This window comes from Nuphar pumila, chromosome 6, assembly GCF_984573655.1.
Source record: "Nuphar pumila chromosome 6, dmNupPumi1.hap1.1, whole genome shotgun sequence".
Lineage (NCBI taxonomy): Eukaryota > Viridiplantae > Streptophyta > Magnoliopsida > Nymphaeales > Nymphaeaceae > Nuphar > Nuphar pumila.
Window position 1 is genome coordinate 90,901,650 of NC_143254.1, and position 144,179 is coordinate 91,045,828.

General features: G+C 37.9%; 4 protein-coding genes across 16 annotated transcripts; 3 read left to right on the top strand and 1 right to left on the bottom strand.

Moving 5' to 3' along the window:
• Positions 1-2,427: 2,427 nt before the first annotated feature.
• On the top strand, positions 2,428-8,627 carry LOC149835124 (B3 domain-containing protein Os01g0723500-like). Of its 12 annotated transcripts, XM_090011702.1 has the most exons (7): positions 2,428-2,715; positions 4,525-4,601; positions 4,675-5,318; positions 6,051-6,192; positions 6,318-7,194; positions 7,996-8,165; positions 8,246-8,627. In XM_090011702.1, the coding sequence occupies exons 3-7, from the start codon at positions 5,167-5,169 to the stop codon at positions 8,519-8,521; spliced, it is 1,617 nt and encodes a 538-aa protein (XP_089867828.1). In that variant the 5' UTR covers positions 2,428-2,715; positions 4,525-4,601; positions 4,675-5,166; the 3' UTR covers positions 8,522-8,627. The 12 variants fall into 12 exon arrangements, with proteins under 12 accessions (XP_089867828.1, XP_089867827.1, XP_089867831.1 ...); XM_090011701.1 differs by lacking the exon at positions 4,525-4,601 and having other exon boundaries at positions 5,085-5,318; XM_090011705.1 differs by lacking the exon at positions 4,525-4,601 and having other exon boundaries at positions 5,085-5,318; positions 7,996-8,157.
• Positions 8,628-16,186: 7,559 nt separating this feature from the next.
• Positions 16,187-88,115, bottom strand: LOC149835125 (putative B3 domain-containing protein Os04g0347400). 2 transcript variants are annotated; one of them, XM_090011715.1, is made up of 5 exons: positions 87,882-88,115; positions 51,175-51,535; positions 50,840-51,003; positions 17,661-18,001; positions 16,187-16,351 (listed from the first exon to the last, which is right to left on the bottom strand). In XM_090011715.1, exons 1-4 carry the CDS (start codon positions 87,966-87,968, stop codon positions 17,684-17,686), a joined length of 930 nt encoding a protein of 309 aa, XP_089867841.1. In that variant the 5' UTR covers positions 87,969-88,115; the 3' UTR covers positions 16,187-16,351; positions 17,661-17,683. The 2 variants fall into 2 exon arrangements, with proteins under 2 accessions (XP_089867841.1, XP_089867840.1); XM_090011714.1 differs by having other exon boundaries at positions 51,175-51,571.
• Positions 88,116-88,956: 841 nt separating this feature from the next.
• On the top strand, positions 88,957-89,753 carry LOC149835126 (uncharacterized). Its single transcript, XM_090011716.1, has 2 exons — positions 88,957-89,091; positions 89,245-89,753. The coding sequence occupies exon 2, from the start codon at positions 89,247-89,249 to the stop codon at positions 89,616-89,618; it is 372 nt and encodes a 123-aa protein (XP_089867842.1). The 5' UTR covers positions 88,957-89,091; positions 89,245-89,246; the 3' UTR covers positions 89,619-89,753.
• A 39,891-nt stretch (positions 89,754-129,644) lies between these two features.
• On the top strand, positions 129,645-132,335 carry LOC149835127 (putative transcription factor KAN4). Its single transcript, XM_090009526.1, has 5 exons — positions 129,645-130,032; positions 130,170-130,249; positions 130,627-130,663; positions 130,849-131,011; positions 132,314-132,335. The coding sequence occupies exons 1-5, from the start codon at positions 129,645-129,647 to the stop codon at positions 132,333-132,335; spliced, it is 690 nt and encodes a 229-aa protein (XP_089865652.1).
• Positions 132,336-144,179: the final 11,844 nt, after the last annotated feature.

The following is a 144,179-nucleotide window of genomic DNA, read 5'->3' on the forward strand; positions in this document are numbered from 1 at the left end:
ATGAGCTAACTGGTGCTCGGCTCATTTAACTGGCTCGGCTCGACACAAGAAATGAGCAGGGCTTGAACACCTTCTGTTCGATTCTTTCGGCTCTTTAGCAACCTTACGATTGAGTATAGAGTTCAAGAGACAGAGACCCAAACTTGATACATCGGGGCTCACCTGAACCACACAGTCCCTAACTTGTTATGGTTGTATTGATCTAACACGTTTCTTGTGTGCAAAATCGAATCAAACCAGTTCGAGTTTGACTCCAAAAATTAAACTTGATGTTAAATTAACCGGATGCACTCAATCTCAAGAAAACTATGGGCCACCCTAATTAATTGGTTCTGGCTGTAGTTAGTTAGCCGGATCCAAAATTTCATGGATTTAGTCATGAAAATTCCAAGCTGAGCGCTATGATAATTAGGTCCAAAGGTTTCTCTGAAAGGTTTCCACGAGCTAAAATCTCGCGATATATATATTTTTAAATATGATTTTCCTCAGAAAAGTTTTGGCAAAAGTCAAAACAATGGCGCGTTAGATACAAAAATATAATACATATATAGAACATATGAAATGCATACAGTTTCGGTGAAATAATATTCATATCACGACAAGATCGTGAAATTTAAAATATCGTATCCAATTAGCATTCTCGATTCAGTATCGATAGGATCAGATCCATGATCCGACCCGTTCAAATTCCCGCAGGCCGGCGCTTCCTTCCCCGCTCGCCCTCTGCATCAGCTTCAGAGAGAGAGAGAGAGAGATGAGTCAAATAAGTCCTTTTTTAATTTGCAAATGAGGTTGGGATTTCTTTTTAGGACGTCAGGAGGAAGATTCATATAAACATCTTTCACAAGGTCACCTTGCAAAGGCATTTTTGAAGTCCAGTTGTGAAGAGAGTTCATCTTAACAGGAGAGGCAAAAGTTTCCTGGTAGTAGTATATGCCTTGAGTATGAGTAAATTTTTGTCACTTTGTACCATTCAATTAATCTATCATTATTGTATTTTATTTTATATATTCACCTACAACCAATTAGTTTCTTTCTTTTTTGAGTAAGGTGGTGATTTTTCATGTTTTGTTTTTGGCAAACTTCCACTGTAACCTTTCTCTATTTTGGAAATTTACCTGCTTCCTCAAAGCTTTGAGGTTCTAAGTGCTCTGATATGAAACTAAGGAAAGCCACGAACCTATGAGGTAAGTGGTCATATGAGATCCAATCCTCTATGAGATAGAATCTGTGCATTGAAATTAAGTAACAATCTTTTCATATCTTTTGGGGGGCCTAGAGATTCTTTCTAACCTTCTTGGCATAGTTTTCAATAGAAGTTGATTGATGTTGCCCCCCGGGCATAAGCTCATAGGAAGCTTCCATGACTTGGTGTTTCCCTGATTCTCTTTGGGAGATATGGGTTCTTCTAAGTTGTTCGAGTAAGATTACACAAGATTGTACCTATTCTTTTTTTGGGGTTGGAAACCTCTGGGAGGCAATTGTCTTGGAAGTAGGAATTTTTTTCATCAAATTTGACATCCCTTTGAAATTATCTCTTTTTTTTTTCGGGTACACATCATATCATCTGTTCTGCCCGGAAAACAGCAGACTTTGATTATGAAATATATAGTTTGACCCGTTCAGAGCGGCAGTCGTGATTTTCCGGCCTGGATTGTTCTGATCGTGTGTTGTGGGCTTGGCCGAAGAGGCTGCGGGACTTGGTTGAACTAGGTCCTTGGGGGTCTCAATCTCCGCGCGCGGAAGACTATTAGACAGGCAATGAAAGATGGAGGGTGTTGGAGATGCCGCAAGTCGCCAACGATCAGCAGATGATGTCGACGGAGGTGGGAAATCAGTCACCTGGCGATAAAGAAAGCACCTTAGGCAGGACAGGAGGTGCAGTGGTTGTGTCTAAGCCTAGGTCAGAGTTGCCGCTTTGATACTATGAAGATAAAGAGAGGAACGTTCGAGTTATCGTGGTTCGGATATTAATGGCTTACTTTCACGATTCCAACCAAAAGATCACTATATTCCACATATTACGTGGCATAGCTCCCTTAGCATGATACATAGAAAGAGAGGGAAGGTAATTAAACAACAAATAAGAAGATAGGGATCAGCATCACAATCACACATGATAGGGATGAGAGAAGGCTAGATGTGGATGACTCCAGGCTGTGAAAGATATCCAACGTGGGGCCCAACAGAAGAAGACGGAGGAGGGTAGATGTAGATCAGGTGCCGTGCAGCTGTACACTAAAGCTGGTGAGGTGAGGTCCATAAACTAACCCGCGTCACGGACGCTTTTCACACATACATAGCATGGCTACGAGTCCAAAATTTGGTCCACGGCTATGAGTCATCTGGTAGTCCAGAACCTCGTTCACGGTGTCACCGACCCTTCACGTTCACCAACGGGGGCTCCGTTTGTCGGGTAGGAGCAGCTAGCGGAAATTTGTCTCTACGAGATTCGGTGTATGGAATGGAAATGACACCAGATTTGCGGGTTGTTTTAGAAAGAGCTACACATTGAGGTAACTTCTTCATAGCCTGACGGACGAGCGTTCTCTGTAAACGACCAAATTGATAAGAGGGAGGCACCATCAAGGAAGAGGGTGAAAAGCTTCAGCACAAGACGAGAGCAATCTCTGTAAACAACTGAGAAGAGGGGGGTACCATCAAGAAAGAGACTGAAAAGCTTCAGCGCAAGAGTTGCTACCTGCCGCACACCACGTATGTAAATATATTTGCTGTAAATTGTTAGGAATTAGAGGATATGAATGGATGGTGGATTTATTTCTTTAATTTATAGATTATATAATGATGGCATTGTAGATCTATACACTGACTGTAACATATGTGATTTCTATCATTCTGCCTACCAATGTTTTCTTCATGCCCATAATGCAAAAATTGAACGAGAAGTTAGCAGTTGGCTGTGTTGTTCTGTATATAGAATTAACCCTTTGGTTGTTATGGGAACCTTTGGGTTTTTAGTGCTGTCACCTATCCGGTTTTTACCACTAACTCTGGCTGGTTTTCAATCTGTTAATCTATTTAGCACGGCTGTCCGTCTTGTGCCATCTCCAAAACCCATGAATAACCCTCGATTTGATCCCCAGAAGAAAACCAAAAACACACAAAAAAAAGGAATGAGAGAGAGGGAGAAGGGATTGAAAAGAGTTCGAATTTCGCGATAGAAGGACGAATAGAAGACCAGTAAGACGAAATTTGAACACGAGAAAGCACTGAAATTAGACCAAAATGGAGAAAGAGGATTTTTCAGGTAAGGGGAAATCTTTGGAATCTTCAAGAGTAGAGAAGGAGAACTTGGGTCTCTCTCTCTAGCTTTGGGGTTTGGCCCTGCAACATGCCTTCTGAAAAATATGGTTTTATTATTCACCACATTCTATTTTCGGATTCCATCTCCCCGATTGGCAGCACTGTCAGAGTTCTCATCGGAGGAGGCGTCGTCGTCGTCGGGGCAGAGGAGGGACCTCTTCACCAGCACCGCCGACTCCACCGTTTTCTTTGGCGACTTGTCCTCGAAGGCCTTCATCTGCTCCTGCGGCTGGTTCACGACCAGCGTCACCTCGCCCGGCGCCGATGATGAACTGCCACCGCCATCATGGCCTCAGCCTCTCCTACCGCTACACAGGAGAGAGAGGTTGGGGCGCATCCGTCAAGAAACATTTTTTTTTTATTCTGTTCCTCCCGTCCTTGTTATTTTAGTAACAAGTTGGAACGATTTGAACAAGCTTCTCGTCCGCAGCTTCCATTGCTTGCCGTAAACTGTAGTCTTTTTGGCCTTTTCTTACTGCAGGACGCTCCATCAAACAACGCTTCAATACCTTGTTTGATCATTCTAGAGTCTAGATATTCATGATATTAATGAAAAAAGGAAAATTGTGATTGCCAGGTTGTGGTTTAAAAACAAGCCTTCTTGATGCGTTTGTCTTCAACACGAGGCTAAAGCTGTTAACTTTCATTATACAGGATATTGGTAGCTCAGCAAGACAGTCAATAATGATTTGAATGGGTTAAATCCTTTTCTAGGAAACCAAAATAAACTTAACACGGTTATAGGAAAACATTGTTAAAAGTAATAAAACGAAGGTGCTAAATGTTTCTTCAGATTTCACGTTGGTGGTCTCCTATATTGTGGATGGCTGTAAATGATATCATGCGACCCTGATGTTTGTGTCAGGGCGTGTCTAGGAATTGCTACAAAGAAAGATAAGGGTTGACCATAGAGCTTTTCACAATGAAGACTGAATTATCAAAGTAATTAGTTTCTATTTAATTTCAACCAGACACGCTCAGGAACCTTAATTCTTAAAACTCAGCATGCTATTTGAATGGGAGGAAAACGCCAGGCATTAATTGGAGTTTCATTGTCATTTAAGTTGGGATGAAAAATAAAGAAGATTTGTTGGATTCCAATGCACGGGGAAGATTTTAGACACCCGATTTCCAATTTCCCTAGAAAATTAGTCTCTACGAGATTCAGTGCATGGAATGGAAATGACACCAGATTTGCAGGTTCTTTTAGAAAGAGGTACCATTAAGGCGACTATGGACGAGCATTCTCTGTAAACGACCAAATTGAGAAGAGGGAGGTACCATCAAGGAAGAGAGTGAAAGCTTCTGCACAAGACAAGCAATCTCTGTAAACGACGAAATTGAGAAGAGGTACCATCAAGGAAGAGAGTGAAAGCTTCTGCACAAGACGAGCAATCTCTGTAAACAACCAAATTGAGAAGAGGGAGGTGCCACCAAGAAAGAGACTGAAAAGCTTCAGCACAAGAGTTGCTACCTGCCACACACCGCATATGTAAATATATTTGCTGTAAATTGTTAGGAATTAGAGGATATGAATGGATGGTGGATTTATTTCTTTAATTTACAGATTATATAATGATGGCATTGTAGATCTATACACTGACTTTAACATATGTGATTTCTATCATTCTGCCTACCAATGTTTTCTTCATGCCCATAATGCACTTGTCTGCTAGGAGCAGCTAGTTTACGTCACCTCGTTCATAAATTAGTCTCTACGAGATTCAGTGTATGGAATGGAAATGACACCAGATTTGCAGGTTCTTTTTAAAAGAGGTACCCATTAAGGTGATTTCTTCATAGCCTGATGGACAAGCATTCTCTGTAAACGACCAAATTGAGATGAGAGAGGTACCATCAAGGAAGAGGGTGAAAAGCTTCAGCACAAGACGAGCAATCTCTGTAAACAACCAAATTGAGAAGAGCGGAGTACCATCAAGAAAGAGACTGAAAAGCTTCAGCACAAGAGTTGCTACCTGCCACACACCACATATGTAAATATATTTGCTGTAAATTGTTAGGAATTAGAAGATATGAATGAATGGTGGATTTATTTCTTTAATTTACAGATTATATAATGATGGCATTGTAGATCTATACACTGACTGTAACATATGTGATGTCTATCATTCTGCCTACCAATGTTCTTTTCTTCATGCCCATAATGCAAAAATTGAACGAGAAATCAGCAATTGGCTGTGTTGTTCTGTATATAGAATTAACCCTTTGGTTGTTATGGGAACCTTTGGGTTTTTAGTGATGTCACCTATCCGGTTTTTACCACCAACTCTGGCTGGTTTTCAATATGTTAATCTATTTAGCATAAGCCTTTCTGTTTCTCTTTCATGAAGTTCATGCCTTATTCTGAACTGATGAATTATGATTTATGGTAATGCTGGCCATATTACTTGGAAAAGAAAAATATGTTTTGAAAAGAAAAATGGTTTAGGAAACTGTAGTTGTCTAAGCTTTTTTTTTATGATTATATAATTTATCTCATGTTGATAGTCTAATCTTTGAAGATTTCTTCAGGTTCTGGTTTATATTCTTTCTCTCAGACTAATATGTTGTGTGAACATGTAGTCAACAACTTGGATTGGGTGGGATATTTTTCACTCTAAAATGCAGCAGCTTAATTTGTTGCTTTTTACCCGCATAGATGGTTTCATATTCAGCAAATGAAATTAGTTCTTCTTAGTGACCTCTTTTTTTTATGCTAACACCAGTTCCTTCAGGTCAGTTCATCAAGCGTGCATGGAAGGGTGTGATGAGTGTAGGGAATGGGAACACCATTCCTTCCAGAACAATGGCCTAGATAGAAGAATTTGCTTTTTCAAAGTTCTCATAGGCGATTTCACAAAAAAATTAGTAAGTCACCAGTTTTTCTCCTGATTTGCATGTTCATTGAATCATACCATGGATACATGGTGCACCTTTCAATTTTAACAGCAAAATGATACATTTGCTCAACCAATGTTGATCCTCTTCTGCAGTGGATTCCACCGAAGTTTGTGCATTATATTATGGGAGAGCAGAGTGAGAGGGCCGTCTTGAGGGGTCCTAGCGGTAATATTTGGAGTGTTCAATTGAAGAAAAAAGGTGGCAGATTTTCTTTTAGAAAAGGCTGGAAAGAATTTGTTCAACAGCATTCTCTAAATGAAGCAGATTTTTTGGTGTTCAGATATGATGGTACGTTACAATTTACTGTTCTAATATTTGATAAGACTGGGTGTCAGAGAGAGTATGCATTTTTTCCTAAGAGCCTGGCAAATGCAAATGAGAATAGAGAACAGCACAATCTGAGGAAAGCAAGGAAAGACTGGGTCGAAATCCTTGGGCAACCATATGGAAGATCTGATGCTATATCAGGGAAAACTCATGATGAGCACATCTTAGTAAAAACAGGGGATACCAGAGAGCAGCACAAGCAGGGGAAAACAAGGGATGACTCGTTGGAGGTCATTTCACAGCCATGTGAAGCAGGTGAAGATGCATCTGTGGAGACTCAATTCAAGTGCAATCCAGAAGTAACACAAAAATCACTTTATATAAGAGCAGAGAAAGATGTAAAACATGGTCCCAAGCAAATATCCCAGAAGGCGAAGCTTGCCATTCAATCAGACCTGGCACTGCGTGTACTGAGCAAAGACAACTGCATTTCCTTAAAGGGACAATCTGAAAATAGTTCGCATATTCACACTTTAACTCCTGAGCTAAAAGCTTTATCTGTATGTCCTTCAAAAAGGAAAGCATCTGATGAGTATGTCCAGCTTGCTGAATCATATGACAAGAAACATTTGCTTTGTAGATACCAAAGTCTTAACAGTGCTGAGAAAGATGAAAAAGTTGATAGCAGATGCACGTCTCAAGGTATGAAAACTCGCTGCTCAATCAAAGGAACCTACTAATTTAACAAGTGAAAGACCCACCTGCTAAATCTGTCTAGGACTAACTCAAAATTAGGAAACAAATGCATCACCAGTTCAAGCCACAGATTGTAGAGCCAATTTATTAAGGTTTTTGTGGTTACTGAAGTAGCTAGCCAAGCTCCTAAATACTTTGGCGTGGTGTTCGTTAGAGAACAAGGATTCATATCAAACTGAATCACGGCAATTGACAAGTTGGCAGTTTAGAAAGCAGGGTACTAAGTAATTCTTCATGAATAAGATTTCTCTCGCAAAAAGGTGCTTCTAGACATAAATAATGTATACCTTTGTTCATTTAGATCCCAGTAAATTCCCACATGTAGATTGGCTATATCATGTTTATGTACATATATTTTGTATATTTAGGTGTCCTGAAATTATCAGCTTGCAAAAGAAGAGCCTCGTGCATTGACATTTATAGATATGTATGCACACAGGCACACACACACGACACATGAACTGTGCACCAAGACCCATCCAACGGATCTCATCGGTTTATCTATTTTTTCTTTTATTATTAGTTTTTAAACTTAGGTCTGGCCCCATTGGTGTTTGAACTCAAATCCCCTCGGTTAATCTATCGTAAATACTGCAATCTAGCTATTATATTTGATCCACAAAGTTGTTTTCAGGTCTTAATGCTTAGAGGTAATTTACTTGTCCAATGCCATATGTCAGACATAGTGTAAATTTCACAGTTGGTCATCAATGTGTGATTTATCAAGGATTTCTTGCAAACGTGAAGCAGGCCAAGTTGGTGGAACCACCCAGAGGTGCACCTATTTTCTGTCAAGCAGGCGACCTGTGACAGATGAAGAAAGGGCAACGGCTTTTACAGCAGCAAGATCCTTCTATTCTCTGCGTCCTTTCGTTATTGTTGTTATGCAACCATCACATGTTTCTCAAAGTAAAATGGTAATCTTTGGTTGTACTTGGTACACCATAAACTATATAACTTGATCATAAAGTACAATTTTGTGTTTTGGTGCATGCAGAGCATCCCAACATGGTTTGTAAGGGCACATCTCCCTCGGCAAAATGCAAGTATTATCCTCCGAAACTCAATGGGGGGAGAATGGCCAGTTACTTACTGTCACAGAGAGCGCAGGGCCTGGTTTTCTATAGGGTGGTCGGTTTTTGTTTATGCAAATGCTCTGAAGGAAGGTGATGTCTGTGTTTTTGAGCATGTCAAGGAGCAAAAAAAATTGATGTTAAATGTTATCATATATAGAGTGGTGGATGAAATTATATTCCATGGTGTAGGGTGGTAGATAAATCGACTGCATTTGGTGAAACAACCACTGCGAAGAGAATAAATTTGGACAGTTTGCTATCGTGTTTTTCATGTTCAATAAAAAGTTAATGGAATTCATGTTATTGTTGTTTTGACATGCATGCAACGCAGTTCCCTTTTGAGTTGAGAAATGTGTGAAGATCCAATTAGCTTGGTATTCCTGGATTTAGCAAGTAACGTTGTCTTGAATTAATTAACTGCGAGTGTTTTGATTTGCTGCGATTTTGAAAAAAGAACAGGCCATAATTAACTGTTCAGTGCATGAGTTTATTAACCAAATTTGTCTAGATTTATAAGAATCCATTGAATTATAAATGCTGTAGCAGTGTATTTCACCAAATAAACCTTGCCAATCTGACTGTATGGATGTATTTGGCATGGCCCATTTGCTAGAGCATGCTCTTGGTATCTTATAAAAATTGTGGGCCATCGATTTTTACAAGCTTAAAAAACCCTACTTGTCAGATTGGATGATCCAAAAGCCAGTCCCTAATTCGATTATTCACAACACAACTGTATGGTCAGAATTTAATAAAAAATCGTGAAAGTTGAGATGGACACCCACAATTAAATTAGCGCTGACATACCCTATATATATATATATATATATATATATAGAGAGAGAGAGAGAGAGAGAGTAATTTACTGGTTCTGCCCATTTTCTCTTTCTCATTCTTCTACTTTGAAATCACAGTTTTTTGGTGTTTTTTCTCACCTCACATCATAGATGTGATCTATAGGTTTTGTTTAGTGGGAACTGGCTTTTGGATTACCTGTATACAGGTTTCTCCAGTGATCCAAAATCATTGGCTACGAAGGTATCAGTTTTTCCTGAATAAATAAAACATGTTTTTTCATCGAAAAAACATGATCCAAGAGTAATCAGATCCTGCTAAACTCATCTAACGGTTCAGATTAAGACACTTTAAAACTATAGGGTACAATGAAAAATGAGGCCTAATATGTTGAGTTCTCTCTCTATAGGGAACATTAACTGCATTAATATGAATTTTATCTGTGATGCAAAGGAATTCAGAAAGAATGGATAATCTTGACCAAAAGCCTGGTTTGGAGGGAAAAAGGAAAAAAGAACGGTGGGCTTTTTGGTGTGGGCCGTTAGTCATCCTGTTTGTTAAATCATTATCAGGATCCATGCTGAGTTTTAACTCTGTTTTTGAGTTAATGTTCGCCTAAGCTTGTTTTGAAGTTTTCAAAGTTAGTTTTGTAAATAAACTCACTTCAGTCCACATTGGAAAGGTTCTTTTTATGAAACAGATAAACCGAGGAATTACCTGCCTATCCATTTTTGGTAGAAAGTAAATGTCAGACGTGCTCGCATCCTCTCTTTTTTATTTTTGCATAGTCCAAGAGAAAAAAAACCGTCGTCACCGACCACACATTGGCTGGTAAAACCCTTGAGGTGCCGGCATCCTTGTAACGAGCAGAATGAGAATTTCCATAGTGATAAGATTTACTGATGAGGCGATTTCTTTATTAAATCTTCCATATTAGTAGAAGTTAAAAAAAGGAAACAATTTTTTTTTTAAGCTATTAACTTGATCAATAGAGTGTTTGAAAATCTTTAGTCAAGGTAATCACATGAAATACTAGAACGAAATAATGTTCTGCCCGAATCACATTGGAGCTTACCCCTGGCTTGAAAATGGAAAAATAAGAAAAAATCGCAAATCACCATCTAAATTCTAATAGTGGGTAATGTAATACATAACTCGTCATATGTCTTGATAATTTGCTTTAATCTTACAATATGATATTTTGAAGTTTTGAACTCAGCATAAATCATTAAATAGCCAAAACTATTGCGTTTCAGTTTTTCTCTTCACCAGCTTTTAGCGTTAGTTACCACTTTCAAAACAGAAATTGACCCAACTTAATTTCTTAGAGACTTTAGTTCTTGATGGGGATAATCTTGCCACTTTGGAAGCAAGAAAAAATCTCAGAGGAAAAGAAAATTTTGCCTATGAAAAATTTTCCAAACAATTTCTTTTTGTTTTTTGCTGTTAGTGTAGCATGAGAGAAAAGGGATGAAAAAAATGTGAGAAAAAATCTCTAGTTTTTGTGTAATAAGAAAATTAGGCTTGGAAACTCTCTCTGTCTCTACCATGCTGTATATATGCAAGAAGTGATGGCCTTGCCTGGGCAAGCTTATAGTTTGAAAATATGAAAATTTTTGTACTTAAGAGACTGTAAAGGGCGGCCCGTGTGGAGTCTATGTTTTTTTTTACCTGCTCAAACTGGGAGGGAGGATCAGGTGCAATCCCATTGCACACTTCGAGTGTGCCACTGCACCTGACTGCCCTCCATCTCTGGGGTACAGTCTGCCAGCTGTGGGGCCCAGATCATCTGCAGCTGCACACTAAAGTGTGCAATGTGATTGCACCTCAAGCTGGTGCTATGAGTCATCTGCTAGTCCAGTTAACCTCGTTCACAAAAAGTGGCCCGTTGTTATGTGTCACCTACCTTTCACGCTTACCAACGGGGGCTCAGCTTGTCTGGTAGGAGCAGCTAGTGCACGTCACCTCGTGTCGGGATGTTGCAGGTTCAAAACCCAAAGGTATAGTTGTATAACTGGTAGGGGTCCACTTAACCTCAGCTTGCCTTTCAAAAAAAACTAGCCTTCACGTTTCTCATGCAAAGTATGGTAGGGCTGTGTCCTTGACAACCTTTAGAGTGGGTAGGATAACTGTCAATTATTATCCGACCCAACTCTCAATGAATTGGACCTCGATCTTGATCCAGTACAGCATGCCTGAAAGTTCGGTTCAAATATGGTCCAATTAAAGCAAAGAGTAGAATGCGCATCATCAATTTCTAATCAGAATTTAACAAGCCCAAACAATAGGGCTGTCTATCGGTCCGACCTAATCCAGACTCAAAGCCAACCCAGATCCAAGTTCCAGATGCTTGTACCAGGTCGCCATTTCTATGCCCATATGGACCAGTCTTACGTACAAACAGACCCAGGTCTAATTCCCATTTCCAAACAACAGAAAAACAAACCCAGTAAAATCTTTATTTTGGAATATTTTACACCTGAATTTCCAGATCTGAATCAGAATATTGAGTCAGACAAATATCCACTAAACCTTGGTAGGCACTGTTGGTTTGGCATCAGGTCTGGTCAGATAAGATTCCTTAGCATCTGCCTTTAAAAAAAAAAAGATTCCCTAGCATCTGCAGTGAACAGCAGGCAGCAGAGGCACACACAGCACATGCGTGCACACACACACACACACACACACACACACACACACACTTCCAACATCATCTCAGCAACACAAACTGCACCAAGTTTACAACATCTGAGTTTTCTTTTATACGCCAAAACCATGGTCCTCATCAGTCTGTTACAATATCATGTCAAATTAACTACAGAGGGCTAACTTCTCCAGACTTGGCTCCCTTCAAGACTGCTGGTTTCTTGTGAGATGAAGTGTGACAGGGTAATTGATGCACCTTCGAACCCAAAGGTACAGAAAATCTCTATGTTACCTTACTCCTATGCACTAAAATCAAAAGAAAGCAGCTGAAAGAAAATACATAATATTCAGAAAATAATAAATATCAATCATCCATCTTTCTTTATTCCTCCCACGTGACAAATATTTATAGGTAATCCTGTTTTGGATCTGAGATAGATCTGTTACATAAAAAGATCCAATTCTAAACAAAACCCAAATACAAAATCCTAAACTAAAACAGGATCTAAATGAACCCTCCTGACCCAGATTGTCTCGCTGTACTGCTCCTACCTCAGTAATGCACACCATCTGAATCAAAAGGGTGCAAAAAAGTACTTTCACAAACTGATACAGTTTCAAGGAAAGCAAAACAGCACTCTCGTAACAGCAGCAAGATGACGATGACAGTAACGAGTTGTGGTTAGATACACCAAATGCAAAGTGCTAACAATGATACGTGTTTTCTAAGGGCATGTTTGAAAGCAAGAAAATTTCTCATAAAAAAAAAGAAATTTTGCCTATGAGAAGTTTTGATATGATAAATTTTCTAAATGAAAAAATTTCACTTGTTTATGTGTATAAGAAAAATAAAATGAAAAAATGTTAAAAAAAATGAAAGAACTAAAGGGGGCGGGCAGTAGCAGTGGTGTAGGATGAAGAGGAGGTGACACTGAAAAATGAGAGAAATATTGATGGATGTGCTTATATATATATATATATATATATATATATATATATATATATATATATATATATATATATATATATATAAGAAACATATAAGAAAAGTGATGCAAGGTGGGAAAACCGTACCGGATTTTTTTTACCCTTCCAAACAAGAGAGACTTAGAGAGTTTTTCTAAAAAGTATGTTTTTTTATTTCATAGTACGAGCACTCTATTAATATTCCTTCTCTCTTAATCAGGTTCATTTCTAAAAAGTATACCTTATTCATTTATTCAAAATGAACATACTCATACATATATTCATTTCATTCGTTAAAAAAATGAACTTACTCGTACATTCATTAATTCAAAATAAACATATTTATACAATCATTTATTTATTTATTCAAAATTAACATACTCATACATACATTCACTCGTTAAAAAATAAACATGCTCAAGTTTATATTTACTCATTTATTAAAAAATAAATATGCTCATACAATCATTCATGCATTTTATTAAAAAATGAATAAACATACTCATACATACATTTATTTATTTTATTCAAAATGAACCTGCTCATTCATTTATTCAAAATTAACTTGCTCATGTATACATTTATTGAAAATAAACTTGCTTGTACATGCTTTCATTCCTTCATTCAAAACCATACTAAATTTTGGGTTTTACTTTCCAAATTTCTTACATCAAACTCGATCAAATTTTCAGCTCAAATAACAGGCAAAAATTTTATTAAAAAATAAATATATTTGTATTTTCCACACGCCATGTAGAAACCAAAAGAATTGCACATATCTACGAAAATTTTTATTTTAGAACAAGATATGTTTTGAGAAAAGAAGAAAAAAAAAAGATGGAGAGAGAGAAGGGTCACCCTTCTTTGGCCAGAAAAGGCCTCTCATATGCCCTTTTCTGGCTTGAGCCCTTTTTGGTATGAGAAAGAGAGAGAGACTTGTTGGATTTAAGGTAGAGGGAGGCTCACCGGGGGAGGGAGGCTAACAACATCGGGGGACTAAAAGAGAGAGAGAGAGAGAGAGAGAGAGAGGGGGGGGGGGGAGGAAAGGGGTTTAAGGAAGGGGCAGAATGGATGGGATTGGGGGTATTACCCTCCTGCCCAGTTTTTTTTTAGAGTATTTCTCCCATCCTGTTCTCTGCGTAACAAGGGGAGTGGGGTGGAACGGTGATTTACCATTCCACCGACGTGGCGGGTGCATCCACCACACCTAATGTTTGATGGCTGTGGTGTCCTATGCATCCGCCGGGCACCGAGATCAAACACCCCCTCAAATAACAAGTAGGTTCACCATGACCCACCCTTTAGGACCATGAGCCAGGCTTACTAGAGAGAGAGAGAGAGAGAGAATTTTCATTATTATTATATATTAGTTGAAAACCCCACCAAACTAAATGGTTATTAGTTTGGCTGCTCCAATATATATGTCATCAGTTTTTGTTGAGTTGATAAATAGTATTTTTAATTTTAAATTTGGTTAACTGCTTTAAAAAGTTAGGTGTTTAACTAAAAAGTTAATTTAACTTTCTAAAATTATGTTAATAACTTTTAGTTTCCTTAAGAAGGTACCTTGTATGCCCAAGCAATGAGTAGTTTTTTATGATATAGGTTGGAAAATGGTCAATTTCACCAATAGTAATATAGTTCTATAAAAGATTCATTAAAATTGTATTTTTAGCTAAAATTATATACAAAATACTCAAGTCAGATATGCAACAAAAACATACCTCATATTACTTTGTTTTGTTTCAGGTCGATCTATATGCAATACTTAGATATATGGATTCCGGTTGGTCTAATGCCTGATGCAAACATGATCCATTGACAAGCCTAAACTACCGCAATGTGCTAAATGTAAATCGATTCAACATGTTTCTATCCATTTCTAATAAATGAGATTTGTCAATGGTTCGAATCTGACATGATTTAATCTACTTGCATATTGTACTGGACTCTAAACAAACCAAGTCATAATTCCACAAAATATAGGCCCATCTATGATTAGAGATATCTATCGGACTATATATATATATATATATATATATATATATATATATATATATATATATATATATATATATATATATATATGTTCATGTGAGTTTATTTGGGAATATTAGTTTTGGATTTCCACGACTTAATTTATATTAGGAATAAACATGTTCAAAATGGATTAGACATGGACCCAACTCAATTATTTTTGCCTCACATGAAAAGCAATATATTTTACCCTTTTTCAGCATATCCAGCACCAAAAGCTTTCATATTATATATAGATCTGAAACTCTACATTGCACTTCGAGCCAGACCTAGATCTAGAAGTAGACCCACTTTTTGAAATTCAAATATAGCCAGGTAAATCTTGAATTGACCTTGTGCATCGTTCATGTGAAAATCAGAAGGCCATTGGTCAGACTTGACCATTTTGTCTCATGAATAACAACAAAATCACTTTCTCAAAAAAAAATCACAAAAAATGATATGTATTTTCCAAACCGTTTATCTCCTAGAACATCCCATGTTAGGGTTCGAACTTGCAACGTCCCAACACACGGTGACTCACTAACTGGGCAGACAAGCGGAGCCCCCCCCCCCCGCTGGTTACTTGGATGTGTTTTTTGTTTAATCTAAACTCATAGATGTGATCTTTGGACTTTATTTAGTAGAAAACATGTATTAGTTTAAGCATTTTTTAAGCTTAGATATGATTTTAACTTAATGAAAAAACGGTGTCTATTGCACCAAAAACTTAAATAAAAATCAAGAATTCTTGTTAAATTGATTTAATCCGAAGTATATTGTTTAGTAAATAAGCAATGATAAACACATCAACAGATTTACATTAAGCAAAACACTTGCACAAATATGTTTTTTAAAGAAGTGAGCGATAAATGGTATATATATAGTCCCGCTGGGCTGAGCCTGATCCAACTCTCAAGGAATTGGATGGCGACCATGATCCAATACCAAATGCTTAAAAAATTGATTTGAATATGGTCAAACTAAAAACTAATAAAATGTGATCAAAATCTAACCAGAATGTGACAAGACCAAACAATAGGTCAGTCAACAGGTCAGACCTAACCCAAACATAGATCCAAGTTTTATATGCTGGTACCAAGTCTGTGTCTAGGTCCACAGGGACCTACCTTAGTCAGACCCAAGTCCATACACGATCTTATAGGTCCGACATGATTAGCTAAATAGACCTATCTTAGTAGGCCCAGACCCAACCCATCGACAGGCCTACCAAACAAGATCAAGGTTTGCATGACAGGCAAACATCCTTACTATCTGCAGTGACGCAGTAGGAGTAGACAGCACTGCAGAGACATGCACATGAATGCTGGCATGCGCACATGCACACACATGCTTGCACGTGTGCACACATTCACACACGCATGAGCGCGCACACACCCACACACAATTCCAACATCATCTCAGTAACATAATCTGCATTAAGTTTGCAACTTGGGGATTTCCATTTAATGCCAAGATTATGACCCATATCAAGTTATCAACCTGTTCGAATATCATCTCAAAATAATTACAAAGCTTCTCGACGCTTGACTACCCTTAAGACTGCTGGCATCTGGTGAGATGGAATTGTATGACAGGGTAATCTGCACCGTCCAAATAAAAAAGGATCAGCAAGAAGTAATTCCACACTCTCAGGCACAGCAGCAAGCGCGATAACATCATGATGCTGATGATGATGATAATGAGTTGTGCGGTTAGACAAACGCAAAATGCCAGCACAAGCTTATAACAAGTAATTTTTTAAAGAAAAAACAGACAAGGCACTTAACCATTGGGCCCATGAGTTTAGCTGTAATTTGAACCAATAAGTGGAGAATGGTATGTAAGATTATTGAACAAAAGTTGGCAATTTGCAGAAGCACATACTGCACTGGACAGACTTTACAACGGTATGAAGCATTTGATGGTTTTCAATAATAAGAGGAAACGTGAACAAATTCAAATCCAGACCACATTCTAGGAGGTGCGAAAATACAGGGAACAAGGAATTGAAGAGTCAATGGTCCAGACTCCAGATCTACTACCACAAGAAAGAATGTATGTTAAAAGATTTAACAGGATAAAACGTAGCAAAAGGAAGAAAGAAAAGTAACAATCTTGGCTTATAGACAATGAAAAGCTAGACTCCAAGGGCTTCAACCTCCTCTTCTTCCCAACCAATGAAATACAATTTCAATTCTGAATATGTGACCTTGCATACTATCATACGATATCCAAGAAAACCAAAGACATACCTACTTTAAAGAAAAACCCACAAAAAAGGACATCATCATTTAAATTTTATGTTCAATTTTATTATCTTATATCCAACTCTTTCCCATGTCACTAGTTATGCAGAGTAAAGGGGGCCTTCGCCTTCACAACAAACAGAAACGTCTGATGTCATGTTAAACTACACATCTTGCAAATTTTTTTCTTTGAGAAACTGTTATCAACAGTTACATATTGACAACTTTTCTTACATAAAGTATTATACTTCAATTGTACGTCAATTATCTTCTCACATCTTTACATATACAAGTTTCCAACTTTTAGTTATTTTTTCTTTTGTTTCAAGTTTTCAACATTTCTGTATTTCAAAAGAAAATTGTACAAACACCTGACACGATGTATGGCCCTGATGTCCACAACTCACACCCTTTCCAATTTAATTTACACAAAATTATATCCTCAATAATGTTCTAGATGATTATAAGTTAAAACAATATAGTAATTCCTTTTGCCTTTATTGGAAGATTTAAGTAGATAATGAACAAATAAATATATGTTCGCTGTTTAAGGTGAAATTACCAATTATTTCATCAACTATAGGGGTAACATAAGAAAGCATACAAATTACCAGAATTCTGAAGAGTACTGAAACTAGGAGGAGAACAAGAAGGCAAGCCTTACCAATGATAAAAACGAGGGGTGTTTTATTCAGCTCTGCTCCTATCAATGTAGACATTAAAGCCTGACCGTTCATTATTGAGTTCAAAGGTGCACACGTCTCCAGGTTTTAGCTTACTCCATCTGCAAAATTTGGGCCACCCAGCACTAATAGTATAACCATCCACCCTTCCACGAACTGCTTTAGCAATAAGTCGAACCTTGCATTCTTTGACACTTGGATCACTTAGATTGTAAAGGGTCAGATTCACTGTCTTATTTACAGACCTTTCGCCAGTAGGGGTGATAGGGTTGAGTTTAAATTCTCCAATAATGTATTGCCTTGCAAAATCAGCTGGAACATGCTGCGGAAGATATGAGAAAACTTACTAAAAAGACATTTGCCACATTATGAATGAAAGGTGCAAGATGAACAGAATGCATCTTCATTTGTTGCAGAGGTTCTTCCATTTTATGTAAACATAAAGTTGTTGAAAGCCAGTTCTTTTCATAACATATTTCAAGCATCATATTGGATAGAATATTGACATAAATATGAGAAAACAAATAGCAAAAATTTCACAAGAAATACTGGAAATCTCCAACTGTCGAACATATTCAAACAAAATAGGTTCATGAAGTTCTCAGAGATTTGAAAGAAAAAGACAAAAGATACAAATAGTCTATAGGCTTCTAATGTCACAAGGGTACGGGTTCAGGTACGAAGGGTAAGACACGGCTATTTCAAAAATTGCAGGCCCGAGGACACGACTGTATATATATATATATATATATATATATATATATATATATATATATATATATATATATATATATATTGGAGAGATTGGAGTGTGGATGATATTTTGGGGAGATTGAGGGTGTGGATGGATTTTTTTTAAAGAAAGGGAGGGGAGATGAATTTTTTATAAAATAAAAATGTATAAAGGTTGCCCCTTTTCCTTTCTCAGTCTGTCTAGCACCTTCGAGGCTTCAACAGAAGAAGAGGAAGGAGAAGAAGAAGACGAGACCCACCTCCCCCCCCCTCTCTCTCTCTCCACCACTATCTTCCTCCTTCGTTTCTTCTTATCTCTCTAGTTTCTTCTTCTCCTCTCTCTCTCTCAAAGAAAAAAAAATGGATTTTTGGTTGGGTCCTAGTTGGATCTGACCCACAACGTACCCGTATCCGTACCCGTACCCAGGCATGTCGACACAAGTACGGTGGGTCATTTGGCGTGTCTATGTTACATAGATAGGCTTCTCAAGAAAACTTGGTCCCAAGAAGAAATCCATAAATAGGGAAATCATCAGTATGACGTATAATATGTTGAACCATATATGTAATTTAGCTTTTTCTTAATTTTTATTCTTTTGTATATAGTCTTATATATAAGGGGTAAACTTGTAAAATAGTCCTTTATGTTACTTTTCCTTTGTAACCCTTTAGAGAGGTCGACCCAAATATAAGAGGGCACTCTCTCATTCACGTTAACGAGAAGACATCTTTTGCTTCTTCAAATATGCTTGCTTTGTAACCCTAGCTCTTCTCTTTCTCTAAACCCTTAGATTTCAACATGGTATCAGAGCTAGAGGGTGCAGGGAAGAGGAGCAGCTGGTTCTGGAAGGAGGAGAAGCTTGGAGTTACAGTATTGTGCTGATGTCAGGTGACATCATCAAGAGTGGAACCACTGGTCTATTCAGACCAGTTTTGGTTAGTTTAAATCCACAGCTTGTTAGGGCTTGATTTTAGAAGTTGTACAAATTAAACCCCATTGAATTTGGAGTTATTTTTGGATTGTTGGTGAATTTTTCAAGGATTTCTGAGTTTCTTGAAAATTTCAGACCAGTTTTGAGAAAACCCTTAAATCTGTCTATGTTTTTGGTTAGTAAGGGCTCAGATTGGTTCTATTCAGGTCGTTTTTTATTTGGGAAGACTCCTAATTCATTTTTGTGCTTAGTTTTGGGCTATATACTGAGTTTTGATAAAATCCCTATATGTTTATACCCTGCGGCAGCCTCTTTTCTGCCTTTTTGCAGTGTATTTTGGCCATTGGGTGAGTCAATTCGTGGTGCTGTATCAGCTGATTCAGTTTGGGAGTATATTCAGCCCGATTTGAGTGGATATTGATCTATTGAAAGTGTTTTAGCCTATGTCACATAGGTGCGGGTGCGGGTGCTGCGATGCAATGCAGCACTTTAAAAAAACTTGGGTGCAGGGGTGTGAGTATATATATATATATATATATATATATATATATATATATATATATATATATATATATATATATATATAATTTTTAACAGTTTTAAGTTAACACTATGTGTATTTGTGTGCATTTATGTATTTATATATATAATATAGATAAAAATGGACTTGATTAGGGTTAACTGAATCTACTTTTGGATAGAAATGGACCTCCGTGTGGTTGACTTCACCTAACACAAAGGAAGTTGTGTCCAAGTGTCACACCCGTCAGGGTGCGGGTGCGGTGCCTTGTTAGAAGAGTCCGTGTGACATAGGTTTTGGCTTGGTTGGATCAATATTTTAATGTTTTCAGTGTGTTTTTTATCTTGAGCAGGGGGCGGTAACCCAAGATACAGACTGTTTTGGCTTGGGCAGTGTTGCATAGTTGGCAAACCCGACAATCCAACTCGGGAATCAAGCGAGTCGGATCGAATCGCCTAGCAGTTGGGCCACCGATCCAACCTAAACCTGTTTTAACCAAGTTCGGGCTGGAATCGTTCAGGAATCGCCTAACTCAACATCGGACAATTCAAGTCAGTTTCAAGCCAGCCGGTTCTCACTCGATTCACCGGGACGAACCGGTATGTGTAACGATTCTTTACGAGATGAACCGGCATGTGTACCGGTTCACTTCACGACTAACCAGATTTAAAACATAAAGAGGGGCCGGGGCTCGAGTCTCTCGACTCTTCCCCTCCTTCCCCCATTTTTGAGACCCTAGGCCCCCTCCATTTTCGGTGGCCATCACCACTGCCGGCGACCACCGATGATCTCCTGCGCCGCTGACAACTAGTCTCTCTCTCTCTCTCTCTCTCTCTCTCTCTCTCCAAGGCTCGTGATAATATTTAAATTATTATTTAAAAAATACTAAAAAAAATTGGTCCTAACCCGTCCGAGTTACCAAGTCGACCCGCTGACCCGCGATCAAGGGTCGGGCGATCCAAGCCCGAGTCACGGGTTTGCCAACTATGGTGTGTTGCATGGTTGTTGGCAGGTTTCTTAGTGTGAAAGTAGTTTGGGAATCATATTTTGTGGAGTTGGGGCATTGATTGCTTTGTGTAGAAGGGTTTCTACTTGAATTGTATCTTGGTTATTGCATCATATTGTGGTTTATTTGCTATAGTTGTGAGAGATGGAGAATGATGAAATTCATATTGTTACAGTAAAACTACTGGATGTGACAAATTATATGTATTGGGCTGATTTTATGTCGGTCGTAATAATAGGGAAAGGGCTTGGAGGGTACTTGGATAGTTCAAAAGCGAGATGCGAATTTTGACAAGGCGATAGAAGATTGGATTGTAAACAATGCAAGAGTCAATGCTTGGATTCTCGGTTCGGTAGAACAAAGAATAGCTATGAATCTATCCAAGTTTCAGGAAGCCAACGAAGCGTGGATGTATCTCAAACAGATCTATAAGAAAGAGAACTGGGCAAGGCACTATAAACTCACTCAAGAATTGAGGAGTATGCGTCAAGGGAATAAGTCGATTGAAGAATTTAATTCTCATATGCAAAGAATTTGGGATGCTCTTGTGCTTATGAGCAAACCGTGAGATATGTACCTCATGCCAGACTTGCCAGAGACTCCTTGACCAACATAAGGAAACTGATAGGGTCATTGAGTTTCTTATGACACTCATATCAAAGTTTAATGGGACTAGGAGTGCTATCTTGCATTGTTCTCATTTGCCTTCGGTTACCATGGTTATAGCAGAGTTGATTGCAGAAGAGACCTAGATAAAGTCTCTTGGAACTTACTCGTCTGGAGATCATGTCATGGCAATTTCTAAACACTCGGGTGGAAGAGGTGGAGGAAGGATTGGTGGAAGTGGTGATTTACACTTTGGAAGGACAGGTGACTTGAGCTCTATTCAGTGTCACTATTGCAAGAATTTTGGTTATATGAAAAATTATTGTCTAATTCTCAAGAAAAAGAAGGGTGGTGTGTTTGCAGCATCCTCGGTTAGTGAAGGTATCCAAGCTAAAGAGGATTATTCTAACATTGGTACTCAGTCTGTGGGGCTATCAACCTCAAAAGAATCAGAATTATATCAGGTGGTGGTTAGCTTCAACAGTTAAAAGAGGTCGGGGTAGGCCTAGGAAGACTTGGATGGAGATAATAGGAAAGGATATGAATGCTTTGAACCTCACCGAGGACATGGCATTGGATAGAAATGATTGGAGGAGAAGGATTCATGTGGAAGACCCAGAATGATTTTCGTTTTTGGTTCATATCGCCAACCCCAATTGTTTTGGGATGAAGGCGTAGTTGTTGTTGTTTGTTGTTGGTGGTCAGCTTCAACAACTAGAAAAGATGCAACAACAAATCCAACAGTTACAGCTTCTTGCTTAGTCAGTTGTAGCTCCTTCTGCTACCCTTAGTTTTACCTTGGGTACTACTTTCTCTGGTTAGTTAATAGACTTAGGAGCTTCATGTCATATGACCTCTCATGAGTCTATGTTGACCAACTATGAGCCTTGCAGTGATGTTTTTTGCACTGCAAATGGTTCCTCTATGTCTATATCTAAAGTTGGTTTCATTACTTTTGAGTCTTATTCTGATAGTAAAATTAATGTCTCAAGTTTATCATGTCTCATCTTTTGCTATGAATCTTGTTTTCGTTGGTCAAAATATCAAACTTGATTGTGATGTTACCTTCTTTTCTTCTGGTTGTGTGGTACACGATCAGTTGTCAGGGAAGAAGATTGGGATTGGCCAAAGAAGAGGAGACTTGTACTACTTGGATTGGATTGATATGGGTGAGCAAAAGCAGCATGGCATCATATTGGGAACTTCTATGATAAATGAATATGTTTTGTAGCACCAGAGACTGGGTCATATTTCCAGCTCTAGGTTGCAAAAGTTAGTGTCTTCAAGGAGGAGTTTTGGTGAGTCAAACTTAGTCTGTCAAATCATGTCAAAGACTGTAAGAGTTGTAGGCTGGCAAAGGGTCATGCCTTGCCATTCAGATCTAATGATAAAGAATCATAAAATCCATTTGATCTAGTACATTCTCATATATAGGGGCCTTCCTATTTTGTCTAAAGGAGGGTCATCATATTTTTTTTACCTTCATAGATGATTGTACAAGATTTACCTGGTTATATTTTATGAGAAATAGAAGTGAACTCCTTGAAATCTTTAAAGACTTTGGTATTATGATTGAAAATCAATTTGTAATTAAGATCAAGACTCTTCGTACTGACTCTGGGGGAGTCAGTAGTGTATTTGAAATGTTTCTGTAAGAGAAAAGTATAGTTCACCAAAGGTCTTGTCCCTACACTACTGAACAAAGGAAAATGTGAACGAGAGAGCAGAGGTTCAAGGGGAGGAAATTCAGTCTAAAGACGGTAGGTTTGGGCAGTCCTGTTGAGAAACTCTGCTTTGATGTCACATAATATGATACATTGTCTTATTTGATTTCATATAATATGATAATATGTCTTCTTGAAAAATGTTATATAATGACTGGATATGTTTTGCCATATATCTAACGAGTATTTGATGCAAGGATATCTCACTCAAAAAGGATGGAGACCTCTTGTTCAAGTACAACTTTGGTGCAATCATACTCCTTGAAGAAAAAGCTTGTTGAGACATGCACTCCTAAAGACCATCTAAAGAGATCGGCTTCCTCAAGTTGAAGATTGTTTCTTCTTTAGAGTCATTTGTAACAGAACCTTCAAAAGCATGCATATTGCATATTACATACTCACTCATAAAAGCTATTTCATAAAAGTATACGATAGTTTCAAAAAGCTCCCTTTTGAAAACAAATAATTGTACCTTCTTACAACCCTTTATGAAAAAGGTATTTTGACATGATTTCAAAATGTAATAATTGTACCTTATATCATACACAAGACAACTTGAAAAGTAATGATTTTAAAAGTAGGAAAAAGACAAAACATTAAATCGGCTACACAAAGAAAACAAATAGAATATGTTTTGAAAAGACTCTAGTTACCTTCTTTAAAGAAATGATTTCAAATATAGGAAAAAGACAAAACATGAAATCGGCTACACAAAGAAAACAAATATAATATGTTTTGAAAAGACTCTAGTTACCTTCTTTAAAGAAATGATTTCAAATATAGGAAAAAGACAAAACATGAAATCGGCTACACAAAGAAAACAAATATAATAATGGTTTTGAAAAGACTCTAGTTACCTTTTTACAAACCCATAGAATGTCGACTTACTTGAAGTCATCATTCTCTTTGTATAGCATTAAATACCTCCTGTAAGAAATCCTTGTTAAATATCCTTCTCAAGAATGTCGACTTACTTGTAGTCTTCATTCTCTCTGTAGACTTTGAAAAACACAACATAAAGAAAACACTTGACATGACTAAGTACAAATAAATATCCCAAAGCACTCATTGTACTTACACTCATTTAAAGTAAAGAAGTACTTATGTACCTCAAATCATTAATTAGAATAAAGACAAAACTACATAATAGCCTACAATCCAACGTTCAATGTGCTATTGTAAGAAATGGACTTTTTACATAAAATATGTATTACCTAAAATATTACAACGACTAGTGTACCCTATATTTTACTTTTATGGAAAGAAGACTTTCTCGAATTTCTCTAAAGATGTTTTTTGAAATGACATGACATTTCACATCTCAAAAAAGGCTACGATTTCAAAAAGCCAACGACTATTTTTTTAAGTTATAAAAACACACTCAAATGAACTATTCAAGACAGAAAGGAATGGAATAGACAAGTGAGCTTACAACGAGAAAAATACCTATTCGATATTTGAAAGAGAGCCTAGAAAAAAAAAGAGAAAAAGTCAAAAATAACTCTTTGACAAAGAGTATCTTCTGAGTGACAAACAGAACATTCTGAGAATCCTTTATTCGTGCATTCATATCATCCTGAAGGTTCTATAGGAAGTATTGTAACTTTCTGTTATTCACTGTATTTCTTCTTTATTGAAAGAAGTAGACCTCTGAGAAAGAGGGTGTTGCCCTTCTCTGTTGAGAGAAGAAGACCTCTGTGTAAGAGGGTGTTGTCCTTCTCTGTTGAGAGAAGAAGACCTCTGTGAAAGAGGGTGTGCCCCTTCTCTGTTGAGAGAAGAAGACCTCTGAGGAAGAGGGTGTTGTACTATTTATCCGGTGACTCGGATGTTATAGTGGAAAGCTCAAGTGGTTTGCTTGGGGACTGGATGTAGGTCAGAGTTTTGACCGAACCAGTATAAATCTTGTGTTTATTGTGTTGTGCCTTATTGCTTTATTTTTTATTATATCAACTTGCATCGTATTTCACTATTCACCCCCCCTCTAGTGGAATTTCATTTGGTATCAGAGCAGGTTTGCTGGTTTCGACATAACAAGTCTTCCAGCACATATGGCATCTACCTCTTATGCTTGTGATATTGAAGGTCAACACGCATCTCGTCCTCCTTTCTTCAACGGCTTCAACTATGGATACTGGAAGTGCAGAATGGCTATATTTCTCAAATCCATAGATTTTGCTGTATGGAAAATTGTTGAGCATCCATACACATCTCCTTCCGCAGACTATAACTTATGGTCTGATGAAGAAAAGAAAATGGCAAACCTAAATGCAAAGACCATGAATGTCTTATATTGTGCCATCGATCAGAATGAATTCAATAGAATATCTATATGTAAATCTGCATATGATATTTGGCATTCTTTGGAGGTTATTCATGAAGGTACCAACAAAGTGAAAGAAGCCAAAATCTCATCTCTTGTAAGAAAATATGAGTTGTTCAAAATGAACAAAGATGAACCCATCACAGAGATGTTCACCAGATTCACCAACATCACCAACGATCTGAAATCTCTGGGTGTAACCCACTCTCAGACAGAAAAGGTGAAGAAAATCTTGAGATCTCTCACAACTGATTGGGAGAAAAAGGCTACTGCTATTGAAGAAGCTCAAAATTTGTCCAAACTTACCCTGGACGATTTAATAGGCAATCTTATGGCCTATGAAGTCCATATGAAGGAAATAAGGGAAGAAGAACAACCTTTGAAGAAAACTCTAGCATTCCCAGCCCTTTCTGAAGATGAAGACTCAGAAAAAGAAACTGAGATTGCGCTACTCACCAGAAAATTTCAGCGCTTTATGAGAAGGAACCGGCTTCCAAATAAGCACAAAGAAATAAAAGACCCAAAAGAAGATTCTATGTGCTACAAGTGTAATAAGCCAGGTCACCTGAGACGTGACTGTCCTCTTCTCAAAAGAAAATCCAAGACTGAGGAACCAAAGAAAAGGTTCTTCAAGAAAAAGGCTCTGCATGCTGAATGGGATGATTCAGAACCATCCACCAGTGAAGAGTCAAATGATGATGAAGCAGAAACCGCCAACATGTGCTTCATGGCAGAAAGCTCTGTAAGTGAATCTCTTGATTTCTCCTTTGAAGAACTTTAAAATGCTTTTCAGGAACTTTTTGAAGAATCAAGGAAAACGATTCTAAAAAATAAACAGTTGAAATCTGAAAATCTAGAGCTCATTTTGAAATATGAAAAACTCAGTATTGAAAATTCTGAGTTACAAAAGAAAAATCTTCTTATTACTTCTGAAATCTCGTCTACCAGCTCCAAGACTAAAAATCTGCAAGTAGAAATTTCAGAATTAAAAAGTAAAACTGAGAACCTTATGAAAACGGTTTTCAAGTTTACTAAAGGAAACGAGAACTTGGATAAACTCCTATCCTCTCAAAAAGTGTCTTTTTACAAGAATGGTATTGGCTACTCTCATTTTAACAAGCCTTCTTGTATGAATCAAAAGACCACGTTTGTGAAAAGTTCTTCTGATCCTAAAAAGGAGTATTATAATTTTAACTTCTTGAACCCCTCTAAGGCTGTAGACAAACCCAAATCCAAATGGATATGGGTTCCAAAGTCTAACAAAAAGGGACCCGACTGGGTACCAAAAAGAAATTTTACTTAATGATTTGCAGGCTCCAAACAAGAAGAACAGATGGATACTAGACAGTGGATGTTCAAAACACATGACTGGACATTCAGACCTCTTTGTTGTTCTTCATAAAAAAGGAGGAACCGTCACCTTTGGAGATAACAACAAAGGTTTGATAATAGGTATTGGTAATATTGGAAATATAGATAAACCGCTTATCAAAGACGTTCTCCTGGTTAAAGGCTTAAAACATAACCTTCTAAGTATTAGTCAAATGTGTGATACAGGGTATAATGTTAGCTTTAATCATAATGCTTGTCTTATAGCAGACACCAACGACAATATTATCTTAAAAGGTATAAGAAAAAATAATATATATGAACTATACCTAGAAAACATCACAGAACATTGTCTCATAGCTAATAATGAATCTCAACATTTATGGCACATGAGAATGGGTCATGTAAATTCTAAGTACATGTCTAAATTAGCTAAAGATAAGTTAGTACGTGGGTTACCCAAAATATCTTTTAAAAAGGATTATTTTTGTGATGCATGTCAATTAGGAAAACTGTCTAAATCATCTTTTAAATCAAAAAATATCATTTCAAGCAAAAGACCTTTAGAACTTCTCCACCTGGATCTCTTTGGTCCTTCTAGAGTAGCTAGTCATAATCACAATAAATACGTTTGTGTCATTGTAGATGACTACTCAAGATTTACTTGGGTAATATTTTTGAAAAACAAAAGTGATACGTTTTGTCAATTTGAAATTTTATGTAAAAAATTACAAAATGAAAAATCTTGTTCTATTGTTAAAATCCGTAGTTACCATGGAGGAGAATTTGAAAATGAACTTTTTGTAAATTTTTGTAACTTGCATGGTATTTCTCATAACTTTGTCTTTCCTAGAGCTGCACCTCAAAATGGTGTAGTAGAAAGAAAGAATAGAACCCTTCAAGAATCTGCTAGAACTATGCTCCAACACAATAATCTTGCTAAATCTTTTTGGGCAGAAGTTGTTAATACTGCATGCTACATAACAAATAGAGTTCTCATTAGACCCTTATTAAATAAAACTCCCTATGAATTATTCTATGACAGAACTCCAAGAATAGACTATTTCAAAGTCTTTGGTTGTAAATGCTTTATCCTAAACACAAAAGATAGCCTAGATAAATTTGATGCTAAATCTATTGAAGGCATATTTTTAGGATATTCAAGTCATAGTAAAGCATACAGGGTTTTCAATAAGAGTTCTAATTCTATTGAAGAATCTATGCATGTTAGTTTCTGTGAATCTATTGATCAATCTGTTCATAAGCAAACTAACGATGATGATGTTGAAAGTACAGATTTATTTTTAGATAACACAGCTAAGTCTAATGAAGATGATCATCAAAGAACTTTTGTCGATATCAAAGATCATCCTCAAAAGCAGATTTTGGGAGACCTGACAAAGGGGGTTCAGACTAGAGCTCAGCTAGAACGGATTGCAAATATGGCATTCATTTCTCAACTTGAACCAAAGAAGATTGATGAAGCCATCATCGATGAGTTCTGGATGCTAGCCATGACTGAAGAACTGAATCAATTCCAAAGGAATGAAGTTTGGGATCTTGTACCAAGACCAAAGGATCATTCGATCATTGGGACAAGATGGATCTTCAGAAACAAGCTAGATGAAACAGGTAATGTTATAAGGAACAAGGCCAGATTAGTAGCTCAAGGATACAACCAGGAGGAAGGTATTGATTTTGATGAAACATATGCTCCTGTTGCTAGACTTGAATCTATTAAAATGTTTTTAGCATATGCAAGCTATATGGATTTCAAATTATATCAAATGGATGTTAAAAGTGCCTTTTTAAATGGTTTTATAAGTGAAGAAGTTTATGTAAAACAACCTCCAGGATTTGAAAATGAACAATATCCAGATCATGTTTTCAAACTAAAACGTGCTTTATATGGCTTAAAACAAGCACCTCGTGCTTGGTATGACAGACTCAAAACCTTTCTATTAAAAACTGGTTTTTCAGTAGGCAAAGCAGACTCGACATTATTTGTGAAAATTGTGAATAATCATACCCTAATTGTTCAAATATATGTAGACGATATAATCTTTGGATCTACTAACAGCACTCTCTGTAAAGAATTCTCTAAGTCCATGCAGAAGGAATTCGAAATGAGTATGATGGGAGAACTCAACTACTTTCTTGGACTGCATATTAAGCAAACCAAGGATGGAGTTTTCATCAATCAATCTAAGTATGCTCGTGAACTTCTGAAGAGGTTCAACATGAACTCAACTGCTTCAAAAACCACTCCTATGAGCACTACTACTGTTTTGGACAAAGATGAAGATGGTAAGTCTGTGGATACAAAGGTATACCGAGGTATGATAGGATCACTGCTATATTTAACTGCTAGCCGTCCAGATATTATGTTCAGTGTTTGCTTGTGTGCTAGATTTCAGTCAAATCCAAAAGAATCACATCTTAAAGCTGTAAAAAGAATAATGAGATATTTAAAAGACACAGTTGATTTTGGATTATTCTATTTAAAATCTTCTACATTTGATCTAATCTCATACAGCGATGCTGACTTTGCTGAAAATAAATCTGACAGAAAAAGCACAAGTGGAGCATGTCATATGCTAGGGCACTCATTAGTATCATGGTTCAGTAAGAAACAAAACTGTGTATCCTTATCAACTACTGAAGTTGAATACATTGCTGCTAGCCTAGCTTGTACACAGGTCATCTGGATGAAACAAACCTTAAAAGATTTTGGTTTAAATTTGGAAAATACAACTATTTTCTGTGATAATACTAGTGCTATAAACTTATCTAAGAATCCTATTTTACACTCACGAACTAAGCACATTCAAATAAGACACCACTTCTTAAGAGAACAAGTCTTAAACAACATAATTAAACTCGAATTCATACCCACCAATCAACAGTTAGCAGACATATTCACTAAACCATTGAAACATGAAGACTTTACACGAATTAGAAGAGAACTAGGAATATGCAAACTAAGTGACTTATAAATTAATCACTTATTATAATTAATACTTCTTATAAGTTATGTTAAAATCTTATTTTAAAAGTTTTTTTTATCGATTTTTGTTAGTCAAACGAGGTTTTCATATTCACGTATACTCTAAAACTCTTATAAGACACATTCTTTATGTCTTTCAACTTGTCATCTTTCAAGTACACATCCATAATGACTCCTTGTCCTATCTCCTTTCACTCATATCCATAAGAACTAATTATATTAAATTAAAAGCTATCATGATATTGTTCACATCACTCATCTCATAACTTCTTTATTATTTTTATCCTTTTATGAAAACTTTTCTTACGATAAGCTGGTTCACCTTCAACATGATAACATATTATTTTATGAGAAATCTTGCTTTTCAAATTTTAGTCAAAATCGAAGGATTATTTTTTGATTATTTTTACCTTCTTCTAAAGATCTAGTTGCTATGTTTTTACGTATAGTTTTTACTATATCATTTGTTATATCATATATTACGTACACTCTATTTTTATCATGTCTTCCTTTTCTCCTATCGAGACACTTCACTAAAACATTAATGCCTCTCATGAAAATGATTATCCTCTCGTACCACCTTTTAAGTTATTATATTTCACGTAAATTTTTTTACTATATCATCTATTATATCATAGCCTACGAACAATCTATTATCATCTCTTCATGCTTTACATCTTTTACGAAAAAGTGTTGTAAAATTCTCTTATCAAAAACTTGTACTCCACTCATAAGTACGTTTTTGTATCACCTTTTTATCTCTCTCTCATTTCTCTACATATCCGTATCACCCTCCTTTATATCTATTCATACTCCTTTCACGTATATCAAAATATACACTTCTTAAATAAGAAATTATTGCATTTCCTCATACTCTCATGTTTGTCCTATTCCAAACTCCCTCTTCACGATTTTGGAATGCTTTCACATAAAGTAAATTCTTGAAAAAGTTGTTTGTTCTTATTAGGCCACTATTCACTCTCTATCTATTCTTCATGATCTTCACGAAAATCTTTAAAAACTCTTGAATCATTCTTTCTCTTACGTTTAATATGACACTCCATACTCAATTCATGACTCTTCTCACTATCCAACAAGATTGCCCATAGTAAATTTGTTACATATACAGAAAAATTATTTCGAAACTATGTCCTTAATATCTATACTAATATAATACACTTTCTTCCAAAATTGATTTGATTTGTCATTCACAAGTCTCTTATTTTACAACTCACGCATTTCCTCTTTCCACTAAAATCTAAAAATCCTTCACTTCCAATGTCATTCATTTCTTATCACTATTATTTTTCTTCTTCTATTTATTAGATTGATTCATATCTCATTCCCACGATTTTCTCTATTCTCTTACAAACTCTTACTCTTTCCAAGTCTTTTTCTCTTGCTCGTTCTTTCTAAGCTCTTGCCATGGCTTCCTTCTCAAACACGGCAATTACTGCCGCCGACCTAAGGTATCCCGATCTATTTCACTTCTACAACTCTCTTTGCTCTCGACCAATTCATGAAGGTAAATTGGTTAACTACGACGACTTCGTATTATTTGACCTAGAAAGATCTCTCCCCGAACTTAAACACTTACTAGGATCTTCATCCCAAGCTGCTTACTACCCAGAACTCGTCCGACTCTTCTACACAAATTTTTCCTCTGATCATGAGCAAACTACCATCACCACCAAAGTACGCGGACGCCTGATGTTCTTTAATGCTTCCTCATTAGGCAGAATTCTAAACCTTCCTTCCACCGGCATAAACCTAGACAACATAGTACCACTCGACCGGTCGGTACTTCGAAAAATTCTTCTCTGCACCAACTGCTCACAACTTCCCTGGCACATGAGGAATCTCCAACCTCATGCTCAACTACTTGCCCAGATTCTTCTCCACAATATCTATCCCAAGCCTCCACGCAAGGGATTAGTACCAAGAAAAATCTCTCTCCTTCTCTACGCAATTTTTTCTTCTACTCAGATAAACTGGTCCAACATTTTTTTCAACCTTTTTATTCGTTATCAAAAATTCCAGCCTCTTCTTTTCGGGTGTTTCATAACTCCCATTTTAAAATACTTCAAAGTACCCCTTCAAAACGAAGTTATACTCCATCCCTCTCAGGTCCTCGATGCTACTTCCTTCAATCTAAGGTCCCTGCACCTTCCCGGCTCTGATAAAGAAGATCCAACATCCAACTTTGATTACTTCTCTGCACTGATGGATGTCCAGCGTTCTCAGGATCGCATTCTTCGCCGTCAAGCCTCGTTGCAGCAAACTCTACAGACCCTCCAGCCGGATCAAGTCAACCGTTCACCTCAATCCTCTTCACCTTCGGAATAAACTCATTTGTTTTTGGACTGTAATAATTTATCTTTATTCGGTCTGTAATAACCTTACATTTTTTTTGGTCTGTAATAACTTTCTTACTCTGATCCCTTCCTTTTTGTCCATGACAAAGGGGGAGAAATCTTGTCTCCATTATTGGAGAAAAATACTCGTATTTAACATTTTTCAATATTATTATGATATGTATTATTTCTATGCATAATGTCTTTTTGACAGGGAGAGCATATTTTGTCATCATCAAAAAGGGGGAGAATGTTGAGAAACTCTGCTTTGATGTCACATAATATGATACACTGTCTTATTTGATTTCATATAATATGATAATATGTCTTCTTGAAAAATCTTATATAATGACTGGATATGTTTTGCCATATATCTAATGAGTATTTGATGCAAGGATATCTCACTCAAAAAGGATGGAGACCTCCTGTTCAAGTACAACTTTGGTGCAATCATACTCCTTGAAGAAAAAGCTTGTTGAGACATGCACTCCTAAAGACCATCTAAAGAGTTCAGCTTCCTCAAGTTGAAGATTGTTTCTTCTTTAGAGTCATTTGTAAGAGAACCTTCAAAAGCATGCATATTGCATATTACATACTCACTCATAAAAGCTATTTCATAAAAGTATACGATAGTTTCAAAAAGCTCCTTTTTTAAAACAAATAATTGTACCTTCTTACAACCCTTTATGAAAAAGGTATTTTGACATGATTTCAAAATGTAATAATTGTACCTTATATCATACACAAGACAACTTGAAAAGTAATGATTTTAAAAGTAGGAAAAAGACAAAACATGAAATCGGCTACACAAAGAAAACAAATAGAATATGTTTTGAAAAGACTCTAGTTACCTTCTTTAAAGAAATGATTTCAAATATAGGAAAAAGACAAAACATGAAATCGGCTACACAAAAAAAACAAATATAATATGTTTTGAAAAGACTCTAGTTACCTTCTTTAAAGAAATGATTTCAAATATAGGAAAAAGACAAAACATGAAATCGGCTACACAAAGAAAACAAATATAATAATGGTTTTGAAAAGACTCTAGTTACCTTTTTACAAACCCATAGAATGTCGACTTACTTGAAGTCATCATTCTCTTTGTATAGCATTAAATACCTCCTGTAAGAAATCCTTGTTAAATATCCTTCTCAAGAATGTCGACTTACTTGTAGTCTCCATTCTCTCTGTAGACTTTGAAAAACACAACATAAAGAAAACACTTGACATGACTATGTACAAATAAATATCCCAAAGCACTCATGGTACTTACACTCATTTAAAGTAAATAAGTACTTATGTACCTCAAATCATTAATTAGAATAAAGACAAAACTACATAATAGTCTACAATCCAACGTTCAATGTACTATTGTAAGAAATAGACTTTTTACATAAAATATGTATTACCTAAAATATTACAACGACTAGTGTACCCTATATTTTACTTTTATGGAAAGAAGACTTTCTCGAATTTCTCTAAAGATGTTTTTTGAAATGACATGACATTTCACATCTCAAAAAAGGCTACGATTTCAAAAAGCCAACGACTATTTTTTTAAGTTATAAAAACACACTCAAGCGAACTATTCAAGACAGAAGGGAATGAAATAGACAAGTGAGCTTACAACGAGAAAAATACCTATTTGATATTTGAAAGAGAGCCTGGAAAAAGAAAGAGAAAAAGTCAAAAATAACTCTTTGACAAAGAGTATCTTCTGAGTGATAAACAGAACATTCTGAGAATCCTTTATTCGTGCATTCATATCATCCTGAAGGTTCTATAGGAAGTATTGTAACTTTCTGTTATTCATTGTATTCCTTCTTTATTGAAAGAAGTAGACCTCTGAGAAAGAGGGTGTTGCCCTTCTCTGTTGAGAGAAGAAGACCTCTGTGTAAGAGGGTGTTGTCCTTCTCTGTTGAGAGAAGAAGACCTCTGTGAAAGAGGGTGTGCCCCTTCTCTGTTGAGAGAAGAAGACCTCTGAGGAAGAGGGTGTTGTACTATTTATCCGGTGACTCGGATGTTATAGTGGAAAGCTCAAGTGGTTTGCTTGGGGACTGAATGTAGGTCAGGGTTTTGACCGAACCAGTATAAATCTTGTGTTTATTGTGTTGTGCCTTATTGCTTTATTTTTTATTATATCAACTTGCATCGTATTTCACTATTCACCCCCCCCTCTAGTGGAATTTCAAGTCCTACTGAAGAAGATAAAAAAATCTGATTGAGATCCCATTTTTAGATCAAGTGGATGAACAATCATAAAGAAGAGGCCAATTCTGATCTTATTCCCTGTTTAGTTGATCCAGGGGGTAGGGTTTGTAGACTTCGAAGAGCATTATATGGATTAAAACAAGCTCCTCGGGTGTGGTTTGAGAAGTTTAGCTCAACAATATAATCACTTGGTTTTGAGCAGAGTCATCATGACCCTTCTTTATTTGTGTCGTCTTCAGTGCTTGAAAATTGTGTACTACTTTCTATAGATGATATGATACTCTCGGGAGATAATATGGAAAAAGTGAAAGATATAAATGAAATTGTGTACTACTTAATATAGATGATATGATAAATTGGCTAAGACATTTGAGATGAAAGACTTGAGGCATTTGAAGTATTTTCTTGGGTTGGAGATAGCATCATCTCCAAAGAGCCTATATTTGTCACAGCATAAGTATGCCAGAGACTTGGTGGTGAAGGCAAAATTGGTAGATCACTCAAAAAGAGTCACCTCTCCTATGAAAACAAATTTGAAGATGTGAGTCATTGATGGTGTTGAGCTAGAAGATCCAGTAATTTATAGGAAATTAGTTGGAAGCCTTATATATTTGACTACTTTCAAACCAGACATTACCTATGTAGTTGATGTGGTCAGCCAATTTATGAGTACTCCCAGGACAGTTCATTTAGTTGATGTAGTCAGGATTATCAGGTATGTAAGAGACAATGCACAGTATGCACTATAGCATGTTCTTCTCGTCTTCATCTGACACTGAGCTAAGTGATTTTTGTAATGCTGACTTTGGAGGCTCTAATCGAGATAGACTTTCCACTACTGGTTTCTATCTTTTCTTGAAAAGTTCCTTAATCTCATGGAAAAGCAAGAAATAACAAAGGGTTGCTTTATCCACTACAGAAGCAGAATAAAGAGAAATGACTCAAGTCACAGCTGAGATTGTTTGGATACAATGGTTATTAAGTGAGTTAGGAATTTTCAGTGCAGACAAACTCAGTTGTATTGTCACAATATGAGTGTTATCCATATTGCAAGGAATCCTGAATTTCATGAGCGCACCAAACACATTGAAATAGATTGTCATCATATAAGAAGGGCTTATGAAGATGGAATCATTGCTTTGAATCATGTGAGCTCGAAGAATCAAATGTGTTTATAAAAAGTCTAGCTACTGCACATTTGAATACTTTCCTTTCCAAATTTGGAATGATCCCCTTAGATCACTCCAAGTTTGAAGGGGGCTTAGTTTTTATTCTTTTGTATAGTCTTATAGGTAAGGGGGTAAACTTGTAAAATAGTTATTTATGTTACTTTTCCTTTGTAACCCTTTAGAGAGGTCAACCCAAATATAAGAGGACACTCTCATTCATGTTAATGAGGACATCTTTTGCTTCTTCAAATATGCTTGCTTTGTAACCTTAGCACTTCTCTTTCTCTAAACCCTTAGATTTCAACATAAACAAGGGCCTCTAAGGGAACTTGCCTATAGTAAGGAAGAACCAAATATCATGAGATCCAAAACCAAACATGTGTGACCAAAAATAGATGTATATGTTGCAATAGCAGAAAGATTTGGAACTTTAAGCCAGCTACATATGCCTATCGCTTGCTGACAAAGCTTTGTTCTACATAGCCCATCCACAGTCATTATTCTTGTGCAATCCTTTGCATGATTCAGAGAGAGAGAGTCCAATTCAGCCATCACAGACAAAAGCAATCAATAACCAATTCCCATGCACATAAACCCAAATTCAAATTGATTGTCCAGCAGGCAAACTCCAAAACAAAATCAAAAGGAGTATCTCAAGGAAAATTATCAGAAGTATGCCATACAAACGACCTCTAATGTAATCCAGCCACAGCATGAAAAGAACCAAATGTCACACAAGATCTAAATCCAAGCACAAGAAAGTGAGTGAGTGTCTATATATATATATATATATACCAACTCCGCCTGTGTAGTTATACACTGCCGGTCCCAAGCCCGGATAAAGGAGGAGGGTTGCGGTAGGCCTGTGACAGCCAGCATAAAAACTTTGTCATATCCTATGAAAATGAACCAATATGAGAATTTCGTTGGGGCGTTCCCTACTGAGCGACGCGCTGTACTCTCTAGGCCCGGAGGCAGTGATAAATGTGCAAGGGTTGCTAGGTCGTCGCCCAGAAGCGACGCGTCACACCGGCGCCCGGGTGTGGTGTCAAATAGGCAAGGGTTCCCTCACTTTGTTGGACGGGTGGGGGTAAAGAAGTTAGTCCAAGACCATAAAATTAGGTTAGCCACTTGGAACATAGGGTCTTTAACTGGTAAGTTGGTAGAGTTAGTAGATGTTATGTGTAGGAGAAAGATTGATATTTTATGTCTTCAAGAGACCAAATGGGTAGGTGAGAAAGCTAAAGTGATAGAACCTTGGGGATATAAGATTTGGTATACAGGAATAAATAGGAATAGGAATGGAGTAGGGATTGTTATGAGTCGTCAGTTTATAGATAATGTAGTTGAGGTCCGTAGGAAGGGTGATAGAATTTTACTTATTAAATTAGTATTAGGTACGGATATTATTAATATTATTAGTGTTTATGCACCTCAAGTAGGTTTAGATGATTCCATTAAGCATCAATTTTGGGAAGATTTAGATGGAGTAGTACAAGAGACATCTTATGGAGAAAAGCTTTTCATCGGCGGTGACCTTAATGGACATGTAGGCATTAGTAGGGATGGATTTGAGAATATCCATGGAGGCTATGGTATAGGAGAAAGAAATGAAAGTGGAGAAAGGATTTTAGATTTTTGTTTGTCCTATGATATGATCTTAGCAAACACTTGGTTTAGGAAGAGGGAGTCTCACCTAGTAACATTTAAAAGTGGGGTTAATACGAGTCAGATAGATTTTTTCCTACTTAGAAAGAGAGATAGGGGTTGTTGCATCGATTGTAAGGTTATACCAGGAGAAAGTGTAGCTACACAACATAGAGTCTTAATTTTAGATCTTAGAATTAGACAATGCCGCAAAAGGGATAGACATAGGATAGATCCTAGAATTAAGTGGTGGGCACTGAAAGGAGATAAACAAGGAATGTTTGTAGAGCAGGTAGTTAAGGAAGTTGATTGGTGTCTCGAGGAGGATTCAGAATCAATGTGGAATAAGATAGCGGGTGGTATGAGAAAAGTAGCTAAGGAGGTATTGGGTGAGTCTAAAGGCGGTGCACCACTAGGTAAGGATACATCATGGTGGAACGAGGATGTCAAATTAGCTATTAAGGTTAAAAGAGAGTGTTATAGAAATCTAAGTAAGAGTCGTGATAATGAGAATTTGGAGAAGTATATGATAGCAAAGAAGGAAGCTAAAAAAGTTGTTCGAAACGCGAGGGCTAAGGTATATAAGGAGGTTTATGACAAGTTGGATACCAAAGAAGGCGAGAAGGATATTTATAGGCTTGCAAAGATGAGAGATAGGAAATCGAAGGATTTGGGTATGGTTAGATGTATCAAAGATGAAACGCAAAAGGTTTTAGTCAAAGATGAGGAGATTAAGGAGAGATGGAAAGATTATTTTGATAAGCTATTTAATGATAGTCATGCTCAAGATCTTGGAGACTTCTCCATTCCTTTTCATGAGATAAATCGTGACTTCATGCGCAAGATTCAAAAGAAAGAAATTGCAGAGGCTTTGAAGAAAATGAAATCAAGAAGGGCGGTTGGCCCAGATGGTTTACCTATCGAGGCTTGGAAATGCTTGGGAGAGAAAGGTTTAGAATGGTTGACAAATCTTTTTAACTTGATTTGGCGAACAAATAAGATGCCTAATGAGTGGAGGAAGAGTACTTTGGTGCCTTTATATAAGAATAAGGGTGATATACAAGATTGCACAAACTATCGTGGTATAAAACTCATGAGTCATACTATGAAACTTTGGGAGAGGGTGATTGAGTCTAGGTTGAGGAAGGTTGTCATGATATCGGAGAATCAATTTGGTTTTATGCCTGGAAGATCAACTATGGAAGCTATACATCTTCTTAGACAACTTATTGAAAGATATAGAGAGAGGAACAAAGATTTGCATATGGTTTTTATTGATTTAGAGAAGGCATACGATAGAGTACCTAGGGACGTTCTCTGGTGGACAATGATGAAAAAAGGTGTTTCTCTCAAGTACATTAGTATAATTAAAGATATGTATGAAGGAGTAGTAACCAATGTCCGCACTTGTGGAGGGGTGACAACCAATTTTCCGATAACGGTTGGGTTACATCAAGGATCTGCTTTAAGCCCTTTCCTATTTGCGATAGTGATGGATGAGCTTACGAGATCAATTCAAGAAAATGTACCGTGGTGTATGTTGTTTGCTGATGATATTGTTTTGATTGATGAGTCTAGAGCTGGGGTTAATGCTAAGTTAGAATTATAGAGACAGACATTGGAAGCTAGAGGTTTTAAGTTGAGTAAGAATAAGACTGAATATATGGAATGTCGGTTTAGTAAGCAACGAAGTAGTGATGGGAGTGTAGTGAAGCTTGGTGAGCAAGATATACCGGTGAATGATTATTTCAAATATTTGGGATCCATCATTCAAAAGTATGGAGAAATTGATGGAGATGTAAATCATAGGATAAAGGTTGGGTGGATGAAATGGAAAAGTGCTACTGGAGTGCTGTGCGATCGTAGAATGCCATTGCGGTTGAAGGGAAAGTTTTATAGGACGACTATTAGACCCGCTTTACTATATGGTACAGAATGTTGGGCTGCCAAGAGACATCATATTCAAAAAATGAGTGTAGCTGAGATGCGGATGCTTAGATGGATGTGTGGAAATACAATAAAAGATAAGATTCGGAACGAAGAGATACGTAAGAAGGTAGGTGTTGCACCCATTGAAAATAAGATGCGAGAGAATCGTTTACGGTGGTTTGGACATATTCGGCGAAGGCCTAATGATGCTCCAGTTAGAAGGTTGGAGAAATGGGAAAATATATTAGTTAAAAGAGGTCGGGGTAGGCCTAGGAAGACTTGGATGGAGATGATAGGAAAGGATATGAATGCTTTGAACCTCACCGAGGACATGGCGTTGGATAGAAATGATTGGAGGAAAAGGATTCATGTGGAAGACCCAAAATGAATTTCTTTTTTGGTTCATATCGCTGACCCCAATTGTTTTGGGATGAAGGCGTAGTTGTTGTTGTTGTATATATATATATATAGTCAAAAGCGCTACGTGGTGCCTAGTTGGTAGATCCCTAAAAATACTAGTCGAGGACTAGGTGGGACTAGTCGATAGCCTAGTTAAAAAATAAAAAGGTATACAAAATATATATATATATGTTTAATTCTTTTAATAATAAGATTTCTTCTTCGTCAAAAAAATATGTTTTCATCTATGTCACACGGACTCGGCTAGAGAGGCGCCGCACCCGAGTCGACACACCCCGACACGAGTGCGGACATGGGTGCGGCTTCGGACACGGCCCGGACTCATTCAACGAGTCGAGGCCGATTCCGTCCACATTTTGGTTTCGGTCAACTTTGACCGAGTCCAAAAATGTCTATTTTTAAGGAAAAAAACAAAAACACTCATTTTATATATATATATATATATATTAAATATATAACCAGACTGTGCAACACAGTCAACTGCAACTGCACAGTCACTGCATTGCACAGTCTGTGCAACTGTTAACGTATACAGCAAGATGGACATGTCCTATAACCCATTAGGAGAAGTCTAATGGGCTACAGCAAGATGGACAGATATACACAATTGAAGTCTCCTAATAGGTTATGTTAGTCTATAGTTAACATATGCAGCATTCTCCTAATGGGCTATAGCCGACTTATTATTGTTATATATATATATATATATATATATATATATATATAGCCGAGTCCCCGTGTCCAAAAATTTTGAAATTGCACCGCACCCGTGTCGCACCCGCACCCATGTGACATAGGTTTTCATCACACAAGTACAAAATTACACATGCTTTCACAAAATATACAAAACCAAAATGTATATATATAACTGTACACACACACACACACACACACATCTATATATATATTCAATTATTCATAACAAATTAATAAAACTAACAAAATATGCTTTCAGCCTCTCACAGAAAAAAAGATTTTAATACACACACACATATATGAAAAAACATACTTTTAGCTTTTGATAGTAAAAACCGCACAAGCATAGTAACACATATATATATAAATAACACATTACATAATTAGTAATACTAAACATGCTTTCAGGCTTTTAAAGAAAAATTTAGAGAAACTCACATATACATCTCACTTTTAGCCTTTAACAGAAAAAATCATTAGAAATAAAGTAGCACACACAATTATAAAAACACAATAATCAATTAAAATTAATTGTGCATGCTTTCAACGTTTCACAGAAAAAAAATCACAAAAGCAAAGTAACACAAACACATATATGTAAAACATAATCAGTACATATAATTAACTAAGCATGTTTTTATCATTTCATAGAAGAAATAACAAAAACACACACATGTAAATAATTATATATACAAAAAATTAATAGAATGCATGCAATACTAATAAAAATGACTAAACTGCCCTCGTGCCTAGGCGATGGCAGCTTAGTCGCCGATTAGGAGCTAGAGTCAGCACCTAGTCAACAAAATTGGTACCTTTTAAGGTACCCAGTTAAGAATTGCAAAGCCTCGGGATTTTACTTATGCCTAGGTCAACTAGGCGGACTAGTCAACACTTTCAGACTACATAGATACATATGACCTAAGGACTTCAAATTTCAAAATTCAATTAGCATTGATTTAACCAACATGACAAAAGACACATAACAGATACCAAGGTTAGATTTTTTCATTGCATAAAACAAAATCCTGAAGTCAAATATATGAGCACAGTGGCATAGGCAGGAAAGATAACCATTTCTCAATCCAACTCCATCTAGTTTCATGTATATGAATGATTGATAAGTAAAACAATAGTCATAAACATCTACAATATTTGAATTTATTGAGAAAAATCAAGTTAATATATGTAGACAAAACATTGATTTTTCTAACATGATACATTCAAAACATTGCACCAGTTCAACTTATCATGATTTTTGTATAAAACAGCATAAAACCACTGAAAAAAATATATAAAAATGGAGGGTACTTTTCAACAGGTAAATACTTGGTGCAAATGAAGGTATGGAACTATTAAATAGAAATCCCCTTGTTTTCATACTTTTTATGTTATTTTTTACTATGGATATGATCTACAAGGTTTGTTTAGCAGAAAATCATTTTTTGAATCATGTGGTTGTGTCATATAAGCAGGTTTTTTAAGCCCTTAAAAAATCAACAACCCACAATATACCAAAATTTCCCAACTCAAAATATCATGTTTTTACATTGGAATAACATTATCCCAGGTTTGATCCTTCGCAAACAAACCAATGTTGTGGCTCATTATTTCTGTACCTTCATTAGTAATTTAGTACCAAATATAAGCCCTTTTTCCACAACCTTCATCATAATTTGATATTAAAACGGTTTCCTCTTTGTAGCCTTTAAGAGGGAAAAAGGACTTTTATATCCAGCAAGTGGGTCTTCCATCATGGCCACTTCTCTTAGCATGTGTATCTTCATGGGCACAGTCAAACCAGTTTCACACACAGTCAACATTCTGCAATTAACTTTGTCTATTTCCTTTTATGATCTAATTTGCTCATTCACTTGAATTCTTTTTCTTTTAAAATTTGTTGTCAACTACCTTACATTCTATGTCACATGGGTGCGGGTGCGGGTGCGGGTGCGGGTGCGGCACTTTCAAAAACCTTGGGTGCGGGGTCCAGGGGTTCCCCCCAGCACAGGTCCCGACTTCGTTGTGTATTTTTTACTAAAATAAAATACAAGTAGACACGACACGGGAGGTAAGTTTGTTTCGGACCCGACTTTGGTTTGGACACACAGAAACGTACGCACCATCCGGCGGGTAGGAGCCGAGTGGCGCCGAGCGGGAAGGAAGGATAGCAGGCGGTCACGTAACTCAGCGGTCACATCAACAGCCACAGTCCCTTTAATTTCCGAATGCGCCAAAATTCCCCCACTCGCAAACCCGCCTCTTTGTTTCTCAATACTCAATAGTTACTATTCTTGTTTCAAGTTAGGAACGTCATTTCTTGAACAATTCGCTGATTTCCTTTGACATCCATTACCATTTAAAAGTTAAGTCACTGCTCTGAAGCAAAAATCGAATGGCCAGATTTATTTCGAAAAGGATTTTTATACCAAATTCGCCAATTCAGTAAAGGTGGCAGTTTATGGATTAAAGTCTTGACTTTTATGTTCAATCGTTGTTTGCCGCATCACTTACTCGATGCCATAAAAAAAACCCTCGGTCACGGTGCCTCCCTGACCCCATATAATGAAGAGAGTGTGGCCTCTTAAATTTCCCTCCAATCCCTAATTCTCTCTCTCTCTCAATCTCTCTGTCTTCTGCCATTCTTTTGTTGGGGGTTAGGGGGATGGCGGATTTTGCTCCTAATGTGAAGGACGGAGAGCTCTAGCTGTCGTCCGATGTGTTCCCGGACGAAATCTACTGTCTGAACTGTCACCCACCCTCCAAATTCGAACCGGAGTTCTGCGAGCTCACGTCCTCCATCGAGAAGCTCGCCCACCAACTTGCGTTTGCCATTCTGGACGATTCCCACCACCATTCTCCCCACCCTCTTCCCCACCTCAACCCCTTATCTCAAGTAAAATCTCTCTCTCTCTCTCTCTCTCTCTCTCTCTCTCTCTCTCTCTCTCTCTCTCTCTCTCTCTCTCTCTCTCTCTCTCTCTCTCTCTCTCTCTCTCACACACACTACCGTTTTTGTTATTTGAAGGTATTGATCTCTCTCTCTCTCCCTCTGGGTTCAGGTGAAGCCCCAAAGGAGCAATGAAGGGTACGCGCGTTTTGGCTACTCCGGTTTTCAAGTAATTGGTTTTGCCAACAAACCGGTTCAGCAAAGCGTCTCAAGGCCGGTTCTCGGTTCTACTCAGCTTCTGATCAAACCAGGCCATAACCAGGTAAAAGAAAATGGATTGTTTCGGTACATCCTCTTCGCATATTCTCATCTCTTTATCTCGACTCGGTTTTGATGGGTAATCGGTTATTCTTCTGTTTATGCAGGGGCTGATGGTTTCGAGGCCCCAGAGCCAAAGCCGGGGGTTGCCGTTCCGGGTGGTCGGTTCAGGCGCAAGCAGTCTGAAATATTTTTTTTTAAATCCGCAGCCCATTTCATACGGTAATTTAAAAAAAAAAATCCAAAAATGGACTAAAATGACCCTGGGTGCGTTGACCGCACCCACATCGCGTCGACGCGGGTGTGGCACCTGTCTGGCCGAATCCCTGTGACATAGCTTACATTTCAATTTCAACTTAGTTTCATTATTTGATGTTCCAATTATAGTGAGTTAAAATCATGGTTGCCAGTTGAGGAAGCGGGAGCGGGAAGCGAGGCACTTTCAAAAATTTAGGAAGCGGGGGACCACTTAGGACCGATTCAGGAAGTGTCTTGGAAGCGACCTAGGAAGCGTCTCAGAAGCGACCTAGGAAGCGTCTCGGAAGCGAGGGGGAAGCGAAAAAATAAAAATAAAAAATAAAAAATACAAAAAAATGAAAAAAACAGGGGAAGCGTGGGAGAAGCGTGATGGGAAGTGCGCTTCGCATTAAAGGGAAGCGCGTCCCCCATTAAAGGGAAACACGTCCCCCATTAAAGGGAAGCGCGCTTCCCAAAAAAGGGGACGCTTCCCCCCCACGCTTCGGAAGCGCGACGTTTCGCGCTTCCGAAGCGCGCTTCCCCTTTTAGCTAGGCGCTTCTGGTAACCCTGGTTAGAATTGTTGTTATACACACACACATCTAAGTGTGTGTATGGCCGTGTCCCCATGTCCGAATTATTTAAAATTATTGTATCATACCAAGCAAATCTGTGTCATCTCCTGTGCCTGCATCCACAACGATGTGACATAGTTTGTCTTTTGAAAAGTGTTTATATCTATTTGTTTTAAAGCATTCATTAACTAACAAACAATTTGGATTTTTTTCAGCAAATTCTCCTGGTAATAGAAAAATTATGAGTTAAGTTTTTAAGAAAGAAAAGACATCAAATTGTATATTTTTAATTCAATATTACAAGAACTATCAGGTATAGCATGTTTAATAAATCAACTTTGCAATTAAAGGAAAAGGAAAAGATATCTTTTAAAATTTGGAACCCAAAAATTTAAACATACAATATAAATTGCATACTTACGAACAAATTTTTAACTCAGAAATGTAAGGTTGAAGACACAGACAAACAAAAAAAATTGCATAAATTGTTGTCAAACTAGATCAGCTTACAGGAAAATATTTAAATGAAATTGAGCTACTGTTCTCTGATTCATTGAAAATCAGCCTGGTTCATTCTAGTCGTCTGGTCTTTTTATTTTCAAATTATTAAATTAGGTCAATCTGATTCAGACTTTACAACAACATTACATTGAGGATTTATATTTGGATACTTTTTTACCATAAAATAAGGCGGCAAACTTGTACATATTTTCAGAAAAGACTGAGGAAAAAAGAACTGTGGACATAGGAAATGAAAGCTAAAACATGAGGCATAAGCCCGACTGACATGGAGTGTGGCATACCACCATTAGGTGTAAAACTTGTGGCTCAAAATAGTGAAGTATAGTTATCAGAATGCATCTGTAGGATGCAAGATATTGTCTGTAATGAAATATGCGGAAAAGTAAAGAGTGCTCTAAGCACTTGCAACATCCACTAATGAACAAACAACAAGGGCTAATACCCAAACCCAAAGGAGACAACACAACATAAAAATATAAATGCCTCTTATTGAAAGAGAGAGAACTCTCAAGAGTGAAAAATACAAGAGGGGTTCACCCCTATTTATACACAAAGGAAGGAGGGGAGGAGTGGCCATATGGCCTTAAAAGAAGAGCCACCTAGGGGCTCCCATGGAGTCGTTGGGAGCCCCCAACGGTCACAAATGTGACCGTTGGGGGCCCCATCGACTCCATGGTGGGGCCCCTATTAGGTGGACAAAAAACCAAAAAAATAAAAGATAAAAAATAAATAAGAAAAAATACAAAAAGAAAGAAAAGTAACAAGTACCCCTATCGGGTACTTGTGAAATGACTAAAATACCCCTATCGGGTATTTTAGATTATACAAATATATATGTATATAAATATATACATATATATGAATTACATATATTTTAACACCCTCCCTCAAGCTTTACGGGGATATGACCAAAAGCTTGTTAAGAAGAAACAAAAACCGAGGAGCTGCAAGAGCCTTAGTGAAGAAGTCCGCCAACTGGTACTCTGATGTGACGTAAGGTAGTGCTATGGTTCCTCTTAGGTATTCATCACAAACGTAATGGCAATCCATCTCAATATGCTTAGTACGCTCATGGAAGGTGTGATTGCTTGCAATATAGATTGCGCTTTTGTTGTCGCAACACAGCTTCGAAGGAGTAGAGATGACAATGCCCATATCACTGAGGAGGCTTCTTAACCACACAAGTTCCATAGTTGTAGTAGCCATAGCACGATATTCGGCTTCCGTTGAGGACAAGGATACTTTGTGTTGCTTCTTGCATCTCCAAAAAATCATAGAGTCACCTAAGAAAACACAAAATCCGGTAGTTGAGACTCGGTCATTGGGATTTCCTCCCCAATCTGCATCAGTATAAGCAATTAAATCAAGAGATGAGGCAGAGGAAAGAAAAACTCCCTTAGTTATGCTATTTTTGATATATCTGACGATCCTTAAGACTGCACTCATGTGCACAGTTGTAGGTGCATGTTGAAATTGACTGACAGAGTGAACGGCATGAGCAATGTCTGGCCGTGTGATGGATAAGTAGGTTAGAGACCCAACAAGTTGCCGGTAGGGAGTAGGATCCTCGAGAGGTGTTCCATCTTCCAACCTTAATTTTGCATTGATGGCTTCTGGGGTTTCTGTTTTCTTATCGTCGGAAATACCAGATTTGGAACAGATGTCAGCAGCAAGTTTCATCTGAGAGAGAATGTACCCTCGAGGAGAGTACGCCACTTCAATTCCTAAAAAATATCTTAAGAATCCAAGGTCAGACATATCAAAATTTTCTTTCAAAACCTTTTTAATATCATTAATGTCTTTCTCATCACTTTCTGTGATGATCATATCATCAACATAAAGTAGTAAAATAACTACTGAAGACCCTGCACTTTTCACAAACAAAGCAGTGTCAGTATAACATGAACGAAAATTCAAACTTGTCATTACATTACTAAACCTATCATGCCAAGCCTTTGGGGCTTGTTTTAAACCATATAATGCCTTTTTAAGTTTAAGAATTTTATTTTTACCAATACATACTCCTGGTGGGGGATCCATGTAAACTTCTTCATTTAATTCGCCATTTAGAAAAGCATTCTTAACATCGAGTTGATAGATAGGCCATTTTTTCACTGACGCAATAGCAATAAGAGTCCTAACACTAGTCATTCTAGCAACAGGTGCGAAGGTTTCTTCATAATCTATACCATATTCCTGAGCATATCCTTTAGCTACTAACCGTGCTTTATAACGTTCTAATGAACCATCACTCTTGTTTTAATTTTGAAGACCCATCTACATCCTATAGATTTCTTTCCAGTGGGTAACGAAGTTATTTCCCAAGTTTTTGCTTTTTCAAGGGCACTAAGCTCTAAGTTCATGGCTTCAACCCATTGGGGAATATTTTTGGCCTCATTATAGTGTGAAGGTTCATGAAATGAATGCAACGCAATTAGACATGCTCTATATCTAGGAGTTAAGGACTCATAGGAAACAAACCTATTAGGAGGATTGGAGATCCGACTGGATCTCCTTAAAGATGTTTCTTCAATGTTGGATCCTTGAGAGTATTTTTCTAAGGCACTTATTTGAGTTTGTTGACCACGCCTAACATATGTTTAGATTGGTCTATTATTCTCATCTATAGCATTATCAAGAGGAATTTCCTCTAGGTCATTCAAAGACTCATTAGAGATTTCCTCTTCTTGAGGAGTCTCATCTTCTTGAGATAGAAGATCAAATAAAAAAATATATTCACTTTCGTCAATATCTTTAGTTTTCACAAAACCATTCTCATTTTCCAAAAATGTTACATCTTTAGATACATAGAGTTTGTTATTTTTCAAGTCAAAACATCTAAAACCCTTTTGATTTTCTCCATAACCCAAGAAAACGCATTCAATAGCTTTAGGAGATAATTTGTCCCGTTTATGAGTAAGGACAAAACATTTGCATCCAAAGACTCTTAATCTATTGAAGTCTGGTGTTCTTTCAAATAGTTTTTCGTATGGAGATGTATTCTGTAAGGATGAAGATATCATTCTATTTATTAAGTAAGTTGAGGTTAAGGCCGCTTCGGCCCAAAAATTCTTTGGAATTTCTTTGGAAATAAGGAGTGTCCTAGTGGTTTCCATGATATGTCTATGCTTTCTTTCGGCCAAGCCGTTTTGTTGGGGAGTCCTAGGACACGATCTTTGATGACAAATTCCATTTACTTCTAAATAGTTTTGAAATTCATTTGATAAATATTCTCCACCCGAATCGGATCTAAGATTAGAGATATTACTTGAAAATTGATTTTTAACTATCATATGAAATTTTTTGAAGAACTCAAAGACTTCGGATTTTAAATTGAGAAAGTAAATCCATACATACCTAGTGTAGTCATCGATGAAAGTGACATAATAGGAGTACCCTCCTTTAGACATGACGGGGGAAGGACCCCAAACATCCGAATGGACTAACTCAAAAGGTCTTTTGGACACAAAAGTTCGGTTTGGAAAAGGAGTAGATTTCATTTTGCCAAAAATACAATTCTTGCAAACAAAATGTTTCTCATTACAAAATTTCTTTCCAAATGGAAAGGAGTACATTTTTGAGAAACTTGAATGTCCAAGTCTTTGATGCCAAATATCAATATTTTTATCTTGGACATGGTTACAAAAAGAGTTAATGGGGAGTTTCAAGTTGCTCATGTAATAGAGATCTCCCCTTCTATGGCCTTGCCCAATCAGCTTCCCGGACCGGAGATCCTGTATAGAGCAATCCTTAGTTGAGAAGGAGATTTTACATCCATGATCGCATATTTGAGCAACAGAGAGGAGATTTAAATTAAGTTGAGGTACAACTCTTACGTTTGGCACAAAGAAGTCTTTTGAAAAGTTTAAAGTTCCAAAACTTTTTACTTGTAAAGATGTACCATCGACAGTTGAAACATAGGAGTTTTTATAATTATTACATAAATCGGAAAGCTCATTTTCAAGGGGGGTCATATGAAAGGAAGCTCCAGAGTCAAGGATCCAAGACGACATACCTGGAGGAGAGGAAGAAGCTACGGCGGCACCCGAAGTTGATGGAATCTTGAGTAGAGTTTGTAGTGCCTCCGATAGTTGAGCAAGAGAAAAAGAGTTTGTTCCTTTGATTGCTTTCTCTTTCTTTTGAGTGGCTTCTTCAACGGAAGCAACTTTATTTTTTGGTGCTTCATTCAACTTAGGGCAATTAGGTCTTATATGACCCGGTTCTTGACAATGATGGCAAATGGCTTTTCTATAGTTGCCATTATAGTTATTTTGCCTTCCAAAATGAGGAGGTTTGTAGGTTCTCATATGGTTGCCGGGTTTAGATACGGCCAAGACATCATTTCCTCCTTTAATCATGCCAAGACGGGTTTCTTCTTGGCATATTTCGGCAATGGCATCTTCCAAAGGAAGAGGCTTTGATCTATGTAGGAGGGAGGATCTAACTTGTTCATACTCGGGCCTAAGCCCATGTAAAAATTGGAAAAAGTGTTCTTTTTCCATTTGTTCTCTCCTTAATTCCACATCTATACTAGAAACCCATTTTGGTTCTAGCAAGGATAACTCATCCCATAGAGGGCCAAGAGTGTTAAAGTAGTCCCTAACACTCATTTCTCCTTGTTTGATAGTCCGGATTTTTTCTTGAAGAAAGAATTGACGAGCAAGGTCTTTTTGGGTAAACATACCTTTCATGAAGAACCATGCTTCATTTGCCATCCGAAATTTGGCAATGTTGGCGCAAATCTTAAGCTCCACATTGTTCATGAACCAAGCAAGAATCTTGGCATGCTTACTTTCCCAATCTTCTATTTTAGATTGGTGATCTTCAATGGCCTTCATGCGGGCATCTCCTTCAAGAGCTTTTTCTTGATCGCCTTCCATCTTAGTTAGTTGGAGTTGTGGTTCTGGAATGGTGCCCATAACGTATCCCCAAAGCCTTTTCCCTTTGAGGCTGTTTTCCATGGCGGCGGCCCACATCATGTAGTTGGATCCATTGAGCTTGAAGGAGAGATCAATCTTTTGTTCTCCTTCCATAATAATCACACTTAAAAGGATAAAAGAAGAGAGAACCAACAAAAAACAAATATAGCTACACAACTAGCTATATTAAGAAGAAGAGCATACACAAGGCTCTGATACCATGTAATGAAATATGCGGAAAAGTAAAGAGTGCTCTAAGCACTTGCAACATCCACTAATGAACAAACAACAAGGGCTAATACCCAAACCCAAAGGAGACAACACAACATAAAAATATAAATGCCTCTTATTGAAAGAGAGAGAACTCTCAAGAGTGAAAAATACAAGAGGGGTTCACCCCTATTTATACACAAAGGAAGGAGGGGAGGAGTGGCCATATGGCCTTAAAAGAAGAGCCACCTAGGGGCTCCCATGGAGTCGTTGGGAGCCTCCAACGGTCACAAATGTGACCGTTGGGGGCCCCATCGACTCCATGGTGGGGCCCCTATTAGGTGGACAAAAAACCAAAAAAATAAAAGATAAAAAATAAATAAGAAAAAATACAAAAAGAAAGAAAAGTAACAAGTACCCCTATCGGGTACTTGTGAAATGACTAAAATACCCCTATCGGGTATTTTAGATTATACAAATATATATGTATATAAATATATACATATATATGAATTACATATATTTTAACAATCTCATTTTAAGACATAGATCCTGAGGGAAAGATTTTCTAACCAATTTTTTGAATCCAATGGGGAAAAAATTCTGAAGCTTTGCTTGAGATGGTATAGGATGTTTGAAATTGTTGGGCAAGCACGAACATAATTTCAATGAGAAGAAATACAAAGTATAGTTACCCCTATAAAGTAATCATGTCTCTATATCTTTTTCCCTTTTCTTCTCAAAGCCTTATGCATCAGAAATAGCTATTTCATTAATAATAAAAAATATGCGTCAATTTGAGCTTGCAATCTTTCCCCAACATCAAAATATGATATAATATTGATATGTGCAATAATAGATCAATTCGTGAGCAAGGATAAAAATGTACCACATATCTTTGAACTCGATTCCCATGCATTTTCACATCAGCTTTAAAATAAGGATTGCCAGACAAAAGGTGGTTAGATTCGACAGAAGCCTTAGCATGTGGCTTCCTCACAGTTTTTCCACATGAATGCAAAATGTCATTGCCGCAGAATGGGCTCGGTACCTCTGCAAGATATAACTAATCCTCAATCAACATCAAAGCAGAAAAAAAAGAAAAACAAGAAAGATTAAGGGTCAACATCAATTTCTTTTCTATGATTCAGAACAAAAGTTTCTAATAAGAAGGATCCTAAGAACATGTAGACTTAACAGAAGGCAAAACAAAATATCCCATACCAACACAACCATCATCACCACCATCTTCTAGATCATAATGCTGATATTGACTTGGCAGACGAACTGGCCTCCCTAAATGGCTCATAGCTTCTCTATGCTCATCAATGAGAACATAACTGTCCTCACAACAGCTTCTACCAAATATATGAACAGTAAAGTGCATATTTCCATTATACCTAAACATCAAGAAGTCTCCCATCTCCAAACTATGATGTTCAAAGAAGTCTCTCCAGCCACTCTGAAATACCAACCCATCTCTATCAGCAGTTAACTCAACTGGCCAATGTTTAACAGTGAGGCTCTCTAATGTGGCATGTGATGACTGCTTTCCAATATGATGGATAAAGGACGGGGGAATCCTCTGTGAGATAAACATTAGTTGTAGCTTCAGCATAAGCTGTATAAACAAGATATAAAGAAGAAAGAATTTTTTTCTCAGAGAATCCCATGAAAACAGCAGCAGCATGTGTAACAAAACTTTTCTTTTTTACCAACTTATACAGGAATTAAATAAATGTGAAGAACTAGCATCTCATGTGAAAAGTGTAAAAAGATATGAGAAGTTTTAAAATATGGATTTTGTTCTGAATGCGCAAAATAACCAACATCATTTATGACAAAATTCTCGAAAATTTAATCCAAGAGCACACAGGTAATAAGCTAATTTGAGGGTAACGAAATAGGAAGAGTCCAATTTGAGTAACAGCAAGTAATTTGAGGATCGTCCCCATCAAGCCTGCAAACAAACAAGGCTTGGAAATTTGCATTTGAGGCAGATAGACTGCTAGTATAAAGATTGTACTGATCAAACAATAAAAACACCCTGTTTGTTTGGAAAAAACTTGGTGATCAACTAAGACCAACAGTCTCTTCCTGCTCAAATTCATAGTCCCCATCAATTCTTTTTATCGACATTCATTTTAACAAAGGCAAACTGTTGCATCGTTGTAACTAAATTTCACTCCAAGATTCAAGAATCAAAACGCTGTAATTGACTTTTATTGCTCAATGCTTAAGAAAAAAAATCTAAAAAACTATTATCCATGGGAAAAAAAGAATATTATGATTTTCATCACTGCATCATAACTTCAGTTTCCTAAAACAGGGAATCCAAGGAAAAGGAATCGGAGGCAGCAGGGCAGTCATTACACCATCCATTCAGGTTGCGACTGTGACTTATGCAACAACGAATTCCACTGCTTTCACATGGGAGAGAAAGGGCAGCGGGGATGGGCTAGTTGTGATTTTGTGCCGATTTTGACGCATGCTTACTGTTAGAGATAAGATTCCGGAAGGATTGGTCACCCCAACTCCTTACCAAATGGACTCTTTTGTTAATGTCCAGCTGAAAGGAAAGACTCCAAATGAATCAAATGAGGATCACGATAGAAAGGAAAAATCGGTTATGATAAGAGTCCTCAAACCATCATCTGCTAAAGTCCAGCTGAGCTTACCTAATCCGGAATATCGTGATAGAGAGGGAAGGTCTCTAACCAAGATTAGTATTCCTAATTCTAAGGATAATCTAGATCTTTTCAAATGTATTGGGCTCTCATTGTAATCTATATAAAGGCAATAAGAGGAGAGTCCCTATTCAACAATTGAATAGAGAGACTTTCTTGGATGTAGATATTTACCGAACTACGTTAAAATCGTCTTCGTGTATGTGAGTTTATTAGGTATATCAAATGAGTGCAGTTCATATTATTGTGTGAGTGTAGTTCATATTATGGTATCAGAGCATAACAATTTCATCATCAATGGCAAGCTCACTGTCGTCCACCAACAATACTCGACAGCCCGGAAGTCAATCTGAAGCTTCAAGTAATCTCAATATGATTTTACCTCAACCGAATTTTCAATCTGGGCTTCATTATTTTTTGACTACCAAATTAATGGCCGGAAATTATTTGTTATGGAAATCGCAATTTCTTCCCATTTTGAAATCGTATGACCTTATGGGTCTCGTTGATAGAACAAAGCCATGTCCATTGAAATTTAAAATGGACTCAAACGAAATCAATCCGGATTTCATTTTGTGGCATCATCAAGACCAACTTTTACTTAGTTGAATTCTCTCATGGTTATCTGAATTGGTCCATACTCATGTTGTGGGACTCAACGTCCTATGAGGAATGGATTTCATTAAAACTTGCTTATGATGCTCAGTCCTGGACCCGAATTATGCAGTTGAAAAATCGTCTATTTGAATTAAAGAAAGGCTCTCAAAGTGTTGAGGAATATATACAAAATGCGAAAAAAAAATTGCATCAACTAGCCATTGCAGCCAGACCAATCTTTCAAGATGACTTGATGACACATTCTTCGTGGCATGCCTTCTAAATTCAATTTGTTTTGTACGGCCATTAGTACTCGTATAGAACCTATCACACTTAATGAACTTCATGGACTTTTGTTGATTCATGAAGCACAACTAAGTGAAAATGAGCCGATTCTTGATGTGACCATGCCTACGGATAATCTTATTATCCACCAAAATCAAAATTCGAACTCAAATTGACGTGGTGGCTATAGAGGCAAGAATAATAATGAAAATCGTGGTGGTTATAGAGGAAGAAATAGAAGATATTCTCCAAACTATATTCAAACTCGAAGTGAACAAAACTATGGAGGTAATGGGAATCAATTAAACAAAGTTGTTTGTCAAGCGTGTGACAAACCAGATCACAAGGCAAGGAAGTGTTTTCAATACACCTTACTCTATCAATCAAGCTCTCTGCAAGCTTATCATGCTGCCCTTATGATGTACGGTGATGATTCTTGGTACCCTGACTCTGTCACGACTCACCACGTCACCAATGATCTTAGCAATATGTCTCTACATTCTGAATATCAGGGCAATGACACCCTGAAAATCGACAATGGCTCAGGTTTGCAAATTCATAATGTTGGTATGATTCATTTTCTTAAAGCTCACTTTCTTGTCAAAAATGCATTGCATGTTCCTCACATCATAAAGAATTTGATGTCGGTCAATAAATTGACTAGAGATAATAACTTATTTGTTGAGTTTTATCCTAATTGTTCTTATATTAAGGACAAGGCCTCGGGGAGACTTCTAGCTAGCGGAAAGAGCGATGAAGGCCTTTATCGTATTTCTCTTCAAGCAGGACAGAATAAAGAAGCAAGGGTGAGTGAACGCACAATGTTTGATCAATGGCATCAACACTTTGGTCATCCTTCATCTAAAATCGTTCACCATGTGCTTCGTCATTTTCATTTACCTTTTCAAAAACGGTTTGAAAATAAAGTTTGTGAGGCATGTCAAATCGACAAGAGTCATAACTTGCCTTTTGTTTCCTCCTCTCATCAAGTATCTAAACCTTTTGATTTAATTTTTTTTATGTGTGGGGACCAGCTCCTATTTCTTCTAAACTCCCTTCGACCACCATTGCTCATAAAACTCCTTTAGAACTTCTTTTCAAAATAATTGTTGATTACAAATTTTTAAGAGTTTTCGGTTGTGCTTGTTTTCCTTGCCTTCGGCCCTATTGTCATCATAAGCTCGATTCTCGGTCCACCCTATGCACGTCTTTAGGCTAGTCCGCAACACAAGGGTTATGTGTGTCTCAACATGACCACTTTCCAAATTATTATTTCTCGGCATGTTATCTTTGATGAAACCCGTTTTCCTTTCTCCAAAACTGGTCGTCTCTCTCCCTTCCCTTCCTCGGTCTCTCAGTCTCCTTCTCTTGTTTTCATTGCCATACTCCATCCTTCTAACCCCTATTTGGCTGCCCCTATACCTCCACCTTCCCTGCCTGCCTTTTCCCCCACCACCCTTCCTTCCCCTAACGATTCTCGTGGACCCACCTCCACCGCTATCCCCCTCTCCCTCTATCAACCCTGTCCTGTCAGTTGTCCCTGCTGGACTAGTTTCTTCTCCTTCTCCAGCACTGGTTCGCACCCATCACATGATTAGTTGAACCATGGATGGCACTCGCAAACCCAAACTTTACCTCTCCACTAAACATTCTCTTTTTGTCGCCCTTCTCTCTGAACTAACCCAGGATATGGAACCTACCTCTTTTACCATAGCCAATCAAGATCCCTGGTTGCAGCAAGCCATGTACTCAGAGTTTAGTGCCCTGATCAACAATGGCACTTGGGTTCTTGTTCCTCCTGATCACCATCATGTTATTGAATGCGAATGGATTTATAAAGTTAAAAGACGGTCTGACTGTTGCCTTGAACGCTATAAAGCTTGTCTCGTCGCCAAGGGATTCAGTCAATGAGGTGTAGATTATTTTGAAACTTTCGGTCTGGTTGTTAAACCCACTACTATTCGCATCATTCTTGCTCTCGCAACTGGACACAACTGGCCGATCCGGCAACTAGATGTTTAAAACGCATTTCTCCATGGTGTTCTTAATGAAGAAGTCTATATGGTGCAACCTCCTGGCTTTCAAGATCCTCGGTTTCCTAATTATGTGTGCACGCTTCAACCCACTTTATATGGACTTAAACAAGCTCTTCGCGCGTGGTTTCACCAGTTTAGCACTTTTCTCTTAGGCATTGGTTTTGTTGGTTCTTAGATGGACACCTCTCTCTTTATTTTTCGGAGCTCTTCTGTTCTTATTTTTGTGTTAATTTATGTGGATGATATTATCGTGATTGAAAACTCTCCTTAAATTCACTCTCTTATCTCTGATATGGGTCATGAATTTGCCCTCAAGGATTTGGGACCGCTTCATTTCTTCTTAGGAGTTGAAGTTATCTCCCTTCCCACCAGGTTGCTTCTCTGTTAGCGCAAATATATCTTGGAGCTTCTCAATCGGACTAACATGCTTGGCATCAAACCCGTCACTTCCCCTATGGCTACTAATCTTTCCTAGTCAGCTTTCAGTGGTACTGCTTTTGAAGACCCCATATTATATTGCAACATTGTGGGTACTTTGCAATATATTACTTTGACTCGGCCTGATATCTCCATTGCAGTGAATAAAGTGTGTTAGTTCATGCACCGACCAACTATTGATCATTAGAAAAGGAAAAGTGTATTTTACGCTATCTCAAGTCTATGATTTTCTATGGTTTGAATATGACTCATTCCACTAATTTTGACCTATCAGTGTACACCGATGCAGACTAGGCCGAGTGCCCAGATGATCGAAAAACTACAAGTGGTTATGCAGTGTTCATTGGCCCTAATTTGGTATCTTGGAGCTCCAAGAAGCAAACTATTGTCTCTCGCTCGAGAACCGAAGCCAAATATCGAGCTCTCTCCAACTCTGCTACCGAAGTTACTTGGGTTGGTTATCTACTCCATGAACTGGGTCTTTCTGGTTCTCCCCAAATCATCTCGTGTGACAATATTGGCGCCACGTACCTTGCCTCTCACCCAGTTTTTCACTCTCGCTCCAAACATATTGAAATCGATGTTCATTTTGTACGCAACAAAGTAGCCAAGAAGGAGTTACAAGTCGGTATTTGCATACTCATGATCAACTTGCTCACCTGTTTACCAAACCCTTATCTTCTCAGTGTTTTTCCTTGTTGTGGTTCAAACTCAGTGTGCGCCCCAGCCCATTATGTTTAGGGGGGTGTTAGAGATAAGATTCTGGAAGGATCAATCACCCCAACTCCTTCCCAAATGGACTCTCTTGTTAATGTCCAGCTGAAAGGAAAAACTCCAAGTGAATCAAATGAGGATCACGAAAGAAAGGAAAAATCAGTTATGATAGAGTCCTCAAACCATCATCTGCTAAAGTCTAGATGAGCTTACCTAATCCGGAATATCGTGATAGAGAGGGAAGATCTCCAACCTATGTCACATGGGTGCGGATGCGGGTGCGGGTGCGACACGGGTGCGGCGCGATTTTAAAATTTTTGGACACGGGGACTCGGCTATATCTATATATATATATATATAAAGTGCAAAGACACAGCACAGTTACAGGCTGTGACTGTGCTGTCTGCACAGCAGTCTGTGACTGTGCACAGCACAGTCCATTGTGCAGCACCCCCGCCCCCAAGAATTTTTTTTTTTAAATTCTGTAACCCAGACAATTTAAAAAAAAATCCAAAAAATGGACTAAAATGACCCTGGGTGCGTTGACCGCACCCATGGTCGGGTTAACCGAGTCCGAGCCGCACCCATGTACGTGCGTGTCGACGCGGGTGCGTCGACCTTGGAGCCGAGTTCGTGTGACATAGTCTCCAACAAAGATTAATATTTCTAATTCTAAGGATAATCTAGATCTTTTCAAATGTATTGGGCTCTCATTGTAATCTATATAAAGGCAATAAGAGGAGAGTCCCTATTCAACGATGAATAAAGAGACTATCGTGGATGTAGGTATTTACCGAACAGTATGTGAGTTTATTTGGTATATCGTGTGAGTGTAGTTCATCTTATCGTGTGTGTGAGTGTGGTTCATATTACTTGCATACATCAAGATGCTAGGGAGCCCTCGACATTAGGATCAAAAAACAATCCATGACAGACAAAAAAGAACACATACACCTTTATGAAAGATGTCGTGAATCAACCCGCGAGTCATTGTGCCACCATGTTCACAATAAAAGAGGTCTTACGAAAGCACAATAACTTCTAAGATGGTCGGAAGAAGAGCCCCTCATTTTATATCATAAAAAGAAGAAAGAAGAGATGTAACGACCCGATCTGGGGCCTCTCGAGCCTGGGTTCGTGGACGTTAGTTCCCAGAGAGAAAATACTAAAAAACAACTCAAAACCATGTCAAAAAAAAATTTATTTAATAATTGAAATTTAAACATTTTAGGTAAGTGAACATTTGCAAATTCCTCCTTAGTTGATTAAAACACATGTTAGTTAGTTTAGGCATTCTTCAATATGATTTCAAGTGCTTCAAGTATGTTAGTTTTGTTTATTGTGAATAGACACTGTTTTGCATGCTTAGGAATCTATAAAGTTCAAGTGTGATGCTTAAACAGGAATTTATAAAGTTCAAGTGTGATGCTTAAACCTGATCATGCATATTTCCTGATTTATTATATAAATGTGGCATGACGTGTTAAATTATGTATTCAAACCATGTAACCTATTATATATATTTTATATATAAGGTAATACATATATTAATATATATGTATCTACTTTTTATATATATAATATATATATTCTAATAATAGTCGTAGGGGTAGTTTGGTCTTTTTATGCATATTCAATTTCTTGAATATGATTGTAATTTATTTTTGTAATTTCTTTTTCTTTTTCTTTTTCTTTTAAATCTTTTTATTTCTTTTTAGTACAATGTACTTTACCTTGGGGGGGATGTGTGGAAATACAATAAAAGATAAGATTCGAAACGAGGAGATACGTAAGAAGGTAGGTGTTGCACCCATTGAAAATAAGATGAGAGAGAATCGTTTACGGTGGTTTGGACATATTCGACGAAGGCCTAATGATGCTCCAGTTAGAAGGATGGAGAAATGGGAAAATATATTAGTTAAAAGAGGTCGGGGTAGGCCTAGGAAGACATGGATGGAGGTGATAAGAAAGGATATGAATGCTTTGAACCTCACCGAGGACATGGCATTGGATAGAAATGAATGGAGGAGAAGGATTCATGTGGAAGACCCATAATGATTTTCTTTGTTGGTTCATATCGCCGACCCCAATTGTTTTGGGATGAAGGCGTTGTTGTTGTTGTTGTTGTACTTTACCTAGGGGGGGGGGGCAACACACTAGTCGTTGGACCCCTCCAACGGTCACATTTGTGACCATTGGAGGGGCTCTAACGACTATGTGTGGAGCCCCTCCCAAGGCTCTCTCTTGCCCTATAAATAAGGTGCTAGAATTCCACCTTGGTACCTGTATTGAGAAAACGAGAGAGAGAGAGACGAAGAAAAGATTACGAGAGGGGGGTTGCGGCTCACGATTTCTTCATTCCAAAAATCGTGGCCTAATGCCTATATTAATACACTTAAGTGTACACAGTGGGTCGAGTCGGGTCTGGTGTATTATCCGAACCCGGATACAAATAAAAAACAGACTTATACAAAAATGAACTCGGGTCTGGGCTAATGCATGAGTGAATTCAGGATCCAGACCCGAAACACTATTCACCTTTTTCACCCCCCCTCAAGTTGATCATGGTTATGGACCATGCACAACTTGCCTTTAAGCGTCCAAAAACGATCCTTGGTTAACCCTTTCGTAAATAGGCCCGTAACTTGTCTTTCAGTATTGACGAACTCAGGTTCAATCTCTTTTTCTTCAACTTTCTGTCTTATTAAGTGTTGGTCAATCTCAATGTGCTTAGCACGACTGTGATGTATTGGATTGAATGACATGTTTATAGCACTTTGGTTGTCACATAGCAAGATAGTGTGGGAGATCTTTTCTTACTTCAGTCAGTAGATGTCTGATCCATGTGACTTCGGCAGTAGCAGCAGCCATAAATCTATACTCAGCCTCAGTACTTGATCTAGTGATAGCCTTTTGTTTTCTACTGCTCTAAGAGACTAAATTTCTTCCAATGAATACACAATATCTTGATGTAGATCTTCGTTCATCAGGATTTCCTGCCCAGTCTGCATCACAATATACAGTGAGTCTATGATCATCTTTGCCATATGGTTGTGGTGAGTATGTCAATCCATCCCCAATAGTCCCTTTCAGATATCTAAGGATTCTCTTGACAACTTTCATATGTCCAGTACGTGGCGCATGCATAAATTGAGACACTTGATTGACTGAATAAACAATATCAGGTCTAGTAAATGTGAGGTACTGTAGCATTCCTATTATGCTTCGATACCTGGTGGGGTCATCACACAGATTTCCATCATGAGCGCTAAGTTTTTGATGAAGCACGCTCGGAGTTCCCAAAGGTTTGCAGTCTTTCATGCCTGCCTTGCTGAGAACATCTACGGTATACTTGTGTTGAGTGAGTGTCAAGCCATGAGCCTGATTATCAACTTCTACACCAAGAAAATAGCGTAGAGCTCCAAGATCTTTCATTTTGAAACTCTGACCTAGTAAGTCTTTTACTTCTTGGATGTGGGCCACAGAGTTTCCTGTGATAACAATATCATCGACATATATTAATAAGAGAGTGGTCACAGTCTGACTTTTGAAAATAAACAATGAGTGGTCCAGCATGGAACGTGAAAATCCATGTTTCTGAATCTCTAGTGAGAAGTTGTCAAACCAAGAGCGAGATGCTTGCTTCAGACCATAGATAGCTCTTTTTAACTTGCACACATGAGTTTTACAATTTTGTTCTTGATATCCAGGGGGTTGCTCCATGTACACTTCCTCCTTCAAGTCCCCATGCAATAAAGCATTTTTTACATCAAGCTGACTCAACTTCCATCCATGTTCAACAGCCAAAGAAATAATATTACGAATTGTTCTCATTCTTACAACCGGACTAAAAGTCTCATCATAGTCTTGCCCAGCTTCTTGAGTGAATCCTTTGGACACGAGCCTTGCCTTGTATCGTTCAATGGTTCCATCTGGCTTGTACTTTATCTTGTAGACCCATTTACATCCGACAACATTTTTGTCAAGTGATCTGGGAACAACTTCCCAGGTTCCACATTCATGCAAGGCTTGCATTTCATCATTCATGTCTTCTACCCACTTGGTAGAAGTGGTTGCCTGATAGTACATAGTGGGCTCATCTTCCTTATTGAGAGCAGTTAAAAAGAGTTGAAGATCCAAGGAGAAGTTGTTATAGCTAACCCACCTGTCAATGGGATGTCGTATGCGGCTTGATTTTCTGACCTCAAGAGTGTGAGAAGGAGTCGGATTGCTGACTGAAACATGATCTAAATGGCTTGATGTTGTCGGTCTCTGTCTAGAATAGACAATGCCTTTGTATCTGCCCGGTACTTTCTCTGAATTCTGTGGCCCCGACGTCTAAGTGTTCTCAGACATCCCTTCTTGCTGCACGCAATCTGATGAACATGCTTCATTGGAGCCAGCAAAAAGTTCTGAACTCAACCAAGGATAGTAAACTTCAGTTGGTATATTCGTTGCATCAGCTTTGTCATCAAAATTTTGTTCATCAAAGACAACATTTCTTGAGATTCTGATACGTTTGTTGGTGGGATCATAACACTGATATCCTTTGTAGTCATCTGCGTATCCCACAAACCTACACTTCTGGGCCTTGTCCTGAAACTTGTTTCTCAGGGACCGATCAATATGCACATAGCAAACACATCCAAAAACACGCAGACCATGATAACTAGGATAAGCTCCAAAGAGACAGTGATAAGGAGACTTATTTTCCAGAACGATCATGGGCAATCTATTTATCACATGCATGGCAGAATGAAAAGCTTTTGTCCATAGGTTGATGGGAAGATTGTTGTCATGAAGCATACTCATGGCACTTTCAACAATATGTCTATGTTTTCGTTCAGCAATGCCATTTTGTTGAGGAGTGTGAGGGCAGGACACCCTTCTTCCTATTCCGTTATTTCGAAGAAAAGAAATAAAATCACGGGATGAGAATTCCCTACCTCCATCACATTGGAAAAATTGAATGGACTTAGAAAATTGATTTTTGACCAAAGAAAGGAAATTTTGAAACAAAAGAGAAGACTTCTAACTTATTTTTTATGAAATATATCCAAGTGTATCGAGAATAACTATCAACAAAGATTAGATAATATCTGCTTATAGACCCAGAGACAATTGGGGCAGGTCCCCACACATCAGAACAAATAATCTCAAAAGGTTTTGAAGTTCTCTTATTAATGGAATGGAAAGGCAATACATGACTCTTGCATAAAAGACAACTAGAACATTTATGACTACTCTCATCCCCATTAAGACTTTCTTTTGGAATGAGATTATTAGAAACAAGTTTCTCAATAAAATGACTCCCACAATGTCCAAACCGACTATGCCATAAGAATGGCTTATTACATTCAGAGATACTAAAAACACTGGAAGAAGAGGATGAACAAGACTCTAACGAAGGCTTCGAAATCAGATGAGCTGGGCGAACATCATGACATGGAGCTTCTTCAAAGACATACATGTTGCCTCGTCTCTTTCCTTCAGCGAATGTTTCCCTCGTGCGTAGGTCCTTGACCTGCACAGAGAAGGGAGTGAATTCAACTGAAGCATTATTATCATCAATAAGTTTGGAGACGGAGACAATATTTTTCTTAATGTCAGGAGCATGAAGAACGTCAGAAAGAGTAAGAGTGGAATGTGACATGGGAATGACAGTCTTTCCAACATGAGAAACAGGATGGTGGGATCCGTCTCCAGTGACAATCTTACTTTTTCTGAAATAAGGAATAGGGTTAGAAATTTTTCCTGCATCGTCGGTTACATGAGTTGTTGCCCCTGAATCGACAACCCATGTGCCTTCATCACTCTGCTTCAATTTTAAATCTGACAAGGCAGATATCAGCAAATCTTTAATCTCTCCACTGTCTCTGGTATTTGTGAACTTTTTTTTGGTTTCTGTCTGCGGACCCTTTCCTTTATTCTCTGGATTATGCCAACAATTCGCCTTGATATGCCCCTTCTTGTTACAAAATAAGCAAGTAGGAATGGATCTTGGTCCCTGCGCATGAGCTGACATGTTTGGAGTGGGAAGCAAACCACGCCCTCCGTGTCCATTTCGCCCTTGTCCTCCTCGTCCCCGTCCTCTACCATAAGTCATTCCTGTGGTCAAAACTTCTTGAGTATTTGGATGATTATGAGTTTCTTCAGAGAATCCCTTCAGAGTCATTTCATACTGGATCAATTTGGCTCGTAGTTCATCGAAGGTGGGAAGAACAGGAAGGCACAGTAGTGATGTAACTATCATATTGTAGTCAGATCTCAATCCACTCAGAGTTTGTTGCACCATGTCATTATCACTAATGGCACACCCTATAACTGCAAGTTGGTTTGTGATGATCTTTATCTTGTTCAAATATTCCATGATGGCCATAGAATCTTTTCTTAGCAACTGAAATTCCTTTTTTAGAAAAACCACTCTTGCTTGAGAAACCTATGAATACGTCTGAACCAGTCGTTCCTAGAGTTGTAGCATTGTACAGTTGTCAGGAATGGCAACGAGAATCGCTTGAGACAGAGTTGATGTGATGTATGCAACAACTGATTGATCTTTCCTTTCCCAATTGAGAAATTCAACATTTTTGACATACACGATTGAACTCTCCCCTTGGTCATCTTTTTCTTCTCTCTGGATAAATTCTGGTGGGACTGAAGTGGTTCCATCCAGATGACCTAAGAGGCCTTGACTCCTTATGAAAGGAATAATTTGTCTCTTCTAAATTAAGAAATTTGAGGTGTTTAACTTTTCAGAAACAAGCTGGTTGAGAAAACCTGAAGAAAGGTTTGATTGATAGTGATAAGAATCCATTGAGAATTAGAATCAACAGAAGTATCCACAAAAATTCTAACCCTTTTTTTTTTGGAACAGAGGGTCATAAATTGTCAGAATCAGAGGATACAGGAACTCAGGTTCAACTTGTTAAAACTGTTATTCAACGACGTGTGAAAAACACCTTCACACGTTAAATATATTTGCAGAAATAAGAATCAGGAAGGGAACTATACAGTAAACATATATTTGAATGTGCAAGTACGAGGAGAAGGGTGGACCCAGGAAGATCGAACAGACAAGCAATAAAGAAATGTCAAACAGGCAATATCAATAAAAGAAACAGGGATCGTGATTGGTCTGGTGTTTCACGTGAGTCGATTTCAGCGATTCACGTGAAACACAGCCACTTCTTTTACGGTTTGGGTTCGTGTGAACAGAATTCATGTGAGCCTCAGATCCAAGAGAGAAACAGACCCACTTGAGGTGTGGGTGCATAGAATAATTCAGGAAAGAGAAGAAGAATGAGGGAAGAAGAAGAGTAGATAAGGGGAGAAGCGAAAAAAAAACTTCAAATTTCGATTGGATGTCAGAACTTGTTTAGAAGAGATGAGGGCTTCAGATTGGGTTGTTGATGGGTTCGGCTGAAGGGGATGGAGAGGACTCGCTGAAGGATTTCGGCTTTTGATGCTTCGGCTGAAGAAGATGAAGGAGATGAAGGGGGCTCGCTGAAGGAAGAAGATGAAGACGTGTCGCACCTGACGAAAACCTTTTCCGGCCCTTAGACAGATCTTGGCTCTGATACCATGTTAGAATTCCACCTTGGTACCTGCATTGAGAAAACTAGAGAGAGAGAGAGACGAAGAAAAGATTACGAGAGGGGGGTTGCGGCTCACGATTTCTTCATTCCAGAAATCGTGACCTAATGCCTATATTAATACACTTAAGTATACACAGTGGGTCGGGTCGGGTCTGGTGTATTATCCGAACCCGGATACAAATAAAAAACATACAAATAAAAAACAGACTTATACAAGAATGAACTCGGGTCTGGGCTAATGCATGAGTGAATTCAGGATCCAGACCCGAAACACTATTCACCTTTTTCATAAGGGCCTCTTCCCTTGTATTTGTAAGCTTGTGGGATTATAGCCCAAGCTCTTTTAGTGGAACTTATGACTTTTGGGTTCGCATTTGCGCATTTGTGAGTTTGTATTGTGCTCTTTGTGCACAAGTGTTCTTGTTGTGTGTGTGTGTTCACATTTGTTTCCAAGAATATTGTAATATTGTTCTTGGTATCTTGTTGAAGATACTTTTACATGATATCAGAGCCCCGTTAGTGATAAAGGATCGTGGATTTGTTTGATTTTTGAGTGCCTCGAAAAGCATGCCTTCAGATATTTGAAGATTGAAGTGGTGGAGCTTGCTTCTCAAATATTTTGGAAGAATCTTGTGCAAGAAAGAGCTTTAAATTTTGTGTTGGTGCGTATTTCTCCCTCTCTCTTTACTCCTTAATGGGTGAAAAAGAGTCTCATTTTGCTCTCTGCTTTAAGCTAAATGGATCCAATTATCATGTTTGGGCCGGAAACATGGAGGTTCACATAAAGGAGAAGGGTCTATGGGGTGCAAGGCACAATCCCCGAACTGGAACCAAAAATTACCATTGTTAATGAGGGTGAAATCAAAATTCTCGATGGAGAAGAAAGAATTAAAGCTCTTGAAGAATATTCAAAAAAACATGAGGAATGGGAAATGAGGAATTTTAAGATCCTCTCTTGGATTTTTTCCTCCTTAGAAACAAGAATTAATGCAAATATCATCAAATTCAAGAAGGTCTCTCAAGCTTGAGAATATCTTGAGAAGATGTACACGTCTAGAGACTTATCCCATAAATATTATCTTCAAAAGAGGGCGCTAACGCTTCAACAAGGGGAGATGTCTATAAGAGAGTACTTTGCCGAGCTCTTTTCTATTTGAGACGAGCTTGCTATGCTTGAACCAAAATGAAGTGGAGAAGCAATAGAGCTTCGCCACAAACAATTGGGAGAAGATAGGTTCTTCAATTTCTTGAATGGGCTTATGCCCGAATTTGAACAAATCCGGCCTTCCCTTCTATCCGCTTTCACTTCCCCTTCTCTTGAAGATGTAATTAGTAAACTTAGTGGAGAAGAGACTCGCATGGGAATTAGCAAGAACCATCTAAGTGTTCTTGCTACTCCTCACATTGAAGAGAATGAAGGTGTTAATGTTGTATCAAGACCGAGGAGTGATTTAAAGTCTTACAAGCCTCCTCATTTCAAGAATCAAAACTCAAGTGGTCAAGAAGTGAAGAAAGACTATAGCAAGCTTACATGTCATTTTTGTAAAGAACCGGGGCACATTAAACCTATATGCCCTAAATGGAAGAAAATTCTTGCTATGGCCATGACATTTCAACCGGAAGAACAACCATCAACATCAAATGGGTTTCTTTCTCTTCATCAAATTATAGAAGTTTTGCAACCTTTCCTCAAAAGAGGAACTTCCGGAGCCGCTATGTCTACCTCCTGGCCTTCCGGTAAGATATCTTGGCTTTTAAATTCCGGCGCATCTTTTCATATGACCCCAAGTGTTTGTACCCTTTCCGAATTTTCTAAAAGTTTTATTTCATCCTTTGTCTCGGCGGATGGAACACCTCTTGAAATTAAAGGAATAGTAAATTTTGAAAAACAAGATTTTTTTATCCCCAAAATCTGTCTTATACTTAAACTAAATTTAAATTTACTTTTGGTCTCTCAACTCTCGGATCATGGTTGCAATGTAAAATTCACTTCTGATAAATGTTGGATTCAGGATCGCCAGTCTGGGAGATTGATTGGGGAAGGCTCTAGGAGAGGCGACCTCTACTACATTGACTTTCTTCAAGTCACCAAGAATCAATTTTGTAATGTTGTTAAAAACAAAGATATTCATGTATGGCATAAGAGACTGGGTCATCCCAACATTGTTAAAATCTCTTTTTTGCCTTTTGTTAAACATTTTTGTAAAGGAGATTTTGTTTGTAATAATTGTATTCTTGGGAAAATTAAAAGTCTAACTTTTTCTCAAAGATCCATGTTTTCGACAGAACCCTTTGAAATTGTTCATTCCGATGTATGGGGTCCTGCTCTTGTAATATCTAAAGGAGGATTCTCGTATTATGTTATTTTCGTAGATGATTTCACTAGGTTTAAAAATTCTTAGGTCTGACTCTGGTGGTGAATATCTTTCAAATGAATTCAAGAGTTATCTTGAAAGTTATGGTATTCTCCATCAGAAATCTTGTCCAAAAAACCCGCAACAAAATGGGTTAGCTGAACGGAAGCATAGGCATATTATAGAGACTACTAGAACCTTGCTTATTTCGCAAAACATTCCAAAGAAACTCTGGGATGAAGCCGCCCTTACCTCAGTATATCTCATAAATAGACTTTCATCGAAAAATTTGAGCAAAATTTCTCCTTTTGAAAAGTTACATGAAAAAAAACCTGATTATAGCAGGTTAAGGGTGTTTGGATGTAAGTGCTTTGTCCTTACAGATAGAAATGATAAGCTTTCGCCAAAGGCCATCCCTCGTGCCTTTCTTGGGTATTCAGAAACCCATAAGGGTTTTCGGTGTTATGACATTAAAAATAACAAACTATATGTTTCCAGAAATGTGAGTTTTTTGAAAAATCTTAGTAGTTTTGAAAGTTCTGAATCACATAATGAAAATGTTGACTATTTCTTTTTATTTGAACTATTAGCCAAAGATGATGATTCTAGTGATGAAGAGTCAAATCAGAATGACTCAAGTGATATTGATATTGAGGAAATCTCCTCATAACAACCTATCAATGAAGGACCATCTAAAGATCTCATCACCTTATAGAGATAGAAGCACCTTTAGAAGTGCTCTTGAAAGATATGATAGTCAGATTGTTCCTCATGAAGAGGAAAATCTTCGTAGAACCGAAAGACACAGAAAGGCTCCATCTAGGTTCATATTGTATGACTCCTTTTCACCCAGATATAGAGTTTGTCTTAGTGCTATTCATTCTTATGTAGAACCTAGAAACTTTGCGGAAGCTAGTAAAAGCCCTGAATGGATAGTTGCGATGAAAAATGAACTCAAAGCTCTAAAAAGGACTAAGACATGAGAATTTCAATATCTTCCTAAGAGTAAAAAAACAATAGGGTGTAGATGGGTCTTTAAGGTTAAAACTAAGAGCGATGGATCTCTTGAGAGATATAAGGCTCGATTAGTTGTCAAGGGTTATAGTCAAGAGTATGGGATTGATTATGAAGAAACTTTCGCACCTGTGGTCCGAATGGTCATTGTTCGATGTTTCATCATTGTTGCATCCATTAACAATTGGAACATCTATCAAATGGATGTTAAGAATGCCTTCCTGAATGGTGATTTGAATGAGGAAGTTTATATAGATGCTCCACCTGGAATGGAGACTCCCAAAGGGAAAGTGTTTCGTCTTAAGAAAGCACTTTATGGCCTAAAACAAGCCCCTAAGGCTTGGTATGATAGGTTTAATTATGTGATGTTGGAAAATGGTTTTTCTTCTTGCTTTACTGACACTGCTTTGTTTGTTAGAAAATTCAATGCAGGGATTGTAATTTTGCTGTTGTATGTGGATGATATGCTCATTACCGAAAGTGATACTAATGGGGTTAAGAGTATAAAGTCAGTTTTAAAAGATAAATTTGAAATGTCTGATTTGGGTTTTCTAACTTATTTTTTGGGTATTAAAGTAGCTTACACTCATAGAGGGTACTTTTTATCTCAAACTAAGCTTGCTTTTGAAATCATTGACAGGTCAGGCATTAGAGATGAAAAGGTTTGTGAAACTCCTGCTATAGTAAGAGCAAAAATAAAAATTGATGATGGTGTTCCCCTTTCAGATCCTACCCCCTACAGACAGCTTGTAGGATCTTTGATGTATCCGAGTATTACCAGACCAGATATCTCTCATGCAGTCCATACTGCAAGCCAGTTTCAACATGCACCAACTTCAGTCCACATGAGTGTCATCTTGCGAGTCGTAAGATACATAAAGGGCACTCTAAATAAGGGAGTTTTTCTTTCCTCTTCTTCAGATTTAAAGTTAATTGCTTATACTGACTCTGATTGGAGAGGTGACCCAAATAATCGTCACTCCACCACTGGTTTTTGTGTGTTCTTAGGAGACTCACTTATTTCGTGGAGATGTAAGAAGCAACAAAAAGTTTCTCTATCTTCGATTGAAGTTGAATATCGTTCTATGGCAACTACTACCATGGAAATTGTATGAATTCATCAGTTGCTAGAAGCCATGGGAATCAAAATAAAAGGGCCTACCAAGCTGTGTTGTGACAACAAAAGTGCAATTTATATTGCCAAAAATTACACTTTTCATGAGCGAACTAAACACATCGAGATGGACTGCCACTATGTTCGTGAGGCGTATCTCAAAGGAATCATTGATCTTCCATATGTCACGTCAGAATACCAGTTGGCAGATTTCTTCTCTAAAGCTTTGTGTGCTCCGCGCTTGAACTTCTTCATTAGCAAACTCTTGGTCATCCTGCCCTAAGTTTGAGGGGGGGGGTGTTAAATTATGTATTCAAACCATGTAACCTATTATATATATTTTATATATAAGGTAATACATATACATATATTAATATATATGTATATGTATCTACTTTATATATATATATAATATATATTTTTCTAATAATAGTCGTAGGGGTAGTTTGGTCTTTTTATGCATATTCAATTTCTTGAATATGATTGTAATTTATTTTTGCAATTTCTTTTTCTTTTTCTTTTTCCTTTAAATCTTTTTATTTCTTTTTATTACAATGTACTTTACCTTGGGGGGACCAACACACTAGTCGTTAGACCCCTCCAACGGTCACAAATGTGACTGTTGGAGGGGCTCCAACGACTATGTGTGGAGCCCCTCCCAAGGCTCTCTCTTGCCCTATAAATAAGGGCCTCTTGCCCTATAAATAAGGGCCTCTTCCCTTGTATTTGTAAGCTTGTAGGATTATAGCCCAAGCTCTTTTAGTGGAACTTATGACTTTTGGGTTCGCATTTGTGAGTTTGTATTGTGTTTTTTGTGCACAAGTGTTCTTGTTGTGCGTGTGTGTTCACATTTGTTTCCAAGAATATTGTAATATTGTTCTTGCTATCTTGTTGAAGATACTTTTACAATGATTACATATAAGAGATTGGCGTGTTATGAGAGAGATCACACATAACATGATAGAGAGCTCTACTAGAAGGCATGGTCTAGGGCAATATTGAGGTGTGTATCTCGTGAGTAACTTGGGAATATCTCAGACGTTCCTAGATAACTCTTAAGGGTTAAAACATTGCTCACTAGACACATATAGGATGTAGCATGAACCACAAAACCTTGGAAGCAAGTATAGCTCTTTGAGACACCTTGGGGGCAGGTATAGTCACCCTGGCTCTTCGGCAAGCTACCGATTGAGCTCCTTCATTTTCGGCTTGCAACCGACGAACAGCTGCAACACCTGTGTTTGTAGTCTGGGCCGATTTGGACTACGTTGTTGTGAGTGGTTCATATGTCTAGCCAACATTATAGACTCTGAGTTGTCTGCATCGATTGCTACGCCCGAGGAGACTATGTTCGGAATAGCCGATTAGAGTAAAAGATGTGTTTGAGAATAATAATAGAGATACGGTAAAAAGAGGGTAAAACTTATAAATAACATGTTTGCACAAGTAGCAAACTAAACTAAGACTAGGAGCTTAGATCTCACTACAGTTGTAACGGTCGTGTTTATTTGTAAATGAAAAGTCTACTAGGTTGTAGACTCACCCCTTTCTTTTGGTTCCAACTGTAGGTTCAAGGACTACTGCCACTCATAGGACCTAGTATCAGATTGCGACCCTGTCATATCAAAAGTATGATTCACCTTTACTTTTTATTCTGCTTTTGTCTTTGAATGGTTATGATATTGTAAATGGATGTACGGACCTTCAATTATTAAATAAAAAATGGCATGATTTTGAGTTGTTTTTTAGTATTTTCCCTCTGAAAACTAACGTCCACGAACCCGAGCTCGAGAGGCCCCCGATCGGGTCGTTACAAGTGGTATCAAAGTCAAGTTTCGATAAGAAAAGTTAAATTTTGAAAGAAGAATTCTGTTTGGATTTGAAATAATTTGAAGGTCCTAAAAGAACGATAATTGCAACCATCCAAATGTATAAGTGGCAAAAGAGTCATAGGAAGGTCCAAGTAGGTCCTGAACTTATGAATGCCTGTTGTTAGCAGGAATAGATGCTAACAGCGATAGTGGCAATGAGAGCGACCGTAGATACAGTAAGAGCTCAGTGAGGTAGAAGCATCCTGAAGTGATCCAGACGGATCAGATGGTCGTTCTTTCGCTCTTCGTGACGGTTATACTGGACGTTACTAAGGCAATGGAGAGTATGATACCTCATTTTCCTTCTTCAGCCCCAATTTCAGTCATAATCAACAACTGGGGGCAAAATGAACGAGAAGAAGGGGTAGCACCACCCGTTAGAAAATTGTCAGGGTCACGAGGACGTCCTCCATACAGGCACGTCAAGAGAAGTTCACTGGCAAATCGAGGTGGTAGAGGGGTTGCGGCAGGCCTCGCTTCGACCAAAATATGACAGGGCCAAGCAATGCTACACCTACCAGTAAAGAAAGAAGTCAGGAGCAACCTAATACATCCGATCACGAGGGTGTTCAAAGGTCGATGGTGCAACAAGGCAGGAGCACTAATGTCATAGAAGATGAACAAATAAGAGAGTCTGTGCAACCTCTTCGAGGAATGGCCTTACTGAAGAGAGGCAGGGGGCATATGAATAGGCACGGGTACCTACGTGCTTTTAACAACATGGTAGTGTCAGCACCAGTTAGGGTTCCTTCAGACTCTGAGGAAGAAGACCTTATTTACATCCCTCGTACCCCGACACCTTAGTGTTTGTATGATGTTTTGTTTAAGTCATATAATAAAGGCCTATGGTGGCCTAGTGTTCGTAGTAAGTAATTGGTTGTATTACGGAAGAATCAGTGAAAAGTTGTAAAAAATATTGTTTTTCTTAATAAATAGTAAGTTTCTTACAATGAATGTGCAAATCTGGGAGAATGTTAATGAGTAAGCAAATGTAATCTTTTAATAATCACTCTACTCATATTACAGTATGAAGACTCGTTAAGGAACATCGTACCGGTCAAGAGGTTCCCATGTAAGGAGACAAGCAGTCCCTTCTCAAGCGAGGCATGTGAAAGAGGGTTCAGCAAGGAGAAGTGCTACAAGCCCCGTTGGTCCTGTGTCTCCACAGGCATAAGGCAACCTACTTTCAAGGAGCATGGGAGCAGAAGGTGGAGGTGTTTCACTAGTTTCACCTCGGCACGAACGTGCTACAGTTGGTAGTGGTGTGCCTTCCGGCTATACCACGGAAAGAATTTTGTATGAGCTATTACAAAATTCACTGCATCAAAACCAAAACCAAGTAGCGTCGGGAAGCAGTTCTTGGGTTGAGAAGTCCAAGAATATGAGTGTCCACGTTCGACAGAACTCCTGGAAGAGTAGCAGCAGAGAAATGGATGATGCAAGCAGAGAAAGCACTGAATGAGATACAGTGCCCAGAAGACCAGAAAGCATGGGTCGCGACATCCAACTTAATTGGGGATGCTGAGTACTAGTGGCAATCCATCAGAGATGTCCTGGAAAGCGGAGAGTTTGTTCCCTGGATCACCTTCAAGAACAAGTTCTATAGAGAATTCATCTCCAGGATCGAGAAGATGGAGAAAGAAGAAGAATTTAGAAAGCTCAAACAGGGAAACATGAGTGTAGCGGCCTACATCGCTAAATTCAATTAACTATCCAGATTTGTGAAGGCTTTAGTATCTACTCAAAAGCAAAAATACATCGAAGCCACAAGAGGAAAGCAGTACGAAAAACAACAATAAGCAACAGGGGAAGAAGCTTGAACCAAAAGCTAAGAAACCTCGATACCGAGAACCACATTTCAAGGGCAACAACAGTTGTAGGATTTGCGGCTTCCGGCATGAAGGTCGTTGCGATGAAAAGAATATCAAATTTTACAATTGCGGACAAATGGGATACATTGCAAGGAAATGTCCCCAGCCAGTACAGGGAGGAGGAGCAAAACCCAGGGAGAAACCAGTTGCTACAGGCCGAGTTTATGCAGCGACTCTGCAGGAAGCCTTGGCTAGCCCGAACGTGGTGGAAGGTACACTCCAAATTTCTAGTGTTAGTGCACATGTTCTCTTTAATTCGGGTGCTAGACATAGTTTCACCACCCCTACTTTTGTGGTACTATTACCTGTTTCACATGTACTTCAACACCCCAAAACCCTTACTTTTACCTTTCAGGGTATTAGAAAACTTGCAAAACCGACAATCATCTCATGTCTTTAAGCCAACCGGTATCTACAGCAGGGTTGTATTGGATACTTGGCTTATATGAAGACTGAAGTCGACAATAAACTTTCAGTCACAAAAATAGAGATTGCACGAGAATTCATGGATGTTTTTTCCGAAGAACTTTCAGGACTTTCACCGAATAGGAAAGTTGAATTCCAGATAGATCTAGCTCTAGGTACAACACTCATTTTCATTCCTCTATATAGGATGAGATATGCTGAGCTCAAAGAATTTAAGGATCAGCTGCAGGAGTTGTTGGATATCGGATTTATCCGACCATCGGTATCACCTTGGGACGCACCGATCTTATTCGTGAAAAAGAAAAATGAGTCATTGCGTATGTGCATCGACTATAGAAAATTAAACAAGTATCCTCCGCCAAGGATAGATGATCTATTTGATCAACTACAAGGTGTAACTTATTTTTCTAAGTTGGATCTACGTTCTGGGTATCATCAGCTAAAGATTCGAGAAGAGGATATTGCCAAGACAGCGTTTCGCTCAAGATATGGTCATTATGAATTCTTGGTCATGCCTTTTAGGTTGACGAATGCCCCAGCTGCATTCATGGATTGAATGAACCGAGTGTTCAAACCACTCTTGGATAAGTTCGTGGTGGTATTCGTAGATGACATCCTCGTATATTCGGCCAGTAAAGAACAACACACAAAACACTTGAGAATCATGTTACAAATACTTAGAGATCATAAGTTATATGCTAAGTTCTCTAAGTGTGCATTCTAGCTTAATCAAGTCTCATTTTTAGGACATGTAATTAGTAAAGGAGTGATGGTGGACCCAGCAAAAGTTAAAGCGGTGACCAACTGGCCTACACCCAAGAATGTCACAGAAATTGAAAGTTTCTTGAGGTAAGCTGGTTATTACAAACGCTTTGTGGAAGGATTTTTAATACTGACAGCTCCCATGACTAAGCTGAGACAAAGAAAGATGTGAAGTTCGAATGGAATGAAAAGTGCGAGAAAAGCTTCCAAGAGATCAAGAAGCGATTAACCATTGCACCAGTGTTAGTTTTGCCTTCTGGCACTGGGGGTTTTACTGTTTATAGTGATGTGTCGCATAAAGAATTGGGTTGTGTCTTGATGCAACACGACAAGGTTATTGCATATACCTCACGACAATTAAAGGTGCATGAGATAAATCATCCAACTCATGACCTTAAAGTGTAGATTTGTGGGGTACGCTAATGATTACAAAAGATACAGATGCTATGATCTCGTGAGCAAGCGCATCAAAATATCCAGAAATGTGTTTGATGAATTAAATTTTGGTCATAATGCTAACACTCATCCTGGGATTGAAGTTTATCACCCTTGGTTGAACTCAGGTCTCTTTTCCAGTATTGATGATATTTGTTCTTCAGAATGTAATCAAAGAAATGAGGGAAATGTGTCTAATGTTGCGCAAAGGATTCAGGAGAGTGTGATTTCTGAACCACTATTGGCCCCCGACAGGTATAAAGGCATTGTTTACTCTCGACGTGAGAAGGAGATACTCCCCAGCTCTAATCAGAATTCTCCTTCTATTTTCATTCAATCACCTGCTCACACAAGGTCTACCCGACCTCGACATCCTATTGATAGGTGGGTTAGTTATGAGAACTTAACGATGGATTTTTAACTCTTCTTAACCTCTATAGGCAAGAAAGATCACCCACAACATTTTATCCAGTAATAAATTCTAAGAGATGGATTAAAGCTATGAACGAAGAAATGGAGGCTCTTCATGACTGTGACACTTGAGATATTGTTTCGAGACCACACAATCGAAATGTGGTTGGGTCAAAGTGGGTGTATAAGATAAAGTATAAGCCGGATGGTACTATCGAGCGATACAAGGCTAGACCGGTTGCTAAAGGCTTCACACAAGAGCAAGGACAAGACTATGATGAGACCTTCAGTCCGATTGTAAAAATGGGCACTATCCAAATCATATTATCATTGGTTGTTGAGCACCAGTGGACTCTCAGCCAACTGGATGTAAAAAATGCATTTCTACATGAAACTCTAAAGGAGGAAGTATACATGAAGCAGCTCACTGGGTATGCCGAAGAGAACTCCAAAGAATACGTGTGCAGATTAAAGAGAGCTATATATGATCTGAAGGAGGCATCTCGATCTTGGTTTGACAGTTTCTCTCTTGAAGTAGAAAAATATGGCTTTAGTCGGTCTCTTCTTGACCATTCTCTTTTCATATTCAAATGCAGAGATATAGTTACCCTGTTATTGATATATGTTGATGGCATTATCATTACAGGTAACTCTAATGAACATATTGAAAAGGTCAAAGAACTTTTGAACCATAAATTCAAGATAAAGTGATGCAGTGCGGCAATCGAAAGCAGTGTTGTGAGAGGCGTATGCCTCAGTACCTGAGGCGTACGCCTCAGAGGCAAAGCGCAGGCTCAACGCCTCGCTTCGCCTCATTGCATTTACAACATTGCTTGAGAGTCTCACGTTGTGAGAGGCATACGCCTCAGAGGCGAAGCGCATGCTTAACGCCTCGCTTCGCCTGATCGCATTTAACAACCTTGATCGAAAGTCTTCACGAAAAAATTGCCAACGTGATTGCTCCTTAATCAGCGAGGAACCGATGTTGCCACGCTATGGGTTCACGTTGGTGCTTCACGTTAATGGGGTTGTGGACACTCTTTGACGCAGCATGGAGATCAGACTCAGGGATGCACTTGGGTGGAGCAAATAGGGCAGCGTGGGAAGCTGATGTTCCTGGGGAGCTGATGTTCCGATCACTATGATGCAATGGTGAAGGGCACAGCTCCACGGTCATGCGATGGCAGGAAAAAAAAAGAGCAATAAATAAAACTGTGTGATACACAGTGTTTGATTTTATTCAGACAATTTAAACCCAAAACAATGAAAGTAGCATGCCAGGAAGAAGACAGAACATAAATGACAGAGAAGGTTGCAAACTGACATGAGACTGAAACAAGCCATGGGAATATTAAACGATAGGAAAGAAAAGGAAGCAATGACAGTAAAAGATGGAAAACCAAAAGATTACCAGAAGATAATAGTAAAGACGGTATTCTGAAACTTCAAAAACTGCCCCACAAAACCCTAGGAGAGGGTTTTTATAACTGCTGGTGGATCCGGGTCTCGGGTCCAATCTGGGACCCGGATCATTCTTCATGCTGCAATTGGATCCAGATCTCGGGTCCGGCCTTGGACCCGGGACATTTCCTGTTGGATGTGGGACGTCATGTCCTACTCTGTATCATTCTCCCCTGGTTGGGAAGAAGTCGGTATCAGATTTCATATCTGCTATAGCATTAACAGGAAACAGGGCGAGAGAGAAAGAGAGAGAGAGAGAGAGAGAGAGAACACAATGGCTGTGGCGGCTCACACAGCTCGACCTCCAAGCCCTAACCATATTATATAATCAGCAAAATACAACTATCCTTGTAATATCAGAGATATTACAAGGATGCCATTAATGAGAATAAAACAACATGTGTTTCATTAATATACCATGCGTACGCAAGCTATATTTTAACACCCTCCCTCAAGTTGTACGTGATTTTGGATCATGTACAACTTGCTCTTCAATAGCCAAAATTGACGTCCTGTTAACCCCTTGGTAAACAAGTCTGCCACTTGATCTTCTGTTCGAACATGACGTAGTTCTATCTCCTTCATCTCGACTTTCTGCCGTATGAAATGTTGATCAATCTCAATGTGCTTCGTTCTGCTATGCTGGATAGGATTACATGCAATGTTTATTGCGCTTTGATTGTCACATAGAAGAAAAGATCGAGTAATTGTCTCCCCAAGATCACTCAATAAGTGTCTAATCCATGTGGCTTCTGCCGTGCCTGCAGCCATCGATCTGTATTCAGCCTCTGTACTCGATCGTGCCACTGCCTTTTGTTTTCTGCTGCTCCAGGACACTAAATTGTGTCCAATATATACACAATATCCAGAGACAGATCGTCTCTCATCTGGATCCCCTGCCCAATCTGCGTCTGTATAAGTGATGAGTTCATGTCCTCTATGCAAATTATCGTTCGTGCGATAAACAAGTCTGTCTCCTATAGTTCCTTTTAAATAACGTAGAATGCGCTTCACAGCTTCCATATGACCCTCCGTTGGAGCATGCATAAACTGGGATACCTGATTGATAGCATAAACTATATCAGGTCTGGTAAAGGTCAAGTATTGTAACATTCCCACGAGACTTCTATACATTGTAGGGTTCACACAAAGATGACCATCTTCAGAGCTCAGTCTTTGGTGTAATACACTAGGAGTACTGACTGGTTTGCAATTCGTCATCCCGGCTCTTTCCAGAAGGTCAAGAGTGTATTTTTGTTGCATGAGTGTCAATGTGTCTTGTTGTCTGTCAACTTCCACACCAAGAAAGTACCTCAACTCCCCTAAATCTTTCATTTTAAAAGTTTTCATTAAAAACTGCTTCACGTCTTGCACATGATTATCTGAACTCCCAGTGATCACAATGTCATCAACATATATAAGAAGTATAACAATGTCTGCCTTTTGGCAAATAAAAAGGGAATGATCCAGAGAGCATCTTCTAAAACCATAACTCTGAATTTGCATAGAGAAACTTTCAAACCAGGAACGGGATGCTTGTTTCAACCCATACAGAGATTTCCTTAGTTTGCACACCCAGGCAGTAGGGTCCTTCTCAGCATAACCAGGAGGTTGCTCCATATACACTTCTTCCTTTAAAGTTCCATGCAAAAATGCATTTTTAACATCCATCTGGCTAAGGCTCCAACCTCGATCGATTGCTAGGGATATGATGACACGAATAGTACCCATTTTGACTACCGGACTAAAAGTTTCATCGTAGTCTTCACCATATTGTTGTGTGAATCCTCGAGCAACAAGTCGTGCCTTATATCTGTCAATGCTTCCTTCAGGCTTATATTTTGTTTTATAAACCCATTTTGAGCCAACTACATTCTTTCCTTCTGGCCGAGGGACTATTTCCCAAGTCTGACATTCATGAAGGGCTTCCATTTCTTCATTCATAGCTTCAGTCCAATGACGGGATTGAAGAGCTTGAGTAAAACAAGTGGGTTCAACCTGTTTTGTGAGCTGAGACATAAACAACTGGAAATCAAGAGAGAAGGTCTCATAACTCACCCATCGTTGAATAGGATGCTTAATGCGTGACGGCCTTTGAGCAGGATCATTGGCGATGCTTTCCACATACCTCGGCTCTGTATTTTTGTCCCGTCTAGTGTATACCTGTCCAGAGAAGCGTTCTACTGGGGTTGGCTCAACTGGAGATGATTCAACATGTATTTGTGAGTCATTCAACTCCCTACTCAAGTCGAAGGAAGGACAACTTGTCTGACATGTTTCTCCTGTATTAGCAAAAAGATTTGCGCTCATCCATGGATCATATACTTCTAATTCTCGAGGTGGCACTGCTGCAGAGTCATTGACCTGAAAATTTCGTTCGTCAAAAACAACATTTCTGGAGGTCCTAATATGTTTTGTAGTAGGATCATAGCATCGATAACCTTTGTATTCATCTGCATACCCAACAAATCTGCACTTGACAGCCTTGTCCTGAAACTTATTTCGCAGAGATGAATTAATATGTACATAACATACACAACCAAAAGCACGCAGCTGATCGTAAGAGGGATGTTGCCCGAATAAAGTATAATAGGGAGATTTACGATCCAAAAGTGTCATAGGAAGACGATTTATGATATAAACAGATGTGTGAAAAACTTCTGTCCAGAGACTAACGGGCACATTGCTATCATGTAACATGCTCATCGCGCTCTCAACAATATGCCTGTGTTTCCGCTCTGCAACCCCATTTTGTTGAGGAGTATGAGGGCAAGAAACCTGTCGACTTATTCCTTTATCCCGAAGAAAGGCAATAAACTCGTTCGATGAATACTCTCCTCCACCATCACATTGGAAATGCACAATATCACAAGCAAACTTTGTTTTGACCATCGAATGGAATTCCCGAAATATTTGAAAAACTTCATGCTTGTGTTTTAAGAAATATATCCAAGTATAACGGGAATAGGAATCAATAAGGATAACATAGTAACGACTGCCAGAAAGAGAAGGAATAGGTGCAGGTCCCCAAACATCAGAACAAATAATCTCAAATGGCTTTGAAGCTCTTTTATTTATAATATGAAAAGGAAGAACATGACTTTTGCAGAGTTCGCATGAGGAACATTTATTATTATTATCAGAAAATGAACATAAACTAGACTCTGGAAGGAGACCATCATATACAAGGTTTTTAACGAAACCTCGATTACAATGTCCCAAACGACTATGCCAAATATCTGGCTTATTACAATGAGATGAATTAAAAACTGCCAATGAAGGAAAAAACAAAGACTCTGAAGGCGAAGACACTGAAGAATGCTTGGACGACTTCAACTGGAGAACCGGGACTGAAGACGAAGACACTGAAGGAATCTCCTTGAAGACGTACATGTTTCCTTGTCGCTCCCCCTTAGCGAACGTCTCCTTCGTTCGTAGATCCTTAACATAAACAGAAGAGGGAGTAAATTCAACAGAAGAATTCATATCGTCAACAAGTTTAGCTACAGAGACAATGTTATTTTTAATATTAGGAGCAAGAAGGACATTGGACAAGTGAAGTGAGGACTTTGACATAGGGATATGTGCATTGCCAGTATGACTAATGGAGTGATAAGTTCCATCTCCCGTAACTATACTACCTTTTTCAAAATAAGGCAATAAGTGAGATAACTTACCCGCATTACCCGTAACATGCGTGGCGACACCTGAATCAACATACCATTCGCCTTGTTCATTTTGCTTGATCGTCATCTGTGACAATGCTGATAACAAAAGTTGTTGCATATCTGTGGATGGCCCTTTTGTGTCCACAGCAGTAGCGGATTTATTTTCAATTTTGTGTATTTTTCCTCTATTCTGTAGGTTGAACCAACAATCAGCTTTCACATGTCCTCTTTTGTTACATAGGAAACAAGTGGGCACTCTCCTCTGATTCCCTGTGTTAAAACCTCCTGAAATATTAGGTGTAGGCAAGATACCACGTCCTCCCTGCCCAAAACGTCCGCGGCCTCTGCCTCCTTGATGCCCTCCATTCCATCGTCCAAAACCTACAGAAGTGTCCATGGCCAAAACTGAATGAGGACGAGTTGATTCATTTCCTTCTGCCCTTTGCTTCATAACCATCTAATGCAGGAGAAGTTTCGCTTGGAGGTCATCAAAAGTGGGCAAGTGAAGAAGGCATGATAAAGCTGTGGTAAACATGTCAAAGTCAGGACCCAATCCATTGAGGAGTTGTTGAACTTTATCTTTATCTGCAATAGCACTTCCAACAACAGCAAATTGATCAGTAATACTCTTCAAGCGGCCTATGTATTCCATGACTGTCATGGAGCCTTTCTTTAAACTTTGAAATTCAGTTTTTAAGAACATAACTCGGGATTCTGATATCTGAGAGTAAGTCTGTGACAGTTTACTCCACAGATCCGCCGCAGTGCAATCATCTGAAATAGTAACCAACACTTCTTGAGAGAGTGTTGACGTAATATAAGCAACTAAAGACTGATCCCGCTTCCTCCAAACTGTATATTCTGGATTCTTAATGGAAATGGTAATTGTGTCACCTTTCTCATCCTTGGTTTCCTGCAAAATAAGCCGTGGTGGTATAGGGACTAAACCATCCAAATGTTCATCGAGATCTTGACTTCGTATAAAAGGAAGGATTTGCCTTTTCCACGTCAAAAAATTAGAATGAGTAAGTTTTTCTGTAACAAGCTGACTCAAGAAATTGGCAGAGGGACTGGATGATGAAGACGAAGAGTAATCCATATTAGTAGAATAATGAATAAGCAAACAAGATGAATGAAAAGAAATAAACAGATTTAAGATCACTCAATTAATCAGAAACACTGTAATAAGGCAGATACTTGTACGACCAAACAAGGCTGCACAAAGAACACTAAAACAGCAATGAAGGAAGGAAAGGAAATTTAAGGAATCAGAACTGATTTGAAAAAAAAAAAATGAGAACCAACACAGATGATAGAGTAACAGAAAAGACAGAACTTAGGATAAACACAGTCGATGAGCACGCTGAAGGAGGAGACACTGTTTCAGAAAGGGGAGATCACGCTGCTGCTATTCCAGAGAGTCTTCACGCTGAAGGAGGAACATGATGCTGCTGTTCCAGAAATTTCAGAAGAGGAGGAAACGCTGTTAGGATGAACACGCTACTGCTGTCAGGTGGAACACGCAGAAGGGAGTTCTGTTGTTTCAGAAGAGGAGGAAACGCTGTTAGGATGAACACGCTACTGCTGTCAGGTGGAACACGCAGAAGGGAGTTCTGTTGTTCACGCACAGGGGGAGATCACGCTATTTCAGAACTTCTTCACGCACAGGGAGTTCTGCTGTTCACGCTGAAAGAGGGTACACTGTTTCAGAAGGGGAAGATCACGTTGTTGTTCACGCTGGAAGAGGATATGCTGGGGAAGATCATGCTGTTGTTCACGCTGAAAGAGGATACGCTGTTTCAGAAGGTCTTCACGCACAGGATGGCCTGAGCTCTGATACCATATCAGATTTCATATCTGTTATAGCATTAACAGGAAACAGGGCGAGAGAGAAAGAGAGAGAGAGAGAGAGAACACAATGGCTGGGGCGGCTCACACAGCTCGACCTACAAGCCCTAACCATATTATATAATCAGCAAAATACAACTATCCTTGTAATATCAGAGATATTACAAGGATGCCATTAATGAGAATAAAACAACATGTGTTTCATTAACATACCATGCGTATGGATCTGGATCCAGATCCATACGCAAGCTAACAGTCGGCTCTGACGATTTATGTTTTCCGTAAAGTCCTTACAAAACCCTCCTCCATCTATAACAGCCTCCTCGACTCCAAATTCCTTGACAAATGTCACCCGGATCATTCCCTTAAAATCCTGTTCATTCCCTTAAAATCCTGTTCAGACAACTCAACTGACTAAATGCATCTTCAACAATTCAATCACGTCTTATTCTCAATCGGTGTCTAATGAAAACAGCATGAGCCCCATTTGACTGTTGTATAGCTCCCAACTGTGAAGTGTAAATTCTGACTCTACTCATAAATGGCTCCAGAAAAAGGAGATTGCAATAATATGTTATTGGCTCTCGTGTTTTCAATTACAACCTGAGAACAGAAATTTTCACTGATTGCTTCATGAGCATGAAAATCATCAGGTAATATAAACTGTCGCCTGCTACTCCAATCTTGCAATTGTGCCAAAAGCCCAGATGTCACAATACTAACTCTTTGGTCAATAAATTCACTCGGAAGCCGCTTGTGACTAGAAAGACTTGCAGTAGAATTTTGTCCTGTAGAGTTCTTTATAGGAACCACCCACAGGAGATGCCACAAAGCCTTCTTCAAAATGATTATTAAGGTCTCGACACCCTGCAGAGTCAGTGGGTTCTGTTGTTCATAAAACTCTTTGTTGACTATTATCATCAGCATGTGCCTTGTGACCTGCTTAGGGCGTCAATCTCTATCGCCCTGTGATGGGCGCTCTGGGTGCGTTGGCTCACGTTGTACCTGTACTGTGGTTGTTGGAGGCGATCTCAGTCGGTTCCGAGTAGGAGTCGTCACTGGTTGAAATTGTTGCTGAGGATCTGGTGGGGGAGGTGGTCCCAACAAAGGTGGATGGACGGGGTATGTAATAGAGGTAGGGTTTGGGTTTGGATGATAGGTTTGGTTCGGGCTAGGGTTTGGGTTCGGATAATAGTTTGGGGTCGGATTTGGATAGGGTATAGGGGTTGGATTTTGGATTGGAATAGGGGTCTGGATTTGGATAGAATAATGGGTTTGAATTTGAATTTGAATTGGATTTGGATTTGGGTTTGGGTAGGGGTTTTGGATTTGGTGTTGATTGTAATTTGAACTTGAACTCGATTGGATTTGGATCGGGTGTAACCCTAAAGTAATCGTCGAACCAAGATTTGGATAGGTTGGATCGGGGATCGAGTTGTGGGGATAAAAGGCTTGGTTTGAACTCGATCCACGATCCATATGATTATGAGTCTGGTTTTGACCCGGCTCAAATTCGAACTGGAGCTCTGTTCGGGTCCGATATGGGTTTGGGTTTGTATTGAATCCATTTTGAGGCTCAGAAATAGTGGGTTGGGTCTGATTCGGGGCAAACCGCGAACCAAACTCAACTGGGTAGGTCGGGTGAGGGGTTTCGGAACTCGGACCCGCTCCTAGGGACCCAAAGGATGGTCCTCGAGACCCGGGCCCGAGTCCCGTTTCCACGAACTCGGATCTGGACCCTCTTAGTTCTGGACCCGTCCACAAGGGTTCCCCAGCTCCCGCTCGTGGATTGGCTGCCTTATGATCTCCACGCACAGGATCATGGGGGAAGGCAAACTCCTTCTCGGTTCAGGTTGACGCACCCGAGTCTGCAGCAAGGCCCAGCGTGACGTTGGGGCTCTGCAGGTTCAACCCATTCTGTGGCGCAAGGCCACGGACCTGGACCTGCGACAGGACCTAGCGTGACGCTGGGGTCCTGCAGATCAGGCTCGGCCTACAAGGCAGTCGCAGGGGCCCGCTGCCACGGCTGGGGTACACCCGAGTAATGGGGTGCACCACCTTGGTGGTTCGGTTGGAGGGTACCTGGATCTGGGTGAGCCACAGTCGTTGTTGGTTCGAGATGGAGGGGGGGTACCGAATGGGAAAAACTGTTGCGACCTGCATCCTGTGCAGGGTCGCCTCAACGCCTTCTCGTCGCGCCGCGTGCTAGAGCGTCAACGGGGCTGAATCGATGGCGGTAGTATCAACAGGGTTGATAGCGCGCGCCTGACTGATTCAATTGCACCGCGTGCGCATCTACCTTGGATTCAAGAGCGCCCATCCGCGCCTCGACAGACCGGCTACCTCCTTTTCTAGGCATAGCATATCTTCTTGCATCTTTGTCACCATATCGAGCATCCGCTTCATGATCTCCTCTCGCGCCTTAACGCTGGTAGGATCATTCCTCGTTTCTTGCATCATGTCGTTGACCAAGAAGGAGGAGTTGTGCTCTGATACCACTTTGATGCAGTGCGGCAACCGAAAGTCTTCACAAAAAAATTGCCGACGTGATTGCTCCTTAATCAGCGAGTGAACCAACATTGCCAAGCTATGGGTTGACGTTGGCGCTTCACGTTAATGGGGTTGTGGACACTCTTTGACGCAGCGTGTAGATCAGACTCGGGGATGCACTTGGGTGCAGCAAATAGGGCAGCATGGGGAGCTGATGTTCTGATCACTGTGATGCAACGGTGAAGGGAACAGCTCCACGGTCATGCGATGGCAGGAAAAAAAAAGAGCAACAAATAAAACCGTGTGATACACGGTGTTTGATTTTATTCAGACAATTTAAACCCAAAACAATGAAAGTAGCATGGCAGGAAGAAGGCAAAGAACATAAATGACCGTACACAAAAGGCTGCAAACTGACATGAGACTGAAACAAGCCGTGGCAATATTAAACGATAGGAAAGAAAAGAAAGCAATGATAGTAAAAGAGGGAAAACCAAAAAATTGCTGGAAGATAATAGTAAAGACGGTATTCTGAAACTTCAAAAACTGCCCCACGAAACCCTAGGAGAGGGTTTTTATAACTGCTGGTGGATCCGGGTCTCGGGTCCAATCTGGGACCCGGTTCATTCTTCATGCTGCAATTGGATTTGGATCTCGGGTCCGGCCTTGGACCCGGGACAGTTCTTGTTTCCTGCTGGATCTGAGACGTTCGGTCCTGCTCTGCATCATAAAGGATCTTGGTAAACTGCAATACTTTCTTGGAGTAGAAGTTGACAGGACTCCTGAAGGCATGGCACTTACTCAACATAAGTATATTGTTGATGTTCTTAGCAAGGCAGGTATGACAGATTGCAAGCCTCTAAGCACACCCAGTATACTTCATCACAAACTCAGTTCCTAAGATGGAGATTTGTACGAGGACCCTACAGGATATCGCAGGGTAGTAGGAATACTTCAGTATCTTACCTTTACTTGGCCTGACATTGTCTATTCTGTCAATCAGGTATCTCAGTTCATGCATGAACCGCATATTAAACATATGGAAGTTGTAAAACGCATTCTTCGATACTTGAAGGGAACTATTGGAGATGGCCTTCTGTGCAGAAAGAGTATGCATGGCCATCACCACATGCATGAACTTCTTACTTACACAGATGCAGATTGGGCAAAAGATCCAGATGAGCGTAGATCAGTCTCAAGATACTGTGTTTTCATTGGCCTAAATCTTGTCTCCTGGAGCAGTAGGAAACAAAAGGTCATAGCCAGGTCGAGCACAGAAGCTGAATATAGATTAATAGCAGCTGCTACAGCCGAAGTAACATAGATCAGACACCTCTTGGCAGAAGTAGGAGAATCGATTTCTAAAAGCATTCTCTTGTGTGACAATCAAAGTGCTATCAACATGTCATTCAATCCTATCTACCACAGTCGTGCCAAGCATATTGAAATTGATCAACATTTTGTAAGACAGAAGGTCGAAGAGAAGGAAATTGAACCAGAATACGTTCGGACTGCTGATCAAGTTGCTGACTTGTTCACAAAAGGACTTATCAAAGACAGATTTTGGATGTTAAAAGGCAAGTTGTTCTTGGTTCAAAACCATGTACAACTTGAGGGAGGGTGAAAAGACGTCAGTCACGACTGGGCCTGGATCTCAGGATCCAAACCCAATTCATTTTTATTTAAACACATGCTCATTAATGGCATGTTGTAATTTTAACACATTATGTAATAGGTATTTTTGTACCCTAATTTATGTACCAGTATATAGTTAATGAGAAGCAAAACCGCAGACCCTAATTGGGTTTTCTATAGCCACAGACGTCTCTCTCTCCTCTCTGCTTCTCTCTTTGTGATTGAATGGTGGAATACCATTTTCTAACAAATAAGTCAGATCCATCCTCGTGGTTAGGCTCGGTCATACCAAGTCGGATCCGATCATACGACCCGATTTAAATCTAGACAAATCATTTTGAGCGGGTTTGGATCGAGAATACCGAATTCAAGATCTAAATCAAAATTGAGTTGAGGACCTAAGTGACTCATTTTTAGTATGGATGTGGATCTTAAAGTAACATAATGTAAAGATGACATAGAGGTCGATATGAACGGTCGAAAGAGCAAAAAAACCTTTTTGCCCTTGGTATGCTTAAATAGTAAACAATGCATAACTTGGTGCCTCGAAGTAAGATTCATGTGATTCTTGAATCCTTGAATTTTACTGCTTGAGTAAATTTCATTAGTAGGGGATGTGAAGACAAACTCTGAGAGAATGGAGTCAGAGTTTGACATTTAAGTTCAAAGGTATTTTAGTAATTTTGATAATGATACGAGGTATTTATTGATTTCAGATCAAAGGTTGCGTGAGATTAAGAACTGAAATTTAAGCGTTCCAGGTAAGTTGCAAATTTCTCCTTAGTTGATTAAAACACATGTTAGTTAGTTTAGGCATTCTTCAATATGATTTCAAGTGCTTCAAGTATGCTAGTTTTGTTTATTGTGAATAGACACTATTTTGCATGCTTAGGAATCTATAAAGTTCAAATGTGATGCTTAAACTAGATCATGCATATTTCCTGATTTATTATATAAGTATGATATGACATGATTACATGTAAGAGATTGTTGTATTATGAGAGAATTGAGAGTAGAGTTCCAAAGTCTCAAGGTAGGTATCACCCTGAAAAATGTTACGCTTATGCCTTAGGAGAAGCATTGTAAGTGTCGTGAATTAATCTATGGTGGGTTGCCATCCTTAACAGTTCAAACATGTGAACATGTGTTAAAAAGTAGTTAGTTGATATACATTGATGATTGTATAACGCACTGACTTCAAGATATGAATAATGAGAGAAAGTTGTGTATAGGATGACCACACAGAACATGATGGAGAGCTCTACTAGGAGGCATGGTCTGGGGCAATGTTGAGGTGTGTGTCTCGTGAGTAACTTGAAAATATCTCTGACGTTCCTAAGTGACCCTTAGGGATTAAAACATTATTCACTAGACACATGTAGGATGTAACATGAACCATAAAACCTTGAGGGTAGGTATAGCTCCTTGAGATACCTTGAGGGCAGGTATAGCACCTTGAGACACCTTGGGGGCAGGTATAATCATCCTAACTCTTCAACTAGCTACTGATTGAGCTCATTCGCTCTCGGTTTGCAACCGACGAGTAGCTACAACACCTGTATCCGTAATCTGGGTTGGTTTGGACTATGTTATTGTGAGTGGTTCATATATCGTGTCAACATTGTAGACTCTGAGTTGTCTACATCGGTTGCTATGCCTGAGGAGGCTATGTCTGAAATAACCGATTAGAGTGGAAGATGTGTTTGAGAATGATAATAGAGATATGGTAAAAAAAAAGTAAAACTCATAAATAACATGTGTGCAAGTAGCAAACGAAACTAAGACTAAGAGCTAAGAGCTCACTAAATTTGTAACGATCATGTTTATTTATAAATGAAATCTTAGGTTCAGGCCTCAGGACCTAGTATGAGAATGTGACTCTAACCCATAAGAAGTATGGTTCACTTCCACTTTTTATTATGCTTGGTTGACTTTTACTTTTTATTATACTTTTGTCTTATATTGTAGCCACATGTATAGAACTTCAATTATTAAATGAAAAAAAAAATTGATCTGGTTTTGAGTATTTTCCCTCCGACATCCACCAACCCGGGCTCAAGAGGTCCCGAATGGGGGTCGTTACAAGAGATATGCGAGAGATTCTGAAACAGGGTTTTCATAAATGCTGCTGCTTGGGCGTTTAGACAAGTTTTCAGAGACACCCACATAGTGAGAAAAGGAAACTTCCAGAGAGAAAGAGAAAACAGAGGGAAACGCACCAGTTGATCCCGGGACGTCTCCAAGAGGACTTTGAAGAAGTGAGGCCTCTCCCGAAGGCCGCTGTCACGGTCACGCGCTTTCTTCATCCTCCAAATCCAGCCGATCGCCAAAACCCCTCGAAGTAGACCCCCACCGTGAACAAGAACGGAAAAAGTAAGGCTCGCGTGATCTCTGAGGAGGTTGAGTAAACGAAATCAACACAAACCCTAATCCATATTCACATTCCCTCAATAGGACGCCACCGAGAGAGAGTAGACAGAGAGAGCCGCAAGAATTCGAAAAACTGGCGGGGTGCAGAGGAAAGGGGGCTGGAGGTCTGGTTTCTGCGGAACGAGTTGGTGGTTGTAGGCGCAAGCAAAACTACAACGCGAACGGGTACCCTTTCTGGTGCAGCTCCTCACTCCTGACTTCTCTTAATCCCGTCGTATCTTTTACCAAACCTCCCAACCATAGTTACCTATCAGGAACCTAAATGGGGTACGAGAAGTTACGTCACAATGACATGACGTTTAGGAGACGTGTCATAGGTGACACCTGCTGATACGATTATGAGCATTAATTTGATACTTTTAAATAATACTTCAGTAAAAAAAATACTTTGTTTATATTAAAACATTAAAAAAAATGGTTTTTGATTAAAATATTAAAAAAAATATGGCCGAACTTGTGTCCAACCAAAACAACAACCAAGCTTGAATAAATATGGCCGATGAGATCTCATGCATGCGTGCGTCAATAGTCGGGAGATCCAGATCGGGCAAGTCAGTTTTGGATATCCAACCCATGTCACAGCCTTAACCCTTGCGTGGCAGAGCAATGACTACATGAATGCTGCCCTCACATCACATGTACTGTCAGATTAAGAGTACATGGGAAAGTCAACATCACATGGACCAGGAACGGGTTTCACAAGGACGCTTTAGATCTGAACCGTCAGATTAAGAATACATGAGGCCCATGATAGGAGTTGGCTGCTGATGCACTCATCCACTCATTTACCAGGAAAAGTGGGTGGCCAGTTTTATTGGCCACAGGACAACTTGTTTCTGAAACAGAAGGATCAGAAGCCTTGTGTCCACCATCCATCTACTCTTCACCTTATCCACAAACTCTCCACCCTTTTCATACTAAGTACCCTTTACTATTTTCGGTTGGCAAATTCACAAGGAGGTATCCAAGGCAATCAAGAACCCATCAAACCTCACAAAGGTAGTCTCCCTTCCCCTCTCTGGATGTGTTTGTTTTTTTCATTTGATCCAACTGGGCTGTTCTCCCCATGTTGGTTTGAAGAGAAAGATGTTCGGCTTCCCCTGCATCATTCATTGTGTTTGTGGATCTTTGTTGTGCTGAATTGGCTCTCAGGGATGGCGACCGCTTCAGCAACCGCGACTCAGGCAGTGTTTACGTGCAGCACAGTTTGCGGCAGCTCTGCTAAGAGGAAGAGCACCAGAGTGAACGACATTGGTGGTATCAGTTCTTTTGGAGGACTAAAAGCCCAGAACCGGATCAGCTGCCTGGGCCTTCCCATGTGCACTCAGCAGGCTTTTGCTATGGTGCTGAACTCCACCCAGGCCAGCTCCCGGGCCAAGGGAAGAGGTGGTGGGGCACTTTCATCAACCTGCAATGCTGCCGGTGAGATCTTCAGGATTGCTGCCATCATGAATGGCCTTGTTCTGATCGGTGTGGCGGTCGGTTTTGTTCTTCTTCGAGTAGAAGCATCACTGGAAGAAGAGTAGTGGAAACAAAATGCAAAGATATTGTTATTTTCAAGAAATTTCACTTTCATCGGTTGTCAATTTGGTTTTTTACCATAAAATACTGTTAAACTGTTGTTTTATGCTTCTTCGTTAAAGAATTGCAGTTCATCCAAAGTATGCATCCACAAGAATTGATTGATACCCATCAATGCCCATATTCAGTCACCATAGAAGCTTCCATGGAGATTTATAGGCTATGAATTGGTACAATCTCTACCAGTTACATGCATAATGGGTGGCAATATAGGGCTGAAGAAGCACCATACCGGTAAGTGATCTAAACTCGAGGAAGTGCCAATATGAAAAACTATGTGAAGTCAGTAGTGTCATAGTTCTCTGAATATGGCTCAGAACAGGTTATGGACATGAGCTTCAACCAAAAACTGTGGTAGGATGAAAAAAAAAAAACGTTACCACAATCAGACTAATGGCAAAGAGAGACCAGAAGTGTAAGAATTACAACAACAGTGTGCCAAAAGATCATCAGTGCTTCAATTTCAGTATAAATCTTGACATGAGCCAGATGTTTAAGGGATGGTTTGATCGTTGATAGCATCTAAATTCAACACCTTTTTTTTTTCGACAGAGAAAGCTGGGGTTAGGCAGACCCTACCAGTTATACAACCATACCATTTGGGCTTCGAACTTGCAACGTTCCAACACAAGGTGACGTGCACTAACTGCTCCTGCCAGACAAGCGGAGCCCCCGTTGGTTAAATTCAACACCTAGCTTCCAGGAATGAACATGAATCCCTTTTGTTTATCATGCACTACACGAATAAGAGTGGAAGTAAGCCCAGTTTTGTATCGTTTTATAAATCAAAAGTACAATAGATACCAACTATCAAGTGAAAAAAAAAAAAGAAAACATCATCAAAGAGCCATCAACCAAATAATGGCCAAAAATAAAAAAATGATACCATCATCAAAAAAACAAAATTTCCACTGAAGAAAATAGGGACAGTTTGCTCATGGAAAATGTGTAATTCTTAACATCTGCATCTTGTCAGTGCCACAATGGCAACATAATGTAGATAGGTGTAAAATGCAGAGACAGATAATTGGTAGGCACCAACTCTCCAGACATAAGAATGAGAAATGGCAATGTTCAATCCAGGGAACAGGCACCCACCATAGGTTCTCTGTCATCATACTGATGGTCACTTGCATGCACTGAATAACTTCCAACCAATGAATTCCATCACAAGAGATGAAAGCATTTCAAGCCCCAGTACCTTAGGAGAGTGCCACCCAAGATTCCCAGTCCTTGTCTCAGATAGCTGCAAAATATATGCAACATTTGTTCATCAGAAAGCAAAAGGAACAACACCTGAATACAAAAAATCAATTGAATAAAAGAAACTACCATATATCCTCATTATTCATGTATCCTTACCCTGACTAAATTTGCATTTGTAAAAATGTGAATAGCCCTTGTTCTTGTCAATAGTTAGACAGCAACCGACTGAGTCTAGAAGTAAAGTCAGGATAAATTTTCTGAAAGTTAAAGACCACATATTCCCTACATTTTGGAGATTTAGAAGATATATTGAAACTTGAAAGTCAATTATTTGCCAAAATTTTATCTTAGGAAGTGATAAGAGTGGCAAATACACAAGGCATTTTCACTCAGTACATACACGATAGCAGCATATTCCATGAGATTATTCTTATCCAAGAATAATACACACATACACGACCACATACTTTCAATTTTCTACAATTCACAATAGCAGAAAACTAATGCCAATGTAACTAAATATAGATCACGTTAAGTGTCTAGTCCGTTTATTGCATTAAGTGCAAGCTGCAACTGTGCTAGAGTTCAGGTAATGCTCAGAAGCATGTTCAAGCTGAGTCATTCTGTTAATGTGAGCTCAAGCTCATTCAGAACTGGAAGAAAATACTGTTATTCTTTTTAATTGTATGTAACAGGCCAGTGCAAAGGGAAGGCAAGGAGATTGGACCCCTAAAATTCAATGGCATAAAAGCATCTTATCCACTAACAAAAGTGTTATAAGGTGTCTGCAAGTGCAAGCGTGTGTGCATGTTTTTCAAAGGCCATTTTTTCTTGAGAAAGTTTTAAACGCCAAGAATAAAAATTATGCTATCTGAAGAGTCCTACTGCTTTCATTTTCATGCTCAATGCATAGTCCATGACATAGAAACTCCATAGCATATCCAAATCAGTGCTTGAATAACATTTGATTGCAAACCAGTTCACAGCATAGACCTAAAAATTTGGGAACTTACAACTCCAAAAACATCTTTTGAATTACAAACATGAAGTCAAGTACATCTAACCAATCCTAAAAACTTGGAAATAAAGAACAAGCAAATTTAAAGGATGGAAGGGTGGCTAAAAACTACATGCTTGTGAATAGGGTAGACAAGGGGCTTGTACAACCCAGCAACCGTTAGGGCCCAACAGGCCTGGCCCCAACCACAACCTGCTGAAAACCTAACCTAACCTCTTTTGGGTGCAGGTTTGTTTCAACTTCAAGTTTTGTTTGGCTTGGTCAGGCCCTTTTAAACCGAACTATTATTGGGTTGGGTGGGCCGGTTCAATTGGCATGTTTTTTCCTCAAACCTGAACCTGGCCCATTACTTTTCAGGATAGATTAGGCCCAGGTCTTGGCAAGATTGGGGCTGTGGAAGCAGACCCAACTCTGCCATCTCAGGTCAGGTCAGGAACCTGACATGATGTCCACCCCTACTTGCTGATCACTTTTTCTTACATGAGACAGTGTGTTTCATACCCCAAAATAGACCCTTATTATTGCCTTACAGAAAAAGCAACCACCAGATAATTTACTAACCTTGACCGACATTGTTCCAATATAAACAAGGGCAACTTTTACCGAAGATCCGACAGTGAACGCCACTGCATTAGCCAAATTAAAGCTTCATGTTTATTCACTAGAATTTGCATTACTGAAAGTTCCATACATATTAAGCAACTGGCTGAGAAAGAGCAATTAAATTGATTGATATTGGTCTCCAGAGGCAAAAAATGAACGCATGTATCACTGATGAGCATAAGATGAATGGAGGTAACAAAATTGAAGGGGGGAAACAGAAGAATTCAAACAACACCAATAGTGCTACATATCCTTCCAAAATTCAATCTGGATGAAAAACTATTTTTGAAGAAACAGTAGAAATATGGTGGCATGATGCTGCAAAGTTCTGACAACAGTAGGAAAGAAAGGTATTTAGGGACTGATTATATGAAAAACTATATGATGCCAAAGGGGCTAAAGAAAAGATCGGCATAGCTTGAGTAAAGAACATTCACAAATTCAACACAAAAACAACAGCAAGTCTATTAGGAAAGTCTTAAGAAAAAGGGAAACTCAAGCTTCATCTAGAAGATACATGAAGAATAAAGCGCATAGAAAAAAAGCAAGTTTGACACACACAAGGAGCGAGAATAGTAACCTTTCAGATGTCAAGGTTGTATTGCTGTATTCTTGTATTTGTTGTGTATCTGCTTCTGGATTACTGATGTCGAGTTAGAGGCAATTAAAAAAAGTTTTGCATACAAAAGCACTTTGAATACACTATCAATTTAATGAAATTTGTATTTTATCATTTTATATATATATACATTGTCATACACGCCATTTCTGTTCTCTAGTCCCCTTCGCTTCTTCATGGTATCTCAAATGTACATGGTATGTGTCGAGAGTTATTATCATGAGGGGGTTATTGGAAATTAGAAAAGTTATAAGGTGGTCTGGTGTATATTTTAACTTCTCATTGGTCTCTTGTGTAATTTTCTTTATTGACCCTAATCACTACTTAAGGGTGATTAGGGCTAATCGTGAAGTACACTTTTTCTTTTCTCCTCTTCAACATGGTATCAGAGCCTTCAACGTCTGGGAGGTTGTGACACACACTAGATCTGATTCCTCTCCTTCCTCTTTAATCGCTCTTCCATAGTTCCTTTTCCAAATATCTTGTTTCATCTAATCGACCTCTTCAGTTGATTGTGATAAAAAAAAATTTACCACATGTTCAGGGATCTGATCTAATCTGCCCTGATATGCAGATTTGATCTGACTCCCTCGATCTTTCTTGTTGTTGCGCTGTGGACATGCAAAACTGATGTGTTGGCAAGTTGGGTGCATCTGATGTGGAGATGTCAAGCAGATCTACCATTATATGGAGAGTTCGTGGAACAGATCTGACATCAGGATCGTGTTGCATCAGATCAGCGATCATTCTGTGATTGGGTAAAGCAGATCTGAGATCGTGGAATAACTGGGTGTCGTGTAGCCTGGAGAGTTGATGTTGGGTCAGATCTGAACGGTGTGGCTGACTGTCTGTGGCTCATATCAGAGTCGTGATGATGAGGTAGGCATCAAATCTAAAGTTATAAGGTGGTGTTGGCTATCGTTGGAATCAGATCTGTTTAGATTTTTTTTTAATGCTCAGATCTGAAATCTATCTTGGCATCTTAATTTAATCTTTTTATATAGTATGGTATAGTGGTGATCTGTTTATTATCCTGCTAGAGGTGTTTGGGATATATATATTTATATTGCAAGACAGGGGTTGTATCTCAGATTGCTTGCGATTTCTTCTGGCTATATTTATCCAGCTCATTGGATAGCTTCTATCAACCGTGAATACTATGGCCGAAATAAAGTCCGGTGATGGTGATCTAAGGTCTGAAGTGTCTGCAGAGTACAAAGCCTTTGCTAATCCATTCTCTTATGGGTCATCCGTAAAGCTTGACGACAATAATTATGAAAGGTGGTCGAGGACTTTCATGATGTCTATGTCAGGACATCGTCGAAAACATATCTTGTTAGAAAAGAAATCAACTGAGAAAACCAGAAAATATGCCACATGGCAGGAAGATAATGACATTGTTATGTCTTGGATTATGAACAGTATTCAGCCACATATTGCAGACAGCTTAATTTACTATTCTATTGCAAAGGAGATGTGGGACTCATTACGTGACACATACTCTCAAGACAAAAATGTCAGCAGAATTTTGCAAGTCGAGCAAGAAATATTGAAGCTGCAGCAGGGCGATCAGAATCTTTCCCAATATTATGCATCAATCAAATCTGCCTATGAAAGGCTCAACTTTGTTCGTCCTCCCTGTTGCACTAATCATAAGACTCATCAAGAGCAGACTATGGTGGCTCGTTTTCTATCTGGATTATCACCTGATTACTCAATAGCCAAAGTACAAATGCTTACTGGCTCTAAGATCCCTACTCTAGTTGATGCCTACAACCGGTTAAGTCGTCATGTTGTTACACTTCCTCAGCCTCATAGGGACTCTCAAACTTCTGTTCTCATTGTTACTGGTGGACGAGGACATGGTTTTTCTAGTTCTTTCAGAGGCAGAGGTCGTGGAAGAGGCAGTGGAGGTCGTAGCAGGCTTCAGTGTACCTATTGTGGCAAGCAGGGGCACCTTGAGGATCGTTGTTGGGATAAGAACCCTAAAAGTCGTCCACAGAGCTCATCATCGTTCCCCAAAGCAACTGCTCAGATTGCTTCTTCCATCACTGAACCTGTGCCTACCTCTTCAACCAATACGATCACTCTCAGCCGTGCAGAATATGATCAGCTTCTTTCTCAAAATTCTGCTTCAATGTCTGCCTCTACTGTAGTGACCGATGGGGCATGCTCTGCGGGTACTCAGGTGGATGATGGGGGTAAGATGTGGATTATTGACTCTGAAGCATCTCGACACTTTTGTGGAGATTCGCATAGTTTCTCTACACTGGTCCATACATTTGTCCCTCGTCATGTTAAATTGGTAGATGGTAGATTATCCCCAATGGTGGGGGAAGGAGATGTGCATCTTACCCCTATATTACGGATTCAACATGTCCTCCATGCTCTACAGTTTCCTAAGAATTTATTATCCGTAAGCCAGCTTATAAAAGAACTAAATTGTCGAGTTATATTTGATCCTGGTTCTTGTGTATTTCAAGATTTGTTGTCTGGGAAGAAGATTGGTGGAGGCCATGAGGAGGGAGGTGTTTACTATCTTACACAACCAGTTGGAGTAGCATCTTCATGTGAGGAATCGAGTTCTAATTCCTACCAATGGCATCTCAGATTAGGCCATCCTTCTCTTTCAAAACTTTGAAGAGTCATTCCAAAAGTCACTCCTACAGCATCCTTTCAGTGTGAAGCGTGTCAGTTGGGCAAGCATCATCATAGTTCCTTTTCTTTAAGTCAAAGTTGTTCTAGTCAGAGTCCTTTTGATCTAATTCATGTTGATGTTTGGGGGCCTAGTCGGGTTCCTAATAGATTTCAGTCTAAGTATTAAATTGTTATTGTTGATGACTACTCTAGAGTGTCTTGGGTCTTTTTAATAAAGGAGAGATCTGAAGTCCTGTGTGTTCTCCAATCTTTTATTCTTGAAATAAAGACTCAATTTGGTTCCATTGTTAAAATTGTTCGCACTGACAATGCTCTTGAATTCAAATCTAGCAAACTATTACAATTTTATCGGGATAATGGAATTTGCCCTCAATTTTCATGTGCCCATACGTCCCAACAAAATGGAGTAGCTGAAAGAAAACACTGACACCTTTTGGAAGTAACTCGAACCCTTATGATTCAAACAAACATGCCAGCTTCCTTTTGGGGAGATGCCCTTCTTACTTCCTGTTACCTTATTAACAGGATGCCATCTACTGCTCTTAATGACCAAATTCTTATCAGACAACTTTATCCTTATTGTTCTTTATTCAAAGTTGCTCCTAAGGTATTTGGTTGTGTTTGTTTTGTGCAAAAACTGGGACCTACTAGGGACAAACTAGCTGCACAGGCAGTTAAGTGTGTCTTCCTTGGGTATCAAAAAAACCAAAAGGGATACAAATGTTTTGACCCCATTGCTCGTAAAGAGTATGTCAATGCGGATGTCACTTTCTTTGAGACTATTCCTTATTTTTCGCCTTGTGCGTCTTGTGTGAATCCTGATACGTCTAAATCGTTTCCATTACCCATTCCTCCTATTCCTTTGGAGTCGGTACCTTTAGGACCTTCATTATGTTCTGATCCCTCTTCAACTCGGTTCCATGATCCTCCATTGGTGTATACTCGATGTCAAGCCTCCTCTCGTGGGCCTTCTCCGTCTTCTCTTCCTGCTGACAGGGATCCAGATTATGTTGAAGAATCTATTGCTTCTCCTGATGATAGTAGAGCAAATCCTGAGATTGGAAATGATCTGCCCATAGCCCTGAGGAAAGGCATGCATCAGTGTACTTTGCACCCAATTTCAAAGTTTGTGTCCACAGACAGGATTGGAAAGAGCATGCAAAACTTTCTATCTGCTTTATCTGCCACCACCAGTCCTATGAATCATCAACAGGCTTTATTAGATCCTCAGTGGAAACAAGCAATGCAAGAAGAAATGGATGCCTTGATTTCTCAAGGGACGTGGGAGCTTGTCGATCCTCCTTCTGATGTGGATATTGTTGGGTGTAAGTGGGTGTACACTATTAAATATCATTTTGATGGCACTCTGGAGAGACACAAAGTGTGTCTAGTCGCCAAAGGCTACACCCAAACATATGGGGTGGACTTCTTTGAGACTTTTTCTCCCGTAGCCAGAATGGGTACTATACGCTTAGTTATTTCTGTGGTTATTCATCATGGGTGGAGTATGACCCAGCTTGATGTGAAGAATGCCTTTCTGTATGAGGATCTATCTGAGACTGTCTATATGCAACAACCACCTGGTTTTGAGCGATAGGGGGAGTGTGGCAAAGTGTGTAAACTAAAAAAGGCAATATATGGGCTAAAGCAAAGCCCGCGTGCATGGTTTCACAAATTGTTCGAGGTAATGTCTAAATTTGGCTTCCAGACGTCACCATCAGATCATTCTTTGTTCATAAAGAATGGCTCTAAAGGTTGTGTGATTACAACAACAACAACAACTACGCCTTCATCCCAAAACAATTGGGGTCAGCGATATGAACCAAAAAAGAAATTCATTTTGGGTCTTCCACATGAATCCTTTTCCTCCAATCATTTCTATCCAACGCCATGTCCTCGGTGAGGTTCAAAGCATTCATATCCTTTCCTATCATCTCCATCCAAGTCTTCCTAGGCCTACCCCGACCTCTTTTAACTAATATATTTTCCCATTTCTCCAACCTTCTAACTGGAGCATCATTAGGCCTTCGCCGAATATGTCCAAACCACCGTAAACGATTCTCTCGCATCTTATTTTCAATGGGTGCAACACCTACCTTCTTACGTATCTCTTCGTTCCGAATCTTATCTTTTATTGTATTTCCACACATCCATCTAAGCATCCGCATCTCAGCTACACTCATTTTTTGAATATGATGTCTCTTGGCAGCCCAACATTCTGTACCATATAGTAAAGCGGGTCTAATAGTCGTCCTATAAAACTTTCCCTTCAACCGCAATGGCATTCTACGATCGCACAGCACTCCAGTAGCACTTTTCCATTTCATCCACCCAACCTTTATCCTATGATTTACATCTCCATCAATTTCTCCATACTTTTGAATGATGGATCCCAAATATTTGAAATAATCATTCACCGGTATATCTTGCTCACCAAGCTTCACTACACTCCCATCACTACTTCGTTGCTTACTAAACCGACATTCCATATATTCAGTCTTATTCTTACTCAACTTAAAACCTCTAGCTTCCAATGTCTGTCTCCATAATTCTAACTTAGCATTAACCCAGCTCTAGACTCATCAATCAAAACAATATCATCAGCAAACAACATACACCACGGTACATTTTCTTGAATTGATCTCGTAAGCTCATCCATCACTATCGCAAATAGGAAAGGGCTTAAAGCAGATCCTTGATGTAACCCAACCGTTATCGGAAAATTGGTTGTCACCCCTCCACAAGTGCGGACATTGGTTACTACTCCTTCATACATATCTTTAATTATACTAATGTACTTGAGAGAAACACCTTTCTTCATCATTGTCCACCAGAGAACGTCCCTAGGTACTCTATCGTATGCCTTCTCTAAATCAATAAAAACCATATGCAAATCTTTGTTCCTCTCTCTATATCTTTCAATAAGTTGTCTAAGAAGATGTATAGCTTCCATAGTTGATCTTCCAGGCATAAAACCAAATTGATTCTCCGATATCATGACAACCTTCCTCAACCTAGACTCAATCACCCTCTCCCAAAGTTTCATAGTATGACTCATGAGTTTTATACCACGATAGTTTGTGCAATCTTGTATATCACCCTTATTCTTATATAAAGGCACCAAAGTACTCTTCCTCCACTCATTAGGCATCTTATTTGTTCGCCAAATCAAGTTAAAAAGATTTGTCAACCATTCTAAACCTTTCTCTCCCAAGCATTTCCAAGCCTCGATAGGTATACCATCTGGGCCAACTGCCCTTCTTGATTTCATTTTCTTCAAAGCCTCTGCAATTTCTTTCTTTTGAATCTTGCGCATGAAGTCACGATTTATCTCATGAAAAGGAATGGAGAAGTCTCCAAGATCTTGAGCATGACTATCATTAAATAGCTTATCAAAATAATCTTTCCATCTCTCCTTAATCTCCTCATCTTTGACTAAAACCCTTTGCGTTTCATCTTTGATACATCTAACCATACCCAAATCCTTCGATTTCCTATCTCTCATCTTTGCAAGCCTATAAATATCCTTCTCGCCTTCTTTGGTATCCAACTTGTCATAAACCTCCTTATATACCTTAGCCCTCGCGTTTCGAACAACTTTTTTAGCTTCCTTCTTTGCTATCATATACTTCTCCAAATTCTCATTATCACGACTCTTACTTAGATTTCTATAACACTCTCTTTTAACCTTAATAGCTAATTTGACATCCTCGTTCCACCATGATGTATCCTTACCTAGTGGTGCACCGCCTTTAGACTCACCCAATACCTCCTTAGCTACTTTTCTCATACCACCCGCTATCTTATTCCACATTGATTCTGAATCCTCCTCGAGACACCAATCAACTTCCTTAACTACCTGCTCTACAAACATTCCTTGTTTATCTCCTTTCAGTGCCCACCACTTAATTCTAGGATCTATCCTATGTCTATCCCTTTTGCGGCATTGTCTAATTCTAAGATCTAAAATTAAGACTCTATGTTGTGTAGCTACACTTTCTCCTGGTATAACCTTACAATCGATGCAACAACCCCTATCTCTCTTTCTAAGTAGGAAAAAATCTATCTGACTCGTATTAACCCCACTTTTAAATGTTACTAGGTGAGACTCCCTCTTCCTAAACCAAGTGTTTGCTAAGATCATATCATAGGACAAACAAAAATCTAAAATCCTTTCTCCACTTTCATTTCTTTCTCCTATACCATAGCCTCCATGGATATTCTCAAATCCATCCCTACTAATGCCTACATGTCCATTAAGGTCACCGCCGATGAAAAGCTTTTCTCCATAAGATGTCTCTTGTACTACTCCATCTAAATCTTCCCAAAATTGATGCTTAATGGAATCATCTAAACCTACTTGAGGTGCATAAACACTAATAATATTAATAATATCCGTACCTAATACTAATTTAATAAGTAAAATTCTATCACCCTTCCTACGGACCTCAACTACATTATCTATAAACTGACGACTCATAACAATCCCTACTCCATTCCTATTCCTATTTATTCCTGTATACCAAATCTTATATCCCCAAGGTTCTATCACTTTAGCTTTCTCACCTACCCATTTGGTCTCTTGAAGACATAAAATATCAATCTTTCTCCTACACATAACATCTACTAACTCTACCAACTTACCAGTTAAAGACCCTATGTTCCAAGTGGCTAACCTAATTTTATGGTCTTGGACTAACTTCTTTACCCCCACCCGTCCAACAAAGTGAGGGACTAAGCATATTAAGATATGTGAGGGACTAAAGGTTGTGTGATTATGGTTGTTTATTTTGATGATATAATTTTATCTGGAGATAATGAGCAGAAGATTTCCAGCACCAAGGCATATAAAAATACTTTATTACAAAGGATCTGGGTCCTCTCAAGTACTTCTTGGGAATTGAAGTAGCCAGAAATAGAGAAGGTATGGTCCTTTCTCAGAGAAAATATGTACTTGATCTTTTACAGGAGACAGGGATGCTTGGTGCAAAACCTGCTAATATTCTCATGAATCCTAAACTACTCTTGTATGACGAGCAATCTGAGGCAGTTGATAGTAAGTCCTATAGTACTCTCATTGGTAAACTTCTTTATGTTACTGTAACCAGGCCTGACATATCATTTGTTGTTGGCAAGTTGAGTCAATTCATGGATAAACCAAGAAAAGTTCATTGGGAGGCAGCTATGATGGTTCTTAAATACCTGAAGACATTTCCAGTAAAAGGTCTGTTGTTTAAAAGGGGGGTAAATCTTGATGTAGTTGCATATACTGATTCTGATTATGCAGGGTCTGTGGATGATAGGAAATCTACTACCGGGTTCTGTGTCTTTGTTGGTGGCAACTTAGTTTTTTGGAGAAGCAAGAAACAAGTTGTAGTAGCAAATTCAAGTGTTGAGTCAGAATATAGAGCCATGGCACAAACTGCTGCTGAAATAATTTGGATAAAATCTATGCTTACCGTATATCGCTAATAATCATGCATTTCATGAGAGGACTAAGCATATTAAGATAGATTGTCATTATATTCAAGATATGGTTCAAGCAGGAAATATATCAACAGTTCATGCTTCTTCAAAAGATCAAGTAGCAAATGTTTTTACCAAACCCCTTCCTATAGCACAATTCTCAAAGTGCTGCAACAAGCTGAGCATGATTGACATCTATGCTCCAGCTTGAGGGGAAGTGTTGAGAGTTATTATCATGAGGGGGTTATTGGAAATTAGAAAAGTTATAAGGTGGTCTGGTGTATATTTTAACTTCTCATTGGTCTCTTGTGTAATTTTCTTTATTGACCCTAATCACTACTTAAGGGTGATTAGGGCTAATCGTAAAGTACACTTTTTCTTTTCTCCTCATCAACAGTATGAAAGTGATCAAGCTAGTTGGCTAGTCCATTGGATAACTTGCTCCTCTTTTCCTTTATTTTTCAACCTAACTAACCAAACATCTCCTCCCACTTCTCCTTTTTGCTTTCCTTTCTTGTACATTCTCCATAGATAAATGGAATGAACAGCTACCGGCGAAAATGTGGAAGCTACTTATGCATTTGAAGAAAATCCCATAGACTTGTTATATGTCATTTTGTCACAAGATGTCTTGGTACAAGTCATAGAAGCTTCAACTTCAAGTGTATACAGATTTTGGTACATGCTCCTGATCTTTGTGTCTGGGAAACAGTGACAGAGGAAATGCAATAATTATTAAAGCTGCATATTCCAGACATCATCCTGAAGTTATGTAAGCGAATGAACTGCTGCATGAAAATGATGAACCAGAAAGCCATCTGAAATGCAATGAAATACATCGGTAGAATCATGGTTATCAGAATCACTTACGCTACCTGGGGATTGTGATTCTCAGCAGAATTGGAATCAATCAGGAATTATAATTCTTAGATGAAAAATGTGATTCCCACGACATAGGAATCTCGATTCCTAGACATGGGAACCTCAACTGGTATGACTGGGGATCTTAATTTTCATGAGTTGGAAACCCTAATTTCTGTACATGGGCATCAGGAATCCCAACTCCCCTCACAGAATCCCAATTCCTATGTCCCGAAATCATGAATTCCTCTAGAATGCTGGTCCTTATGCTCATACATTTTTACATATTACTTCGTAAACGATTCTCCATACTATTTCCTATTTACTTCCTGCTTTGTTAATAATCTAAAATTTTGAAATGAATGCTTCCCAACTCCAATTCCAGCTCCAGCAACTTTGCATAGAGTAGAGCAACAAGCAAGGAAAAAGAGATATAGCATATGTGTGAGATTAAAATTCACTGCGCATCCTAGTAAATAATGGCAGTTTTACAGGTGAAAGCTCAAACTTATTTGAGTGCAAAGTTTTACATGTGCAACCTCGTACTTGGCCGGGTGCCAACAAGCAAAGCAACAGAAAGCATTTTGGTGGCAATCATAGGTTAAACAGAATTGACTTTCAAAAAAGAGAAAAAGGGTTACTCAAGAGCTTCCTGTCTGAAGCAAACGACTCTGCAATATATGGTGAAACCAGTAGAACTTACAAGATTAAAAGCACAATGGGTGGTCAAAATGTACAATGAGAAACATGGATTGCGCAGAAGATTCAGCCTAACCGTGGAGTAAACGGGTACCAAAGCACAAACCTCATAAACTCTACAGAACCATCACGAAAACTGAATAACTTCAAGAAGAAAAATATGAAATAAAGGTACAGGAAAAGACAATTACAGTAGGAATCATCTAAACCAAAGCGGTCGAACCCACATTCCTTACACGCCATAAGTTCCGCAAAAAAACACATACTAACAAGCAGCTGTAATAAGCATAGCATCATCAACATGGAAAGATAGGCTAATGCAGGGCATACATTTACAAAATTAAAGATCAATGCACACAGTCGATACTAACAACAAATTAAGAAAACATCATTCATTCTCCTTGACCGCAAACGAATCAACAACCACCAATTTTCAGATACGCAGTAACAATCTGCACGGCTATGCGGCCGTAACAAACAACAGTGCTCGATGCCGAGCTACTAACCAAATCTCTTTCTTCCCATTATACATTACGACATCCCACTATGTACACAAACTACATTATTGCATCAAAACCATGCACCGATACCCATAATCGCATCTTAATCAGACGCCAAAAGAAAAGCGCAATCGGCCCCGAAAACAGAAAATAGAACTAGGAAAAAGATCAGGAAAGCTCTAAGGAATGGATCAGAGGCCTGACGAGATGTGGTGTCGCCGAACAACTATGAGTAAGAAAAACCCTAGCGAGCGACGAACCGAATGAAAGGGTGCCGAAAGACTCGAAATTGAGGGACAAACGCGAGGATCTCCCAATTGAGGGAGTGAAGCATCACCATCTTCTTCCTCACTCTGTCAGAAAATCGCTGGAATCTCTGAGCGGCGATCGTCCGGAAGCCCGGGAGCCGGAATTTCCCTCCGTGGCGGTTGGTTTTAATTAAAAGGGATTGGCGGGATAGATCGCAGTATTATTGTGCTGGATCCTATATTCCTTGCAGAACCCGCGGTTAAGCACATACTGCCGTCCATCTCGAAGATAGACGCCGTTCAATACTCCAGAGATTGTGGCGGGCCAGAAGTACGGGTGCAAGCGGGTGGGACGCAGGCCGGGTCATGGTAGATCCTAATCCAAATCTGAATCATTAATTTGAGCAATCGATCCCAATCTTGATCCGGATTTGAATAAAAAACTGAATTATTTGTGAAAATACCGAATCAAGAGAAAAATGAAAACAGGATCTGAATCCTTTGTGGGGTCACTAACATCCGAGCCCTTGCGGAGCTCACTAGTTAAAGGCACCTGCACACCACATGACAAGCGTCAACCTAAGATGAAGGGGGGGTCAGCGCCTTCTCTCCAATATAAATGGTTGTTTTTGGAGTAAATCTCTTGAACTCCAAATAAATATCTGTCTTTCTATACTAAATCTTATATCTTTATGAAAATTATGCAATATTCTCACAAAGTTTCCAATAAAATTTCTAATTATCTTGAGATTGTTTCTTCTCTAAGTTATTTTTCAAATATCGGGATTTTCATTAAAGTGGAATTTATTTATGTCAATACATACATGGTCAACTGGTCAAGGAGTTTGGGTGCGGATGCATTCCGACGGCATGTCCACCAATAAAACTAGGGTTTGCTTATGTTAAAGTTGTTAAGTGTGTGCTGCAATTATCAAAACTTAAGTATATTTTAGTTATTGCCAAAAGTATAAGTGTTTTTGGAAAGTTTTCCCAGACCAATTTTGTTTTGAGGTTAACTTGGTAACTTTATCCTACTAACTCTTAGAAAACACTTTACCCTGCTAACCCAATTTGGGTTAAAGTTAAGTCAAATTGATCAAAATGTATTTTTATTTATTAGCAAACTCGGGTTACGCATACCCCCCGCCAGTTACACAACATATCATTGGGTTTTGAACTTGGATTGTCCCAATAAATGAGTATGAGTGCATTACCAACTCTTAGATGTTTTTCGTTCATAAGGGTTGTTTGATGTCACGTCCTGCGTATTGCGCAGGACGCCGCGGCCACGTGGGATGCCCAATCCATCAAACAACGAATGTGGTGGACGTGCAAAAATGCATTTGCTGCGTCCAAAAAAGCCAGTAATTTTTGTAACACCCCCTGCATGTTTAGAACGTAGATGCGAGGAACAGGTGCTATAAAAGAAAAAGTCGGGAGGAGTCTCTCTCTCTCTCTCTCTCTCTCTCTCTCTCTCTCTCTCTCTCACTTTTAAGTAACGTTGATCGCTTTTCGGCTCTCTCTCTCTCTCTCTCTACACGCTTTGCTAGTATGCCATTACTGACCTCCGGTGAGGGTTCATATCAATTGCACCGTCACTGACCTCCTATGAGTCCTCTGGCTATCCGCAGGGTGGTGCTCCTACCCTCTCTCCCTTTGTCTTTCTCTCTCTCACATAAAACCCCAAATTTATTAAGATTGTCTATGGTTCTCTCTCTCTCTTCCCCCACCATGCTGCTACACCGACATCGGGGATCACTAGTGCTAGTGGTGATGCCGTCGATGAGGCGTAGTGAGGTCCTTCCTCCTCTTTCTTTGTTCTTTCCCCTTCTTTTTCTTTATTTTTTTATTTTCATTGATTTCAGAAATCAAAGATTTTCAAAAATTAGGGTCTCTCCTTCTTCTCTCATTTTTAATTTTTTTTAGAAATTATGGTCCCCTTATTATCTCATTAGTAGTTTTTTTTCAGAAATTAGTGTTTTTTTTCTTTGATTTCAGAAATTAGGGTCTTTTTCTTTGATTTCCATTGATTTTCTTTGATTTCAGAAATTAGGGAATTTTTAGTTTCAAAATTTAAACATTTTATAATTTTAAAGCAGATCCAATCCGACATTTTTTAGTTTTAAATCCAAACTAAGGTTTAAAGCAATCTAAGTTTTAAATCCAATTCAATCCGAGATTTTAGTCTCAAAATATCAATTGAAAAATGGTTTGCATATTTGTTTTAAGGTTGTTTTATTTTTTTCATATTTGGATTCAATTTGAGATTCATATCTAGAGTTAAAATCCATAATAAGCTTAAGCTTGTCAAAATTGGGATAATGATGGGCCATATCAAATCATATGATCCAAAATAAAGTTATTCGACCCCGTTATCCATGTCTATTTATGTTTTCTAGACACAACTTAAAACAAACATTGAACTTTGGATCATACCTTCCATGTACCAGCGAAACAAACATTGAACTTGAACAAGCCATCAAGCATGACCTAAACTTACATTGTCTGCAGCCAAGACATGCATTTGCCAAAAGCAAAAGAAAAAGTAAAGAAGACATCACGTTATATGTAGTGTCGCCGTATTTGACAGCGGCTCATCTCGGTATCTCTGGAGATGGTTTGGTGTTTATCTCAAGAAATGTTGAGGTAGATGGTTAGCAGAAGTTAAGTTTCATGCCAAGGAATGAAGGGGCGCTGCCTAAAAAAAAATAGCCTGAAAAGAAACTAACAAAGTGTGACCCAATTAGAGATGGCTTATTATAGTTGCATTTTGATAATAATGCCCTCTATGAATTGATAGTTGCTGCTGGTAAAAAGGAATGTTTCATAAAAGTAAAGCCCTCCATCTGGACTTCAAGTTGACGTGGCATTAGGGATTATAGGGCTTGTTCTACAACACAACGAGGCTAACCATCTTCAATAATAAAATCATGTACTTAGATAGTATTTGGGGTGGATTTTTTTTTTTTTTTTTGGTTTAGTTACATGGAGAAACCTAGAGCCTAACATGAGGTATATCATAGATTGATCCCCAAGGGGGAAGCACCAGGACTACGACATTCACTTTTATATATAAGGGATTATGTTAGGTTATGAGCTTTTTAATAATATATATGAATTATATATATATGACTTAGAATACATACAAATATGTATGCATTAGGTTTAAATGATATATATGTTTTGAATTTTGAGATATAAATATGCATGTTTCAAATTAGTTCAATTTAAAAATGTGTGGATTTTAAATGTGAGGTTACCTATGACTATGTATTGGATAATGTGCTTTTATATAATATTGAAATGCTAGTGAGGTGAAGTTATTAATGCATGAATATTTAAGTTTAAAAAATTAATTATTAAGTTATAAGAGGACATCTATGATTAGGGATTGTAATACATGATGTGATGCATGTGCGAGTGGATAATGATAATAAAAAATTGCCAACGCCTCGTGAAGTAAATGAATTGCCCTAATTAGATGTCTACATTTAGATGATTTGGTAACACAAGATGAAGCTGCCGTGGGGTTATCTAATTGGTTGGGGGCGACCAATGAGATGTTTGAGAGGAAGGATCAAGTGCAGTATAATTGCAAACTTTGTGCTGCTGCACTAATCACCCTCCATCATTGCGTGGGCCCCACAGCTGACAGACTGTATTCCAAGGATGAAGGATGATCAGGTAATTTGGTTACATTCCCCCAGTAGGGTGCTAAAAGCCATTATCATTCCGAACAATGTCGACCTACTGTTACAAAGCACGGTAAATGTATGGTTCTTTAATTTTTGCAATTCTCGCATCATCTTTATCTTGATAATACAAGAACTTATCCAACCTTTGATTGTACCCGCAATCCTTTTAACTAGATAAGCATCACATCCGAATACAAGATCCCTCGGTTAAATGATGTACCTGGGATCAGCTGAGTATTTGCATTTAACCACTATCTTGAACAGTAAATGGTGCAAGATCCAAAAGTATTCGTCATCTCCTTAATCATCCCGGGGCCAGTTTCTGTGTTAATAACTAACAGTTCAGCGGATCGCCTCGATTATGCCAATATATATAAATTTTTTTGTTATTTTTAAAAAAGATTCTTTTTAAATAGACAGACAAACCCATCTGATTCGACATGATTATGATCAAATCAGTTTTTTTTGGACAATCAATTTGGTTAAAAAAAACAGATTTTGACAACATTCATGTACTGAACCTTTTTTTTAACCTCATAATCATGCAGGCAACTGATAGATTTTAACATGAATCTTTTATTATTTATCAAGCTAGCTAATGAATGCCTAATTTCACTTCACCTTGGCCCTATGGTATCACATTTCTTTTCTTTTTTTTTCCCACTGGGCAACAACTAACATTAAAAACTCCAATGGCTTTCATTCATTGGTATGCAGCCCCTCATTTGCAGCAGCAGACTGAAGTTTCAAAGGAGGGACCCCTCTTTTTCGTCTTTCCTCCTCTTCCATTTACTCATCACATTCCCTTAGTCCACATCAAATTACTCACATTCATAGAACCACAACTATTAGTCTATTAGCAATACCCCATTTAACACCCTACTTGTTCAAACTTCAATGCATGGAAAGATCCATTTTCTCCCCACAGTAGCAACATGGATTGGAAATGGGATGTTGACATTATAGGCTTGTAAGTATAAGGTAATACTGCCTGTGTAAACTGTGGAGAGTGGAAGTAGTCAAAGTTAGGACTGTAAGAGATTACCTATTAAGCACCAAGTTGGGAGGATATCAGACCCCTAATATTCCTAGTCCATGTGGTTGCTTGGGAAATGGAAAGGTGACACTGCCACCCCAAACATTAAAGGCTCCTGCCAAGTTGGTACAAAAGATAAGAGAAAGGACTGAAAGTATACCTGCAGTAGTCACCTTATTTATTAAGCAAGGTATGATCAAAGGTACCAAAGGAGATATTGGAAATGAAACCCAATTAATGGTGCCCGCCAGATAGTTTAAAAGCATTCTTCCTTGGATTTTGAGTGTGACCCTTAAATTTAAGGGGTCCCCTTAAAAGATCAAAGACGAGGGTAGGGTACACTTTCTAATGAAAAGACCGCACATTGAAGAGGAAAGTTTTGCAGGGTAGGGCGTCCTTTGTGTTAAAGAAAAGTTTCATAACGTTGGAGAAACATAAACGTACTTAAATGGTACGGGCGTGTGTATGATCTAAGCACGGATCTTTGGGAGGTAAAAGCATTAGAGGTGATGGGTAACAGAAAAGTTTACTTCCTTTGCCTTCAATAATGAGAGGGTGTTGTGTGTTCTCTGAAGAACACAAATTTGAGTGTTCCTATATAGGAAAGAATATCTTGGGACCCACGATAATTCATATGTCAATGTTGCCTATCTTGATTTTATAATAAAATAATATATAAAAAAGGTATATATGCTTTTGACGAAAATGTTCTCCCGTAAGTTAGATATGTGTTAGACAAAAATGTTCTCCCACTCCTCTTAAATAGATTTGCATGTTCCGCCTTTGTTTTTAGCTTGTGTTACAACACATGGCCGCATTGTCGTTTCTGCCTTGTGTTAGATAGAAAATATTCTCGGGTTCATTCCTACCTCATCAAGATAACTATAAATTGAACGAATGGTTCGATCATTGATGGGTGTCATAGAGAGATTTGTCGGCCATCTCTTTTTACAGTCATCTCTTATTCTTTGTTTTCGTTAGGCATTGTGGAAAAAAGACATGACGTACAAACATTCCAACAAGTGCCATTAAAGCGTGGTGAGTACATTTCCATGTCATCATGTTATTGTTGAAGAACGTATGTTGTCGTGAGTGTCATTAAAGCATTGTTTTGTTATTACAGGTAGATTTTATCGTTTCGATGATTGAAAACTTGAAGATATTTGTAAGTCACTGGGACTTGTTGACAAGAATGCTTGGTTACAGATGCGAGCAAGGGCCTCTACCCCATCTAATATTGTTCATTCACTCTATATATGCAATGTAACGCAAATCACGGTTATAGTAACACGTATATCGATTTGTGAGATATTGTTTTGTTTGTTAATATTCATTTGTAACATATTATGATGAATTACCGTATATCGATTTGTAAGATATTATGTGTTTTCTAGTGTCGATTTGTGAGATATTATTTTGTTTATTAATATTGATTTGTAATATATTATACTGAATTGTGGTATATCGATTTGTAGAATATTATGTGTTTTCTAGTGTCGATTTGTGAGATATTGTTTTGTTTGTTAATATCGATTTATAATATATTATGCTGAATTACCATATATCGACTTGTAAGATATTATGTGTTTTATAGTGTCGATTTGGTGATATTATTTTGTTTGTTAATATTGATTTGTAATATATTATGTTGAATTGTCGTATATCGATTTGGAAGATATTATGTATTTTCTAGTGTCGATTTATGAGATATTATTTTGTTTGTTAATATTGATTTATAATATATTATGCTAAATTGTTGTATATCGATTTGTAAGATATTATGTATTTTATAGTGTCGATTTGGCGATATAGTTTTGTTTGTTAATATCGATTTGTAATATATTATGCTGAATTATCGTATATCGATTTGGAAGATATTATGTATTTTCTAGTATCGATTTGTGAGATATTGTTTTGTTTGTTAATATCGATTTGTAATATATTATATTGAATTGTCGTATATCCATTTGTAAGATATTATGTATTTTCTAGTGTCAATTTATGAGATATTGTTTTGGTTGTTAATCTCGATTTGTAATATATTATGTTGAATTGTTGTATATCGATTTATAAGATATTATGTATTTTCTAGTGTCGATTTGTGAGATATTATTTTGTTTGTTAATATTGATTTATGATATTTTATGTTGAATTATCGTATATCGATTTGTAAGATATTATGTATTTTCTAGTGTCGATTTGTGAGATATTGTTTTGTTTGTTAATATCGATTTGTAATATATTATGCTGAATTATTGTATATCGATTTGTAAAATATTATGTGTTTTCTAGTGTCGATTTGTGAGATATTGTTTTGTTTGTTAATATCGATTTGTAATATATTATGTTGAATTGCCGTATATCGATTTATAAGATATTATGTGTTTTCTAGTGTCGATTTATGAGATATTGTTTTGGTTGTTAATCTCGATTTATAATATATTATGTTGAATTTCCGTATATCGATTTGTAAGATATTATGTGTTTCGTGAGATATTATTTTGTTTGTTAATATCGATTTGTAATATATTATGTTGAATTGTTGTATATCAATTTGTAAGATATTATGTGTTTTCTAGTGTCGATTTGTAAGATATGGTAACTGGTTGTTAATATCGATTTGTAATAGATTATGTTGAATTGTTGTATATCGATTTGTAGGATATTTTGCTGAATTGTCATATACCGATTTGTAATATATTATGATGAATTATCGTATATCGATTTATAAGATATTATGTGTTTTCTAGTGTCGATTTGTGAGATATGGTTTTGTTTGTTATTATCTATTTGTAAGCTATTATGTTGTTGCTTTGATACTGTGATTCATTCAATCGTTTCTTTGACTTGCTTAACTAATTGGTAGTCGTTGTTATATGCTTCTTGAATAAATCGTAGTAAATGTATGTGCTGGCTAACACAAATTGATATTTTGCTCATGACAGTATTGAGCATATCAACTAGTTGCAGTGAAGATGATGTATCTCAATCATTGGAAAGTCATGGAGCAATAGACATTCGTACTATCGATGCATCTGAAGAAGTGAATATGTGCACTAATAATGTACATGATAAGAAGGGTGCAGGCATTGAATTCACTCTCGACTTGAATATTCCAGCAGACGAAATGCAATTTGATAATGAGGTAGACGATCATGACAGTGCACTTGACAAAGGTGCAGGCACCTCAAGTCTACATGATAGTACACTTGACTCTGTTCTCGTAGAGGGAATGCAGTTTAATAATGAGAAAACTGCATACAAATTTTACAATGATTATACCCTAAAACTTGGCTTCAGTGTTAGAAGTAATTCTTGGGCAAAAAATGCACAGGGTGTCATGGCGAGAAAGGCATATGTTTGTTCTAAGCAAGGTTAGAAGAAGTCAAGTGGAAATCCAACAAAGAGCAAGCCAGATTCAAGATGTAGTTGTCAAACGAGAATGGTGTTAAGATGACTTTCGAATGGAAAATATGTAGTTCATACTTTAATCAATGATCAAAACCATGAATTAGTCCCTTCATTTATGACTCATATGTTAAGGTCACATCGTAAAGTAACTGAAGTGCATGCTGCAATTACTGAAATAACTGATAGCATCGGCATTGCACCAAGGAAGACATACAATTTATGCGCGCACATAGATGGTGGTTGCGAGAATGTACCATTCACACCTATGGATCTAAGAAACCATTTGAGAAGGAAGAGGTCAGACAACATGTAGAATGAATGAATATGTTCTTTGGTTGATTACCTACAGAAGAATTCAAGCAATGACCCTGGTTTCTTTAGTGCAATGCAACTAGATAAAGATGGGTATGCTGTAAATATGTTTTGGGCAGATTCAAAGTCAAGAGTAGATTATGAATGCTTCAATGATGTGCTTATTTTTTATACGATAGTGAAGATTAATATGGAATAGTGGCTATTTACACAGTTTGTTAGAGTGAACCATCACTCACAGAGTTGCATATTAGGCGACATTTTTTTATATGACCAGACCATGGAAAACTTTGAGTGGTTGTTCAGAGTATTTGCACAGGCAATGAATGGGAAGCACCCTGCAGCTGTACTTACAGATGATGATCATGCAATTGCGGATGTAGTGTCTCATGTATGGCCATATGCACATCATCACCTATATTTGTGGCATATCTTTCAAAATGTAGTAAAGAACATATGACACATTTTTAATCAGAAGACAGGGTTTGATAAAAAGTTTGGAAAGTGTGTACTTCATAGCATAGACGAGGTCACTTTTATGTCTGATTGGGAGCAAATGATTCAGATGTACAACATTGAAGACTGTGTGTGGTTACAAAATTTATATGCAGACAAAGAGAAGTGAGCATTGACATATGGAAGATAATACTTTTGTGCATATATGATAAGCACACAAAGAGCTAAATCTATGCATGTCACACTAAAAAAAACCTTGTATTCATGTTTAACAATGTTTCGCTTCATAGAACAATATGAATTATTTATAGACGGTCTTTGACAAAATGAGCTTGAGCAAGATGTGAAATGCTTCAACACCCACCTTGTAACTTTGAGCATAAAAATATTGACTCGACCTGTAGATCTGTATACAATAACTGTATTTGAATGGACTAAGAAGAAGGTTATACGGGTCATGAATTGCAACATAGAAGGATATATGCAATATGGGAATATACATAAAAACCATGTTGTATGGGAGGGCGAAGAGCAACAAAAAATGAAAGAAGCACATGTTACGTATAATGTTGACAACGAAACAGTTGAATGTACGTGCAAAATGTTTGAATTCAAAGGTATTTTATGTCGTCATGCATTAAAGGCACTTAATCAAGAGAAGATACAAGAAATACCTGAGTCATATATAATGCGAAGATGGACGAGACAAGCAAAGATTGAACTGCTAGATACAAATAATGTCAGTTCATTTGGTGTCGATGAGAAGTGCCACATAACCTCTCGTTACCAACAACTATGTAGGTCACTTATGTATGTTGCAAATTTGGCATCGAAAAGTGAAGAAGCCTATTTATGTATGAGAAAAGTGTCAAGATAATTACTTGAAAAAGTACAGTTAATTCACCATGAGTCTGTTGCAGCTCATGAAGACCAATCTAAGAAAATGGGATCGAACAACGTAGGTGAAAATCATGCTTCCCTTGACCTTTATGATAAGTTGGGCCGAAGCGTCAACATCATTTTTGATAAGTCAGGAGTAAAGTTTGTAGATTATGATGAAAATATTTACTTAGCGAAGGGTATCAAAAGGAAACTTGTCTCTGATTGCAGTCATCGGAGGGCAAAGGGTGCACTGGAATTGGTTTGCAAGAAAATGTCTAAGAAACAACCAACTCCTAAGCAACCAAGCCCTTCGCATGAACATATATGTAATACAATATATTGCTTCTTATGTAAATTATATTACGTGCAATTTATCAATATCTAATTTGTGTAATTTTCAACATGCAGCAATACCCTACAGATGTGCACTACAACGTTGGAACCTGCAATCCTTCTGACCTATTTGAGTGGAACGATGGCATGAGTTTGACAAGTCTTTTGGTATATAACAATTTTGGAAGGATGTTTGCATTTTTTGTTAAACTTAATGTAGTGTCTGATATTGTTATGTTTAATGACAGACTCTGTTCAATTCAAAAGTGAGCAACACAAAACAAGAATCACGTGTGGAGTCTTCAGCTACAAAATAGTTGTAGCATTTAACTTTCATTAGTGTAAATCATTGTAATGTTTAGCATTCTATAATTCTTTGTTGTAATTCTATAATTCTTTATTGTAAATCAATAAATTTTTATTATAATTTTATAATTCTTTATTGTAAAATTATAATTCTTTGTTATAATGTTATAATTCTTTGTTGTAATTCTATAATTCTTTGCTATAAATCTATAATTTTTTGTTGTAATGTTATAATTCTTTGTTGTAATTCTACAATAGAAATCATACTATAAATATCATAAAACTTGATACTAGAAAATACATAATATCTTACAAATCGATATATAATAATTGAGCATAATATATTACAAATCGATATACGATAATTCAACATAATAGCTTACAAATCGATATTAACAAACAAAGCAATATCTCACAAATCGACACTAGAAAAACACATAATATCTTACAAATCGATATACGGCAATTCAACATAATATATATTACAAATTGATATTAACAAACAAAACAATATCTCGCAAATCGACACTAGAAAACACATAACATCTTACAAATCGATATTCGATAATTCGGCATAATATATTACAAATCGATATTAACAACCAAAATAATATCTCACAAATCGACACTAGAAAACATATAATATATTACAAATCGACACTAGAAAACATATAATATCTTACAAATCGATATACAACAATTCAACATAATATATTACAAATTGATATTAACAAACAAAATAATATCTCACACACATGCGTGTTCCAAGAAAACACATAATATATGATTTGTCGTCTGAGTGAGTTTCGTATAACCATGTGTTTTTATGATTGATGAAGTTACAATATCTCACAAATCGATACTGAAAAACACATAATATCTTACAAATCGATATACGACAATTCAGTATAATATCTTCCAAATCGATATACGACAATTCAGCATAATATATTACAAATTGATATTAACAAACAAAACATCATAAGATATTATGTGTTTTCTAGTGTTGATTTGTAAGATATTGTTTTGGTTTTGTCTGGGCGTTGATCATGTTTAACCGTTGATTAGGAAGGAGGTGAAAAGGAGGACGACAATGACAATGCATGTGAGGTATAGTAAATTAGAACATGGTCTGCTCAATGCATTTGTTCATCTGCGTGGTTTTTAGTTTATAGTGTATCGTCAACCTTTTTTGTAGATGGTGTATCCTATATTATCCTAGATTGTGGTGTCCTATGATTTAAGGTGATGATTTTGAATACGAAGTGTCATTGACACAGTCGCGGGTAAGAATTGAGAAACCCCCATCTTCTTCACTCTCTGTTTCGCTGTTGTCTTATCACGACACACCAACATCATCGAAGAAACTGATGCTGGAGGTGCTAACCTCACCAAGAAGGTGGTTGCAGTTGAAATTGGATGAGCCTCCATCTTCCCCACTTCAGTCTTCTCCTCCAAGATTGTCGTACCATAAAGCCTCATTGTCGAGGAGACCCGTGTTGGAGGAGCCTCCAAGAAGGCGGTCTGTGAGATTGCAAGAGCCCTCACGTTTACCATCAGCATCTCTTTTGTGCTTGCCATATCGGGAAGCTTCATTCTCAAAAGGGCGGGTTGTGGAGGCGGTTTTGCCTCATTCATTTGCTCGATAAAAAGAGAGGGTGTGCTGATAAAAATAGTAATCAAACTGACATTAAGAAGCCAAAGATTGAACCTGCTGCTGAACCTTTCCCTATTTCATCAATTAATGACCCTGAAGTTTCCAATTCTAAGAAAGCTGGTAAGAATTTTTGCTTCTCTTTGGCTTGATATGTTACAAATTAATATACAACAATTCAACATAATATCTTCTAAATCGATATACAGCAATTCAGCATAATATATTACAAATCGATATTAACAACCAAAACAATATCTCACAAATCAACACTAGAAAACACATAATATCTTACAAATCGATATACGACAATTCAATATAATATATTACAAATTGATATTAATAAACAAAACAATATCTCACAAATCCACACTAGAAAACACATAATATCTTACAAATCGATATACAAATTTAGCATAATATATTACAAATCGATATTAACAAACAAAATAATATCTCCAAAAAATTGATATAATATCCTATAAATTTATAGTAGTTATCGTGTTAGGAAGCAATATATGCAAATCGATGATAAAATATCATAAAAATTGAGAGGAAAATTCCTATTAATAGCTTAAAAATCAATATTAAGAATCAAAATATAAATCGATATTAAAAATTGATTTGTAATATATTATGTAATGTTATATTGATTTATAAGATATGTCGATTTGCAAGATATTTGTATTATGATTTTGAAATATATGCCTATGGAATTGACATTGTTGCGAATTACGCGCTTGAGGTGGTGATTTGCGTATTCAACACACGTGTGTTTTATGAATCAATATGAATTTTGTACACAGTCTTACAAAATTTATATACACAGTCTATAAATACTGTTACCAATATCTGTACATAAAAAAAATTGTCATGTTCAGGAAATTGAATGTTGAACCAAAAATTGTTATATCTCTCTCTCTCAGCAGTAGAACGTAACCCTCTTCACGTTATCCTTGAGAATAGGTAGATGTTTAAAACAACTTCTTCTTACTCTTGGGGGGCTCACGTTCTTCATTGCTTTCTAGGTAATCTTGCAGTCTGGGGTTTTGTATCTTTCATAATTAAAAAATCCATCAATTTTTTGCATAGTTCTATGCGGAATCCAAGTATATCATCCTGAAAAAAAAACCCTGAAAGTCAGACCAATATAGAAATGTAGTCAATAATAATATAGGATAGTAAAACATTTTAAGTGTACAACATACAACGGTGAATTCTGATGCTTGTCCATAGTATATTGCTTCAATATACTTCATCACAAAAATGCCACAATGGATGCCATTATTTTGTAAAGGAGCATCCTCTGCGACGTGAAGCCTCCATGGGCCAATGTTGACACCCAACATGTCTTTGAAAAATCTAACATGTGGTTTATGCAAAAGCAAGTAAATTTTGGGTCACAGTACGAGATACAATAATCTTATAGATAGAAAATTAACAAATGCACAATGTCACGGTCTACACCAATGTTATAGTACAAGGAGTTGTATAACCATATTTTTTGTTTTCGTACATCCAACACGTATAAAACCCAATGTTTTTCTGATTGCCACAATGTAGAAATCAATATCTGAAAATTGATGTTAAGAATCAACATATAAATCGAAATTAAGAATCAAAACAATATCTTAAATCGATATTAGGAATCAAACATCAAAATCGATATTAAGAATCAGAACAATATCTTAAATCGATATAAAAATTATTGATAGCTTAAAATATATATTAAGAATCTGCATGAAAATCGATATTAAGAATCAAAAAAATATCTTAAATCGATATCAAGAATCAACATAGAAATCGATATTAAGATTCAGAACAATATCTTTAATCAATTTAGAAATTCGTATTGATATCTTAAAAATCGATATTTAGAATCAAAACAATATCTTAAATCGATATTAAGAGTCAACATAAAAATCCATATTAAGATTCAAAACAATATCTTAAATCGATTTTGAAATTCCTATTGATATCTTAAAAATCGATATTTAAAATCAAAACAATATCTTAAATCGATATGGAAATTCCTATTGATCTCTTAAAAATCAATATTTAGAATCAAAACAATATCTTAAATCGATATGAAAATTCCTATTGATATCTTACAAATCGATATTTAAAATCAAAACAATATCTTAAATCGATATTAAGAATCAAAATAATATCTTAAATTGATTTTAAGAATCAGCATAGAAATCAATATTAAGAATCAAAATAATATCTTAAATCGATTTGAAAATTCCTATTGATATCTTAAAAATTGATATTTAGAATCAACATAGAAATCGATATTAAGAATCAAAATAAGATATTAAATCTATATGCAAATTCCTATTCATAGCTTAAAAATCGATATTAAGAATCAAAACAAGATCTTAAATAGATTTAACATCTTACAAATCGATATGGTCACAAACCTTTCCACTTGACGAAAAGTTTGCCATTTGGTCATTGTCACCCCAGTATTGTAGTTCATCTAGAAATCCAGCCGCGTATGGCATTCGATGGACGATACTCTGTTGAACAAAACAATAATAATAATAAGTTTAAAATATGAAGGTACATTAGTAAATTAAAAAAGAAAATAAACATATAAAATAACACTTGTTAATATATATGACCATGGCATACATAAATGTATAACTGACAGTGGTTTCATACATACAAAATTACTAATAGTGTGTCCTTCTGCAAAATCATCTCACATCCGGTCGATGTTCTCTTCGAGCACTTTGTTGAGTTTTCTGGCACCTTGTTTTATAGATGTTGCACTCAAATTAGCTGAATATTCAGTAAAGGAACTGTAGCATTATATTCAGTAAACGAACTGTAAACGACATAAAAAAGATGAAGCAGGTTAAAGGAATCAAAGGTACCCATTGTTATGGACGTTCGACTGAATCGCAGCATCCTTCTTCGACATCGATACAATTTTTGCGACGATGGTGGTTTACTGAAACGTTGGTTTTTCTGTTTGTTGCTCATGAAGCGGGAAAATAAAACGTCACATATTCCTTGCTCTTAAAGAAAATGTCTTGTGTTCCTTGCGAAACACACTATTGAAGTTAAGCGACGTTTTATTTTACGTCATTTTACATCCCGCCCATTTTCAAAAATCATGCCCAAAGAATATAATAAATAAATAAATTACATTTTACGTTATTTAAAATACGTCATTTTATTTGCTAGTATCATCAAAACAATATTAGTACGTGTAAATGAATGACACGTTGCATGACATCAGTAGTGTGTCAGATGATGTTTCTCTAAACTCTAGACTCTAAACCCTAAACTAATGTTATGTGACGTTCCTTGCACTTAAAGGAAACACTACAAATAATAAACCCTAAACCAGTAATCGTTTAACGATTGAGCAAACCTAAGTACAAATTGTGGCAATTTCATAATCGCTATACCTAGTAATCATTATTACAAGAATCACTATATATAATAAACTCAAAACTAGTAATCGCTATACGATTTAGCAAATGTAAGTACAAATCGTGGTAACTTCATAATCGCTATACCTATTAATCATTATACTAAGTAATCGCTATCATAGGAAACACTATAAATAATAAACCCTAAACCAGTAATCGCTATACGATTTAGCAAACGTAAGTACAAATCATGGTAACTGCATATTCGCTATGCTGAGTAATCGCTATACTAAGTAATCGCTATCACAGAAAACACTATAAATAATAAACCCTAAACCAGTAATCGTTATACGATTTAGCAAACGTAAGTACAAATCATAATAACTTCATAATCGCTATACTGGGTAATCACTATTATAGAAATTGCTATACATAATAAACACAAAACTAGTAATCGCTATATGATTTAGTAAATGTAAGTATAAATCATGGTAACTTCATAATTGCTATATATAGTAATCGCTATCACAGGAATTGCGATACATAATAAACCATAAGCCAGTGATTGCTATATGATTTAACAAATGTAAGTACAAATTATGAAAGAATTATATAATTACAAACCTAAGTTTATGTAGTCTTGTTGATTTTTCAGTGGCACTTATGTGTTACACTTATTAAGAAAAGAATTATATAATTACAACATAGAATGATAGAATTACAACATAGAGTTATCGGGATACACAAATCACATATGTTTATTCACTGGCACTTGATGACTCAGATGGATATACAAATCGTCTCTTTCTTTGCCTTGGTGGAGTCTCTTTATTTGGTGGCCTTTTCGTTCCCTTGATCTTATTAAACCCATTGGTAATCATCTCAACCAGTGACTCAATTTGTCTCTCTAAATTTTGCACGTCCTTCTATAACTCCTTATTTTCCCTCTCCAGCATCACTAACCTTTTGTCGGACAATACATTCTCCTTTAGGAGTTGTGTTTGCTCCTTATCGTGTACCGCAATAGAGGGAATCACAGGAAGTGCCAAATGGACATGATGAACGTTATGTTTATGCTGGAAGACGACATGCTCGGGGACAAGAGTATCCTTACTTTCAGGTTGCTTCTCCTCAATCTATCAATTTCGATGCATGGGTTGCCAATATTGTTTGAAATAGTTGTGGTCATATTGTCGTTCTTTATAATCATATGGTATGACACGGGCACCTCCTTTGTTCCAGCTATCCAATTATTTCCTGAAGCATTCGTGTCAATTCACGTTCTTGCCCCCACCACTATTCATCTTCCTACTCAATAGCACAAGCACATTTGGTACCGACTGTCCTAAGCCAGCTTGTAGGAGTACTCGACTACCATGCTGCAATTCAACTTCACATTTGCTAAAGAGCCAGATATCACAGATAAACAATCTCACAGCCACAATGACAACCTTTTCATCCTCGTCCTTCCCATCTCTATACGGTCTCTACACAACCTATACAATCGAGATTATGGTTTAGATATAAACATAATTATTCATGCAAAATGTTGAATGCGATAACGATTTGTACAAAGAAAGACAAAATCCTAAAGCGATGATTACCTAAAAATGCTAAACATTATAATGATTTACGCTAATAAAAGTTTGATGCTAATAAGATAACGATTTGTACTAAGAAAGACAAAATCCTAAAACGATGATTACTTAAGAATACTAAACATTATAACGATTTACGCTAATGAAAGTTAGATACTAAGGAGATAACAATTTGTACTAAGGAAGACAAAATTCTAAAGCGATGATTACTTAAGAATGCTAAACATTATCATGATTTGCGCTAATGAAAGTTAGATGTGAAAGAGGTAATGATTTGTACTAAGGAAGACAAAATCCTAAAGCGATGATTACTTAAGAATGCTAAACCTTACAATGATTTATACTAATAAGAGTTAGATGCTAAGGAGATAACGATTTGTACTAAAGAAGACAAAATCTTAAAGCGATGATTACTTAAGAATGCTAAACATTACAATAATTTTAAACCATTTACCTCATTTAATTGCAGTCCATCTAAAATGAACTCAACATTTTCCTCCTTGACATTTATTGAAGCCCACTGGCCTATCTTGGAAAAACCACAAACCGCAAAGCCACACTGAGGACGCAAGGCGACAATATGCTCTCACGTTCAGGCCTATAAAAAAATATATTAGTAAGACTACAACCTTCAACGAGCTTAGTCTACAAGTACTAAATATGTAATATATAAATACCTAAACAAATGACCAAAACCCCCATACGTTTTTTGTACTCTTACTCGCACGGTAAAGTTGACTGTACAAGTGTGCGAGCATAGCAGCACCCCATGCCTAGTTGTTGACTTCATCTAAATCTTTTAGGAACTGCAGTCACAAGTAACTTATTTCAAACCAGAACAATCGAAAAATAAACTAAGTCCAAAAAAATAAAGAAGAAAGCCACACAACTCTTGGTTAGCTGTTTCAGATGCGCATGCAGTGGACCGACCTTCCCATTTATTACAAAAAAAAAACTTTCAGCGATGAGGAATTGCTTCTACCAGAAATACACTCACGCCATTCCTCCATCGACATTCCTAGAAGGACCGTGCAATTATCCCTTGGGTTATAGTTTGAATCCCGTGTTAGGACAACACTTCCATGGCACTTAAGACCCGTAATCCGTGCCACATCTTCTAGGGTCATGGTGATCTCAAAACCCTCAAACTAGAACATGTTCGTCTTATGGTTTCACTTATTGACCAGGTGGGTCATAGTGTTCCAGCAATTTTCAAAATAATGTTGGTCCAAAAGGCCGCTAAAGTGCATCTTTGTAATCGGTCCTCCTGATATTCACTCAGCTTTCTGTACCATGACAGAACTATAGGCTACTGACACCGCCCTTTCAACTTTTCACCTGTTGCTCTGCTTCTCTTTTGACCTGCCCGTAACACAAAATATCAAATCACAATTAATCGCTATATATAGTAATCGCTATTACAGTAATCATTATCGCAGTAATCGCTATACATAGTAATCGCTATACATAGTAATCACTATCATAGTAATCACTATATAGAGTAATCACTATTCATAGTAATCGCTATACAGAGTAATCGTTATACATAATAATACCTATAATAGTATATCGCAACATCCAGTAGCGATTAATGTACCTTGGTCACACTTTTTTCCTCTTCATTCTCTCCCTTCTTCTGCTTTTGTACTTTTTCTTTCCTTCGCTCTTTCGCGTTCATCTTTTGTTTTTTCCTTTCCCTTTCATTCTCTTCCTTCTGCTTTTTCCTTTCTCTTCCTCGTCCTCCTTCTCCTTCCTTTGTTTTTCCTTCTTTTTCTCGTCCTCCTTCTCTTTCCTTTGATTTTCCTTCTCTTCCTAGTCCTTCTTCTCCTTCATATGTCTTTTCTTCTGTTCCTCATCCTCCTTCTCCTTCATTTGTCTTTCTTTCTCTTCCTCGTCTCCATTCTCCTTCATTTGCCTTTCATTCTCTTCCTTATCCTAAATCTACTTTCTTTGCCTTTTCTCTTTCTTTTTCTTCAATTGTCTTTACTTCTCTTCCTCCTACTCCTTCTTTTTCAACTGTCTTTGCTTCTCTTCCTCCTCCTCCTTCTTCTTCAATTGCTTTCGCTTCTCTTCCTCCTTCTCCTTATTCTTCCTTTGCTTTTCCTTCTTCTTCTCCTCCTCCTTCTTTTGGTTTCACTTCTCTTCCTCCTCCTTATTCTTCCTTTGCTTTTCCCTCTCCTCCTCATTCTTCTGCCTTCGCTTCTCTTCCCCCTTCTCCTTATCCTTCCTTTATTTTTCGGTCTCCTCCTCCTCCTTTTGCCTTCACTTCTTTTACTCCTTCTCCTTATTCTTTCTTTGCTTTTCCCTATCATCCACCTTCTCCTTCTTTTGCCTTGATTTTCTTTGCTTTTTTTCATTATCCACCTCCTTCATTTTCTTTTGCTTCTCTTCATCATCATTCTTATTCTTTTTCATCTGTACTTCTTCATCATCATTCTTCGTTGGATTATCATCTTCAATATCTGACGGATTAGGCTTCGCTCTATACTTTACCAGCAATTGCTCCCTTTCTTTATCATTCTTAATCATCATTATTTTGTAGTACGCTTATAATTGCTCATACAAAGCATACTGTTCGATGATTTTGTCAAGAGATTTTTTCTCTAACGAAGAAGTAATTCTTCTCTTACGAATATAAGTCGATGGTTACCTACACAACACAAAAACTCATCGAGATGGCAAAGGATGCTCCGACGAAAAAAGATGAAGCATTAAATTTTTGTGGAACGTTTATGGGGAAATATTGCGAGGATCTCCTTTTATAGCAGAGGAGTTTAATGCTTATGGGACCCGCCAAAGATTTTATAATAAAATAGCATATACCTTTAAGTGGTTCACGTTTTAGGCGGTTTACGCAATGACGTCTTTGTCGGCCACAAATCGATATGAAAATTCATGTTGATAGCTTATAAATCGATATACAGAATCAGGATAAAAATTGATATTAAGAATCAAAACAATATCTTAAATTAATATCAAGAATCAACATAGAAATCAATATTAAGATTCAGAACAATATTTTAAATCAATTTAAAATTTTGTATTGATATCTTATAAAATCGATATTTAGAATCAAAACAATATCTTAAATTGATATTAAGAATCAAAACTACATCTTAAATCGATATGAAAATTCTTATTGATATCTTACAAATTGATATTTAGAATCAAAACAATATCTTAAATCGATATTAAGAATCAACATAGAAATCAATATTATGATTCAAAATAATATCTTAAATCGATTTAGAAATTCATATTGATATATTAAAAATTGATATTTAGAATCAAAACGTAATCTTAAATCGATATTAATAATCAAAACAATATCTTAAATTGATATCAAGAATCAACATAAAAATTGATATTAAGAATCAAAACAATATATTAAATTGATATGGAAATTCCTATTGATATCTTACAAATCAATATTTAGAATCAAAACAATATCTTAAATCGATATTAAGAATCAAAACAATACCTTAAATCGATATTAAGAATCAACATAGAAATCAATATTAAGATTCAGAACAATATCTTAAATCGATTTGGAAATTCGTATTGATATCTTAAAAATAGATATTTAGAATCAAAACGTAATCTTAAATCGATATTAATAATTAAAACAATATCTTAAATCGATATGGAAATTCCTATTGATATCTTAAAAATCATTATAATGTTTAGTCAATTTGCCTTTGTTACGAAAATATTGTCATAGTATAGGGTTTAGGGTTTACAGTTGAGGTTTAAGGTTTAGGGTTTAGGGCTTAGGGTTAGGGTTTTAGGGTTTGGGGTTTGGGGTTTGGGGTTTAGGGTTAGGGTTAAGGTTAGGGTTTAGGTTTATGGTTTAAGGTTTAGAGTTTAGGGTTAGGGTATAAGGTTTAGGGTTTATGGTTATTGTTAGGGTTTAGGGTTTAGAGTTTAGTAATATATTATGGGTTTAGGGTTAGGGTTTAGGCATTAGGGTTTACAGTTTAGGGTTTAGTAATATATTGTGGGTTTAGGGTTAGGATTTAGTAAGATATTAAGGGTTTAGGGTATAGGTTTAGGTATAGTAATATATTATGGGATATATGTACCGATTTGTAAAATAATAAGTGCTTTATAGTGTCAATTTGTTAGATATTTGTAGTATGTAATTGAAACTTGTGCATGAGGAATTTACATTGTAGCGACATGAGGTGGCCGTTTGCGTATTCAAATCGTTGCTCATTTAGCGATTTTTATGGAAATCGCTTCAAAGCTTCATACCTGTAATTAAATAGCTAGCACGTGAATCACTAACATCAACAAGTATAAATCGCTATTTCCTCAAACGTATAAATCATTCCTGATTTAAACGTACAAATCGCTGCTTCAAACTTTCAAATCGATGTATAAATCACACCTTTCATAAGTACATATCGCGGTTGTATAGAAAATATTATAATAGTATAACACAAATCGTTGTTATAGTAACATACTATCAATTTGCGAGATATTATTTTGTTTGTTAATATCGGTTTGTAAGCTATTATGTTGAATTTTTGTATCGATTTATAATATATTATGCGATATGTATATCGATTTGTAACATATTATGTGTTTGTCAGTGTTGATTTGTAAGATATTTGTATTACGATATTGAAACGTGTGCAAACGACATTTATATTATTGGGCGATTGCAGTGGCAATTTGCGTATTCAAATCATTGTTCATTTAGCGATTAAAATTTAAATTGTTTCACATCATCGTAGATATCATTAAATCGCTGTCACGTGAATCGCTATCATCAACACACATATACGATAAGTCATTTCTTTTATTAGCAAAGTAAATAACAACTTGATGCATAGTATAGTGCAATGCAATTGACGATCATGACAGATAACATGAAGAATGATGTGTATGTAGAATTAATTTTGCATGATCGACAGGAAGAATTCTTTTTGCCTCATAAGTGCGCGTAGTTTTCATTATCCTCCTTCTTCCTTTGCTTTTCCTTCTCTTCGTCATCCTTCTTCTTCTTCTTCATATTTAGTTCTTCCTCATCTTTCTTCGTTCGCTTTTCATCTTCAATATCTAATAGATCAGGCTCCACATAATAAATATCCACCAATTTGTTCCTATCTTTTTCATTCTCAATGTTCATTATATTTTGGTACTTTACATAACCCTCATATATATCGGATTGGCGGATGATTTCTCCAAGAGTCATCCCCTCCAACGACAAAGGCTTTCTTATCTTACGAATTGTAGTCATTGCTAACTTGCACAATATATAAATTTAACCGCATCATTATATGTTACAACTGCCTCTGCAAGTATATATTATTATAAATTATCACATTCGTTAAACAATCACCAACATTACAAGTCATCACAATATTTGGCTTCATAAGTAAACATCGGAGTACGATTTAGCAAAATTAAGTACAAATCGAGGTAACTTCATAATTACACATCACTATAAATAGCAAAATTAAGTACAAATTGATTTAGTAATGTTTGGCCTTCATAAGAACAAATCGTGCTAACTGTTTTTCAATACCCAAAAGGTGGATAGGTACAAATCAATTTGTTTCAACATGAAAATATGTGTTATTTAGCATGAATAGTACAATCAGTTGTAAGATTTAACATTCAGATTTAAAAATCAATTTGTTTACATAACAAAACCTTAAATGAAACTCACTGAAATACCATGAGTTTTGCTAATCCGACAGTGGAGGAGAAACACCTAGAAGGTAGATGCAGCCGATGGTAGCAACGGTGCTCCGACTACGCTTGGACGGTAGTAGACAACGAAAAGGGGTACTCCGGTGGCAGCAGACGATGCTAAAGGGGTGCTTCGACGACAGCAGACAACGACAAAGGGTGATCCCACGGCAGCAAACAACGTCAAAGGCTGCATCATCAAAGAGAGCTCCTATTACAACAGATTGTGCACCGTCAAAGGGTGAGCTAGAACATTTAGGGTGACATATTGCGAGGAGCTCTTGTTAAAGTAGAGGAGTTTACTCCTTATGGAAAAAATGATGATGATTTTAATCCTTTCTCTCTTCTGTCGGGAGGACATTTTTGTCCTTTACTCAAAACATCATTTCATGGCGTTAATGGCGGGAAATGGTACTTAAGTCTTTGCAAACAAATCAGACTCCGATGCTAAGTGATGGCGACACACACGGAGAAACGAGCCCATGTGCTTACATATGTGGTGCTCATTCAGACCCGAGAACACGCACCTGCATGTTCGGGGGGGGGGGGGGGGGGACATATAACCTATTTCGTTCAACAATGGGTGAAACTTGGACCCTTTTTGGGTGAAATAATTATGCACCGACTTTCGTAATACGAGTAACATTTTGTTAAAGTTCGTATATGTTTGAAAATTTCTTCTTAATAAACATTTTTTACACTTTAGGCCAATCTTCTATCTGCTTTCTTGAAATACGAAATTTGATCCATGCCCCTTATAGTGTAACTGTGCAAGCGTTGAGTTCAGCAAATTTTTCCTGACTCTAACTCGTGCAGGAACCGATAGGATTTTGGTTTGGTATTAAAAGAAAGAGGTGTGATTAAGAATTCAATTCGGATACCAACGGGGCTCCGCTTGTCAGGCATGAGTAAGGGTGTCGACGGATCGGGTTTGGTTCGAACTCGGGTGGAATCAGACTTGGACCAGATTTTTGGGTATGGTATCAGGTCCGAACCCAGGTTTAATTGGGTCTACTATAAAAAAACCCATACCCGGACCCGATAAGAACTACATGAACCAAACCTGGTAAAACCATATTTTTTTATTATCATTTTTACATTGAAAAATTGAGGGTCTTAATCAAAACCCGGGTCGAGTATGGTCTGGTATAAAATTTTACAAACTATACCTGGGTCCATGTATTAATTGGACCTTCGGATTTGGACTCATATCTTAATCGGGTCTTCTTATTTATCACCATACCCGGACCCTATAATGTTTGGTCCGGGTAAATCAGGCCCGTTGACACCCCTAGGCTGGAGCAGTTAGTGTACATCACTTTGTATTGGGACATTGCAAGTTCAAACCTCAAATGATATTGTTGTATAACTGGTAAGGGGTCTGCCTAACCCCAGGTTTCTATGTCGAACAAAAGAATTCGGTTCGGATCAATAAGGTGCTATTAGTAAACAGAATTGGATATGGTTTATGAAATGAAGAGTATAAAACCATTATTGTACCGGGTATGGACCGAGTTTGGTTTATGTAAACCCTACAGGACCCAGGTATGATCTATGTCACGTGTGTACACAACACAAGCGATTTGGCCTCGGACGAGGGAGGGACTGGATCTGAAAATTACAGAGTTGCCCTTCCCTAGGGAATCTGGTTTCCGCATCAGGCGCTGACCTGCTCCCTCGATGCGAATTAACAAATCCGAATCCTCAGATCCAATCCCTAAAAACTTCAATTAAGAGTAAGGACTTAGGACACAAGTGGGTCCCAGCCAAGCGGCGGGGCCTCGTGGAGCAAGCACTGGCCCCACGTGTAAGAGAAGCAGACCCTAGTGGAATATCTTATCTGCGGAAAAACGCTTCCCCAAGAAGGTCCCCGCGAAAGTGTGTTCGCGTGAAAATTCTGCAAGGCGGGAGAAAATGTAGGCCACACCTGGGGCCTTCCGTTTCTTTTTCCTACAAGGACATTCGTTTCACCTACCGTAGGAAAACCGAAAACGATCCATTTTTGTAGGAAAGTGGTTTGTTTTCCACTTCCCGCACAACAAACGGGTCTCAAACATTTTCGCGAGAGAAATTCTTCTTTCGTTCGAAAGTATCGTAAAGAAATTTTTTCATTCCCTTTTCTCACTTCCAAACCTGGCCGAAGAATCGAGAAAGAAACAACCAGGATGAGAGAAGGAAAAACAAAAGAAAAAGAAGAGGTTCTCATGGGCGTGTGGTCGTGACTCACGAGCGAGAGTACTTCGACCAGCATGGTGGGACCCATGGGTGGAAGAAGCGGGCCCCGGCTCGTCAGTGAAGCGTCCGGACGTACCGCTTGGTCCGGGCCCACGGAGACGTGAACGCCTGAACTCCCAGTCTATACAATCTTACGTGGACAGTTTTTTTTTAGTCCTCATTTTTATTACTTTAAAATATGAGTTGACGAAAGTACCCTTAAATTTTATACTAATAACTTTGAAGTGTTTTGGTTTGGTTGGCAGTGCCACCGCATCCTTTCGATGTCATGACCATGGTTATCATCATCGTGATCATAATGATCATCACCATCAATGTCACTTGTTCAATCCTGTCACCTCTCAGAAGGACTTGAATGGTCATTTACTTTTGATGTCCCATCGTTTTGAGTGAATGGTGAGTCATCATGTCACCATGGGCTTCGTTGAGTCTATCACGCCCCCTCACCCTTAAACCATGCAAAGACTTGGTCAGGCCTACGTAAGCACATTTCCCAAACAGTGGAGTCTGTCTGCAAACGCTGTGCCCGTGATGACATCGTGAGGCGTGAGATTTGGCGACTCAAAGAAACATGGGGTGCACTAAATAGTTATCAATAATGAACACACTTCTAATTTCGTAAGCATGGTGATACAAAACGGGCATGTGAAAAGGGAGACACTTCGCATGATAGTTTTCCCAAAAAAATTTCTGGGAATATTCCAAAACAGAATGGCAGAAACATAAATTAGAAATCAAAGACGAAGAAGGCTAAAAGTTAAAAAAAATAATAAAGACCCTCTCTCTCTCTATCTGCCTGCACCGTTCAAACTGGGAGCATGAGTGAAGGTATAAGTGAAAAGTATGTAGAGCGACCCTTTTGTCTCTCTTATCAATTGAATATTCACTGTGACCTCTCTCTCTCTCTCTCTCTGTGCCCTGTATGAACATTTATGAACTTCGCTTGATCATTGAGCAACTTTCCCTCTCTAGGGCCCCTATATATCCTACACCCTAAAAATCCATGCGAATCATTTTACTCACCCATTGCCATCATGACCTAATCACCACCGCATCTCCACATCTCTCTCTCTCTTCCTTCGCGAGAAGATGAATAGTGCGGTCTTCCCCGACTTGTCCTTAGGGATAAGCCCACCGATGAGCTCGGACCAGCGCCGACCTCCCTCGGCCACTGATTCCGGCAGCAGTGTGAGCGAGACGAGCCAGGAGCAGACGTGCCATTCGCCCATGTTGGGGTTGGTGCGCCCGAGCCAGGCCGGATGGCACGAGCCCACACTGAGGCTGGAGTTCGATCAGGGCTCGGACGAAAGGGTGCCGCTCCACTGGCACCACTTTCACGCCTGCGGCCGAGATTTCAAGAGGAGCTCGAGGCTCCGATCGTGTGGCAAGAGGAGCGTGAGGGCGCCCAGGATGAGATGGACGATGAGCCTTCACGCCCACTTCGTCCGCGCCGTGGAGCTTCTCGGTGGCCCTGAAAGTATGTCCCAAAGAAACCGAAGGAAAATATGAATGTTCTTTATTCAACTCTACCAGATTTCTTAATTAATGTTTAGTTAATATGTTGGTGATTATTATTATTATTATTCATTATTTGTTGAATGAAACAAATTTCAGGGGCTACACCAAAATCTGTGTTGGAGCTCATGAATGTGAAGGATATTCTCACCTTAGCTCATGTGAAGAGTCACCTACAGGTATTGAGATTAGAGTTACTTCGGGTTAGGCTGGCCCGACTCGGTCCAGTTTTGTGGGTTCAAAACAATCTAATCATCCTGTTAAGCATCACGTCCCGGCTCAAAGAAATCTTGCATTGAGCTAAATCGTGAAGCTCAGAAGTGGCCTCGGCTTAGACCTAGCGGGAGTCAAGTGCATGCAAGCCATGCCGAACATAGAGCTTTTTGTGGGCTCATTGTGATAGATTAGTGCTATATCCTAAGCTGAGTCAAGTCTTAAAAGGTTGGTTCGACACGTAGGGGAAATGTCACAATAAGCTCAGCTAGGTGCTAATCTTTGTTACATATAATTAATTTTCTATTGATTTGTTTTTTATTGGTTGTGTTGTTACGTGTAGATGTACCGAACAGTGAAGAGTACTGGCAGTGGGAAAGGTATCCTCGATTCATTTCGGTGTACTCATGTGTAGGATGATGGTTTGCTCTCATATCGATCAACTGTTGCTGCCTGAAACACAGAGTGTACTGGCGTTTTTAGATTTAGTGGATATATTTTTTCTTGATTGGTGTCTCATAAAGTAAGGACAAATGTTGGTGCTTTTGATTGTTAAAAACCACAGGGCATGGACAGGCAGAGATGGCGTCCAAGGGGAGGGCAGGAGGAGTGGCACCCTCAGATGTTGAGAGCGGGCCATCGTCTGAGAGATTCCCATCAGCCTCCTTTGTGAACCAATCTCACCCTCATAACTCACCTCCACCACCACCACCTCCCATCGATTCTAGGTGCACCTCTCTCTCTCTCTCTCCCTCTCTAGAACGGGAATGCACTGGCACACTTCTATATTGCTTTAGATTTAGTTATGCACGTTGAATTCTACCCAGATGATGTTAATGAACTTGAACCCATTTCACACACACACACACACACACACACACACAGAGAGAGAGAGAGAGAGAGAGAGAGAGAGAGAGAGAGAGAGAGAGAGAGAGAGAGAGAGAGAGAGAGAGAGAGAGAGAGAGAGAGAGAGAGACTCTATCAGTGGTGGCTTGCTACATACATTTTTTCAAAGCACAAAGGCATCTTTGAATGAATAGTAATCTATGTAACTTCATCACCCAAGAGTTTTGATGCCTTCAACAGATAGATCTCAATGTTATTGATAAGATTAGATCAGATATGAAAACAGTAAACAGATCATGTGCAAGTTGTGCGCGCAAGCATATATACCTATAAATGGTTTTCACTCTGTCACAAGGACACAGTGCACGGTGTTTTTGCGTGATTTTCTATTAAAAATAGGATACAGAGGGACACGGCACGAGGATACATTGGAGTATCCATGTGACGTGTTTTCAGTTAAAATAATGGTGTGTTCCTAATGCCATGACAAATTTGAGGAGAAGAATGTGGTTTGGGAGCCCATCCTCCAAGATGTTCCACAGACGTAATATTATCTGAATGTGCTTATTGTTTGGTTTTTCTGCCTTACTGTCTCTTCTCCTTTCTTTGTTTGTTTGAGACTTTAGTCATAGATGTCATAAATAAGTGCAAAAATTAAAGGGTTTCACTGATCAGTGTGAGTTGTGCATGCACGCAGAGGAGTTTGTTCATCAATGGAGGGCAATGCTTGGAGCCTAGTGGTGCCTGAAGATGCTCCAATACGTTCAAGTTTAGGAAGTTCCAAGAACCGATATTTTAAGGTAAAATATTGCACTCAGTTCTTGACTTCTCTTTAGCTCCAAGACTTCAACTAGAAACTCAATCATGTTCTGGGCATAAAAGAAAATTCTTAGTTCACATTCATCTGTGCTCATAGTTTTGAACTCTCTCTCTCTCTCTCTCTCTTATAACAGGAAGACCATTGCGTGGAAGATCTCCATGTTTCTCAAGGGGAGGAGAAATTGAACATGACCGTGTCTTCTCACATAGTTTCTTCTCAGTTGTTTTCCAAGCTGCCAAACTTAGAGTTCACTTTAGGAAGACAAAGCTGACACACTGACTACTTTGAATCTCCTAGTGATCTCACTCTCTTAAGATGTTAATCTGCAATCTTTAAATTTTCAATGTTTGTTTTTCTTGCACAGTTTGACCAAGGGGAATCTCTAAGATGAATGTGATCGTTGTTTAGTGTAGGATACAGACAATCTAGGTGATAATCAAGGAGGATGATCAAAATGTGATTTGGCAAGATGCCTAATCAACAAGACTGAAAAGTCGAGGGTGTTGCGTGTGCATGTTCTGAAGTCCCCACTGAGCGCCGCGTGAGACTCACTGGGGTGTAGGGAAGCCGTATACCACCATACATCATCCTGCAGGAGCTCTCCCTTACACCCTATTGAGCACCAAGCGGCACTCAGTGTGGAACCAGTAGCTGCAGTGAGTGTTCCTGGCCGGGGGAACATATAACCTGCGGGCCTTTCTCCAATAATAGTGTTGAAGTAATTAATTGTTAATTTACAACCCATTGCTATGAGTTTGACCATCATAAAATCTCACAAGGACATTCCATGGTGCAAGAGTGGAAACTAATGACAATAATTTTATTACCACCTTCTTGCCTCCTGTCCTTCAGTCTGAAAGACTAGTGCTAGTAAGAAAAGAACTGTAACCTTTAAGTTCGCAAGGGCTCCGTGCACATGGCTAGGTGGGGTTTAGGACATTCAAGTTTAATGACGCCGAGAGTTCAATACTTGATGTGTGCACCCCTTGCAGCAAGGCCGAAACAGCAGGTTTCTTGGTAGGCGAGGGGGGTGATCTGGGGGCTTGTTGGGCCTAGCGACCATAGCTCAGCAGGCTTGTCAGTGCAGGTTTCCTGACCCAATATGTGCTGGTTTCCACCTGAAAAAAATAAACCAAAAAAAGAAAGAATCGGTTCCACCAATCCCCCAAGCTCCCTGTCGTCATACTTCTTGATATTTCATTGATGCTTGTGATCTCATCATTATCGACATTTCCATCACCAAAATCCTACTTGTGTGGTGAGCTAAAAATCAACAGTTGACAAACCACAAAATTTTGTGATTTAAAAAAACATATTTTTTTGTCAAAAAGTACAATACAAAGGCTGGTTCTTATTAAATCCACCATACTATCTGACTGAATCCATCTATAAGGTCAGATTTGATCAAAACAACTTTCATCATGAGATTTAACGGGAGCATGAAGATGGGGTTGACATAGGGGATGAGTGGTACCAAACCGAAAAAAGAACAACAATCTCTTACATCAAAACATTGTATCACTATTGTAAAAAAGAAATGTTGCTATCAATTATTGTTAACCTTAAAAAACCACAATTAGGGCCGGGCGGCCTAGTGGGCCAAGCCGACCCGGCCCACCATGGGCCAGCAGGTTTGAGTCAAGGTTTTAGGCCCTGGCCCATTCGCTACTGGGCCAGTTATATACAAGGGCTGGGCCTGGGTTGGCATACGGACTACCGGGCCGACCCAATGAGCCTAAGTCACCTAATTAATTTCTTAGTAAAAACAAAAAAGGAAAATGTAGTTAATTAATAACTATTTAGTTGCATAGTAATTTAATAACTATTATAATTTACTTAATTAGTTACATTAATTTTTATGGAAAGTAGAAACATAATTAGTTGGGTACATGAAAAGTTGTTAATTATTACTATTTACTTAATTAGTTGCATTAATTTTGTAAAAAATAGAAAGATAATTGGCTGGGTGTACAGGGCTATTGGTTTATTTAAAATTTAGGCTTCCTGACATTTGAAAATATCCTAAAACTACTGAACATTGGCCCATTGGGCCAATGAGCTGGGTCATGGGACTGCTATTAGAACCTGAGTCCATTAAAAACTGGGACAAAACCCGACCCATTAGTAAATGAGCCAGCCATCTCCTTGCCAGGTCACATTTAAAACCCAATGAGCCGAATTCTAAATGAGCCTGGGCCAGGCCAGCCTAGCCCGATGCCTACCCCTAAACACTACTGATTAGCGAGATATAAAAAGGACAAACAGGTGCGGCTAATAAATGGATCGGAATCGAACATAGAGGACAAACAACATTTCATTTCATTCAGTTTCTTTATATTTTTTGTATCGTTCATCATTTGCTAGTTGCTACGGTGCCGGGTTTGAAGGAATTGCTATCAACTTGAGCAAAACTACTCATTGTGTTACAAAATATAAAGAAGGAAATAAAATAAAAGAAATTACTTTGATGGTCGGGCTGTCAAGATCTGGGTCAGTTTCAGTCAGGACCCATGATCCGTTTTCTCGACATGGAATGGACGAGTGCCGCACAATCAGCAAAGAAATTATGTACAAAACAGAATCTAGATCCAACCAATTTGAGGGAAACACACAATCAATAATAATACTATCTGAAGTTCGCTATAATGGGTCATATATAGCAAAAGTAACTAAAGATACTGTTATCAAATAGTGCCGCTAATAATGACATTCCTGATATTCGACTCTTAAAACGTGTTTGTTTACTCTGTAACATGTTTGAAAACACCTTCACTGGAACTAAACATTTACTTAGCAACATCCTATTATCCTTTATAGAATAACGACAACGATTTGATTATACTTCTGTCATTATATAAAAAATAAGGTTTATGGTGGTTTAACTGGGATTTCTATCAACCCAACTGCCACTTAATATATTGAATTAACATTTTTACCTTTGATATATTTTTTTTGATGATGAGGAACCCCTGACAGAGTGAGGAAAACCCCAGGTGGGGCCCTAGGACCACCCTGCCTAACCTGTCCCACATTTGAAAACTAAGGGCATGTTTGATCGTGTGTCCCTTGCAAATTGTAGGATGCTGCGAACGCATGAGTCTGGGCAGACACATGGAACAGTGATTTGCCATTCCAACCTCCCCTTGTTGCTTTGAGAACGAAAACAGGGAGAACTCACAGTAAAAAAAACATCAGGCCCGGGGGAGGGGTTCTACCCATGACACCTCTCTCTGTCTCTGTCTCTCTCTCTCGGCTTCCTTGCTTGGCTTATTCTGCAAGACCGGGTGTAGACGGATAGCTTCCTCAAGTCTATAGGTTTCTGTATTGTGAGTAAATGTGCTCTCTGCGAGGTGGTCGAGAAATCCGCGTTGCACCTATTCTGAGAATGCCAGGTCTTTCAGAATATCTTTAAGGTTACCTAGAATAAGCCGGTCGTGTGCGTGCACCAGGAGTCTTTCTCTGTAGACCTCTTGTGGGGCCCCAAGTCAGTTCGTAGATGTAAAAGTTGGCGGATCATTTGGAGAACTTGGTTGCTTTCTTCCTGGTGGGCTGTTTGGATGTCGCACAACAATGCTATTTTCAGGCAAAACCCGGTTCAGTTCAATAAGTTAGTAAATTATATTATGGTGGATGCATACACCTCGTTATGCATCTGTTTTCCTGATCTTCAGCGCCACTTGCCGCTAAAGCCTCCCCCGGATCCGGACTGATTGCTTCTATTTCTGTTTTGTATTTTGTGCTCTTTTTTTGGCTTATGTGTTCTTTGCCGTTCTGGGTCCTGTTTGTTTCGTTTGCCGGTTTCAACGTCTGTTGAACCTATCGTAATGTTGATATTTCTTAGTTCGTCTCTCTCTCTCTCTCTCTCTGCAGCAAGAGGCCGACGATGACACACTGCTCTCTCTCTCTCTCTCTTCACCTTCTTATTCTTTCTCTATTTGATTTAATTAGGATTTTTCTTTGATTTGATTGGGGATTTTTTCCTTGCTTTTCTTTGATTAGGGCTTTGAATCATTTTTTTTGAATTAAAGATTTTTATAATCAACTTGATTAAGATTTTTCTTGTATTTGTTTAGGGCTATTTTTCTTTGATTTTCTTTGATTAAGATTTTATCATTTTTTTTATTAGAGCTTTTCATATTTAGTTCGATTAAAGTTTTTCTTTGATTTTCTTTGCTTAGGGCTTTGAATCAAATATCTTTAATTAGGGTTTTTGATATTTAATTTGATTAAGTCTTTTTCTTTGATTTGATTAGAGTTTTTTCTTTGATTAGGTTTTTTCATTAGGGCCTTTTCTTTGATTTTCTTTAATTAGGACTTTGAATCAAATTTGTTTAATTAGTGTTTCTTAAGTTAATTTGATTAGGGCTATTTTTCTTTGATTTTTTTATTAGTGTTTGTTCATCAGTTATTTGATTAGTGCTTGAATTAGGGTTTTTTATATTTAATTATATGGGTTATTTATAGTTTCTTTGATTTTATGCTTTATTTTTGTTGTAGTTTAGGATTTTTTGATTTATTTATGAATCATTTTCTCACATTTTTAGGGTTTTAAGATTTATTTATGTTTTTGTATATAAAAAATTGTGAATTCTTATTTTTTCAAATTATCCAAAACTTAAACATTTTTTGTTACTTGTTTCCAAATTGATATCTATATTTGGGATGAAAATCAATAAATTTTTGATGAACTTTTATAATTAGATACAATATGACATTGATTAAAGCATTTATATATCAAAACAATGCCGATTCTTATTTTTTGTCAAATTACCTAAATTTTAAATAATTTTTTTGGTATTTAGATCCAATTCAAGATCCATATCCAAGGTTAAAATCCATAATAAATATATTAAAACACTCATATGGTGGAGTTGATTGAGTCATACAATCCAAATCGAAGATATTTGACCATTATCCATATGTGACCAAGTTGTCCGCACAACATAAAAATCAAATGCTAGATATAAGGAACATAGCTTCTGATTCAGTCGAAACAAACACTGGATGCAGTATAGTTGTTACAAAATAGACAAAACGTGCATTCTGTCTGTTATGTTTTGATGTTCTATCCAATCTTAGACAAGCTATAATTACCCAAAATTCTAACCCAAAAATATGAGTCAAATATTTTTTTAAACACAACAAAAATATTATTTTAGTTTGAGTCAGACAAGTTGGGTTAGTTAAAGATATTTGGAAGAACGAATCACACCATGAAAAAATTAAAATTATTTATTCGATAATTAATTTATTCATGGTAAAATAATCAGAGTGGTAAACATTAAAAATAACAACTGCCAACATTATTGAAAAAGATCAGATGGTTTACATGGCTCCCCGCATCAATCCTGCAACTACTCCGTAGCTTATTCCACACCGACTGTAAAATAATAATATCAGATAGTCAGACTCTCCCTCGAGTCTTAGTAGAAGGTACTAAACCAATACAGGTAAACTAAAACCAATATATATGAAACATACTTTCATGAATTTAAACACCAATTGTGACAAACATCCATTTTGGATACATATGATATTACAATGGCATAACAAGGCAAAATTTTAGAAACAAATAATAATTCTATGCATGGGATGATCAATAATGCATACGCTTACCAATATGAAATGGTGAATCTTTCATACTCACATAAAAGAGATCTATCCCTAAGATTTCTGCATCCATCTTGGACACCATGATGCATAATTCAATATCATTTTCACTTTCATGCCATGTATGCTCATTGTGCACATTCACATTCATTCATTCATGGGCATCAAATAGTATTAGCATCATGCATCCATACCTTACTACATGCTGCACACACTTTGTTGCACAAACATTTGAAATTTAATAGCAAAGTTCATTAAGTGGCATGTTTCATAAAATTCAACACATGCATTTAAACACTAATCAGTGTACCTATGCACGTTAACATGTCAACACATTGATAAAAACAATATCAGAAACCTTGCTTAACATAATTAACCGATCCTGAGCGGTTAAGATCCGATTAGGTGAAAATCCCCACATGATCGCATGTACTATCAATTAACTCAATGTTATGCTCATTTAAAACAAAAAATATGCTTTTATACGATACTACATAGTATATCCACATGTTAATTTATCATTCCCAACCAAGCATAACCATTGAGAGTTAAACTGGTGGTTGAAGATTCGGTTAGGAAAAAATGCAAGACTGCTATTCATATGTGCAACCCTTTAAATCATAATGCATAATTTGCACAAACATGTAATATAATCATTTTCGCACGAAAGGTCATCGGCGGTGCTCACTGCATGACTATACTCTAACTGATACAAGTGTTGAATAAAGTTGCCAAGGATTTATGAAACCCCTTTTTCTTCTAACACTTGAAAATGGACTGACCCAGTCCCAAATAGGGACTAGTTTGATCTATTTTAGGATCTAAACAGGTCTTGATCCATAAACAGATCAGACCCGAATGTCCAAATACCCTTTTTTTGAAACTGCACCAACCCATTAACATCGTTATTATTTTCTTCTTCTTTATTTTCTGTCATGATCTAGCAAGTTTATTGGCATTGATCATACCAAAATTCAAATGAAAATCATGAATGAGTAAATTAATTAGTTAGGTTAATCACAATGCCAATTGAATTGAACTTCAAATTCTGTTTACACTTAAAAGTTCATGAAAAGAAATCATTGATTGGTTGGAAAAAGTGAGCGTTTACTTAACATGATGAATCACCAAAAGAAATATTTGCTCACAATGCCAATGTGTCAAGGTTACAACCAAAATGAACATGTCTAGATGGAGATCAACCTCAAGATTGACTATACATGTTAATTACATAAATTTTTCATATAGTAGCTTAAAGAAAATACCAGTGAAAATTTTCTTTTTGAACATCACAATTCACCTAGTGATAAACGTTGGCTAAAATGTGTTACCTCATTAGCTTTTTCTTTAATTTACCATTTTCATGTAACTATATATATTTTTCCTAATAGGTATATGAAACAACCAACATAATCAGAAATCATCCCATACAACCTATTATTTCAACATGAAACTGTTAAACGTTGTCATCACATTCATACATATTGATATATATATATATATTAATTACAATAAACCTGTGAAAATCATTGGGAACTCACAGCCTGGCAAAGATGCGCCAACAAGGAAGTACCTTGCTGATCACCTTCGTTGGGTCAATGAGCTGGGGGTAGACTGACCCGAGTCAGCTACACTGCAATTGTCTACCCATTTTTTTTTATACAATTCAAAGAAATTAAAAATTTCTAACTCTTGCAAATATTCAAACTAGAATAGCTACTTAAATTGGATGGTATAACTCGGGGGAAGGTTATATGCCCCCCCCTCCGGAACATTCACTGTAGCTACAGTGCGTGTTCTGGGTCCCGACTGAGTGCCCCGTGGTGCTCAGTTGGGTGTACGAGTGCATCATACATCAGTGTACATCCCGCAGGCAGGTGTACGACACACCCGTACACCCGACTGACTCATGATGCAAAATCCTGAAAATCATACAACCTTTTGTAGTTTGCTTTAAAATATTACCTTCTGCCTTCGGACCTGATCCATAGTTGGATCAATGCCACAGATTTATAAGGCCATGTAGTGTCGCTTCTCTTAAGCCTCAAGTGGCAGAGGGATTTGAACCTGAGCTTTCAGCTTAGCACAAGACCCACTTACCACATTGGATACCACCTCGGTGGCTATACCAATGTCCACCTAATTTGCGTAAAGCATAGCCATTTTTTCCCCAATAACGTTGTTCTTTTCTTTTTTCTTTTAACAAGAACAAATTCAATGAAACATGTCAGGCCCAACAAACTTAATGACTGGTCAGCCCTGTAACTACTGGTGGTTCGGACTTTGAACCCATTCGTAATCAATTTCAAAAATAAAAAGGACTGGGCCAGTTATTCATAAAATTATATATATATATATATATATATATTTCCTGCTGTGATCGATCAGTCTCAATGCTAGCAGAGACTGATCGAACTCCCCGTGATCTGACCAGTACTGATCCATACATGGATCATTGCTTTGTATCAGGTCAATTTACACACATACCCAACAAGGGTTTATCATGTGCAACGACTCATAGTTTATTTTTTTTTATTTTTAACATTTACAAATCGATGATCAGTCTCGACACAACCAGGACTGATATGAGTTAGTTTAGCACTCATATGCATGACTGATCTGGGTAGGGATCGGTCTATGCATTCATACATCGGTTTTTCATTTTTTCCCCAATCGGTTTGGTGTTTCATGAGTCTGAACCGATATGATTTTGTCATTAATTAAGATCGATATACGAGTTCGAATATGTACGCACCCACGATATGATCATGCATGCAAGTCAGCCTACGAGTATGGATTTTGTAAGTGCTAAAAAGCAAAATCGAAACCGTGAACAACAAATGATGTTGGCACGAACTGAACTTTTGCTCCTACAGTGGTTGTTCCTCTTGCCCCGCAACATCTTTGACACCCTCAATGGCATATAATCATAACACCTATCTATATAGCCTAGGAGAAAACCTGAGGAAGAGAGAAGAAGGAAGAAAAAGTAAAATGGCAGCCCCATAAAAGAAATGGAGAAATTCTCTAAAAATGTGGGAGGAAATTCAAGACTTTCTTTTCTTTTTTTTATTTTCAATACTGTCTTTTTCATTTCTTACCTTGTTTTCTTCCGGCCATGCCTACATGGCCAGCTACCTTGACAAAAAAATAGGGTATAAGAAAGGGTTTAATAGTTTATCATAACAAAATTTTCTATTTTCGTTGTTTTATTCTCCTTTTTCATTAAATTCTACCTTAATCAACAAAAGAGAAAATGTGTTATTTGGAGAATGTCTCCATGTTTTAAATCTGCATTTTGAATACCAAAATTTGACCTACCTTACCTTTGTTTTTCATTTGACAACGCTTATGGCTACTTGACTTACCTTTTTTTTCTTTTTGCCTTTATTTTCATTAGAGAAAATGTGTCTTTTTAAAGGTGGCTAAAGTTTGTCCAAAAAAATAAATGTATAACATAAAACATGTGTGGTGCCATTTCAACTTACTAAAATTCTCCTCCTTAAAAAAATTGAGTGTGGTGGGATTTGAACAGAAGCAATGAACCCTTCCACAACACTAACTTATTTTTTTAATATAATTTATGTCCACATAAATTTATTTGTATGCATTATGTTTTTCTAATGGATCTAGGATCTTGGTTGGATCACCTAATATTTTGGACCTTTTAAAAATCCAAATAAATCTCTAATTGAACTTCGGATCCATCTGAGATCTAACTCCTCTTACCATATCCCAATCCAAATATTGGATATGTATGAATCCTTATTCGGATTCAAGATTCATTTAGATCAAATTTGTTCTATGTAATAACATATCCAGACTAAAGAAATTTTAGTTTTATTTATTTCATTAATTATAAATTTTTTTCAAGTTTTACACAATCAATCAAACACACCCTAAGAACACACCTATGCACCAGCAGGGTTTGAACTGGTGCCTTCATCTCGACACCTTCACAACGACCCTGCTGGCCACACAGATGACACTGTGGTGGTCCTTGATATGTTCAACTCTCTCTTAGGGATGGTAATGGACCGGGGTAGGGACGGGGGACAAGGTTCCCACCTCCACCCCGTCTCAAAATCCTTCCCTCCATCCCTATCTCTACCCCCACATGGGTTTTGATTTTAACCTTCATTCCCGCCTTCATACCCGTTTCATGTCTTCCATCCCAGGTCCAAACGAGGCTAGGCGGGGTGGACCTCTGTTTTTCCTCTATCTATTGCCATCCCAAAAGAAGGATTGGGGATGACGCAGAGCGGGGCAAGGCGGGGATCGAGAGAAAGCATAAGTCCATCACCGCTTTCATCCCCACACGAGTTTTGATTTTAACCTCTATCCCAGCCTCCATGCCTGTTTCATGTCCTCCATCCCAAGTCCAAACAGAGTGGGGCCTCATTTTCTCTGGTCCACTGCCATCCCTACTCTCTCTCTAACAATATGTAGAGCACAGTGGTAGGCAATGGGAAAGAATGTTGAAATTGGTGGTTGTTCAAAAATAAGAGGAAGAAAAAAGTTCGAAAGCTGAAAATATAGAAGGGTAAACAGATGGCAGATCAGGTGCATTGCGATTGCACACTGTTATGGGCTATTGCACCTGACCACACACCATCACAGGATGGTGGGTGACCAGGCACACAACAGAGTACTAATCCCTCAGGTTCAAATATTGTTATTAAAAGATAAAATTGATAGTGGGTTGGATGGTCTAAGGCATTGGATTCTTTTTTGTAAACTAATTAATAAGAATTTTAGGTGTGTTTTTCAAATTCTAAAAACATAGGTGCTTCATTTTTTGTCATTACCCAACGTTTAGGTGCATTTTTTAAGATTTTCCCTCTCACTCATCTTAAGCTTATAACTGAAAATTTAAGAAAACCAACAAATGAACTGAAGTTATCCGACTCTAATCTCGTATAGTTTGTTTATGTACCTAAACTATGCCACTCTAAATGTCACAAGGGACACACACCCAAAAAACCTTTTGTTGGACCAAGAAAATGAAATCTCAAACCTGTATCCACACAATTTAAGATATATATGATATCACAATGGCATAACAAGGCAAAATTTCAGAAGCCAATAATAATTCAATCAATGAGCTGATCAATAATATATACACTTACCAATATGAAATGATGGATCTTTCATACTCACATAAAAGAAATTTATCTCTAAAATTCATGCATCTATCTTGAACACCCTAATGCATGATTTAATGTCATTGTCACTTTCATGCTATGTATGCTCATTGTGCACATTCACATTCATTTGTTCATGGACATCAAAAACTATTCGCATCATGCATCGATACCTTACTACATGTTGCACACACTTTGTTGCATAAACATTTGAAATTTAATAGCAGAGATTATTTAGTGGCATGTTTCATAAAATTCAACACATGCATTTAAACACTTACCTATTCATGTTAACATGTCAACACGCTGATACAAACAATATCAGAAATCCGTCTTCACATAATTAATCGATCCCTGCTCGGTTAAGGTCCGATTAGGTGGCATATACTATCAATTCACCTGATGTTACACTCATTTAAAATATAAAATATGCTTTTATACGATACTACAGAGTATATCCATATGTTAATTTATCATTCTCAACCAAGCATCACCATCGAAATTTAAACTGCACATAACTTGTCTGGCATGTATTCAGTTGGAGATTCGGTTAGGCAAACATGCAAGACTGCTATTCATATGTGCAACTCGTTAAATCACAACACATAATTTGCACAAACATGTAATAAGATCATTTTTACATGAGAGGTCATCGGCGGTGCTCACTGCATGACTATACTCTAACTGATACAAGTGTCAAATAAAGTTGCCAAGGATTTACGAAACTTTTTTTTTCTGACACTTGAAAATGGACAGACCCAGTCCCAAATAGGGACTGGTCTGATCTATTTTAGGATCTAAGCAGGTCTTGATCCATGAATTGATCAGACCTGAATGTCTAAATACCCTTTCTTTGAAACAACACTGGCCCACACACATCGTTATTATTTTTTTCTTCTTTATTTTTTGTCATGCTCCAGCAGGTTTATTGGGACTGATCATACCCAAATTGAAATGTAAATCGTGAATGAGTAATCTAATTAGTTAGGTTAACCGAAATGACAATTGAATTGAACTTAAAATTCTGTTAACACTTAAAAGTTCATGAAAAGAAATCATTGATTGGTTGGGAAAAGTGAACGTTTACTTAACACTTAACCTAATGAACGAAGGAAACCAAAAGAAATATTTGCTCACAATGCCAATGTGTCAAGGTGACAACCAAAATGAACATGTCTAGATGGAGATCAACCTCAAGATTGACTACATGTTGATCACATAAATTTTCCATATAGCAGCTTGAAGAAAATACCAGTTAAAATTTTCTTTTTGAACATCACAATTCACCTAGTGATAAACGTTGGCTAAAATGTGTTACCTCATTAGTTTTTTCTTTAATTTACCACTTCAATGTTATATATATATATACATATATTTTCCTAATAGGCATATGAAACAACCAACATAATGAGAATTCATCCCATGCAACGTATCATTTCAACATGAAATTGTTAAACGTTGTCAGCATATATATAT

Bases quoted from the DNA above. Each gene is read 5' to 3' on its own strand.
- LOC149835125 (XM_090011714.1), bottom strand. From the start codon at position 87,968: ATGAAGAAAGCGCGTGACCGTGACAGCGGCCTTCGGGAGAGGCCTCAC. The intron at 51,572-87,881 runs GTGCGTTTCCCT...TTGTTTATACAG, and splicing joins AGACGTCCCGGGATCAACTG to CTTATGCTGAAGCTACAACT. The intron at 51,004-51,174 runs GTATGGGATATT...TATATCTTGCAG, and splicing joins TGGTGATGATGGTTGTGTTG to AGGTACCGAGCCCATTCTGC.
- LOC149835127 (XM_090009526.1), top strand. From the start codon at position 129,645: ATGAATAGTGCGGTCTTCCCCGACTTGTCCTTAGGGATAAGCCCACCG. The intron at 130,033-130,169 runs GTATGTCCCAAA...AACAAATTTCAG, and splicing joins GCTTCTCGGTGGCCCTGAAA to GGGCTACACCAAAATCTGTG. The intron at 130,250-130,626 runs GTATTGAGATTA...TGTTACGTGTAG, and splicing joins ATGTGAAGAGTCACCTACAG to ATGTACCGAACAGTGAAGAG.
- LOC149835124 (XM_090011702.1), top strand. From the start codon at position 5,167: ATGAGAGAGGTACCATCAAGGAAGAGGGTGAAAAGCTTCAGCACAAGA. The intron at 6,193-6,317 runs GTAAGTCACCAG...CCTCTTCTGCAG, and splicing joins GCGATTTCACAAAAAAATTA to TGGATTCCACCGAAGTTTGT. The intron at 8,166-8,245 runs GTAATCTTTGGT...TGGTGCATGCAG, and splicing joins ATGTTTCTCAAAGTAAAATG to AGCATCCCAACATGGTTTGT.
- LOC149835126 (XM_090011716.1), top strand. From the start codon at position 89,247: ATGGCGACCGCTTCAGCAACCGCGACTCAGGCAGTGTTTACGTGCAGC.